Raw genomic sequence first — 143,805 nt, 5'->3', positions numbered from 1 at the left:
CACCACGAGCATCGAAACCATGTTTCTATCCCTGTAAGCCCCTCAGATACACCTCTGTACCACTGGCAGCCAGATGGTGCGCAATTATTTAGTTGTAGTTAAGCGCAAAAGTACACAAAGGCTATATATAATCTGCTCACCGAGGGTATCAAAATTATGTGATAAGTGTTATAAGCCATCATACTTACTCCTAAGCCCCTGTATGCTGAGAATAACAACTATCATAACTAAATACCTATTATTTCTCTGTCTCTATCTCTGTGTTGTTGTTAAATTCATACATTTTGAAAACAGTTATATATGAAACAAAGACAACAATAATTAGAAAAAAGTATAAAAGCCCATCAAAAATGATAGGAAACCATTGCTGAATGATTAACGAAAATTATAAAATTTAACTAAAACATTTTGTCTACACATCCAAAGGCACCTACTCTTCATTTATTCTATTAGTATCGAATTAATTACTTTAATCACCACATTTTTAGTAAAAACTACATGCATAAATGAAATACTATCATGAACAAAAGTACGTATGCACTCTGAATGAAACTTAAATAACGCACTTAAACCTTTTCATCAGTGTTCCTAGGTGCAAGGAAACTTCGACGAATCCTGGGAAGAGGGAAATTTTTTATGAATCTGATGTAAATCAAGGAAAAATGATTCAGTAGAGAAAATATTCCAATAAATCATAAATATAAATTTAAAAGGATATAATTAATTACTCATTTAGGTGAAAATTATAGCAGATACATTAATACTAAATTTTATTATTAGGAACATCTGACACCATTTAACCAGACGTAACTATGCAAAACATTTTTTTTATACAAGTTGTAAATCGCTACGTTGAGGTACGTGCCGTCGCTGACTTATGATAATTGTCTTTATTGTTAAGTGTAACCCTAAATTTAAATATTATGTTATACCTCTTGTATGCTTTATTAATTCTAATTATCTTTACTATATTCAGGTTCTTAAGCTGAATTGAGTATGGATTCCAACAGGCCAAGTGTCACTAGGCCTAACAATTGCAGAAACGAGTCTCTTCTTTCGAAACAAAAAGTGTACTCTGTCATCAAAAATATATTGATAGATAGGAAGGTGACCCTAACTTTAAACATTTAATTAGTATAAGTAATAAGGCCCCCCTGTATTTTCACTGCAAAGCTTGCAACTTAGATCGTTAGTTAGCGTTTAATGGCGCAAAGCAACTAGGCCTAGGCTATTTGCGCCAAACAACCGGTAAAAAAATTAAAAATTAAAGTAAAATTCTTAAAAAGGAATCATATTAACATAAAGTCCAATTTTTGAATTAAAGTCTTAAACAATGTTAAAAATGTCAATGACCCTTAAAAAAACTAAAAACATTTGTAAGGTGGACAGTGTCACAATCGTCAATGACAGTGTCCAGCGTCAGGGGTAAACCTGGGGACAAAACATGTCTTAAATAGTGCCGTCGTTGAGAGTTGTAACAACGAAATGACAGTAAAATGTGAAATATTCTGACCCGAGTGCCACAAAGACCATACATTTGTGCATCAGTCCCAGAGAAAAGAAAACAATCAGTTAAAAAACTGTGACCAATACTCTAGTTAGGACACATTCTTCTTTCCGATCCTTACAAAAACAAAATAACCAAAGTCAAATACAGGGTTTTATCTGTAAAATCTTATTTTCATGATGGTCACTCCAAATCGATTGCCAACTGGCGCAGAGCCGAGCCTTGAATATAGAATCATAGTTCATGTATGGAACAGATACAGTAGTGATAGTGCCAGAGCAGATTGACTTAGCTGTGGTATCAGCTATCTCGTTCCCGCGAATACCAACGTGGCCTGGTATCCAGAAGAACTGGATAGAAGTAGATGTGAAAAATCAGATTTGAATATTGCCGAAAACAGGGTGAACACTAATGTGAGGCAATTCCAGGGACAGTAGAGAGCTAAGCGAGTTTGTGGTATAAATAGTACAATTCGAGTACTGCTTAGCTTCTACGTAATCTAGGGCAAGAGCAATGTCATAGAGTTCGGCAGTGAACACAGAAACTGTAGAGGAGATTCTGTGCGTAACCACAGAACCACAGCAAACCATGGCAGAGCCCACAGTGTCACCTGATTTTGAACCATCCGTGTAAATGGGTATAGAATTAAAAGTCTCTAATGCAGGGTGAAGAGAAATGAATTTTCTGAGCACGATGGGTTATATCTGCTCCCAAGCTCCGGCTGGGAAAAGATAACTTTAAATCTAAACACCTGTCATACTTTTTCTTTCTTTACAAGATATTTAGCAAATAAAAGACGGTACTTCCAATCGAGAGTATCCGTTTTTACAGATGTCTCAAAGTAAGGTCACACTTTGAGATGGTAATAAGCCATGGTGGAATGGGCTGACCAGTGATTACAGCAGTGTCATCTAAAGACAGATCCAATTCATCCAACTGTGCCTGGATACAAAGGCCAAAAGGAGCAGTAGTAGATTGTTTATTCTGAAAAAGCATGGCCCACCGAGGAAAGAAAACACAACCCCAGGTGGGATTCTTTGGTATGTAACGAAGTTTCAAGCATACAGTAAAGAGAGTTGCAAACGGTAGAGGCGCAGAGGAGGTTCATGAGACTCTGTGTATAAACTCTGAACTGGGAAAGAACAGAAAGCCCTGGTGCAGAGCCAAAGTCTCTGATGATGATTGGGGTCCAGCATCTTCAAGGCAGAGGTCCCGGAAGAGCCATAGACCATAGACCCAAAGTCCAATTTTCATCGAATGAGAGCACTATATATCTTTAACATAGAACATCAATCCACTTCCCAAGAGGTGAAGAGAGGACATGGAGGATGTTCAGTGCACTTGTACACTTGATTCGTAGCTGCTTGATGTGCGGTATAAAGGTCAGCTTACGGTCAAAGATAAGCCCAAGAACGTTGCTTCAGGAACCACGGGAAGCACAACTTCACTGACACGGAGTTCAGAATCGGAATGAATACTTCTTTGGCGGCAAAAGTGCATGCAAACGGTTTTAGAGGAAGAAAAGTTAAAACCATTTGCTGTAGTCCAGTTCAGTAAACGATTGAGGACAGTCTGTAGCTGCTGCTCAATAAACCTCATGTTTGACGACTGACACGAGATGTGGAAGTCGTCGATACAGAGCCCGTTTGCAACAGTAAGAGGGAGTTTCTAATGATAGCATTAATATTTATATTAAAAGAGTGACACTTAAACACAGCCCTGAGGAACTGTAGAAAAATCGGCAAAATGTCGAACCCACATAAACTTGAAATCGCCTGCTCATTGAATTTTTGAAAAAATAAAATGGGCAAATGGTCATGCAATCCATATAATTGGAGACATCGCAAAATGGCATACGTCCACGTTGTATCATAAGCCTTTAGAAGGTCAAATAATACTGACACAAGATGTCACTTAAGAAAGGGTTCTCTGATCGACGTTTCATGTCGAATCAGGCGGTCCACGGTGGAGCATTGTTGTTGGAACCCACACTGGGTGTGTGAAAGGAGGTTGTTTGACTAGAGAAACCAAACAAGACGAGCATTCACTATCATCTGTCAGCTCTTAAAAGCAATTGGAGAGTAGTTTGAAGATATCTTAAGATCCCTCCTAGGCTTAGAGAAAGGTAGGACAATAGCCTGGTGCCGTGCATCAGGAAGAAGATTCTTCTACCGGATCCAGTTAAAAACATCCAGAGGAATAGCAAAAGAAGCAGGAGATAGATAGTGCAGCATTTCATAGTGTACATCATCAGGTCCAACAGATGTACTGCCAGACTGATGAAGAGCTAGCTTGATTTCCACCAGTGTAAAGGGGTGATTGTAGAAATAAAGACGATCAGCTCGAAAGGAAAATGGCATCGCTCTGCCTGAGTCTTGATGGCGAAGAAGGTGGAAGATAAAGTAAAAGTGCTTGATACTTGACAAAAGCTTTTGCCGACAGTATCAGCGATGGTCTGGGCATCAGCAACTTCCTGGCCATCAGAGAGCAAGATCGAAGTGAAGTTAGAATTATATTGCCCACTGAACTTCCAAATCTTGTCCCATATGACATTGGAACTAGTGAAGGATGAGATGTTGATTGTGAATTTAATCCACGATTCCTTCTGGCTTTGATGACTTGCCCACTGAGCATATGCACAGGCCCACTGAAAAGTGATATGGTTAAATATCATGGGATACCTTTCGTAAGTATCCCAGGCCCGTTTTCGAGCCTTCCGTGCCATGTGGTAGGCAGAATTCCACCATGGACGAGGATACCGTGGAAAACGTGTTGAGCTTTCAGGAATACATTGAGCAGGTGCCTGTATAATTCAGTCAGTCGCTGCTGCCACGCAGTCGTCTATCGATGGCTTACAGACGACGGTAGGGTCAAGTTCCGAGAGAAGAGTGAAAGAGAGCCAGTTGCCCTGGTCCAGCTTCCACCGGGACATGCGGGTCGAGTGGCATCAACCACGGCCAGTCTCTCTCAAAATTATAGGAAAATTATCACTGCCCCATGGATTACTGTCAACCCTCTATGGAAAGTGAGAGAATAGTAAAGGGGAGCAAACTGGGAGATCAATAGCAGTAAAGGACTGACAAGATGTATGAAAATAAGTATAAGAACAGTATTTAAAACAGAAAGGTTGTGATTTGAGAGTATACTCTCTATGAAGCGATCCCTCTCATCAATATTGTGCTTCCTCAGAGGGAAATATCTCCATTTAAGTCCCCAGGGTTAAAAAGGGAGGCACAAGTGTTCAATGAGCGTATCAAGGTAGATTGATCATGGAACTCTCCAGGAAACAGGTAGAGAACAAACAGTTATGGTACGACCCAAGGAAACATGGGTGGCTACAGTTTTCAAGGGTGTGTCGAGTGGCAAAGACAGAATGGGCACATGCTGATCGACCCTCCATGCACTCATTATCACACAACCTATAATTTCTGTACTAAGAAAACTGCTGAAAAGTGACTGTATCAGCAGGTTTCAGAAATGTTTCTTGTAAGGAAAGACACATAGAATGGTAAGAATCAATCAGTGCTTTGCTGTCATTCAGATTAAAACATAAACCTCGACAGTTCAACTGCATCAAGGTGGTCATTTTTACTTATGTATAGACAAATTGGGTGGGGAGCCCTTCTGTGTTTGACCACGTCTTTTTTCTTTATTTTTTTATTCGAAGAAGGTTTAGCGACCTCCATAGATCTTGCCCTGGATCGATTGGGCAGGTCTCTGTCATTGGAAGAAGATTACAGCGACTGAGAGCGAGAACCAGTGATAGATGGGAAAGTGCCGGTCAAACTTGATTTTTTAAAGGACATGTCCAGCTTTAGATAGAAAATTTCGAACCCTGATATGTGTCTACTTTATCACTTAGAACCTCACATGATAAACTTGTTTCAAGTTGATCATCTCCATAAATATCAAGCAGATCTATTAAACTACAAGTTAAATAAAAATAATGATAAAAAGTGTAAACTGAAATCAGTTACTGTTCACACCCACAAAGCTTTTTATAACATAGCTGATTTATGAGTCCAGAGAAGAAGATGGATCCAAGGAAACGCCCAACCTGGAACCAAAGGAAGTAGATCTGGGGATCTGTTGAAAGTAATGGTAAGGACAGAGATAGGTGTTGACGTTGATTCATCAACTTTCTTAATCATGGAGGGCAAAATACTTTTCATACGGTTTAAGAATGATTCTTTTGGACGCACGGAGAGATCCATCTGCACTCCCACTGTACCAATGGAACGAAGTGCAGCAGTATACAACTGAAATGGTGTGACGGACAGTAACTTTCGAGCCTCGGGGTAAGAAATGTTGTGAACCGTTTTCACGCGCTGTATCTCTTTTTCTTCCACTCACCTAAGGTATGAATGAAAGTAAGATAGGTGAGAGCCACTACACTTAACACAATGAGGGTTTATTTCACACTCATAGGCATCGTGGTCTTTACCACCACAATCAACTTGATGATGGCAGGTAAACGTGGTGAAGTAAACGTCAAGATTAGGACATTGGTTGGCATCATACTGCAGAAATTCCTTGGGTGGAAAAACCAGCGAGGATCTCTGATTCGGGAATGTTCTTCAAATTCCTCTCAACAACAATTCCTCGTGACTAATTCAAAGTAGCATGGGGAATAACTTCAACGGGTATATCCTCAATAGTCTTCGAAGGCAAGAGGAGTTCATTGTGTTTAGGAGTAGATGCTTTCATTAATATGTCACCAGAACAAATCTTTTTGACCGACTTAGGAGAGCTAGCAAGCCCCTTTAATCCCTTATGAATAAAAAAAGAGAGACTTTTGCCCTAAAGATTTATCTGAAAGAGAATGTAGTATCAGAAAATGAAGTACTGGTGCTGAAGAAACTAAAAATTGCCGTTCAAAATCTTCAAGACGCGATTGTTTACACATGGACTGTTTTTCTACTATTCTATTAAAATTTCTATTTGGTGTGCCAATAATAAAGGAAAAATATTTTGGTGCCCACTGACTTTATCCACCATGGATCCCTACGAGGGGACACATTACAGTGCCAAAAAAGGAAACTGCAGCAACGCCAGGGTTTCGTGTGCACTATATCCAAACACCAGCATTAGATACAATGCCCACAACACTCGTTGAGAACATCCAATACTGGTACTTGATTGACCCTAACCAAGTGGACTAGCCTATTTACACTGAGGGGCCACCCCAAGGCCATCGGTCTACAGGAATTCAAGGATTAAGTGTTGTGTTAGGGTTGAACCCTTCAATCACCAGGATCTTCTCCTTCCCTTCACTGGTCGTTACGAACGGTAAACACGTGAGTGAATGTTTAGATCCTAGAGGAGGTAAACCAAAAGAACAGAACCTTCTCTGGGAGGTCTCCTCATCACGTACAGGAATCCACACTGAGAGAAAATCAGTATTAGAAAAGCACGTTGCTGGAGTTAAACATAAAAAGTCTATCAATTCGATAAAGAATGTTGTAATGTTTTCATTATGCCAAAAACAAGCGAGTATAATAAACAGAAAAGAATAACAAAAGAAGGTAAAATAAAGCTTCCAGCATATGAGCACAATCTTCCATTCAGTGTTATCTATCACGTGGTTTCCTTAATTTAGTCTGTTTGTCCTGACTCTGAAAGTGTTAATAACATTAAATGTGGCAAAACGAAGTGTACCTACATTATAAAAAAACGTGTTAGGTAGTGAGATTCGTGAACATTTGTGTAGTAAGTTAAAAACTCGTCACTTTTTCTCATTGTTGATGAGTCAACAGATAGAGGCTGTATGAAACATATAGCCCTTGTTAGAGTTTTAACTAGTGTGGGTGTTCAATATTTATTCTTAACATTACTCTACATGAGAAAATAGCATCTGTAATAAGTGCTTCATTTATTCCATATGAGACAATGTCATTGTAGACATAATATAAAATTTTAAAATATGGAATCAAAATATCACTATTCTTGATTTCCACACATAGCTAAACATCAAACCCAATACAACAATGATCACTTGTACCTAGATGCTCCCCAATTTCCACCCTTTCTACTATTTCTATAATAAAAGTTAACAATACATCTAAAGTAGTGTTACTTCAGATTTTCTCCTTCATGATTTGACTCTTGCATTTCCTAATCCAAATGTCTGAAATTACCTATAATTATAACTTTATTAACAATTGAAATCTTAACCTCACTACAAAGTGTCTCACAAATTTCATCAATTTCTTCTGGAGATCTGTAACAAATTCCGAACAAAAGCTTTTCCACTTAATATTCACAAAGATATCCTGGCACAATTCATTTCTGGTCTTTATCTTTAAATGCTTTTATTAGCCCCTTGCAGTTATCAACTAGCTCATCTGACTTATTCTTTTTTTTGTCGCTAGTCCCTATATGCGCAATAAAGACTGTATTGTAACATTATAACGCCCCCACGGCGGGGAGGGCGAGCATGTTTGGCGCGACGCGGATGCGAACCGCGACCCTCAGATTACAAGTCGCATGCCTTAACGCGCTTGGCCATATCGGGCCTGTTCATAAAGAGAGTCAACGTGTTCTTTTATCCTTCCATGTAGAGTTCTTCCGGTTTCTGCTATGTATATATAATGGTAGATATTACATGTAAGCTAGTAAACAATATTGGAGACAAGACACACCTTTAAATCGTAAACACGGTTTTGTAAGACAATTGGCTTTATTACATTGTATGGCAGAGTACTATGAAAAAGTTGACTTTTTTTGCATTGAACATATTGTATGCATAAAGTAACTAACGCACTTTACCCCACGGAACGAAGGGACGTCAGGCGAGCTGGCAAATTTGCGACGCGGATTCAGATTAGTGACTAACGCGCTTTATTCATAAAGAGAGTCAGTCAAAGTTCTTCCGGTTTCAGGTGCGCTGATTATAGTTTTTATTAAATTAAACCTGTAAGAAATGGCTTTATTACTTCAATACTAGTCCCTAAAAGTGATTATAAAACTTTATTCGTAGTCAAATTTTGTAGACACACCTTTTTATTTTCATGGCTATTTGATTAAGAAAATTTTGTGTCATATTTGGAAAATTAGTTTTTTACTTTCTTGTCTGTGCCCGGCAAGACCAGCTGGTTAAGGTGCTTGACTTCTAATTTGAGAGTCGCGGGTTTGAATACTAGTCACAACAAAACACGCTCGCTCTTTCAGCCGTGGAGGCGTCATAATGTTACGGTCAATCCCACTATTCATTGGTAAAAGAGTAACCTAAGAGTTGGCGGTGGGTGGTAATGACTAGCTTCGTTCCCTCTAGTTCCACACTGCTAAATTACGGACGGCTAGCGCAGGTGACCCTCGTGTAGTTTTACGTGAAATTCAGAAAACAAACGTAAACTTCTTGTCCATCCGCGTTTTATCATGTTGGAAGTATTATGCTTATTTTTGCACGTTATAGTTCTTGAAAATGTGTTTGATGTAAAAAAAGTGGATATTCATTACTAAAAAGAAGTGATTTTAGTTCTGAGGATGTATTCGTTTTTCGCTAAAGTTGCAATTGAAGCCTATAACTGTGCCTATTTTGTAAGCTATTGAATTAAGTTAAATTTAGAGTATTTAATTAAATAAAAGGAACATTTTGCTGTGATAAGGTCATTTATTTCTAGTATTAATATATCGTATATATACCAATATATAAATATAATGAGTTTTCAAATGTCGATCACGTCAACCGTAATGCAATTTCGCTGACCCTAACTCACACTCTCAAACTGACAAGAACAACAGCACAAATTGGTTTCCTGATTAAGTGTCGCCGCCATAAGATTGGCCCTGAAGGTATTCAGAACAATTTCAAATTACCAGATCTTTTAAAGGAGAATCAGAAATCACAGGAAAGGTTAATTAGATTTTTCGCTTTCATTATAAATGACTTAATAATAATGCTACTTGAAAAGAAAAACAAACATCTAATATTAATACAACAAAATTAAATAGTTTTAAACATCTCAAGAAATGTTTCCCAGGTTCTACACTTGATTGATTAATATTAAATCAGACATCACTTGTGAGGAAAAGAAAGAATGATACTGAAGAATTTAGAAAAAATGAAGTATGTATGACGATGAAATCAGATAATTCCATTACAAGTGTTAATAACAATCAATAAAATACAACAACAGTTAAAAATGTAAGAGTATAAAATGATCTCTCAATCTCGGCTGCCTCTTTGGACCTGGTAAATAAGGGATCTAGTTTCGCAGTAACAACTAAACTTTCAAACCAATGATTATAAAATGTTTGAACAAACATTTTATTCTATTCAGTGGAACCATTTCTATGAAATTAGAGAAATGATTAAAATCCAGAAAGTGTCACACACGTATTATTTATTACGATTTCAAACAGACTAAAATTGAATTAAATTGTAATTTAGACTTAGAAATTAATTAAATGTCGAAATGCATCAAATTTATTATATTTACCTACAAGATTGACACACACAGTCCTTTCTTAACACAAATGTATTTTAATATTTAAACAACAATATAATTTATAAGAACAGTTATTACAAATAAAGATTTATATACAAAAGTTTTACAAACTTAGAAACAATACTAAGCTTTCTATCTGATCCAGAACTTCCTTGATATCTTATCGAGAGTTCAGGATGAGGGAATTAATTGCGGATTGATATAGATACAATTCACTTAAAGGGGAGCAAGCTATCTCTTCGTTGATCACACATGAGTTTTTCACAGCTGGAGTTATATAATGTCTTCGTAAAATAACTAGCATCCGATGTTGATCCACCAAAGCTAAACGGTTTGCAATGCTAGAAATCTGCAAAATCTCCTAGTCAATATCTAAAGTTCCTCGTTAATATCGTTAATCGCAGTTATGGCTTCCGAGTTTTATAGTATATTAGCTGTAACAAACCAGTAATATACTGTCTCCTGGCGCTTCGTGTTGGCTGCGTTTTATAGACGTGAAACAGCATTCTAGAAAGTTCAGCTTGCATAACAATACTGGCATTTACATTGTTGATTTTTTCACTTGAAAATCCTCTACAGCTTTAGTAAATAAGCAGGAATTTCGCCATACAGATTTCACAGCATAAATTACGCATATTTCTAAATATAAATCTAACTTACACTACCTTCAACATTAAAATAAATATATAATAGTAAATCCGTCACAAATTCAATCTCTACTACAACCAACATTGAAACTGATAACACTGATTCAGACATTAATTACATTTTTGAGATTTATTTAACTACACATGCAGCAAATCATACAGCTTCCAAATGTCTCATTAAACACTCTTTTGATACACCAAGTAACAACCTTCCCACTCTAACAAAAATATTAAAAACGAAAATCGCGGATGTGAGGAAAGCGATCGAAAACGTTTCTCAAAGACATAGGAATCTTTAAGCCAAGCCTAACTTAATTTTCTACAAAACAACTAGGATTTAAAAAGCTTAAAAAAGATAATAACATCATAATCAAAGAATTGAAGGTTTTTGTAGTCATGAGCAAACACATTTATTAATAAAAATATTTAAGCATTTTATAGATGATAATAAGTTTTAACTACTTAACAATTACCTCGCCAAAAATTGAAACGAAAATTAAAGTGAATATTTTTAAACTTACAAAACACATAAATTCTTTGGTTTACTAAAGGAATATAAACCGGATATGTCTCTAAGGCCCATGACAAAGCTACTGAAAGTCTGTTTTGGTTTGCATACAGTTTTGGTGCTAAATTACGTTCCAATCCGCTGGAATAATACACTAAACCTGCTATGTCGAATAAAAGATGCACCTCACTTATTGACCAAAAACAAACAAAAAATACCCTTTACACCAGTCGTCTTAGCCCTACACTCATCTATACAAACAAAATATGGTGTCATTGCAGTGTGAGAATCATGTCGAATCACAAACGATTTGTAGATGCACGGAGATATCTTACATTTCATTCTTCACAATGGATATTTTTGTTTTGAAAACAAAGTATACGTCCAACTCATTGGTGTCTCAATGGGTAATAGAGTCGCTGTTATTTATACCGTAATATTAATGCATTGTTTGAAACAACAGCACTTCAAAAGTGGCGTTAAGATATCAACATCGGCCTTGATTTCTGGCTTAGACGCGTTGGTGACGTGTTTGGACTACTGAATCTCAGTTTTTCTTCTTTAATTCAAATTTTAAAATTTTTAAATTCCGCTAACTTCACCATTCAATTAACTTTGAATCATCCGAATGACAAGAGGAACATAGATTTTCCTAACGTTATCTTACAACGATTGATAATGACAGTAATGTACAATCTACCTTGTTTCACAAAACAATAACAAACACCTTTTCCTTATCTCCAGCTCTCATCATCAAGAAGCTTTCAAGAAAGATGCAATTATTGGAGAATTAAACATAATCGGTCGAAACTGCAGTGAAAAAACAATACGCGCGCAGAACTAAAATCACTTCTTATAACCAATGAATGTTCACCTCTTTACATTAACTATGACATGTAAAAATCAGCAATCAGCATAACACTTTCGACGTGAGAAACAAAGATAAACTAAGAGGAAAAATACAGATTTTTCTAACATAACACAAAAATAGTTATTTTTATAACACCTCTAATTGACGTAGCTATACTCAAGGAAAATAAAAACTATAATCAGGAAATTTGAACTGCCGATTGAAGTTATAGAATAGCCAGGTTCAATATTAAAAGGCCGACTTGCCAGCTTTCAAAGTCTCAGTACACTACAATACAATGTAATAAAGTCAGCTCTTTTACAAAACCGTGTTTGAAATTTAAATACGAATTTTGTCTCCAATATTGTTCACCAGCTTACATATAATATATGCCATCATATGTACATAGCAGATACTGGAAGAACTCTACACACAAGGGCAGGAGAACACGTTGACTCTCTTTATGAAAAACAACATGAAAAAAGGGCAGTTTCAGATCACTAATTAACTTATCATGGACAAATAACACCTGAGTTAAGCCGCCTTCTCTGCACAAATTCTCACCGAATATGCTGAAAGAAAATTCAAAGAAACACTTCTCATTGAACAACTGTGACTACACATGAATATATACAAACGATGTCGCTTATAATGTTAATTATTTGATTTTTTAATATCTCATTATGTTATTACACTCTGTAACTTTGACAAGACTTTTATTTGCAACAGGTTTATTATTTCAACAATAAGCTGTGGAAGGCTTAGGTACTGTGCTGGAAGTTCGTGCATTAGTTAAAAACTAAAAAAAAACAAAAAACGTGGTTATAGTCCAAATTCATTAGTTAATACAAATCAACTTTACTACTTAATATGTCAAAAGCACTCTATACAAAAGTACGTAGATTCGAAAAGAAGTAGTTCTTAAAACAATTTGAAGATTTGTACTGTCAATTTCGGTTTGTGTTTTAGTGAATACTTCTAAAAAAGCCGTATAGCGAAATGTCAAGTGTAATTAAATAAAAACATTTTACTGTTATGAAGTTATTTATTTTTTATTATTTGTATTTTATACACCAATATACACTACATGAATTAAATAAGTTTACAACAGCTTGTTCTATAAAAATAAGCTTATATTATCCGTATGAATATTATTTATTGTTTTCAAAACGTAAAACAACTTAACTTTTTAGGTTTAATAACCCCTCGGTCGACTCAAGAGATAGCCCAATGTGGCTCTGACATAAGAAAACACACGCTATAATAAAATAATTCTGCTGCGTACCTACTCTATATAATTTACCTTTTGTCAGTGTAGCTTTAGATACATATCTTTACAAAAAAAACATACTCTTGAATAAAACACCAAACACAAAATATATAAATATAGAAGCAAATGAAAGTACACGTAATACACGTTTTATGTAAGATACTACTAAAATTACTTTTAGCGCGTAGGATTACTGTTGTTCAATTTTTGCCATACCATTATATATTAATAGCGTATGATTTTAAAACTTTCGTTTGACATCGTACTATCTATAAATAGGCCATTGTTTAGACAGTTCTCCAATGGATATTTGATGGCACATCGTTTAGCTTTACTTGCTTTAATTCAGAATTTTGATAAAAATTCACTGAGCTAGGTTGTTTAATACATTATCCTTCTCGATTTTATGTTCTACGCATTATTTAACATTTCCGAAAAGGCCAGTCAGCAGGAAAGCACTGTGGCGAATTACAAAAAAACGATATAAGAGTATAAAATTGAGATTTTATGAAAAAGGACGTAATTAGCCGGAACCCTTCCTTCATTTCAAAGTGTCATTATTCGTATTACCATGCAAGGTTTTTTTGTTTGTTTTAGACTTTCGTGCAAAGCTACGCGAGGGCTATCTATACTAGCCGTCTCTAATACAGCAGTGTAAAACTAGACGGAAGGCAACTAGTCATCACCACCCACCGCCAACTCTTTTACTAACGAATAGGGAGATTGACGGGAACATTAAAACATTCTCCCACAGTTGAAAGAGAATGTTTGATGTGATGGGGATTCGAACGCCTTAACTACCTGGCCATGCTGGGTCAGTCTTTCTTGTAGTTGTTTTGAAGATCTGATTATTACAAACAATTAACTACTGGAACTCAATTTCTTCATACCATTTAAAGTACCAGCATCATTTCCCCTACATACACTCCTTCCTAATAGATACTCAGGAAGTGAGTACTCAAATCATTATACTTTTACTATATTATTGCTTTGTTTGATTGCTTTACAAACGGGAATCAATGAACAAGTTTTTTTGTGCTAAGAGTTACAAACTGTATTGTTAAGTACATGTTATTTTAATGTTACAAATTCTACCGTTACACGCCTACTACTGTTCTTAATTTGACAAGTTCTTCACTTGAGACGACCCAGCGTGGTCAGATGCTTAGGATGCTCGACTTGTAATATGAGGGTCCCAGATTCGAATACTAATCACAAAAAAAAACATGCTCGCCCTTTAAGCTGTGGGGGAGTCATAATGTGACGGTCAGTCTCACTATTCTTCGGTAAAATAGTAGTCCAAGAGTTAGTGGTGGGTGGTGATGACTAGCTGCCTTCCCTCTAGTCTTACACTGCTAAATTAGGGATGGCTAGTGCAGATAGCCCTCGAGTAGCTTTGCGCGAAATTAAAACAAACAAACAGTAACAAACTTCTTCAGTCGAGTATCGGCTATTGTTTAAAGTATTTAAATAAATTTTCTGTTTTAGGATACTGTTATGTACCTGTTTTTGTTTTAAATGTGATAAGTTCTACTGCTATAAGTGTTAGAATTTCTTTGTTTACAAACGTTTACCACTGGTTTAAATGTGATAAGTTCTTCTTCAAAATAGCTACTGAACATAAGTGAGCTGGCCAGACATGGCCAGGTGGTTAAGGCACTCGACTCGTAATCCGAGGGTCACGGGTTTAAATCCCGTCACACTTAATATGCTTGTCCTTTCAGCTGTAGGGGCGTTATACTGTAACGATTAATCTCACTTTTCGTTGGTAAAAGAGTAGCCCAAGAATTGGCGGTAGGTGGTGATGACTAGCAGCCCTCTCTCTAGTCTTATACTGCTGAATTAGGGACGGCTAACGTAGATAGCTCTCATGTAGCTTTACACGAAATTTGAAACAAACCAAACCACAAACTAGCTAAATATTCTATATTTTATTAAATGTTTGTTCATAAGCATATGGGTTCACTTTCTTTGTATTTGTAACACAAAACTGTGCTGCTAATCTAATTATTAGTGACACGCTCTAAATTCATTTATGGTAGAACGTGTGTAGCAATTAGGTTCACACATTTCTGAGTATATGAAACTTTTATTTTTACTATTTCAAGGACTACGTTTCTAATTACACGTCATACCGTAACAGTGTTTTATAAGATAACTTAAGACTACTGATTCTGAATTTAAATAATCACCGGGTATAAAAGATCTGTCAATAAATTAATATTTCGCTGTGATATGACCATAATTATATTAAACAGAGGCAAAGATGAATAATGTAAATGCCTTAAAACCAAAATACTGTCCATAAAAGTATTACCTGCCATTTTTTCGTTTATGTAATGATATACTCTCGGCCACGGTGTTTATTTTCTATATTTAACATTATTAAAAGATGTGTTTTATTGTTGCTCTTGAGGCAAGTAATAAATATTGTTGTTTTTAGTTTCAAACTTACGGTTTTGTTAATTACTAGAATATTAAGATTTAAAGGATGGTTTAGTGTTTCTAGGCACTAAAACAAATGATACTAAAGTGGTTTAGTGTGTTCAAGATTTTAACATAGATGATACTAAAGTGGGTCAAAGTGGTCTTATCGTTAATATAGATGGTACTAAAATGGTTTAGTATGTTTCAGGTGTAAATACAGCTGGTACTAAAGTGTTTAGTATTTTTTAAACCTTAACACAGATGATACTAAAGTGATTCAGAGTGTTCTAATGTTAACCTAATGGATCAATGTGTTTTAAACGTTAACATAGATGAGTTTATAAAATTGTAAAGGGACAAAAAGGAGGTTTATAAACCCACGAAGGATGTCCCTTCCAGCTTCCAGCTATAAACACCCCTTATTATACATGTATTCATACTGTCTTTTCTTAAATCCAGGTACATTTTCTGCCTCTTTCCAAAAATAAACCAACCTATTTAAAAAGTAATACTGCCTAAACTGCAGACAACTCCTGTGCTACCAAAATTTGAACTTATGACTTTTTCTTTTGTTGTTTTTATTACTAAACACAAACGTGTTTGATAGATCTGTATTACCAATACCCTTAATATTCTTAAGCACCTCAACAAAATCCACTCTGACTTTCTCCTCTTTATAGAAAACAAGTTTAGTGATTTTGTTTCTCCTCATACAAGAATCCCACAATCCCAGGTACCATCCTTGTGGCTCTTTTCTGAGTTTTTTCCGAAAATTCAATGTCTTGTACTCAATATTGTTATAGATGCTACCCATATTAGGACCATTGTTAGCTCCATGCTAGTCCGCAGCATCTTTGATACAGTTGGCCACTTTAAAAGTCCTTATGTCGTCTGCAAGCTTCACAGTTTTGTTGGTCATTTCAGACCCACTATCATTAATATAAATCACAAATAACAGTGCACTCAGCACAGAGATCTGAGGTACACCACTTGTAACTATGATTCAGTCAGATCTAACTCCATTTATTACTACTTTCTGCTTACTACTCTCCAGCCAATTTTCTCTGTAAGTTAATAACATTTCCCCCACACCCACACATTTCATTTTTGTAACAAGTCTTTCGTGAGGCATCTTATCAAATGCTTTTTGGAAATCGAGGTAAACCAAATGCACAGTATTTCCTTCATCAACTCTTGTAGCAACATCCTCAAAGAATGTCAGAAGATTTGTTAAACAAGATTTTCTCTTAGTAAAACCATGGTGACTCTTTGACAATATAGGAAACTACTTAAAGTGACTCTGTAATACATCTTTAATCACGCTCTACAAAACTACTGATGTAAGACTAATTGGTCTATATTTTTCCAGCCAATGTTTATCATTCCCTTTGAATATTTGACTAACACTAGCCAACTTCCAGTCTTCTAATACTCTTCTATTACTCAATGTTGTTGTTTTAATTAAGTACAAAGCTACGAAATGGGCTATCTGTACTCTGACCATCACAGGTATTGAAACCGGTTTTTAGAGTTGTAACTCCCCAGACATACCGTTGTGCCACTGGGGAGTGACACTACTCAATGACCTATTACAAATATTAGTGCCAGCAGCTCACATATAAAATCTCTGAGCTCCTTCAAAACATTAGGACAAAAGTTGTCTGGTCCAGGGGATTATTACACTTGAGCTATCTCAGCTTTCCGCTTATAATTTCAAAATATAAAATTATATATTTTACCTCTATTTTCCTCGTACATTAAATGCTCTGGTTGAGGCGTAGTAAAACTGAAAAGAACATATAATTGAATAAGTTTACCATCTTCTAATCTCTTCAGATCACTTCCATACATTTTTAAGAGGCCCCGTTCTCACCCTCACATTCTTCATATACTTAAATAACTCATTATTGTTTGATTTAACTCTTTCAGCTAGCCTCTTTCGTATAGAGTTTTTGTCCTTTTAAATTCCTTTTCACCCAGCTCTCTTGATTTCCTATTGTCCTCCACGTTCATATTGTTTGCAGTAAGTTTAAATTTCTTTAATTTATTTTGATTATCCTTAATATGAACGAGCTTTTAAACCTTTACTAAACCACAGTGTTTTATCTGGTCCGTTGCCCTTATTTTTCTGTATGGAATATATACGTTCTGTACGGGCATAAATTTTTCCCTAAATGCTTCCCTTATCTGGTCAAGGTTCCCTTCCAACTCTTCAGTTCAATCTATAGAAAATAGATCATGTCTCATTCCATGAAAATCGATTTTCCTAAAATTTAGAAACAGGATACTGTTCTTCCTCAAATCTAAATGTAGTAAAAATTTGAACCTAATAATGAAATGTTCGTTTGCACTTAAATGCTCACCAAATACAACTTATATTCTCAGCAAATGCTAATGTTAAACTTCATATAGCCTTTTCTCTTGTAGGTTCCATACCAGATGATACTAAAGTGGTTAAAAGTGTTATAGACTTTAACATAAATGGTATTAAACTGTTCTAACGTGTTTTAAATGTGAACATGGATTATTCTAAAGTGATTCAAAGTGTTTTAAATATTAACAAAGATGGTATTAAAGTGGTTTAATAAGTTCTATACGTTAACAGAGATGATACCAAATTAGTTCATTGTATTTCAGGCATCAAGGCATATCACACTAAAATGGTTCAGTGTATTCTACACAATAATGCAGATTATACTGAAGTGTTTTGTTGTGTTATAGACATAAACATAGATGACATAAAAGTGGCTTAGTATGTTCTAAACGTTAATTCTACAAACAATACAATGGTTAAGGCTAGTTTGGTAATTAAGTATTTCCAGTTTGTTAGGTAAGCTAAGCGCAACGAATTGGTTTCACTTGGGAACTCTGGACTACTATGAACTTTTAAGGAAACTAGTAGTAAGAATGTTCAATTTATATCTAAAGTTTACAGATTGGAGAGTATTCTAACTAAAGTTGAGGAAAGAGATAAACATTCACTATAGGAAGTGACAGCAGGACTTCAAATGGAGTTTAAGCTTTACATGCAATGTAGGCACCAGCTAAGATTAATAATGACATTCAGGAAGTTAGAAAAGGTAGTATTCTGGTTAAGAGCAGTTAACTTAATTGTAAAGACCTATTCTATTGAGCAACAGATTTCAGCCCTTGGCTTATGTAGACGAGGAACTATTGGAAAGGGGAAAAGGAATATAGTTTGTTTTTTGAATTTCGCAAAAAACTACTCTAGGGCTATCTGCACTAGCCGTCCCTAATTTAGCAGTGTAAAACTAGAGGGAAGGCAGCTAATCATCACCACCCACCGTCAACTCTTGAGCTACTCTTTTACCAACGAATAGTGGGATTGACCGTAACATTATAACGCCCCCACGGCTAAAAGGGCAAGCATATTTGGCGCGACGGGGATGCGAACCCACGACCCTCAAATTACGAGTCACACGCCTTAACATGCTTGGCCATGCCGGGCCTAAGGAATAGAGAAGGATACGGATTATAAACCTTAAGAAGCTATAGTTATAGGTGATTATTTGGCATGGCATGTGGATAGAATACTTTGCGGGATAAATAGTGAGAAAAAGAGTTAGATTATGCTACCCTTGGACAAAGGTGGAAGACATAAGTGAAAGGGCAAGATATTTTCTGAAGAGGACTGGAACAATGCAGCCTTAATTGCGCATGTAGGGGCTAACGACATAAGGAAGAATAAGTAAGATGAGCTAGTTAATAAATACAAGAGGTTGATAAAAGCATTTAAAGATAAAGACCACAAATAAATTGTGTCAGAAATATTGCCAAGAATTAATTGTAGATATGAATTTTTGAGTAGATCACTAGAGCTACTATATAATAATATATGTAGTGTATATATATATATATATATAATATAAACCGGAATACTATATAATAATATATAGTATATATAATATAAACCGGAATACTATATAATAATATATAGTATATATAATATAAACTGAAATACTATATAATAATATATAGTATATATATATATATAATATAAACTGGAATAAATATGCAAGAATGAGAAGATTATCTCGTAAACTTTAAAGATTATCTGGTTAGACTTGTGGGATCAGTTCAGTGAAAGAAAGGAAAGGTTTGGAAAGGATGGTTTATTCTAAGTAAAAAAGGGTCTGGCATGTTTGCAAGTGATATTAACTCAGCTTTAAGAGAAATGTTACACTAGAGCTTGTGTTCAGTTTTGAGCTCCTTCCTTAGGAAAGACATTAGATTGTTAGAAGGAGGTCAGAGGAGGGTTACTGTAATAGTACCTGAGATGGAGGGGTTGTCATATGCGAATAGTCTAAGATCCTTAAAATTGTTTTCTCTTGAAAAAAAGAAGAGTTATAGGAGATCAGATTGAAGTGTTTAAGATTGTAAAAGGAACTGGTAATGTTGATGCTTCAACATTATTCATACTTATTACCGATAATTATAAAACTAGATGATGTAGATGAAAATTTAGAAAAGGTAAAAACCGTCTTCAGCTAAGACAGTTTTATTTTTCAAATAGGGTGGTTGGTCGATGGAATGGGTTGTCTTCGGATGTGGTGGAGATTGTAAATTTGAGTGAGATTAAAGGAAAGCTTGATAGTTATATAAATGATGAGGGTTGGATTTATTTTTTATTTATTTAATAGTTTTAGTTCAGATTGGAGTATGTGACAGCCGAGTATGGACCAACAGGTCCCTTATTAATCCTAAACATTATCTTACGTTAACATTAATTATTTAATTAGCCAGTGTTAGATTCTATAGAGAAAATACAAATACAATAACAATTACATTAAATCAACTGTTGTAGCTATACATTCGGAAGAAGTTACAGTTTAACGATTTAATGACCAAAATGAGCTTACGTACTACAAAACCCACGCATATAAGATGCAGTACTAAAGGGAATTCTGACACCTTATTCCAACACCTACGGAGGTTAACGTCAGTCATTTAGTAGGTAGAGGGAATGTTCATTTATATTAGTTCGTTTATGCAAAAATGCAAGTTATGAAAAGGCTTTCAAAGCAGTCGTTTAGGTCTCAAGTGTCTTCTTCGTTAACTGATTGAAGATTAATTTACAATAATTAATTCTTCGCTCTCCATGCTATTAGCAATAGCACCAAATGTGACCCAAGGCCTTTTATGTATTTTACTGACCTTTCAAATAAACGACGTTAAATGGATGAAAGCGAGTCAAAGGTATGTGTTAACTTGATTTTCTAGTTAAACATCCTTGTAATAGAATAGTATATAAAGTATACTGGGTGCATCAGATGTAGAGTTTCTAGTTTGACATGTGTTTTCTTTCTGGCAAATATGAGTAGGTTGAATGACTTACCGATACTACCGTCTCGACCATAATACATCTCTGGCTCCATTATCGTATTAAGTCACGATGTAACTGTCAAGAAACAATCTAGGTTCTGTTGAATTGAATCACTTGTAGACAAGCAGCAACTACGATAAGCTGATTAAACTGCAAGCTTTGCTACTATATATTTTAGAACATATAGCAGACAAACGTTTCAAGGTTTCTTTAGGAAGCCAAAACTGACAACCTTATGTATGCGTGCGGTAACACTTTCTCTCAACCTTGCAGTACGACTATAATTAAGCAGTCACCAAATATTTATAATAAGCTTGTATATAAAACAAAAATTTTCGTATCTTTCACGGTTGATAGTAACAGGTAATCAAACAGTTGCCGATAGAGTACCAGAGAGAGTTTTCGTTTTGCTTTTTGCACTGATTAACTAGATAGATCCTACCTCAGTGATGTGACACATTACTCGGGTTATGAGAGCCTGATTGTTTAATATGTGACGCGCAATATCTCTGATAATATTTTTTGTGTTTGTAAAAGTTCTTTCCAGATCTGAGGTTTTGGTTATTCTCAGTAAAGTAAGTGAATCAATACACTAAGATTTAGGTACCCATACAACATAAAACAGTATCCCCAGCTTGTTAATTAAAATGCAATTAATCATTTAACACAAAATAAGGGTCCCCGCCTATCCACTAAGAAGCAAATGACGTTGTAACATAAAACAGAAATGAGAATCTACTTATTAAGGTACGAGTAAACATACACAACGAAATATTAGTTTCAACATTCACTGAATATGGAAGATGGTACACACTTCTCAGTTTACTGACTAAATTAACCAATCACGTAACATGAAACACTACATCCATGTAATGTAACTGTTGATTAAGCATGAAACAATTAGTTTTCCTTATTTACTAATTCTCAACTATTCCCATAATATAAAATCTAGTTTCGGGCTGGTCACTAAGAAATTAGTATTTTTGTAATAAGAGCAGTTATTTCATTTTATTTACTAAGTAACATGAAACAATTTTTCTACTGTAGCTTAGTATCATGCAACAAGTATTCCACTCTATGTATACGTGAGAAACCAATTCATCTGTGTCTATATAAAACAGTAATTTAGAAAAGAGAGAAATAGGTATATATACAACAGTAATTTAGAAAACACAGAGATAAAGAAGTATTTGTGTATATGCAACAAAAATCTGGAAAAGAGAGAAATATGTAACTGTATATATACAACAGTAATCTTGGGGAGAGAGAAAGGGGTGTGGGTATATAAAATAATTATTTTAAAAGAAATAAAAAGGGTGTGAGTGGTGTACATAAAACAGTAATCTAGGATAGAGAGAGAAAGGTTTTTGTGTGTATATACAACATTAATGTAGACGAGAGAGAAAGAAGTATGTGTATACACAGTAATAATCTAGAAGAGTGAGAAATAAGTATGTGTATACACAGTAATAATCTAGAAGAGTGAGAAAGAGATGTGTGTATGTACACAACAATAATCTAAAAAACAGAGAAGTAAATAAATGTGTTTATATATAAGAGTAATCTAGCAGAAAGAGAAAAAGGCGCGTGTGGCGTGTATGTGTACGACATTAATTTAGACGAAAGAGAAAGGGATGCGTGTATATACATACAACAATAATCTAAAGAGAGAGAAAGGGGCGCGTGCTTATATAGAGCATTTATCTGGGAAAGAGAGAAAAGGTATATATATATATATAGCAATAATCTATAAGAAAGAGAGAAAGACGTATATGTTTATATATATACAAGAGTAATTTGTGTATAAAACAGTAATCTGGAGGATAAAGAAAGGTGTGTGTATGTGTATACACAACAATGAATTTAAAGGGTTAGAAATGGCGTGTATGGTGTGTGTATATACAATAGTAATCTAGAAGAAATAGAGAAGTGTGTGTGCGTACAACAGTAATTTTGAAGAGAGACAAAGGGGGAGTATATACAGCAGTTATCTATAAGAGAGAGAGAGGATCAGATTTTTATATACAACAGTAATTTAAAAGAGAGAAGAAAGATGGGTATATGTAAAACAGTCAAACAGAGCAGAAAAAATATGTTTGTGTATACAGTATAATCTGGAAAAGAGAAAAAGGTGGGTGCGGATATATAATAGTCATAAGAAACTAAATAATAACAAGAAGTGAGAAAGAGAGAAAATACATGAATACAGTGAAATAGCAACGTAATACGGGTTTAAGTCTGTAGTCGAATGTAGAAACACATGACAAACAGTGTGTGACGTTTTTAAAGGTGATGAAGATTTTTTTCTTTTTCTACCCTAAAATCATCAGAACGTAACGTTACTGAAGTGCAGATGAGCTTAAATTTATGTTGTTGTTTTTTTTATTCATGAGCCACCAAGAAGCCAACCTTGCTGTTTAATATATGAAGTTACTACGAAACATGTCACCAATGAACAAAGAATGGCAAGGTTTGAAGGCAAAAACATTATCGAGCAATTAGTAGAAGAGACATCGCTCGCAAGCTAACAGAGTAGCAAAACAATAGCTGGGTTGTACGATGTTTTAAAAACATTAAAATTAAAAATCCACAAATTCTATCCTTAACATATAAAGACTGAATATGCTTTTCTATATTTTATATTTCCTTCGAAGTTCGATTATAAAGCTGAACAAAGCTAAATTGTAGCCTTGTAGCCAAATTGTGAGTGCGTTTCCTTATAGCAGAGTCACATCGGGCTATCTACTGAGCCCACCGAGGGGAATCGAACACCTGATTTTAGCGTTTTAAATCCGGAGACATACCGCTGTACTAGCGAGGGGGCATAGCCAAAATAGAGGAGTAAACGAAGAAACTACTACAGACCTATTTTCTGTTGTCACGTTTATTTGTTTGTTTGTTTTGAATTTTCGCGCAAAGCTACTCAAGGGCTATCTGCGCTAGCCTTCCCTAATATGTCAGTGTAAGACTAGAGGGAAGGCAGCTAGTCATCACTACCCACCGCCAACTCTTGGGCTACTCTTTTACCAACGAATAGTGGGATTGACCATCACATTATAAGGCCCCGCCGGTGACAAGGCGAGCATGTTTAGTGAGATGGGGATTCGAACCCACGACCCTCAGATGACGAGTCGAACGCCATGCCGCGCCCTGTTGTCATGTAGTTCGCTCATTGTGAATAAAATATGCGTATTTATTACTCTTCTCCACAATAAAAATGCCATTTTTCTTATTTATCCTAAACATTATGTTCCTCTGTAAGAGTCTGCAAAACTCATTCACCAGCTTCGCCTACCTTTGATTTCCAAGTCATGTATAGTTTTCTGGAAATTTTTAATGCCTACAGTTTTTGTCCAACAATAAAAAAGTTGTTGTGTATTCCTTTTTATAAATGCGAATATAAAGAGAAAAATTCAGTGTCTACAGTTTCACAAAGTTTTGTTGTGAAAAATATAATATCTTTAAATTGTTTTGTTTTTGGTTTTGAATTTTGCGCAAAGCTACACGAGGGCTATCTGCGCTAATATCTTTAAAATTGCTATAAATTTCGCCCTTATTCGCCACTAAAACGTAGCTCTAACAATCGAGGAATACCAAGTAGAAAACTGAACACTGGACTAAGTGCTTGCAACGTGAGGACTTAGCGATCATGGCCAGTGCATAATTTTTTATCTATTGCAAATGTTAAGATATATTCAAATCGTAGCGTAAGTGCCATGAAGCAATGAATTCAATTAGCGTCCATTGAGACAATGATATTATTTCTATTTTAGTTCTATATGTAAATAAATAGTTATTCTTCAAAGTATGCCACGTCAGTGGTGAATGTAAAAGTATATCGATTAATATCAGTGAAACGTACCTATCAATTTACTTCTCAAAGTTCTTTTTGCATATCTCATCTCAGAATGAAAACATCATGTCGTACCATTATTTCTTAGATGTTTTCATCCTTAAATGTAGCGCACTTTTCATTCCTATCTAATATATTTGATCATGTGTGTAACATTAACATTATCCTGTTCTGAATATTACTTTCCTGTGTGAGTTACATGTCTTTAAATGTATAATTAATCAATATCGATCATAATGTAAAAGATTTAGGTTGTTGTGACTCAAAAAAATACGTGAAATATATTCATAAAACGTGAAGAAATGTCAAAATTCAGATTTCTCTCAAACATTGCTCATAAACAACGTAGCAAAATAAAATAACTTGGTGTTAACTATAGGCATCTTCCCCCAGCAATACCCTTAATATATATACTGCAGTTTAAATTAACCAGTGAGAAATAGTATAAAGGCTTGGTTTTTGTCACTGCTGAAGAAGCTTTTCGTTTAAGACCAGAGCTCATAAGTTGGACCAGACGACAAGAAATGAAAAAAGTTTTTTATTATTTCGTTTTAATCTCGGTAAAGAACTGGTGGAACAGTAGAAGAATGCATCATTTCTTCAGCTAGGAGAAATATCGAAATCATAGCAACTTTTGGAATTATGGCTGGGAAGTAAAAAAGCGTAAAGTCGATCAGTTGAGGAAAGACGAGATTGGTAGAAGTAACAGTGAACAGTAATGATAGCGTCATGGATTAAATATGCAAATAATGGTTAAAACCTCTAATTTTCAGCTATTTCACATCCTCTGCACTAAAATTGTGATCAAAAACATATTCCTCTCTTAAACAACAGCCTTTGTCACACTCCGATGTCTTCATTAATGTAGTAGATCCAACCACTTATAAAAATCAAATAATTCAAGACTACTTTAATACAAGATGTTAATATGATGAGTAGCATGTATTAACATAAGATGTTAATATGGTGAGCAGTATGTATTAATACAAGATGTTAATATGGTGAGCAGTATGTATTAATACAAGATGTTAATATGGTGAGCAGTATATATTAATACAAGATGTTAATATGGTGATCAGTAAGTATTAATACAAGATATTAATATGGTGATCAGTATGTATTAATAATGATGAATGACCAAATTTCAGAAAAGAATGATAAAATTGGCTATCTTCTTCAATGTGGTGTTTTTTATTTAAAACAAATATTCCAGAGTTGAAGCTACAAGGGTATCACCACCTTAACATTTCTTTTGTAAAAAAGTGTCTATGCTATAACGCTCATTCAACAGCAAAATGTTTTAATAAGCCAGTCATTTTGTATTTTCGGGGTCTTCATCGAATCAGACAGCGTACTAAATTAGACACATACAAACCAACATTTTAGATGTATGTAAGCTAGAACAACTTACATATTGTGTGGATCCTATAGGTATCACTAATCTGTTACATTTCCTTCAAATTATCTCTTTCATCTCCCAGTCATATAAGCGATTCTCTGATCTATACTTCTTACTCCACAAAATATTCACCGATTTACAAAGAACCCTTGTTCTGGACAGTATCAACTGTGCAGTTAAGTCTTTCTTTAATTCAATATGGAAGTCACATATTATGGAGTCAACGTACTCTAATTTTTGTTATTTATGAGATTCCAGACAAGCCGACTTCTTTTGAATACTTTACTAGATGAAGAATCCCGTGATTGCATTCTTCTCAAACAGACCTCCTTAAATCAACACTAAAGACAAAATTATACGGTTACAATCTCCATTGTGGTGGCCACTCTTCAGATATTCGCAAAGCAAAATTAGGGCAGCAATATATAATTGTGTTCATCTACCCATCCATTATACTCTCCAGAATACATTTCTTAAACACTATATATATTTTATATAGTATTTTTTTTCAGTATCATTTTAATTGCTACAATATATGTTTGTCTTGTGTTCCCCCTACCTCGTGAATTCTTCAACTGCTTGGATAAAAATTCTAGAAGTTATATTATTTTGCATCAATCAAATACCACAACATAATTTAATATATTTTACCTACTTTTATGAACTTGTTTTTCTTTCTTTCCCCAAGACAGCTCTGGGTGCACATGGTCTCATTGACTTACCCTGCAACCATAATAAAACTCTATATACCTAATAGCCAAATGACTGTTTGCCAAATTCTGTATCTTCTGAACAGTTAATCGTAGAAAAAACCCAACAAAAATCATTTATATATATCGAAATATTTCTTTCCAAAACCACATTCATTACAGGAAAATAATTCATTTTCTTGCAATTCCTAAAATTTTATATCGATTTCAACATATTTCAGTATTCACATGTGCTGAATGATCAATTTGAGAAAAAAAACATGTTAAGACCAAACTCATTTATTTTGTGATGGAATTTCACGAAAAAAGAAAAAAGGATTTCTTCCTGTGATTGATTAAAATATACATGGCACGGCATGGCCAAGCGTGTTTCGGCGTGCGACTCGTAATCTGAGGATCGCGAGTTCGCATCCCCGTCGCGCCAAACATGCTCGTCCTTTCAGCCGTAAAGAGCGTTATAATGTGACGGTCAATCCCACTATAAAAGAGTAGCCCAAGAGTTGGCGGTGGGTGGTGATGACTAGCTGCCTTCCATCTAGTCTTACACTACTAAATTCGGGACGACTAGCACAGATAGCCCTCGAGTAGCTTTGTGCGAAATTCAAAAATAAACAAACAAATAAAACATTTTGAAGATAGAAGCAAGGACGGATGAAATATATGAAGAGAAGAACAAGTTTGAGAATATGTTTATTATTGCTTGGTTTATTTATTTCATGTTTGTATTTTATATATGTGTTTGATTTTATTGTACTATGTTAAATAAGCTGATTTGAATTGAATTGAGTATTTCCCCCTTGAATGTTGTATAGAAATAACAATTGTCAAAAAAGCTCTCACAGTGGTAGGAGTCTTTTCTTGCGCTCAGTAAAATGACAAGAAATGGCGGCATCCAAAGGAAACAAAATCCTGTGGATACTTAGCAAACCTGGTTGCTCTGTTATTGTGAATGTACCTATCGCGCCGAAACCAAAACATTTCTGCCAACAACGCATTGCAATCAATCTCTTTTGCTTAAAACAAATGCATTGCATCTTTAGTTATTGGAATAATACATGGAATGACAAAATACGGTTGTAAAAGCCCACAAGACAATATTGTACATACGTTCTGATCTGTTTGTTTTGAATTTCGCGCAAAGCTACACGAGCTAGCCATCCCTAATTCAGCAGTGTAAGACTACAGAGAAGGCAGTTAGTCATCACTACCCATCGCCAACTCTTGGGCTACTCTTTTACCAACGAACAGTGGGATTGATCGTCACATTATAACGCCCCAACGGATGTAAGGACCAGCATGTTTGGTGTGACAGAAATTCAAACAAGCGACCCTCTGATTACGAGTCAAATGCCTTAACCATCTGGCCATGCCGGGCCTCGCTTTGATCTAAGGGATTGAGTTGACTACACGTTTTATATTTGTTCAACATTATTTTACACAATACCATTGTATTGTTTCACCTGTTGGTACAAAATAAATCTAATTTCTGAATTACACTGTTTTTTTCAGAATGAGTGTTAATTGTTATAGATAATGATATATAGTTGTTTGTCCTAAAACCTTCAGTCCTTTATCCTTTTCATAACCTCTTTTATTTAAGTTTATTGTTTTACTGCTCTTTGAACCATGCCTAACTACTAAACCTGCGTAAAAGAACTAAGTCTTCCAGCAAGCGCCTAATCCAAGTTACAAAAATGAATTACTTAATTCACAAACATCTGCAATGAAATCCTCGCTGAGAATTATTTTACCTATTTTATCTGTACTTATTTTTCATCTAATCTAACAAGTTTCTATATTTTACATTTTAGTTATTTTATAAAAATAAAACAACTACTTAAAATCAAGAAATTTAATACACCTTGCTTCTTATTTTTTGCCCTAGCCCTTGTACACATGGGCACGGTTTTTCCTTATATGGTGTGTTAAAGTCGTTGAAAGAGCAAGGCTGAGCATTTTGACCACTAAACAAAGCAGTCTTTTCATTTGTTTTACCCCTAACTACAGTCATTATATAAGTCATCAGGCAGTTACACATGGAGATTCACACAGAAATATAACTTACTAAATCTCACCCCTTTCAAAGTGCACTCGTGTCTTTTAAGAAGAAAATAAGTGGAATAATTTTAGACGAATGAACGATAACACAAGTGTTTCAAGTCTATATATTATATTTAACAACCAGCTTTTTACTTTACATGTAGCTGTATATGAAAAAAAACCTATTCTATATAGCTTTGAGCTGTCCCTTCACATTATATTCTGATGATTATGTTTCACAATGTATTTATAATACCTAGGACTTAAAACAGGATAAAATACAAACATAGGAAACAGTTGTTTTTTCATGTAGATGAGGGTAAATGTGTAGATTTGATGTACCTGGATTTTTAGAAAACATTTGACAAGATGTCACATAATAGACTTGTAAAAAAAATTATTTCTACAGTTGTGGTGGATAAGTCAGCAAGTTGGATAGAAGAGCAGTTCAATGGAATAAAGCAGAGGGTTACAGTTCAGTCAAACTGGATTAATGTCATGTGTGGAGTACATCAGGACTCAGTCTTAGGATCTTTTCTGAGATCAATGACATAGATGAAGGAATGGTCAACAAATTACTTAAAGTTGCAGATGATATTAAAGTCTTTGCTGCTAGCTGTGAAGAGGATGCTGCTGATTTACAAAAGGATTTAGATCATTTAGTGAGTTGGGTGAATAAATGGTAAATCAGTTTTAATTATAATAAATACAAGATAATGCATGTGGATTATCACAATTTGAATTAATAGTATAATTTGAATGGCAGTATCCTTAACAGTGTCATGAAAGAAAGGATCTTATGTTATGGTTGATCATTCTCTTAAGACAGTCAAGAAGTGTGTTGTTGATATTGGTGTAGCAAATATGATCTTATGTTGTATTTACAGTAAGGTAAAGTAAAGAGCCCAAGACTGAAAACAATACATTAAATGTGGCCTAACCAGTGACCTATACAAAGAAACTATAACACCTTTAGACTTGTATTCCAAATTTAATCATATATATTAATAATAAAATATTGTAGTTATATTTCGACTTTTATTCATTAAAAAGTTATGACATGCGCTCTATGAACCCTGTTCATCGACATGGGTTAATCCACAAACTACAAAACTTAACACAACCACTTACTTACATCTTAACTATCAATTCAATGAATGATGTTCAGTTGTTAATGTTGAGAAGACCCATTATCTCTATCCTGCGATCCTTCTGTTGAATGTCCTCAAGACTCGGTACTATCACCTCTTCTGTGTATTGTTTATGTTGTTGAACCGATATATCCTGTTTAATCACAGCAATAAGCCGATGATACTGGTCTTTTAGCTAACTATAAAATTGTGCTTCCTCACGATAAAGGTCTTCAGTATCCGGTAAATTTTCTTTTAGCTTCGATTTGTCGCTAGCTCCTAACTTTTATTGCCACAAAAACAAGAGCGATACTTTTTGGTCCTAAGATGTCTCAAACAATCGCTCACAATGCCTGACGGGAACATTCTGGAGTTTAGAATATATCTACTTTGTCCGATGTCCGATCATGTCTGGATTTCTACTTCACCTACTTTTTGCACTGATCTTCGGGTTTGGAAACATGACTTACGAATTTATTTCAACATTAAGCTTCCCAGACTCACAAGAGAGTTGTATAGAATTACTTTTCTTCCTACACTTTTATATATAATCTATATAGAGGATGAAGTTCTTACCATCAACTGATCATCCTTTATGTAACTTCCAGTTAACAGTCATAATCATCTGGATATCCAAATATTAAATGTTATATTTGTCCAAATATCTAACCACCCTTTGAAAAACAAATAAGCTTCATATGTAAATCATAACTTGATATGTATTCCAGTTGTCTGAGTTGATTGATACTCTCACATGCCCGTTATGCACTATCTAACGAAATTTTTATCACAGCTGATGGTCCGCCGACCTTTTGGGCTATGACAAAATGATAAAATAAATATTTTATCTTTTATTGTCCAGTTCAACTCACGACTTACAGCACTGAATGAAAAAAACTTCTTGGACAGTGATTTGTGGGAAATAACAGGCTAATATGAAATGTTTTTACGCGCCTCTGATCTTCAGCTTCGGTGGACAAATTGAGAGAAATGTGAAAAATAAAACACCTGCAAGTGACTTAATACTTATAACAATTTTTGGACCTATTGGTTTCTAATATCATGCTGGACTTTGATGTTTAAACTGTTATTTTAAAATTGTTATGGCGTTATTCGTAGTGCATCCTTTTACTAAATTGTTGAAAACCCGAATTTACATTCAGTTAAACTTTTAATTCACAGTATCGCATTTTGTTCAGTGTAAATCGCTCACGATTCTTAAGAAAATTGAGATCCAACTAGATATAGAGCACTTGAATAAAATAATATGATGTAAGCAATACCAAATTGATTCTGCTGTGATTACGAGATATCACATACTGTTCAAACTAAAGCTGAATTTTGGCTTTGTTACATAGGATTGTTTTATTTATTTATGTCCATCTTTTTTCTTATGTAATTGACCCGGCATGGCCAGGTGGTTAGGTGAGAATCGAGGGTTCGTATCCCCGTCACACCAAAATGTGCTCGCCTTTTCAGCCTTGGGAGCATTATAATGTACAAGCAATCCCCCTATCCGTTTGTAAAAGAGTAGGCCAAGAGATGGAGGTGGATGGTAATGACTAGCTGCCTTCCCTCTAGTCTTATACTGCTAAATTAGGAGCGGCTTGTGCAGATAGCCCTCGTGTAGCTTTGCGCGAAACTCAAAACAAGCAAACAATTTTATGTATTTATTTATTTATATTCACTTAGACAACTTTGTTACTCATTCCATAACAATCTTTTTATCATAAACTTATGCATTTAACTTTATACTTTGCTTTCACATGTCTTTTTTTAAAAATTATTCTATCTACTTTGTTAACTTAGCAGTTGTTTTTGGTATTTTACTGGTTGTCTGTATGAGATTAAATCCTTTTTTATTCAACAATTGTCCTTAAAGTGTAATAATAGTCTGAGTTTTGACATGTAAGTATGCATTTTTTATAATTTACCGCGGTTAAAAGTTTGTGAACATCCTCATTTTATCCCATCTTGACAACTTCTTACATTGAAACAACGAGAACATCAATGGCTCGAAGTAGTACAAGATGGCATAAAAAACCTTTTAACATTATTATTAGTCTCCATATCACTTTCATGACTTATAAACTACTTCATAATTTTATGTTCTTTTTTTGATATTAGCTTCAGTGCGTTATCTTCTTTCGCAGTGTTAATATTCTAAGTCTTGAATAACTTTTCGTTCGGTTAACTTATTCATAGTTATGTTTGTGTCACATCTTGTCGTTAATGTTGAACCATTTTTTCTTTCACTCAAATATGACTTCATATCAAAATCTATTAATGCCAAATTTGTCTTGTAAACATCTATAAATGCAACCAATCAAGAAAGAGGACATGAGAGTAGGACGACTCCCCCATTAATATTTTAGTGACAGTTCAAGTTAGACTGTTGTTCGGAACTCATAAAATCATAAGACAAGAGAATACATCGAAAATAGATTTTTGGACGTTATTACTGTGCCCCTTGAAAAATTGTCGTCAGGGGAGATTTGTTCATACAGAGAAAAAGTGAGTAGAACAGGCTGATATAGTTTTATTATTACGAAAATTGTTTTTTCTATGAAGTGAAAACTGAGTATATGCCTTTTTCAATAAAATAAAGTACTTAATAAATAATAACATATTGTCTCACAAGCAGAACAACCGAAGACAACAGAAATATTAAGCGTTAAAGCTTTCAAACTGTTCTTAAAAACTGATAACTCAAGAAATGAAGATATAGAGCTAAGTTTTTTATTTTATTTTAATTACTTGAACAAACAATTATCTAAATTACTAGCTCGATTTTCTTTTAAAACTACATCAATTTGATGAACTGCAGCTGCATACAGTTATGATTATTTAGGTACATCAAATTTACAAAGATATGGATTAACAACTGCAATGAAAGTTGAATTCGAAAACATTCATAGACTCACCACTTTTTAATCCATCTGAAACTAACCTTAAAAACCCTAGTTTTAATCTAAATGAAAGTATTTTTGAAAACAACAAATTTTACAGACGCACGATTTGTTACAACTGAATAAATAACTGAAAAAAACTTATTTTTACAAACTAACTGGTTAATGCAGTTAGAATTAGAGCTGAAGAAACAATGGCATTCGCTGTACAAACATGGATTTAACACGACTGAAGGTGTAATTGAAGGACAGTTAACTTAAACAAATACACACTGTTTAGCGCAACTGAATGAAAAACTGAAATACAATGAACATTATACAAACATTATAGAGGATTGAAAAATAGCGAATCTTATGGAGATCCCGTTGAAGATAACTAAATAAAGGACTTTACAACAGTAAGTTAAACCCACGATTTAAGACATATGAAGAAAATGCGATGTAGCAAGGAAGTTCACATAAATACACACACACACACACCAAGAAGAATTCAGGGACAGCAAAATTTATAAACATAGAAATAAAATGTTAAATCTGGTCTGTTTATAAACACACTGATTAACACAATTGAAGGAAAAGTTAAAAGTTTGTTGTTGTTAATATTTTTAGTATAACAAGTCCGTAAGCTTAAATACTGAGCCATAGAGATACAAAAATTAATACAACTACACCTTGCTCAAAAATAAAGAAGGGTGTGTGTACGATTTTAATAGCAAAGCCACATCAAGCTATCTGCTGTGCCCACAAATGGGAATCGAACTTCTATTTTTAGAGTTGTAAATCCATAGACTCATCACTGTCTCATCGGAGGACCGAAACAAAAGAGAAGAAATCAAATAATAAACTTTTCGTCAGGGGGAAAGGGATAAAGAAAAATTCCATTAGATTTGTTGTTTAAAAGTACGACACCTACATAAAGATTTAATAGAACAATCCTAGTTCTGGAAAATGTTTTACAATGGTTAACGTTGCAACTAATCGTCAGTTACAAATTGAACCTAAAAATTCAATAGCTTAAGAGCTACAAGTGATAACAAACTTTACTTTCGTTTATGTTGTTTAATATAGTGTTTAGAGTAAAGTAGAACAAAATAGGAATGGAAGACATCCCAGTACAATGTTTCCTTGTCTTGCAACAAATTGCAGTTTAGGTATAACGTGCCAGATAAAAGATATAACAATGTCTGCTCTCTCATGAAAAAGCACTAAAAATGTGGCATACAAAAGGTAAAGTACGGCAGCAAAGCTTTTCCAGAAATGCTAAGAATGCTTGAAAGTGAAATCTCAGAACCACTGATTTTATCAGGAGTTACATGTTACCAAAACAGAACTCATAAAGCAAAATGTGAAGATTCAAGAAAGAACTGTGAAGTATCTCTAACACGGATATTCAACTGTTGATGTTCACAAGCTCTAAATAAAACAAAGCAGAGAAAATACCGGGAATGTTTTCACGATACAATGAAAATGAAAGATTATACCTCATGAAAAGTGAAGTTAAGCACTACAATAGTTCTTACAGAAACTCATTATTTAGACAAAGAATATCACAAAACCTGTTGGACTGTTATTGTCACAACAGTTCTTGATATATATGAAGTAAAAAAAAAATTCTATGATATCTATAATTACAACAGAAATTTAGTTAATAAAACTTCTCTAGGAAAGGTTTCAGCAAAGGGCAATTATTCACTGTATCTCAATTGAAAGAAATATATAATCATACAAGAGACATACAGGTATGACATAGTAGGTTTGACTAGAAAAAGATTGAAATAATTCAGCAAAAACAAAATTGTAGATATTGAATTCCATAAATCTGTGCGGTCAACACATTTGATCCAATCTTTGTAAAAAAAAAAGAGAGACTCATTGCTGAAGCTGAAGACACTAACTACCACTGATAACAATCTTTTCATTCTCTTCAAAGCTGCAAACTCTTAAATGAAATTTTTATAATTTGTGGTTCATTGTATTTGGGGGTAAATTTGTATTTTACTATTGTTTGCCATAGAAACCATAGACAAATACGAATGTTAAGGTGGCAAAATGCACTTTCTTACACTACAGCCTAACATTAAATAAGTTCAAATAGATTGGCTAATTTCAACCTTTAAGTACGGCGGCATACCCTTTGCCCCTGAATATTTAAATACACAGGATTTACCTCAAAATATAGAAGAAATGTAATTGGATAAATGTTAGTCACACAACGCTCAACATAACTACAGAAGATACGACACAAACCAAGAATTACACATCGTTTAGTGTTATCTCAGGTGATACGATAAAATCTCGTATTTACACATAGTTTAACATGACAACGAGTGTTAGGATACAATTTGGAACTTACACATCATTCGTCGTGACTATAGACAATATGACATAAGCTGGGATTGTTAAACAGTCTAGAATGACTAGAGGAGACATTATATAATTGAAACGTACCATTTAACATGACTAAAGGTGGGACGACACAAACCAGATCTCACACATTATTTAGCACGATTAAAGGTGATACGATACTATCCAAGATTTGCACATTATATAAACCGGAAGTTCAATACTGTTTAAATGACTAAAGATTTGTTTGTTTGTTTCAAATTAAGCACAAAGCTACACAATGGGCTATCTGTTTGTTTGGGTCCGAAGACATACCACTGTGCCACTGGGAGAGAAAAGCACATGACTACAAGTAGAATCAACATTATTTGTCAGAATTCATAAACTGACTGTTAAGCGTTATTAAAGATAAAATTCACTTAACTGAAGGTTTAACTGAACTATTTAACCTGATTGAAAATGTAACTCTTAGTCATTGGGCTAAAGATATTAAAATTTCACTTTTCACTAACAAGATAAAAATCGTCAAACTAATTTGTTGTATTCCTTGTTTCACTACAGTTTCTTTTACAAAACACTTATATTACAAATTTTTAGCGCACATATATATATTTATTTACGACCGGTTTAACTCTCAGATTTCTTTATTTTTCTTTCCTTCTTCTTTTGCTGATCTTTGATTTAAAATACGCACCTCTCAGCAAACCGTGAGGATAAACAAACTGACTCGTTTAAAGTTATACTAAAGTGAAGTTTAACTCTCCTTGTCAGCAAAATCTCACGATTATCAAATATTGGTATAAGCTAGTGTTGGACAAAATTGTAGTATTTAAAGAATTAAAAAAACATTAGCTTGCAGAAGTCATCACAAATAAATACAAGCAACAAACTAACTTTTCTTATTGATAGAAGTTTTTCTCTTACATTTCTGAAGAAAAATAAAAAGGTTCTGCTTCCTTATACATAAAACGTATAATACAAGGAGAAAGCTGAAATATAAGTAGAGATACTGCTTCTTAATTAAATCTGCACGATTTCAGTGGCTCATTATTTTTTATGGGTCTCGTACGTTTTAAATAAAGTTAAAGATATCTTTGACTTCCTCAGATTTGAAATTAATATAAAAGTATGTATTTCACAACGGACGTCTACGAATTTATTGCAACACTAAAAAACATATATAACGTTATATATTTTAAAGGTTCGAGAATACTGTCATACGTTAAGAGATGGAGAAGTAAATTGCATTGGAAAACAAAAATTAAACCTATAGAGACGTCAAACGAGAGATGTAATTAGTAATAAAAATCGGACGAAAACATAAAAATCTAAATTAATATTATACACGTAAACAAAACAGAGTGAAAACAAGGAATAACGTAAAATAAGTAAAAGAAGTTTGAAACTAACAGTAAAAAACACATGTAACAATATTAAAAAACATAATATAAATAACGACAATACATAAACTTGTAATAACTTAAAACATCAAACAATAATTAGAAGGCAACTAATCTTGAAAGAAAACAATAAAATATTGTAATAACAGAAAAAGAAGTAATAATTTCTGAACAGAATCTTTAAAAATGTGGAAATGAGAAAAATAAGGTATAGTGAAAAGAAAAACATTAATACCTTATGTTCTTGTATATATGTTCTTGTAAAAACAGCAATGAAAAGGGGATTTAAACCAAAAATATTGTGGAAAGAATCTGGAGTTAGGATTACATTGAAGTGTGGATTAGAAGTGGGATATATTTTCAGAATTGGTTTGAAATAAAAGTAAATGATTTATTGAAAACTGCGAATTTTTTACCAAAGCATCAAATTTTTGTTTAGCTACTTTCACAAAGAGAATCCAAAATATTGGTGTAATTTTTGTACATTCCTTTGCACCTTTTATTTGGAAAGAAAGATCGAGGCTGACGAGATAAGAGTTGTAGTTTCAAGTTATATTAGCTCTCTTCAGACTAAGTAAGTCAATTATCTATGTAGTGAAGGTCTGTTTTAATTTAATTGTAAAAGATCATTTACTGTAGTTTTTATAAATAAACAAACATATATCCATGTTGGAAATCTTCAAGAAGGATTAAGTTCTAGATGGTAATTGGCAACTTCAGACTGACAACACAATATTAAAAAATCTCTAATCACACAAATTTCTCCATGTTTTCTTTAGTGTTTTTTATTTATAATTCATATCCAAACTCGAGAAGTACCAGCAATACCGATACATTTAACACTTTTCACGAACAAAACTCACAAAGAAAGTAGAACTCTTAAAAAAACTTAAGAAATCTTATGAATTAATATTATATAGTCAAAGTATGACTTTCACCAAACAATATAAAGTCTAAAGCTTAACATGATACTCACTATGTCAGTTTTAAACACAAAAACATATATGAATGTGTTATTTTTATTTGAGCACTTTTGAGAACAATAGGAAAATCATGCTACCTTTCAGGAACATCAAACGCAGCAGAAAGCCCGCCAGCATGGAGTTTTACGTGCAGAAACATAAAACCTTCCACAAACTAATACAATGTATTTAATGTGTTAATTTTCAAGTATTGAAGATCAGGCAAATTAACGCGCTCTATTCAGTATGTCACTTTACGGAAAAAAGAATAAAATCAACAAAAAGTATTTTTGTGTATTTACAGTGTAGCGTTTTAGTAACAATACAGAAAACACTCAGACGTTTGGATATTAGTTATTATGCCACTTTGAAGAAACAGGCTAGTATATAGTACTTAATGTACAGAAACACCCACTTAGTAATACGTTGCATTATTGTCTTTTCAGAAAATCCATTAACTAGTATTTTACATTCAATGTGTAACATTCACAAACATCATAACATGCATACAAATGATTATAGAAACAAGATAACACAAAATATATTTTTCCGCATTCCTCTCATTTATTCTGGCTCTAAATCAGAGACGAGTACAAGAGGAATGTGGACTACAACATCTGCAATCAAGTTTTATTGTTTTTTTAATATTTTACAGGAATTTTGATGTTTAAATGTTAAGTTATATTCATAAAAGGAGTGTATTTTGTCTATTATATCAGAACAACAGAAAAATCGTCAAATTTTCGTGATGTTTTCTAAGTGAAGAAACATTATAAAACCAGAGAAAGTAAAATATTATGCTATAGCCATTGTGCCACATTTCAGGAACAGCAGAGGGACCCACAAACAAGGATTCATTCTGTCATTTATCAAATACAACATAAAAAGAAACCAAAACCCGTATTTTTCACTCATTATATTACTTTCAGAAACAACATACATCTGTACGAAGCTTATAGTGATGTCTGCTTAGTTTATTCGTTGTGTTCTTCACAGTGGAACAGCGGCATGTCTGTGGGCTTACAACGCTAGAAATTAGGTTTCTATACTCGAGGTGGACAGAGCACAGATAGTCTAACTCTGTGTTTAATTGTAACCAATCAACTGTTTCTTGGGTTTACAATACTCAACAGTAAACTCATATATTATTGTTCTTTATTTATGTTGTTGCCTTCAAGAATTAACATTTAACCTCAGAATTAAGTGCGCCCTGTTTCCTTGTTACAATTTTTAAAAAATAAAATTAAAAATTGTCACTTTAAAAAACAACAGTAAAACTTAAATTACTATGATTTATACATGATATCACTTTAAACAAAGAGAAAAACATATATATTTGTATGATGTGCATATGGTGTTCCTGTTAAGAACCAGCAGGAAAATTCAAAATCGTGTATGATACTACTTTTTAACCTTTATGGTACGTAATTTATTATATGGATTTTAAGGGACAAAAGAACATCAATATATAAATATCCTGTACTAATTGTACCCTCTCTTTCTAATTAACCTGTGTATTCTCTGAAAATTCTAGAGGTGGGGGTTCGTGTCCAATGGTTATGCTACAGAATTCTGAATCCAAGGATCCATGAATCATCCTCGTTGCTCAATAACACTTCAAAACCATTAGTGTGTTGTAAGTGGGAAAAATCCCACTATTCAGTTAGAGTAGTCTAAAAAAGGTTGATGACTACTATTGACTAGCTGCCTTCCTGCTCATCTATAAATTAGAAATTATGGACAGCTATCGCAGATAGCCCTTGTTTAGCGTTGTTTGACTATTCAAAACAAACAACCAAACTGAAAATACGTTGTCATATTCAGAGTACACATATATATTATGCATAAAAATAATACATAATTACACTATTGAAAAGAGAATTCTTGAATTTCAGAAGATTCAATCAAATCTGCATAAGAACTACCTACACTAGGCTGGAGGGAAGATAATCTGTCAACAGCACCTACAGATAATCCTTGGGATATTTTTATCTAAATACATAGTGAAATTACTCTTACAGTTGTGACAGATTTACCATTATATATTTATTTCAATATCGATGTTTGTTTTAGTTAAATATATGTTCAGAAATGTATATCACTTATACTGTTAAATGTGTTTGTAAAATTTCCACCTATTCGCTAAATTTATAGAAGATTCTTGAGTGTAAGAATTAATAATATATGTTTTACGAAAGCATTAGCGTATAGTGAAGTATTGTTGGACCAACTGAAATTTCTAGAAATCGACGCACCAACTGCAACAAACCAACAATATAGAGGTTTATAGAAACTATAAGTGTGATTAACGCTTATTAATTTGGAAACTTATTTGACCAGAAACGTTTATAGATTTCGAAAGTTACAAAACATTCAACTCCGAAAACATTATATAAGTTCAGTCGTGAAAAATCAGCTTGTAAACGGTGTGAGGTCAGTGAAGAATACAGACCTAGCAAGCTCCCTGTTAAGTGAATTATATTTAATGTTAACTCAAAATTAATTCGCTCATCGTGAACCATCGATGAGATATCAAAGAAGTTCCAGACCGAAGGGAATACTTCATTTTATTTGTTAGTTGTAAATAAATTAGAGGGTAGTCCGAGATAAGTTATAACACGTAACATAGCGCATCTATGGTATCAAAGTTAGGAGCTCGTTTTAGTGGTAACAGGATGGTAAAAAATGAATACTCTTATTAATAGTTGGTACTCGTTAGCAACTAGGTCACTTCCGGCATCAGCATGGTCTTTATATGTGACTTGTGAGTGGTGAATATTATTAAATTTAAAATTCCATTATCAACAAAAAATAAATAAAAAGTAGTTCCAGATACGAGCTCGTTCCAGTCTGCCTGGAAACTCGTAGGTTTTAAAATATTTTGGAAACATTGTCAGAGAAAATCTATGGTAGAATCATTCTTCGTTGGAAAAAACTTCGGTTTACTGGTGATGTTATGACCTTGTGCCAATATCAGGTGCTTCGGAATGTTGAATTCGTGTAACACGGTACAATATTGAAATAATTATAACACTCATTTTATTAAGCTTATTAGTGAAAATTAAATCAGTATAAAAATACGATTCTATATTTACCGTAAACTACATGTATACTATATTATGCAAGGAAAACTTACCATCAGTTACGTATTTCGACAATAATGTTATACTCACATAAACCACCAAAATATGACATTTTGTTCACCTGAAAAGAGATTGATATTAACGCCATCTCTATCTGTAATAAGACCTAATATGTATGCTAGCGCCATCTGTTGAAACGATGTAAAATTATTTCCATTATTTATGTTACAAGTATTAAAACAATGAATTAATTTAATGTTGATAATGGCTCGTAAATGTGATTTGTTTCCAACAAGAATCTTTCGGTTATTATTATTGTCATGTCGTATAATATAGAATGAAATCAACAGTTTTCCAGCTTCGTAAAAAGAAGTGTGAGAAAGAAAAACTGTTCTAGGATACTGTAATAACTTGTTCCATTACCCAAGAGCTGGGTAAAATTATGTAACTAAATAAATCTGTAACTGAAAACGTATTTAAGAATTATAGGTAGTCTTTATGAAAAGTAGACTATGATTTATCATACATTTAATAGATCACATTTCTCACAAGCTAGCATTGCTCCTATTTCTATTCTGTTTCTTTCATTAAACAATATAATTTTAATGGTTTAAGTAACATGAATGTCAATGTACAGATTTAACGATTGCTAATCGACCATACTCTCAAAACAGTGGTAGTTTTACTATATTTATAGAGGCATTTCCGGTGAAGTCGACAGATTTGCATTAACAGTTTTCACTCACTGTTTGGATTATTCAGATAGAGCGTACACTAAAATATTTCTCTTAGTCTGGAGGATCTGAGAGTGGTGATTAGAAACAAAGTTATAGGGATCAACACACACTGTCTAAAGCAGATGATACTTATAGTTGCTTACGGACAGACATGATATGATATGGCAGTTTTTTAAACACTCTGTATCATGTATAAGCTTCCCTAAACACAATGTATGGTTCTCAGTGCGCCTCTAGCGAAACTTATTTCCCCTGAGACAAGTATTTTCTTTAAGACGGAACTATTCGAAATATGGGATTTTCTTTATAATAATACTGCATATGTAGGTAAGTACGAGTGCGTATATAAACATTTATAGACAAAGCGAAACGTAGATAATAATATAAAAACACAGTTTCCGAAGTAACTCATTCTGACACCATTAATGTACGGGTTTATTTCTTAAAAGATCAGCAGACATACAGACGTAATCCATATGTTCCGATTTTAATCTCTTCTCCAACTGGAAAGACCATTCCTGTTCTCAAAACACGTTTTATAAATTAAGAGGGTTTTAGTTGTTCATCAAACAAATAATGAGATAAAACTTTAGCTAAATAAATTCGAATATGTTTTTCTGTTAACTTTGTTTAAAGTTAAGCGTAAAGCAACACAATGGGCTATCGAATGGGTATCGAAACTCAGATTCTAGCTTTGGAAGTCCGCAGAATACCGCTTGCCATTGAGGGCCTTAACATAGTTACTATAAATATTTATATAATATACAAAAATAATAGCAAGCATGTTTAACAGCCTTAAGTAAAAACTGCATAATAAGGTCTCTTAAATTAATATTAATAACTCTTAAAACGTTTAAATTAAGGAAGAACAAATTGAATTAATTACACTCAGAGCTTATTAGTTATTTTGAATCCTTACTACACTTTAGCTAGTATATTTTATGTACTAAGTGAAATGAAGTTGAATAACTAAATTATATATTTGAATTCAACAAAACTGAACACCAACAATCTTTCAAGTTATTTACTTTTGATGAACCACTGTGCTTGAATTATTTTTTTACAGATCGTATTCAATTATTGAAAATGTTTTAGAATGGCGTTTCTCAAACTGGTATCAGCAAGTTGCATTCAATTTTCATAAAGAAACATTTATATAATACAATGTGATAACTGCCACGACTTCTATATTGGAGAAACAAGTAGAAAAATGGAAACCAGATTCAAAGAACACAAAAAGTCACTTTCACATGATTTCGAACACTGCAAATCAAATAAATACAACATAGCCATAGAAAACCCTTTTACCAATAGAATTGCCTTGACAGATCTGGTACAGCACTCTCTCCAGGTCCTCTATTCCATAGATTTCTTTCCCCTTTGTCTTGTTTTTCAATTTAGTATTTGCAAATCAAATAAACACAACATAACCACAGAAAACACCCAAATACTAAATAAAGAAACAAACATAAACAAACGCAAAATTAAAAAAGCCTTACTTATTCAACAACTCAAGCCCAAAATAAACACATACAAAGGAACATCTTTACACCTATATTGGGCCCGGCATGGCCTAGCGCGTAAGGCGTGCGACTCGTAATCCGAGGGTCGCGGGTTCACGCCCGCGTCGCGCTAAACATGCTCGCCCTCCCAGCCGTGGGGGTGTATAATATGACGGTCAATCCCACTATTCGTTGGTAAAAGAGTAGCCCAAGAGTTGGCGGTGGGTGGTGATGACTAGCTGCCTTCCCTCTAGTCTTACACTGCTAAATTAGGGACGGCTAGCACAGATAGCCCTCGAGTAGCTTTGTGCGAAATTCCAAAACAAACAAACAAATAAACAAATACACCTATATTAATAAATATATCCAACATCTAAGCACGCCTTCTACATTCCTACACTCAATTACACAACCGCCTTCAAACATGTGGTCAGCTACCAGTCAGTAACCCTTTCTTTCTTTGTGAACCTGACGACGACCAAAGAGGTCGAAACGTTGTTCGCTCCTCTACATAGTGCTTTCTCTATCCATACCCGCCATTTTTAAATATATAATTTTCTCTACAAGTGGGTTTTCTCGTCATTACGAATTAATATTTATAACTCTGACAAACAGCTCTACGTGCGACTTTGTATACGTTGTAAAGACGTACAACATTACACTTCATTTAAACACAGCACTACGTTTTATTTTTTCCTTTTTTTTGTGAACAAAACATTGCATATATTTCGTTTAAACAAAGCACTATGTGTTACTTTATATTTCGTCTAAACACGGCACTACGTGGTACTTTATATTTCTCGTAAATTTATATTTAGTGAAAGTATAGAATTGCACGTTACTCTACATTTCATCTAAACACAGTGTCATGTGTTAGAATTCACTTTTTACGAACACAAACAGCACACTCTTTACTTCAACTTTTGTGATAAATCCACCACTGCATATAATAGTTACACTACATTTTACATTGACTGGACAATGTAGGCCTGGCATGGCCAAGCGCGTAAGGCGTGCGACTCGTAATCCGAAGGCTTGACTGGTGTAAAAAGAGCAGACATTGGGCTAATAAGGATTGGTGAAAAGTGTACCCTTTTTCTGCACAGGTGGGGAAGATAGACTTATAATAAAAATCCACAAGAATTATTTGCCCTTCTTGTGTGATCCTAACTGTCTGAGTACGTGATGGTAGAGCCATGGTTTAGAGAATACTTCAGTCTCTTTAGAGGGTCGAGTGAATGTTACATATTACCTCAGAATCATTTGCGATCAAGTACATCCAAGATGTTTCAGGTCTACCCTGCTTGGGATAACTGCAACAAGGTGGCAATGTTTCCATCTACCTTTCAGACTTCTTATGAAAGAGTCGTGGTTTAAGGCATGTTTTTCTGGCTTACCTTTGGTCATTCTAGAAGGAAGAGTATCCTAATGGGATCAACTACTCCAACATGTCAACGCTTCTATCCACTGTGACCACACTGTATTTGCATAATTTGAGAAACATAAAAAAGACTAATGGCGTCTCTTAAATTTACCTGCAATTCCTGGATCTCTATCCAACTGAAAAATATCACTATCGTTTTTCTACCTTCATTAGTGAATTACGTACAATATTAATCAACAAATGAAGTAAAACCATCCTAGGGTCGCGGGTTCGCGCCCGCGTCGCGCTAAACATGCTCGCCCTCCCAGCCGTGGGGGTGTATAATGTTACGGTCAATCCCACTATTCGTTGGTAAAGAGTAGCCCAAGAGTTGGCGGTGGGTGGTGATGACTAGCTGCCTTCCCTCTAGTCTTACACTGCTAAATTAGGGACGGCTAGCACAGATAGCCCTCGAGTAGCTTTGTGCGAAATTCCCAAAACATTGTAAAACCATCCAGACCACATTAGCACCTTGCGGTTTCTAAGTCACGTCTCATCATGGATATTATTTTGGCAAAATTTATTACGCATACTTCCTAATAAAGTGGCAAGACTTATAAAATCATTGGAAATCACAAAGAACTATGTTTTATAATAATAGTAAGCAATATATATAATACAACATATAGTTAACAAAGCAGGAGTACATATTACGATAGAATATATAACAACCATCACTACAACAATTATATAGTTAACAAAGCAGGATTAAACCTTACGATATATTTAACAGGAATAACAGAACTGGAGTTATCATGCAACAAAAAAACAAACAAACAAACAAACAGAACTACCTTTCACGATATATTTACCATAAAAACTTGGTATGAGAGACTTATTAAACATATTAAATTCTTCATTTTACTTTATACATGTTACTAAGTACAACACCGTTTATTAACTGTTTTGTTTTTCTATATATTATGTAATATGTACTTTATTTTGTAATATTTGTCTTCTGAAACTTGTATATATTAACTTTTATTATATACATAGAACCTTGGAGCTTCAACACGTCGTAATAATTGACATAGTTGTACCTCGTAACGCTCTATCAGGCGACCATGCATTTTGAAAATAGACCTAGAGTGTCGTTTATGTGGAAAAAGGTCCTGTCGTAATCATGTTATGTCTGAAGCACTCTTTGCTGCTTATTCGCTATATTTCACCTAGTGTACGAGGACGACAGCTTCGTAGCCTCCATTTCATTAGATGGATCACACAAACATCCACAGACAATTTGACTAGTACACCTTCGTATTCAATAGTTTAAATATCCAGCTGCTTGGGAAATGTGAAGGTGTGTCAGATGTGTTGCGGAAGCAACTTGTGTACACACGTGACTTTTGTTGTTTTTCTTGATTGTTGCCAATTGTTGTCTAGGAAATATGGACGGATTTTACAACTAACATTAGTGTTTGTAGATTCTCACTCATTATAACACGTCGCACTTGCATAACCTCAATGAGGTCAGGTCTCTCTCTGAATGGCTTTTGTTTCCCTAAATTGATACATATACCTGGATTTTCCACTACAATTAGGTACAAGGCTTTGCAAATTCTAGGTCCTAGGTTTCAACATATTTTTATGAGTTTACTGTATGATTAATTTGAGTCGGAGGCTCAGTTGTATACTCTTTATTTTTTCTTTTCAAAAGCGATAAATTTTCTGTGTCTTCACACTATGGACAGAACAATATGAAAATTACATTTTGATACATTCCATTCCATTGACAATTTATTTTGATTGTGGTTGACAAGTAACTTCCGGGTTGGCATAATCAAAACCATTTTGATATAATGTACTCAACACTGTATAAGTTTTTACACTCATGTTTCTTAGGATTCGTTTTAATATTTGTACTAATATAGACACTGTGATTCTCGTATATTTTGGCGTGCAGAACGTTTGCAAATAATTTGCTAATGCCAACACTATAAAGCATGTAAGGCCTCAAAATAGATAGTACAAACGAATATATACTATATATCACTGTGCACACATGATAAAAATGCTTAATGTGGTACATTATCCTCTTTTAAACTTATTATGTATTTAAAGAACGTGAATTTTAAATGAATTATATTCTAATCCTTGGTGTTGCTTACAGAAGAGGTACACTAAGTTAACTGAAAGCCCTCAGTTGTAGAAGAGCGTATTTTGACACTAATGGAAAAATACTGAGTATTAATAGAAAACCTTAAGTTATGCGTAATTTACATTGTGTTATTTTACTTAAAAAATCTGCCGTTCATTGTTCAATTTGAAAAACTCATTACAGTGAATCTTTGGAACCGAGGCAGCTTCCCGTTTGAATCGATTTTTTGGAATCACCCAATCAACAAATTACGTGACAGAAGAAGTAACAATCCTAATAATATGAACTCATAAAATGATTCAAAACTATTGAACCCTATAAGATAGTTAATTCTGGAATTGTGATAGTTGCTTCCATTCTGGTGACTGAAATTTAGTTTCAATACCTTTAATTAGGCTATTTCAAAACTGTATAATCGATGACATGGTTGTTCTTCATTACAATTTAACTTTTTATTGTAGTGGATCAATCAGTCAAACTAGGAAATCTTTTAATGTACTGAAAAAGTGTGATAGCGATCTCTCCAACTAAACTCATTAATTAAAAACTAGAGGCCAAAAAACAACAAAAACTAAAATTATGAAAATATACCAAAGATATCAATAAAAGTATTAGAGTAAACTCTCTCCCTTCCCGTGAGTCTCGTTTTTAGATATTATTGTGTAACAGACACAACTGGGAAAAAAAAAACATTAATAATATTGTAGTGGAGTAAATAATACGGATTACTGTAGCAAATATAATCAGAAACCCGTAAGAGTAATGACTATTACTGAGAGTGGGTTGAGTTGTGATGGTTAACTTTTATATTAACTTAATTACAGCTCATAAGTTTTTTATGTAATTATGATGTTTCTTCAAGAATATGTCGCTAACACATAATCTTTAGTCACCCCATTTTTGGCTTTAATGTTTAAGAAGCTCAGTTACTGAGACAAACAACTTCAGATTGTATATTTAATCATTTTACATTCAAATAACTCTTCACAACCAGGTGCTTCAGTCTAGATGAGTTGGGTTTCTAGATGATCTATTGAATCGATTAATAACCTGAACTGAATCAAATGAACCGAAATTCCCATCACGACTACATAGAGCTTATGTCGTAAAAAAATATTCCGTACTCCTAATAGTAATTATTCGAAATGTGAATGATCTGAATTGATAACAAATATCTAATTAAACGGAAAGTGTGTGTAAAGAGGAATTTAGCATAATTCTTATGTTATAAAGCAGGAGATTTACTGTTGTAGTGAACAAAAAACATAATAAAGTAGATAGTGGTCACAGTTGACAAGAAAGGTATAAAAATAAGATACGCACCCTTCATATTGTTGTAACCTGTTTAGCTGCATTTAAGTGACGTATGCCATTGCTTTATTCCATGATAAAATGACGCCATGCATTTACTAAAATTAATCCATTACGTTCAATTATTCAATACATTGTACAGCAAGAAAGTAAATAACAACATTAACAAGAGAGACTGGAATATTGTGCCTATATGTGAACTAATGAGAAAAGACAGAAAGACTCAGTATTGTTTGAAGTTTGTAAAACTCGTATATAAACCAATTATGTAATAACCATTATTTTAAATTGTATTGTTGTTTTTATATTATCATATATTTGTATTAAAAAATAAAACTGTGTGTATCAATCTTGTTGGCAAGTATTATAAATTTAATATATATTGCCATTTAAGTAACTTCTAAATTCAAATATCCAGTTATTTAAAATCTTAATACGTAATGTACATAATATAATAAATCGAAGACTCGTCCGAGACAAATTATAATACGTAATATAATAAACTGAGGGTTCATATCCGGGGATCTGAATCAAGACAAAAATCGTTCTAACTAAAATTTTACTTCAGTTTATGTTTATCAGTGCCAACAAGATTTGATCATATGTGATTATCAAGGTTATCTTGAATCATCCTCTCTTAAACAACTAGGAGAGTACAATAAAAGTGAATTGCTCGAAGTTGCTAAATTTCATCGTAGAAGTAGGAGTTAAAAATCAACAAGAAAACATGTATTTAAAAGCGTATTGTTAAAATACTAGTCTATGATTATTTGCTGTCTGTAAAAGCATTATGGGAATACTCTAGTGACTTTACTAGCCAATCAGAGTTGAGTGATAGTGATAAATTAGAAATCCAGTTAAAACTCAAATAAATCGGATTGAACAAGCCCATTGAAGTTGAGAAAGAGCAAGCCGTATCGAAGTCAAGAAGTAAATGAGGCTGAAAGAAATGGAAATTAGACTCCATTAGACCCGATCGACCATGACAAAATGACACCTGTGAACTCAATCGATATATTAAAGTACCACCATTAAATGGAAATGAAGTTGATAAGCATATCCAACATTTTAAGAAAGTTGCCCAAACCATGGAATGGCTCACTGAAAAATGGAAATTATTATTACAGTGTTTTGATTGGTAAAGCACAATTTACGCCACTCTCTCTCTAAAAGATTAGTAATATATAAAGAATATATTAGTAATATATATAGAAAAGATAAGTAATATATTACATTCATCGAGTATAGAGATTATCATGTAATTCAAACAACTCATATTAAAGTTAATAATTTTATAAATTAGTCCAAGCGCTTGAGACAGATACGCGTTTTGAACTTCTTAAGCCTAACACTAGTGAAATAAATTACACTTGACTGTAACGTATTTTCTTAACATCCCTCTTTTTTCAACTTCTGATGTGAGGTACCTGAATAAAGCATTTCCTGTTTATATTTTACCTGCCACATACCATTGAACAGGAGGCATTTTGTCCAATATCAAAATTTATCAAGTTAGGTAATCAAAGTATACATTAAATGTCATTTTTATTCATTTAAGATATGTTTGATTTTAAGGATCATAATAAGTTGTTAGTTAGCATTATCTTATTTTTGATATAAGTTTATTCCTTTATATATTCCATTTCAGGAGAGTTGAACTTCAATAAAAAATAGATAAGATTTTAAAATTTATTTTTGTAAAATGCAAGACGACATACATCTTTAGCATTCAGCATTAATAAGTTTTTGAGAGCTGAAATATATAGCATGAAAAGTGCTATATTAATGCGAAAAGAGATGAGATTTCAAAAACTGATTTAACATGGGTATTTTGTGTTATAATATACAAATAACGTTATCATTCAAAATAATTATTGTACCAGATTTTATAAGGTGTTCAAGTGTAATATATTATAACTATTTCCTTAAAAAAATTATCATAAAGAATGATTACAAATATAGTGGATTAATAATGATTACTTTAAGATGTGATATACCAATAATTATCGCCAAAAATATTTAATTACAATAAATATCCTGTCACACCAAACATGCTCGCCTTTTCAGCCGTGGGGGCGTTATAATGTTACAGTCAATCCCAATATTCGTTGGTAAAAGAGTAGCCCAAGAGTTGGCGGTTGGTGGTGAACGACTAGCTGCCTTCACTCTAGTCTTACACTGCTAAATTCGGGACGGCTAGCGCAGATATCTCTCGTGTACTTTGCGCGAAATTAAAAAACAAAGAAACAAAATAAATACATTATAATAGGATAATGATGAATATGCAAATCATGTAGTTAAGTGATGACCACAGCCGAAGTAAAGCCGTGGTAGAATATAATTTATCAAAACACCATTTATTTGCCTTTGTATATAGTAATGTAATGCCAGCGAAAATTAATCAATTTTGAGAATAAAACGTAATAGCCCTTTACGACGTAAAATATTTATCTATACACTTTGAACATAATGACATATTCAGATCTAAGGTGTAGAATGTGCAAGATGGGGTATCCATTCTACATAACTGTATTGAAAGGCAAAGGAATATGGATGAACTTGGAGCAACAAGTCGAACCCCAGCAACATTAAGTTATGTGTGGGGTCTTGTAATGGGAAATAATCCACAAACACAAAGGCAGAGACAAAAGTCACTTACATGTTTCAAAGCAACAGTGCGCAGTATAATGTGTTCCAAGCAAGTAAGTAACATAATCAAGAAGGGTTACAGTTTGGAGAAGGTGACACAAGTCACGTGTATAAAAGTTTCTTCCATGACATATTGATCCGTTGCACACTTTAAACAGCTGCAGAAAAAGGGGTGATCCATACGACAACATGCTGGCCATGTTGCCAGATGCAGCACCTGTGTATTTCAGTGGAATTGGACTGTTGTAACAGGCACTGGAAAAAAATCATCATTTTCTTAAACTAGATTGATTATGAAAATACACAGAGATGAATTGTATACATTTAATATCACAGTTTTATGACAGAGCCTTTTGCTAAAATGGAGCTACATAATGAATTATCTTTACTCTAACCACCACAGTTATCAAAAATTAATTTTTAGCATTATAAGCCCTCAGATTTACTGCTGAACCATCTGGCTCACGAATTTTTAGCATTTATGTGATCTTAATTCAAATGTATAATATTACATACTATAGTTTATCTCGGATGAGTCTCCTATTTATCATGTTACGTATTACGATTTCAAATAGCTGGAAATTTTAATTTTAATCTTGAAGTCAATTGAATGTCATTATCAAATTTATGATATTTGCCAACAAGATCGATGCATACAATTCTTTTTTTATAACAAATATATTTTAATATACAAACAATAATACATTTTACAATAACGGTCATTACAAATATTTATTACAAATAATGATTCATATACAAGAGTTTTACAAACTTACAAACAGTACTGAGTCTTATGTCTAGTATGGAGCTTAATATCTTATCAACGGTTTACAGAGAGCAAATTAATTCTACGTTGATACACAAGTACACTTCACTTGGCGGGAATGCTAGCTAGCTCTTTTCTTGTCTGGTCACACGTAAGTTTCTCACAGCCGAAGTTATGCAAAGTTTTTGTAGAAATACTAAATTTCGAAGTTAATTTTTTGAAGTTAAATGGTCAAATATTTGTACTTTTAAAATTAATAAGCGTTTATCACAATTATAACTTCCGAGGTTTATACTATACTGACGATAGCGGCTCAACAATATTAAATTGTCTTCCTGCGTGTTGCAATTTATGAACTTTAAGACGAGATTTTATAAAGTTCAGTTGGCCCAACAATACTTATATATACCTAGATACATACATTATTGATTCTTACGCTCGAGAACCTTCTACAAATTTAGAGAACAGATGGAACTTTCGCAATACATATTTAACAATATATGTTACTTACATTTTTAAATATATATTAAACTAAAACAAGCATAGATATTGAAATAAATGTATAACAGTAATTCCGTTACAATATCAGACTTGCCTTCACATAGCGATTAAAACCGAAAACATTGAAAGTAAGGTGTGATTGATAAATTAGGTTTGATGTAAGTAAATTTGAACATCACTACTGACGACAAAGCAGCTTTTGCAATACTGAGAGAAATTATTATAACGTGGATAATTTTTGGGCTGAAACAGGTGATTCATTTGTAGGTTGTATTCATAGTAGCTTCTCTAGAAAAGTTAATGTAGATTTTTATCATTAATGAATAAGTTATGCGTGAACCTGAGCAAAATCCTTTGAAAATCAAGTTCTTTGGAACCAATAAATACGATCAAGAACTGATGCATTTGTTTCTATTGGTTCTAGAAAAAGAGTGTAAAATCTGGAGTTGTTGCAGACTTATGACGTAGTCCACCTGATGAAACATTACTAAAATACTATGATATACGTCATGAGCTCTCGACTTGAAGACAGTGTTCTACTAGTGGTTAATCGCACGGTATAAAGATACTATGGCAGGTCCAGTGCTGCTTTTGAAATTGCTTTTTCCATCGGTGAACTTACTCTGTAGATGACGGCTGTGATTACGTGTTCTTATCAACTTTATAAATGTCTTAACAACAAATTTCTGGAAAGGACATTTAGGTCAATTTTAAATCACAAATCTCATCAAATATTTATGAAAACCCTTTAGCGTTTATGAACGTCGACCTGTATGAACACATTCCACAGATCAAACATAAAAATCCATTGGAATTGTATTGTAGAATTGGACATGTGTACAGTTAAATATAGTTATTATTACATGACATTCCACCAGCTTCCTTATGAAAACTGATTTCGAAATGTGACTGAAAGCTTGTGAGCCTTAGTTACCTTTGGATATTGTATTGTTAACAATACCAGAAGATATACTCAGCTTCTTTGTGATGGCGTTTTGGATCAAATTATTCTTTATAGTTACTGTACCCTTCGCAGAAATGATTGTTGATCGAGATAAAACGAGAGGGTTAGAACCTGTTACTATTCTAAATACTTTACGATTTTTTCCACTTGAGTAGAGAACGTTATAAACTTCTTTTGTCGAAATGTTGCTTCCTTTAGATTTACACCGTTTAACAATCTCTCTCTATGAACATTTCTCTTTTGGATATTTTTCATTTTACATTCCTCCAGCTCTGATTTTAAACTTCTTTATGGTAGATGTATGATTCATTGGTTAGTATACATTACAATAACATTAAAATATCATGTGCTATTCTGCTTCAACACTAGTCTCCCAGCAATGAATTGATTCTAGATAACTCAGTTCCCTAGTGTTAATAATATCGGTCTGAAGTAAAAACTAACGTGTGGGAAAGCAACATGTTACAGAGGTAGAAGCAAACAATGAATAATATATCCTTTTTTTTAAAAAAAATCGCATTAATAGACAATGTGTTTTATTTTTATAAAATTCTATAATTTTTAACTTTCGACACTTGGATTGGAAGGTAAAATTTCAAATAGAATAGCTTTATTTTGCGTAGATTGTCGCAAGGTACCTTTTTACAAAGTAAAATTTAAATTGTTAGGATTATAGAGGAATAGTAGTACCATGACTGTAATTTTGCAAAATATTTTTATCTCTAAGCATAATAAATCTGCAAGAAAGGCGTGAATCCTAAATCTGTCTGGTTGAATATGTCAGGGCTGTCGTATGATATCATTATGTAACGTTTCATTTATATTTGTCAAAAGATAAAGGAATGGTAATTCAAAACCTTTAATTTGTTGAAATATTTGACCTTTGACACTTTTGAAATCGTAAGAATTTTAGATTTGTTTATTTTAGTTTATGGAAGCTGTCTCAAGGTTGAAAATATCGCCTAATTCGATTGAAATATAAAGAAGTGGCAGGTGATAAACTCTAATTTGTATTATTAATTTTTAGTTTTACATTTTTAATATCGCATTAGTTTATTTCATAACCTGGGGATTGTCTTAAGATATCTTTGTGCAAAAGTCTCGTCTAGCATGATGGAAATATGAAGAAATAGCAAAATCCCCTAATTTTGTTTCATGTTTTTTCTTTGACTACGTAAAATCAAAATAAAGGATTAACTAAATATCTAATCTAATTCATCCAATTTAGCTTGTGGGAGTTGTTGCAGCGTATTTTTCTGTCAATTCTGTCAAAATTGCAAAAGGGCCTTCATAAAAATAAAAGGAAACATATCTAAACGTTTTACGACGATCAGTCCAGAAATATAAGAATGGTGCTCAATTTACACAGTCGGTCATTCACCGAGAGAAAGTCAAGAAAAGTTAAAATCAGTATGAACACCACGGGCCTGGCAGTCAAGACAATCGACTTATAACCTGTGGTCCGTAGGATCGAACTTTGTTATCCAACGTAATATCTCTTTAAGCTGTGGTGCATTCAAATGTTGTGTTGTGCATGTGTTTTTAACAGTAAAGCCGCATTGAGCTATCTTCTGAGTCATCCGAGGGGATTCGAACCATATATTTTCCATCGTAAGCTTCTTCTATGTTAGACTTTTCACGAAGTTAAATATTTGTCTGATTAAAGACAGAAAATTGTCACATTGTTTCTTTATACACAAGTGCTACATTAAACACAAAATGTTGCAACCTTTGCAGTGATAGTAGATACTAAGTTAATGAAAGTTGGTCCAAATTCTATACAACCAATAAAGAATATGAGAATAAAATAAAAAATAGGAATGTCACGGAAATCCTGAACAGCATCACTGATAGTTCACTACCATCAACAGTATAAGCCAAAATTATTTTTGTTATACTTATTCTAGCTTCATAAAGCAGTAGTAGTTGTTTTAGTGCATTCTTCCATAGAGAATCAAACCTCGGATATTAGCATCTAAAAGCCTACAATTACTATTTTAGAAATCTTCCTAAAATAATAGGTAAATAATCATCTCGGATATTTTGAGTTAATATTAATTAAATAATTTTAGCGGGTTCTTTTAAGTTATTGATTGACAATTATTGGAACTCCACTCCAGTTTTAGATGATAAAAGTTAGTGTATTTCATCCTTTAACGTTTATAAAAACTTGAACACTTGTACACCATCGTGAATTATTGCAAGTCTACGTAACAAATGGCGATCAAATTTCTCTAACAATCTAGCACTAACATAAAATCAAATCGACTTACTTATACCAAGTAACCTCGATAGATTTTTGTTTGTTTTTTGAATTTCGCGAAAAGCTACACAAGGACTGTTTGTTTTGTTTGTTTTTGAATTTCGCGCAAAGCTACTCGAGGTCTATCTGCGCTAGCCATCCTTAATTTAGCAGTGTAAGACTAGAGGGAAGGCAGCTAGTCATCACCACCCACCACCAACTCTTGAGCTACTCTTTTACCAACGAATAGTGGGATTGACCGTCACATTTTAACGCGCCCACGGCTGAAAAGGCGAGCATGTTTGGTCTGACGGAGATTCAAACCCGCTACCTTCAGATTACGACTTGAGTTCATTATCCACCTGGTCATGCCAGGCCACCTCGATAGGTAACATACTGACTTATGCATATATTCATTTTACTACCGTCTTAAAAATTAGTACAAACTGACTCCAACTTAAAATTTTCTAGGCCTGTTTTAATACTATCGTCAGAACTCATAGATCTCTTTCGCTAACAAATTAGAAAATTAAAAATATAACTTACAATAATATATTTTCAAAACATGTATCAATATTAGCGAAACAAACGAACCTACATGCTTTATGAAAACAAAGTATACACATTTCAAGTGCAGTTAATCGACTATTTTTCATCTGACAACTATTTAGTGTTTTTCCACAAAGTCTGAGAAGTTTATAATGACAAAAATCGGGTTTCGATATCCGCGATGGCCATAGCACCGATATCCATTATGTTGCTATGTGCTTAACATCAAACGAATATTTAAAGTAATCTATCAAATGAAAATTAAATTGATTCATGAAATCTAATTTTAAATTAAACTTTCGATTATAAATATTTTATTCAATTTAATCCAATACTCTGTATTGTGATTATAAAGTTTATTTTTAATGTTGTATTTGAAGATTTCATACATATGTTAATGATTCTTAAGCCAATAGATGGTACGGTGGTAGATCCGATATTGTTTATTAGTTTACTTACAACTTTTCTTATGGACACGTCAGTGGGGTTTTAAGCTAACTCTTTTACAAAATTTTATTTCATACATGTGAGTAACAATAACATCCAGAAGTTGATTTTATTCCTATTGCTATAGTTTTCTGTGAGGTAGATCATTTTATGTGTTATATGTGAACGTATGTGTATATATATATTCATATATATTAACAGTTGCTGTATTTTAATTAGTCAATCTGGGTTGTTACACTAATGAAATCTTATAAAAAATTACAGCTAACAAAATTGCAGTGTTTGGATTACCTAACTTCTAAAATCTAAGCCTAAACTAGTCTTTCTGTTCTAAAATACATTATAAATTATTTTTCGTGTTAATGTGAAACATGCTTATACCATTGTTGTAATAATATAGCATAAATTAGATGGCGACAATGAGACCGAGAATTCTTACCACTGTTCGTAATTATTCATAATTAACACACTATAACAAAGCGTATCTTAACATCTGCTTGAAAACATAATTGCTTATAATTTACTATTGTCAATGGACAGAGAAATGCAACAGATGCAGTAAGCCTATATAAAGCATAATTTTTAATATGCTATTGAACTGGACGAAGTTTTAGAAATTTCAGTTTCAGTGAGTACTCCATGTATTTCAGCTGCCCAGTTCACAATGGTTAATTCTTGTTGCAACCATTCAAAATGCACTTTCTTAAATTTTAATGAAAACACTGTTATTTCTTTTCTTGTGTAGTAAAACAACAAATTCAATTGAGTAACAATTACTTGCACCCAGATATTCCCCAGTACTTAAATATTTTCTAATAGTTATTTCTTGTACAAATAAAATTACTCACTTATATGTTGGACAACCTGCGTGGGCTTACACGTTGGAAAATTTTGTGTCGTAAACGTTTTTACTTTCTTCAAAGATGTCAGTATTTATTTTGTTGAGGGCAACATAACATAATGTTTTGGAACAACATGGGACCTATTGGTCCATTTCAGCTGTTTCACTATCTAAAACAAATTAACTTAAAAAAAACTTAAAGCCATCCCTAATCTTTATCTACTTATCAAGATATCTCTTAAACTCATTGAAATTTACTGCCTTTCCAACATCTGAAAGCAACCCACTTCAAAAGTCAACCTCTGTTAGAAAAATAAAATTGTGTTAGCTGAAGATTACTCTTACACTGCTAAAATTGTCCTACTACTGTTCTCACTGTTAAAGATGATGCATCAACACTATCAATTCTCTTTCCAGTCTGAACAAGTCAGTCAGATCCCTGCTAATTCTTCTTTTCCCAAGAGAAAACAATCTGAGAGATTTCAGCCTCTCCTAATATGACAATCCCTTCACATTAGGCACTATTCTGGTAACCCTTTTTGATAATTTGATGTGTTTTCTAATGTACTGAGCCTAAGACTGAACACAATATTCTAAATGTGGCCTAACCAGTGACCTGTACAATTAAATTATAACATCTTTAGATTTATATTTAATATTTCTCTAGATATAACTTAAATTCCTGTTTGCCCTATCAATATCAATAGCACATTACTTGGGTGGCTTTACAGAGTGATTGATTGTTATACCAAGATCCATTTCTCTCATGACACTGTTAAGGTTATTCCCATCCATACATTTATTATAATTAAAATCCATTTGCCATTTATTTACCCAATTCAATACATTATCTAAATCCTTTTGTAAAACAGGAGCATCCTCTTCACAGCTAGTAACACCCAAGACCATAAGATCATTTGCAAATTTAAGTGATTTATTGACTATATCTTTAAGTCAATGATGTAAATTAACAACCTCCTGCTTTCTTCTGCTGAGCCACTCTTCTATCCAATTGTTTTGTTTGTTTTTTGAATTTTGCGCAAAGCTACATGAGGGCTATGTGTGCTAGCCATCCGTGATTTAGCAATGTAAGACTAGAAGGAAGGCAGCTAGTCATCACCACCCACTGCCAACTCTTGGGCTACTCTTTTACCAATGAATGGTAGGATTGACCATCACATTATAATGCCTCATGGCTGAAAGTGCCTCTTCTATCCAATTTACTAACTTATCCCTCACACCCATAGAGATATTTTTCTTACAAGCCTTTTACATGGCACCTTGTCAAATGCTTTATAAAATTCCAGATACACCCTTACCCTCATCTACATAAACAGTAATGCTTTCTAAGAATGTCAAAAGATTTGTAAGTCAAGATTTTTCATTAGTGATACAATGTTGGTTTTTGAATAAAATTATAGTCTTATGTTAAATGACTTTGCAAGGCATCTTTTAACAGACATTCCAAAATGTTTCTCACAACTAATGTAAGACTAACGAGTCTATAGTTACCAGGTCAGTTTTAATCACCTTCCTTGAAAAGAGGAGTAACATTAGCTAACTTTGAATTCTGTGGTACCTGCCCAGTATTCAAAGTCTGGCTAAAAATAGTAGTCCCTCATATATCCAGCCTTTGACCTCTATCAACACCCTTGGGGCAAATATTATTTTGCCCAAGAGCCTTATTGTTTTTTTAACTTCCCAAGTTTTTCTTAAACAGCTCAGAATTAATGCAGTCATCTTGTTTGATCTTTTTATCCTTTTATCAACTGCTCAAGATATGGAGTACTGTTTAAATCTTTGTCAATAAAAAAAACAAAGAAAAAGTCAAAGTTAATAACCCAGTCTTTTCATAACCATCAGACACCTTCCTTCTTATATAATCCCTCAAGTTTTCTATCACAACCTAACATTCTGTTTACCCTGAATGTATTTTAAAAAATCCTGTTTATTTTTACATTTTCAGCCCTTTTTTCATACATCCTTTTTCATGTCTTAATTTCCTGTTTCACTGACTTTTATAATGTCCTGTTATCTTCTAAACCTCCTGCCATACCAGTTAATTTAAATTTTTTAAATTTATGATGCTTTTCTTTAAGTTTATCTCTTAAACTCTTTGTGAGACAACCTGGGTTTTTTACTTGCAACTACCCTTTTCTTTGTATAAGGAATATGTTTACCTTGAATATTTAAAATTTACCTTTAAAATGTTTCCTTATCATCATTTTATTCTTTATTTCTTATCTCCACATGTAGCAGAATATCCAACCTAATGGAGCATTGATCACCTGCAACCAGATGTTCCCCAATTTATACCTTCTCAGTCACTTCTACATTTGAAGTTAACAATAAATTTTAAATAGTATTATCTCTAGTAGGTTCCTTGACTAATTGGTAACAGGTAAACAAATATCATGAGGACTGTTTTGTTCCATCAAATGATGATACAATTATAGCTACTGATAGAACCAGGTCAGTGAAGAAAGATGTTGATGAATGAAAATAAAAAAATAAGCTTGAGTTATTCACATGTTTTTGACTCTGGGATGCTCTGGATAGCTGAAAAGCATCATATACCAGGTAGCTCTTCACATTTACCTTCTGGTGACCTGTAGAAAAGCAAATCCAGATGACTTGTGTATTGCTTTAATATGGACATCCATGCCACCCCTACATAAATAGTGCCAATGCACTCTCTGATACAACCGATTTCTACACAAAATTATTTGGTGTTGCAGTAAATTAAAATGTTTTATGATGCTATTTTTATAAACAACAAGGCAATGTTCAACAAACTTTATTTCTAAACAGAGAATAATGAAAATTTTAACATCTAAGGATAACATTTTAATATAAAAAATTTGCAAACTTCTGATTAGCATATAAGGTACACTATGTCACGGATGGATTTCACTGTGCGTGTAGATATCCAATGATCGATAGAATAAATTTGAAGAAACAATTAATAATGGTACTGGAAACTTGCAGAAGTTCAAACTTATGAATGGAAAAGTAGATCTAGCATAGTGCCACTGTCGTTGGGGGAAGAGGAGTAGGGGGACAATTTCTGTATCCCGAGCTATAATTGACAGCAACTACTAGGCATGACCATTTGGGCCCAGCTGGACCATCAAGTTAATGACCTCTCTGGGCAGTTCAAAAGGTTCTTCTCATTTCACGATCCTCAATATGTCAAATTATGTCAGTCACTGTTGGGGATGGAGAGTAAACATCAGGGCTGATGGCAAAGTAGAAAGAATAAACCCAGTATGAGAACTTTTAAGTTGTAGTACTTTAACAGTTTTGAAGATAACTGATTTTACATTTCGACATGCCTATTTAAAATATAAAACAGCAACTGTCGAATGTCAAGAAAAACACACACACTTAAAACCCTGTTATGCATTAATAGACACCTTCCAACTTACAATGCCACTTAGTTTCTGTATAATGTTCACAAATACTTTGTCACTTTATTGTGAATAGTTTCCAAAAATCTCTCTCCCCTCACAGCATTTCCCAGTCTGTGTGCCTGAAATTAAAATCATCCATAATTATGACTTTAACAGCTGAAATCTTAATATCACTGTGAAGTTTGTCGCCAATTTTATCATCATCATCTGGTGGTCTGTAACGAATTCCTGCTGAAAGCCTTTTCCATTTATGTCTACTAATAGAAACCCAAATGGATTCACTCTCCTTGCTATTAATATTCTCAACTTCAACAGAATGTAATTCACATTTTACATATAAAGCCACTTCTTCCATCTTTAATACTCTATTCCTGTTAAATAGCCTGTAACCCCATATTTCAAAGAAATTTGTCCCCCGCTGGTACAGTGGTAAGTTTACGGATTTACAATGCTAAAATCATGGGTTCAATTCCTCTTGGTGGACTCAGCAGATAGCCCAACGTAGCTTTGCTATAAGAAAACACACACACACACACACACAAAGAAATTTCTGTCATCAAAATCATCAGTCTTTAGCCAATTTTGAGTTATTTCAATTATATCAAAATCCTTCATTTCTACTGATGTTATAGTCATCTATTTTATTTCTTATGCTTCTAGCATTGCACTAGTAGCAACCAAGCTTATTCTTATAACTATATCTATACTTATTTCCTATGCTATACTTTTCTTTGCCTGTTAATCTTTCTGCATTTAGTTTTCTCAGACCCTCACCACAGTCTATTCTTTGTTTAAAACTTCTCTTACAGCTGAGTTGATAGCCTTAAGAAACAAACCAGCCCCTACCCTATTTAAATGTAAAGATGTAGATTTGTTATATCTATATTCATAAAGGGCTTTTGAGAAAGTGCTACATAAAAGACAACTGAAGAAAATTATTTTTATGCATGTTTGAGATAGATTAGTTCATTGGATTAAGGGTAGATTAGAGAAAAGGAGGCAAATGGTTGTAATTGATGGTGCTCATTCAAATTGGATTTGACTTGCTAGTGGAGTGCCTCAGGGCATTGTGCTGCGATGCTAACTGTTTTTGTTATACATCAGCAGTGTTGGTAAGGGAATGGTCAACAAAGTGCTTGCTAATGATATTAAAGGTTTTATTATAATTGACTGTGAAAATGATGGTATTGTTTTAGAAAGAGGTTTAAATCATCTTGCAATTTGGGGTACTGAGTTATGGATGTCATTTTAGGATCCAGGACTGTTTCACTTACATGATTACTGATTCTCTCTTTAAACAAACTAACTTTTGATGTTGCATTCCCATTCATAAATACAGAGTTTTGCAAAAATGTGGTGCTACTTTGATAAAGCATAAGATGTATATCTTGTGAAAACTTATAACTATAAGACTTTAATGCAGTAATCAAATGAAGTAAATTTTTCAAATATTCAAAAAGTTTTTTGAATGATGTTTCAATTGTGGGAAATTGCCCTACGTTTTTCTTTACATCAATTGAATCATCATAGTTTTTGCATTGCATTTAGACAAAATTGTTTTTTTCATATAGATATGTTTACTGTATTTGCCAGTCATTTTTTGAGAATTTTTAGTTTCTTGTATTTGACTGAAATATGTGTTTGAGTTTTATAGAAATAGTACCAGTTCTTTCTAATGAGGCATCAATTTTTTGCAACATGGTGCTGTATTTTTTGCAAGAATATGTAATTTCTCATCTTGAAATTACTATAATTACCTACTTAGTTAAATTCTCACTTGGAAACAAACACTCTTTTAAAGTAATTTTCCTGACATAATTAAGTTCTCATTTTGAAACAAACAAACCTAAACTTGCAAACAAACAAATTTTCAAGATGTCTTGAAAAAAGTAGTAAAAAATAAATAAAAAGGTAGATTATATAAAAATATTTGGGTGAGACATTGTCCTTTTTTTCTTTTTTTTTTTACAAAACCTGGTGAGATTGTCCTATGAGACGTTGTCTATATCCCATCATTTAATTATGCTAAGTGCAGAGTAACATATGTGAGCTACCTTAATTTAAATAACAATTATCATCTTGGTGGAAATCAACTCTGTGGTATTATGGAAGAAAACAGTTGTGATATTTTAAATAATTAGTCTCTAACTTTTCAGTGGAAAACCAAATGGAATTGTGAGCTGTATTTAATGAAGTACCTAATCCAAGTCAAAGAAGGTTATTGCTTCTTAGAACAGTTTCCTGGTTATGACCTCACATAGATTACTTTTTTAGTTCTTGAATACTTTAGTAAATACATTGAGATTTTGGGAAGTGTTCAATTGAAAGATGGGCTAAGGTGATTCCTGTGGTAGAGGATGTTGTCATATGATAAAAGGTTAAAGTCACTACGATTATCTTTTTTTTTGTGAGAAAATAAGGATTACAGATGATCCAATTGAACTGTTCATAGTTATATAATAATTTATTTGGAAAGTAAAAGCTGTCTGCAAATTTGACAGTTTTAGCTTTCAAAGAGAGTGATCAGTTAATTATATATTTAAAAATGGCTGGTATAGATAGAGAAAGCACTAATAGAGGAGCAAACAACATTTTGATCTTCTTTGGTCATTGTCAGGTTCGACCAATGAAGGTTGAAATGTTGTTCGTTCCTCTACTAGTGCTTTCTCTACCCATACCAGCTGTTCTTCAATATATAATTTTCTCTACAAGTGGGTTTTCTCATCATCATGGAGAGTGGTCAGTCATTTGAAATAGATTGCATTGCAAAATAGGAAATACAACAAGACTTGGATACGAGGTCCGTTAAAAAAATACGCGGACTAACGTCATAAAACAAAATGTACTTTATTTAGAAGTTACAGGTCTGGGACCCCTTTAAAGTACTCCCCTCCCCAATGCACACACTTATCCCAACGGTGTTTCCACTTGTTGAAACAGTCCTGGTACGCTTCTTTTGTAATGTCCTCCAGCTCCTTCGTCGCATTTGCTTTAATCTGGGAATCGTCTCAAATCTTCTTCCTTTCAAGGGTCTTTTGAGTTTGGGGAACAAGAAAAAATCGCAAGGAGCAAGGTCAGGTGAGTAGGGGGGTGGGGAAGAACAGTGATCGAGTGTTTGGCCAAACACTCAGGAGTTCTGAGGGCTGAATGGACTGGAGTGTTGTCGTGATGGAAAAACCAGTTGCCACTCCTCCACATTTCTGGCCTTTTGCGACGGATGGCGTCCCTCTGACATTTCAGAACTTCAGTGTAGTAAGTCTGGTTCACTGTGGAGCCTTCGGGGAGGTACTCGTGGTGAACAACACCCTCAGCATCAAAGAAAACTGTCAGCATCACCTTGACCTTGGATTGAACTTTGCGAGCTTTTTTGGGTCTGGGGGATGTTTCACCCATCCACTGGGACGATTGGACCTTCATTTCAATGTCATAACCATAAACCCATGATTCATCACCTGTTATGATGCTTGACAAGAAGTTTACATCTTCTTCTGAATGATCAAGCAGTTCCTGACAAACCTGGACGCGATGGGCTTTTTGTTCGTTTGTCATCAGGCCTGGCACAAATTTCGCAGCAACGCGGTGCATCTACAATTTTTCGGTCAAAATCTCGTAACAAGATCCAACTGATATCCCACACTCTTCAGCAAGCTCCCCTGACAGTCAGACATCGATTTGCTCGCACCAGGGTGTTGATTTTGTCGACGTGTGGGTCGTCAGTTGACGTGGAAGGACATCCAGAACGCTCATCATCTTCAATGGACTGTCGACTATCCTTAAAACATTCATGCCACTTGAAACATGCCGTACGCTTCATAGCAACATCACCGTAAGCCGTGTTAAGCATAGCAAAAGTTTCAGTCGCAGATTTTCCAAGTTTAACACAAAATTTCACAGCAAGTCGTTACTCCTTCAGGTCATTCATTCTGAAATCCGCCAAACGAAAAAATCGCACTTCACTTAAAACCGCGTAGCTAATACACAAATGAAGATATCTGCAATCGGGAAATGGCGTCGTAATCAGCTGATCTATGCGAACCTAGCGACACCAAGCAGATTCCCCTGGAACCAACTGGAGCCGTGCAATTCAAACAGTCCGCGTATTTTTTGAACAGACCTTGTATGCTATATCATTTTACAATATTTTATTTTCAAGGAAAAATCATTATATTTAAGTAATAAGTTTTATTGATGTATTGCTGGTGTATAACTATGGTTTCATGACAAATGGCTGAGTATAGAATTGAGAAGGTTATTGTATATTTTTCTTGTACTGAGTTGCTACATTTAACTCATGCTTTCCTATCAAAGTAATTTTTCCTTTTTGTAAGTCTAATCTTTCACTTTACTATCTAAGTAGCAATCTTATGTTTAATAGATAGAATATAGCATTTTTGTGAAATATTTTTGAACAGTTAAATTAATGACATAGAAAACCATTAGTACAACCATCTGTATTTCTCTGGCATAAATCTTACATTTTAGTAAGACAAACATCTTTATCAGTTTAGCAAAAAACCTCTCATTTGAATGATATATAGTATTACTGATTTCTCCATTGTGATTTTTGAAGTGTAATTCTATAAGTTATACACCATTTTAAACTCCCATTAAATTTGTTGATTACAAAATATTCTTAGAAAAAAAATGTTTTAACTAACCTTATACATCAATTTGTAAGCTTAAAAATTTTGAATTTAATATTCCTTTCACATCAGGATATGTGAAAAATCGTAAAAGATTGTATGAAAAGAACTTTTGGTTAAATGTATGAGGAAAATACAATGTTACCTTAATAAACTTAAACTTGCATGAAATAAATATTAGGCTTTCTTTCAGAATACTTTCATGCATTTTAATGATACATCATTTTGGAAGTTCTTTAATCAGGTTAATATTACAGACTAGCATTGTCTCTGAACAAGTAAACAAATAATAAATTAGATTTATATTGTTTTCTTTTATTTGATTAAAACAGTACCAAGTTTTGCCATAATTAATTTATATATTTCATGCAACTCTTGGTGTTTTAGTAATGTCAACAAAAAGTCATGATAACAATTGTCAAAATTTGTTTGTGTATTTATTATTTTGATACTATGATAGTTAATTTGTTTTATCTTTTATACATGCACATCTAGTAGAATTATACTGCAAAAGAAAAAGAAATCATTCAGTTACACCATGCAGGGACAGTATAACATGAGAAGTCCAGGTGAGTTGTTGTACTTATTTCCCTTGTATATGTTAGTGTCAACAGTATTTGTCAAGGTGAGCTGTACTTGATTCCCATGTGTTTGTTAATGAAGAAAGTATAATGTGAAAATTCTGGGTGAATTGTACCTGGTTCTCATTTGGTTCTTAATGAGAACAGTAAAAAGTGAAAAGTCCAGATGAGTTATTATACATGCACATCTAGTAGAATTATACTGCAAAAGAAAAAGAAATCATTCAGTTACACCATGCAGGGACAGTATAACATGAGAAGTCCAGGTGAGTTGTTGTACTTATTTCCCTTGTATATGTTAGTGTCAACAGTATTTGTCAAGGTGAGCTGTACTTGATTCCCATGTGTTTGTTAATGAAGAAAGTATAATGTGAAAATTCTGGGTGAATTGTACCTGGTTCTCATTTGGTTCTTAATGAGAACAGTAAAAAGTGAAAAGTCCAGATGAGTTATTATACATGCACATCTAGTAGAATTATACTGCAAAAGAAAAAGAAATCATTCAGTTACACCATGCAGGGACAGTATAACATGAGAAGTCCAGGTGAGTTGTTGTACTTATTTCCCTTGTATATGTTAGTGTCAACAGTATTTGTCAAGGTGAGCTGTACTTGATTCCCATGTGTTTGTTAATGAAGAAAGTATAATGTGAAAATTCTGGGTGAATTGTACCTGGTTCTCATTTGGTTCTTAATGAGAACAGTAAAAAGTGAAAAGTCCAGATGAGTTATTATACTTGCTTCCAATTATATGTGTTAGTAAGAACATTATAATATAAGAAGTGCAGGTGAGTTTTCTACTTGGTTCCTATCTACTTCTTATTAAGAACAGTGTAACATGAAAAGTTTAGGTGAATTGTATTTGTTTCCTATGTAAGTGTTAGTGTAAAAAGTATAATGTAAGAAGTTTGGGTGGCTTGTACTTGATTTCCATGTATTAGGAACAATGATTGTGGTTCATAATAGGGATCATATAAGAATTTGCCAAAATATCTTTCAGAACATACTGGCAAAACCATCTTACAAGCAGACTTATTCCTGAAACAAACCACAAAACCTTCCTTTTCAGTAGTTATGACCACCAAAACTTTGGTTATAAACAAAATAAGTGGTTTCATGATTCTGTCACAATATCAAAATTTGCCTGTTTGTTCATGTTATTATTCCCATTATTGTTTCACAAGCCTATAGCAAAATTGGCTGGTTATTTTGCACCAAAACCTAGACAGTTATGACACACCACATAGAGTGTTGTGAATGTACCTAACCTACTTAAAAGCTGGTTATTTTTCATTGAAGTTGATTCATATGGTTATAAATACATAATATATGTAATGTTGTTCAGAACAACTGCATTTGTATTCAGTGCTTGTTGAGTGTGTGTTTAAATAAAATCTCAGGCACAAAGCCACCTGGCTCAATAAATAATTACTTTAAAGACATAGTTTTATTTAAAGCAATATTTTAGGTGAATGTTGTTTTATTTGAAAAGACTTCTTTTCTACTTGTAAAAGTTTATATGAAGTTAATGTGGTTAAATCTTACTGTAGGCATGTATTTGTCCATTTCTGTCCATTAAAAATCCAACATTCAAGATAATTAAAAATAGGGATCATAAAAGATAAGCAAACCAAGGTGTAGATCTACTGCTGACAGTTGCTTAAGAAACAACATCCTGTTATGACTCCACTATAAAATTACTGCAGGTGATATCCGCTTTGTGTGAGATTGCACAACAATTTTGCCAAAAAACCAAGAGTGTAGTCTTAAATTTAATTTGACTTCCTTAACATTGTCATATGGTGTGTATTTTCTGAAGTTCTTCACTTTACCCAATAAAAAAGATCTGGTCTTTTCCTAATGTGTGTATTAGTTGCAAACTACAACTCATATTTTCTAGTGCATTATTTGGAAACTGCCACATGAAAGGCATATCATGACTCAAGTTTGCTGTGGTTATAATTCATCAAGTTTTTAACACTGGATGATTACCTTTGTAGATTTCCCTACCAAGATGGTTGTAGTAATTCTTTCTACTGTGTTTCAAATGGAGTAAATCATGAGTGTATATTTAGTGTGTTACCACTGCATTTAGATACAATTTCATATAGTTACTGCTATTTTTAAATAGTTGATGCTAAGTTAGTTGTTTTAAATATTGTTTATAATTGACAGCTTACACTGTATGACTGTAGTCTATTGTGTCTGCAACACTTGTGTTACCTTATTCTGGCAAATGCTTGTGTACAGCAGACTGTTGATGAATGTACATATGTGTTGTGTAACCCTAACAAGATGAGCATGTTACTGAGTCTATCAAAATTATAATTTTAAGAATACAACTAGGAACTCAAAAAACAAAGTAAACAAACAAGGCTGGAAATAGAATCTACATTATTTTCTCAAGCTATTTAAATAGATTTGTAGCTTGAAAAAAATAAGTTAGATTCTATTTCTAGCTTTTTTCTTTACTTTGTTTTCAGAATCCCTAGTTGTAGGCTTGAAAATATAATCTTTACATTTTGTTAATTCAACTTTTTCCAAAACGCACTTGCCATCCACTGACAGTATAACTGTTCTTCAACATTGTCTTTGCCTCTGTAAACATGATCCATTCCTTTATACCCCACTTAAATTATCCTTGCAATATCTAATTTGTAAATTTTTTCCACCCTCATCAATGCTCCCTCTATTTTAGAACTGTATACAAACACATCACTTAGATAATGGAATCACTTTTTCTTGACATTTGATGATGAATGGGATGAGATTTTTGCTTTATTAATAATAATAATAACTTATTAATAATAAGTGTATTTATTATTCTTATTATATGGATCTTTCATTTATACCTGGCTAACAATGCAGAAGCTATAATGACATGGTGCATATGCCTTCATGGTACCATATCTAATAATATAAAATTGACCCTTAGTTTTCATGTCTTGTTATTGTCCAGTCTTTGGCAAGCAGATCTGACTTCACATGTAGAGTTACCTCCCTGTTAGTTCTTTCCATTAGTCCATCTTCCATGGAAGTATACCAGTGCTTGGAAGTATATCTAATAATATAAAACTGACCCTTAGTTTTTACAAATTTACCTAACTTTCTTGTATTTAGTGGACTAGTACTTGGTAAAATACAGTCACATTTCAATTATTATAAATTGTATATGTATATATATTATTACTACTTACAAGCAAGTTCTCATTTTTATTAAAATGTAGAAGAATAATTAAAGAAATATAGCAAACAATTATCTCTTCTTTTTATGACTTTTGTATTCAATTGTTACTTGTAGCTTGCTAAGCCTTAAGAAATTTTGCATGTGGAGGATGTGACATGAAATAATGATTTAATGTTTTTTGTATATACATTTGAGTAACCAGAAATTCATTTATTACTTCATTGATACCATAGAATTCCATTATAATTTATCGAGTTTTGTAACCAAGCTATATATAGTTCACTGATACCATAGAATTCCATTAAAATTATCAAGTTTTGTAACTAAGCTGTATTTGTATCTAAAAAAATATGAAATCTTGAACAGACTAAAGACTCAACATAACAGCACAAAGGTTTCTTTTGAAAGAAAGAAAAGGTGCTATTATTGTTGAAAATGGATGAAAAATGACTAAGGAGACATTCTGACTTCTGATTGGTTAATCACATGTCATATACAGAAATATGTATAAAAGGAACCATTTTAAAAAAATGGAAAGAGGTTAGCATGGGGTCACTGTGTTTGATTCACCTAACTAAGTGATAGCTCAGCAAATAGAAAAGATAAAGGGTTTTATTTTATATTCTATCTTTTTCAAAATTTGTAATTTGAATTTCTTATTTATACAAAATTATAGACTTTGTATTCTGACATCATAAACATCTAATTTCAACCAGTGCTGCATTCAACATACAACATGACACACAAAAATTGATGTTTAGGTGTTTGTTTAACATGTATTTAAAATTAAGAAATTAACTGATGTATAATATGAAAATTTATCTGTAGTTTGATACCAAACTTAAGGTGATAAATTTTTAAAATAGTAGTTCAATAAAAGTTTGAATGCAAATCAACAAATGTGATAACATGGCCTCTGACCCATCCTTCCATTCCTGTTTATACAGATGGTTTGAAATCAGGTGACTGTGTGGACTCTGCCATGGTCTGTTGTGGTTCAGTGGTTGTGTGCAGAATCCACTATACAGCTTCTGTGTTCACTACTGAACTGTACACCATTTCTCTTGCCCTGGGCCACATAGAAGCTAAGCAGCACTCAAATTGCACTATTTATACTGACTTGCTTTGTTCTCCACTATCCCTGCAATCACTTCACATTAGTTTTCACCCTGTTTTTGCCAATATTTAAAACCAACTGGCCCATTTCTCTTTAATATTTACTTTTATTCAGTTTTTCTGGATACCAGGCCATGTTGGTATTTGCGGGAATGGGCTAATCTACACCACAGCTAAATCTGTCTGCTCTTGCACTGGACTATGGTCCTGTATTCAAGGCTCAGCTCCATGCCAGTTGTCAGTCGACTTGGGAGTGAGCAAGTTGAAAACAAGCTTTTCCAAATAAAACTTTATATTGGACTTTGACCGTCTTGCTTCCATAAGAATCAGAATGAGGAAGTTGTTCCAACCAGACAATGCATTGGTCATAGTTTTTTAACTCATCGTTTTCCTTTATCTGGGACTGAAGCAGTAGTGTGTGGCGAGTTATGATAATTATAATTATGCTACAGAAAGTCCTTTACAATTTGTATTACTGTAGTTTTTTCTTACTACTGTAGACTATATAAAAATTGGATTTTTGCTATTTATGTTTTTAATACAAAAATTGAACTTTGTTTTGTTTTACCTTAATTTCCTTTTATGAATTTTAATAATTTTACTTTAATTTTAACTTTTTACTGAATGTTTGGCACAGATAGCCTTGTTACTTTGTACCATAAAATGCCAAATCAACCAATGAACCAACCTTTACCTACCCTATCTGTGGGTTTCTCCATTGATTGTGTATGCTTGATGCTGATTGGAGTGCTACTTCAATCAGTCCTGCCTCAATCACTTCTTGATTCTTCCTCATTTTTGACATGTAGGCTTTGATCACAGCTTGATGGACAATTTCTGCAGGACTGTGGATGCTCTCTTAGGTTTATTTCACCATGTTATTCACCAAACTAACCAGCCAATCCATCTTCTCACAGTTCCCCTGCTTCTCATCTTCATCTTCCATTGGAGAAGATTCTCCACACTGGCATGAAGTACACTCATTTTCCACTGTATTAATCACTTTGCACTTTAGTCTGCGCCTGGTTTTGTTTCGTCTTCCACTTGTGGCTCTGATTCAGACTTGATGCGACTTTAGCTGGTAAGTTTTATTCATTTTCCCATTTTCAGGGGTTTTTATTTCTTCCATTTTTTCATACGTATCCCACTTTGTGGTGATGGTGCTGACAAGGGATTCTTTAACATCGAAATCTGCACTGTACATATGTTCTCTCCTCCATGGCTCCATACAGTCACCTAAAGATGGGGTGTTTTACAAGATTGCTAGAGGTTTATTTACCTCATAATAGTTGCTTCTTAAGTACCACCTATGAACTGCCTTGAGTGAATAACTCAGTATGGTCTGCTTTTCAAAATATGGTATCATGATCACCCATAGCACTGTTTCTGGTAATCACAATTCTCTGGACTCTCCAACTCATTTTCACTTCCTCCCCTCCTTTGAGTGGAGAATGTCAGGCTGTGTTACTTTCCAGTTCTAAGCTGCTGGGATGGTAGATCATGAAAGCATACTCCTGAATGGGTTCACTAAGAACTGGGCTATAATTATTCAGTCAGGAGTGAGGCACAAGAGTTGATCTGTCCCCTTGCTGGTGAAGTGGGCTCCTGATATTATTTCCACTATCACAGGAGTTGATCCATCACCTCACAGTTGATATGGTCTGCTGGTACATATTTCATACCACCAAGAATTTATCTGTTGTGCATGCAGTTCACCCCCTTTTGATTGGGAGCCCTCATCCTACCTTTGTGTAGATATTTGTTCCCAGTGTTGAGATGTTGGTTTTGAGTAAACCAGTCCAGTCCTTGCACAACTTGAATCCATCCTCTCGATGCTGAATGGTCAATCATAGATTGCTGTCAGATGTTGATTTTTGTGTAGTACCAAGGAACTGATGTGGATCATAAACCCCAGTTTTTGGGTTGGAGGTAAAGATGTTATGATCCTCATCCTAAACCTTATGTGGATGTTGATTCCCTGTAGTGAAGGTTTTGGATATAGTTGACTTGCTGAGTGTAGTCTGATATGATCTAGCCTCTCTACACCTTGTGTGTTCCACCCTTGTATTTCATAAATTATATACATGAATGAAGTGTATATCTGGCTCAGAAGTGGTGCAGCTCTCCCCTCCTCTGATCTTCAGATCTCATTCTCTCATGGTCAATGGTTATCATTTGGATGCATTTGTGGGTGCTCTATTATTCCCTCACACTGGCCTTTCTAGCTGATCTTCTGAGAGAAGGCAAATATTTTATTGGAAATTATACTTTTCCCATACTGAAAATGTATTTCTGATTGGTACATATCTCTTTTCACACTTCCCAATTCTTCATCTCCATTTCTCCGTTTTTTACATCTTCTGCCAAACTTCAAAGTGACAGTTTGATAAACTGTCATTATGTGAGCATGCTATGCTACTATTGGTTGATAGATAATGTATAATGATTTGTATGAGAAACATGTTGGAATATACTAATTAGAATGAGGAGGGATTGTGAGGCTTATGGCATGACAAAATTTGCATATAGTAGGCAGCACTGAATGAGAATAGCTAATCTTATGAGTTAAGGTAATACATTCTCAGTAGGAGAAAATTGTAACTTTTATGGCCACTTTTTGTACTGTCTCTAGTAGAAGACCTTTACAGCTGAAGGTCCAGTGGGAATCTGGTCACTTCTCTTTATGGTTTCCTGAAGTAAGTCTTCTCCCCCTTTATCAAGTGGAGCATGAGAAACCCTTGCCACCCACCAGTTTCTAATTACTGGGGTGGTAGACTAAAAGAATCTTTACCAGTTGGTCTTAACAGCTAGGACTATACAAATTAGTATCAATATGATAAGAAGTGAGGTGCTGGTGACACTGTTAGTGTAGTGCAGGTCACCTCTCTTATACATAATGCATTCCACTTATACACTCTTTCTGCAGCTGACGTATGCTCCAATGAGTTGTATTGAGTACATGATATATGAAATCATGATGTAATGACCACTGTGCTCTCCTCCCACAGCTGACAATAAAGTTGAAGTTAACATGCAAGGTAATATCTGAATTTCCTCACCATACTTTACATGCTAGCTATCCAATTTTTTTAATGAAAGTACTAAAATGTTTCTGTTTTCTTTTGCCCATCCCTTCAACACGTAGGGCTTATTTGCTTCTTCCTCCCTTACATTTGGTTGAAGAGCATACCCTGAAGAGATGCACTCCCATGGAGCTTCTGCCATCAGATGTTATATTTCATTGGCTTTTTTGGGGCACTTTCTGAAAGGGGCTTATCTAAGAAAACTTTGCATAGCCCATTATACCCTCCCCCCCCTCAGTGTGGATTCCTGTATGTGGTGAGGGGACCTCCCAGGAAAGGTTCTGTTCTTTCAGTTTACCTCCTCTGGATCTAAACATCCACCCACACGTTTGCCATGCATGGCAACCCATGAAGGGGAGGAAAGGATCCTGATGGTTGAGGAGTCCAACCCTAATACACTACTTTGGATTTGAATTCCTGTAAACGGGCGGCCTTGGGGTGGCCCCTCTTGGTCAGTCAGCTGGTTCACTCGGACTAGGATCAACCAAGTACCAGTGTAGACATTGTATCTGATGCTGGTGTTTGGGTATAGTGCTCACTAAACCCTGGTGTTGCTGTAGTGTCCTTGTTTGACATTGTAATGCATCCTTTCATAGGGGTCCATGGTGAGTGGGGTCAGTGGGCACTGAAATTTCCCTCTCTTTATTATGAATACTCCAATTAAAAACTTTAATGAAATAGTAGTAAAACAGTCTGTAGGTAAACGACCACAGCAAAGACCTGCCCAATTGACCCAGGGCAGGATCCATGGAGGTCGATAGACCTCTCTTGAATAAGGACAGTAAGGAAAAAGAAATGGTCATAAACAGAAGGGTTTTCCACCAAATTCACCTACATGTAAATAAAAATGTCAACCTTAATACAATGGAACTGTCGAGGTTTACATTCTAATCTGCATGACATCAAAATACTGATTGCTTCCTACCATCCTGTTTGTCTTTCCTTACAGCAAACATTTCTGAAACCTGCTGATACAGTCACCTTTTGGCAGTTTTCTTAAAACAAAAATGACAGGCTGTGTAATGGATGAGTGCATGGAGGGGTGGCACTGTTGGTTGATCAGCATGTGCCCACCCTGTCTCTGCCATTCAACACATCCTTGGAGGCTGTAGACATCCAAGTTTCCTTGGGTCATACCATCACTGTTTGTTCTCTCTACCTGTCCCCTGGAGAGACATATGATCAATCAGACCTTGATGCTCTTATTGAACATTTGCCATCTTCCCTTTTCATCCTGGGGGACTTTAATGGACATCATCTCCATGGGGAAGTGCTGATATTGATAGGAAGGGGCACAATGTAGAGTGTATGCTCTCTGATCACAACCTTTCTCTTTTCAATACTGGTTCTTCTACTTATTTCCATGCACCTAGTCAGTCCTTTACTGCTATTGATCTCTCAATTTGCTCCCCTTCATTATTTTACCATTTTTCATGGAGAGTTGACAATAATCCATGAGGCAGTGATCATTTTTGTGTAATCTTGAGTGAGACTGGCCATGGTCAATGCCACTCAACCCACATGTCCCGGTGGAAGCTGGCTCAGGCAAACTGGCCCTCTTTCACTGCTTTCAGAGAACTTGATCCTGCCATCGTCTGTAAGCCATCAATGTGGCAGCAGTAACTGACTGTATTATACAAGCAGCTGCTCAATGTATTCCTAAAACCTCAACATGTTTTCCACTATATTCTCGTCCATGGTAGAATCCTGCCTGCCACATGGCACAGAATGCTTAAAAATGAGCCTAGGATACTTTCCATAGATATCCCACACTCTCGAATCACATCTCTTTCTAGTGAGCCCTTGAAGATGGGTAAGACATCAAAGCCAAAAGGAATCTTGGATAAAGTTCACAACCGGCATATCTTCTACCACCAGTTCCAAAGTCATATGGGACAAGATTCAAAAGGGTCATTGGGCAATATAATTCTGTCCCACCCTTTTGATCTTGCTTTCTGATGACCAGGAAGTAGCTGATACCCAGAGCATTGCCCATACTCTAGGTGAAAGCTTTTGTTGGGTATCTAGCACTTCTGCTTCTTCTTCCACCTTCTTAGCCATCAAGTCTAGGGTAGAGCAATCACCAGTTTTGAGTTGATTGTATCTATGACTAAAATCTTCCCTTGATGCTAGTGGAACACAAACTGGCCCTTCATCAGTCTGGCAGTACATTGGTTGGACCTGATGATATACACTATAACATACTGCACCATCTATCTCCTGCTTCTCTTGCTATTCTTCTGATTGTTTTTAACTGGATCTGACAGGAGAATGTTTTTCCTGATGCCTGGTGCCACGCTATTTTCCTACCTTTCTCTAAGCCTGGGAAGGATCCCAAGATTCCTTCAAACTACCGTCAAATTGCTTTGACGAGTTCTCTCTGTAAGACCTTAGAGAGGATGGTTAATGCTTGTCTTGTTTGGTTCCTTGAATCATACAACCTCCTCTCACCTACCCAGTGTGGGTGCTGATGACAGCGCTACACCATAGACCACCTGATTCGACTTGAAACATCAATCAGAAAAGCCTTTCTCAAATGACAACATCTTGTATCAATATCCTTTGACATTGAGAAGGCTTATGATACAACATGGAGGTATGGAATTTTGGGAGACCTCCATATATATGGGTTATGTGGCCATTTGCTCATTTTTATTAAAAAGTTTTTAATGGACAGGAGATTCCAATTTTGTGTGGGTTTGACACTTTCCCTTTCTTTTCTACAGGATTTTGGAGTCCCACAGGGCTGTGTTCTGAGTGTCACACTTTTCAGTATAAAAATTAATGCCATCACTAAACAATCCCTCTCACTGTTGCAAACAGGCTCTATGTTAATGACTTTCATATCTCATGTCAGCCGTCAAATGTATTGAGGTATATTGAGCGACAGCTACAGACTGCCCTGAGTCATTTACTGAAGTGGACCACAGCAAACGGCTTTAACTTCTCTCTCTCTAAAACTGTTTGCATGCACTTTTGCTGCCATCAGGGTGTTCACTCTGATCCTGAACTCTGTATCAGTGAAGTTGTGCTGCCTGTGGTCCCTGAGACAAAGTTCTTGAGGCTTATCTTTGACCGTAAGCTGACCTTTAAACCACACGTCAAGCAGCTATGGGTCAAATGTACAAGAGCACTGAACATCTTCCATGTCCTCTTTTCCACCACGTGAGGAGTGGATCGACGTTCTCTGCTAAAGATATATCGTGCTTTTATTCAATCAAAACTCGACTATGAATCACTGGTCTATGGCTCTGCCAGACCATCAGCCTTAAAGATGATAGACCTTATTCATCATCAAGGACTTTGGCTCTGCACTGGGGCTTTCTGCACTTTCCCAGATATATTAAGTATTTTTGTAGTTGTAGTATGTATACCCTTATTGTTTCATGGTGGTTACATGGTTGTGTAAGATACATGAGTCTGTGTACATAGGGTTAGTCAATGAACAATGATAATTGATGCATTGTTCAAGGGATAAATGATTAAGACTGTGATTTACAGTTTACAGATTTTTCTTTTAAATAAATTTAGTGAACAAGTTCTTTGATAAGCATATATCTCTGTACTGTCAATTGAATTAGTTGTTACCCCTATATTAACCAATGAAAAATGGTAATTTCTGTTCCAATAACTATCAACATTTACACCATATGTATCTCTTAAATAAACCAAGGCATTCTGCTTATTTCTTTGATATATAATGATTGTACTCAGTCAATTTCTTGAACACAAAACCTTCATGTCAGATCAGAGTATTGCAATTCAATGTGGAGATTATAAAGGAATAAATATTTGTGTTTTTTTTTGTTTTCTCAATTAAGAAAAGAGTGAAAACGTAATACATGCAAAATTTAAGTGAATCATGATTAGTTTGTTTTTAAATTGTCTGTACATCACCTTACAGATCCTTGTGCACCACCAGTTGAAAATTACTGCTCTTATATAGAGATGTTAATAAAACATATAAGAAAATTAGGAATCATTATTGGTGCACATAGCATGTCACTTAATCTCCTTTATATAAGAAGAAAATGTACTGAATATGATTCAAAACTATGGATTTTGTTTTATAGCTGTGAAAAGATTAATGAAAGAAGCCCAAGAATTGAGACAACCAACAGAAGAATTCTTTGCTCAACCTTTAGAAGTAAGTAAATTAAAAGTTTCCAAATCATTGTAGAGGACATAGCTGATGAGATGGGATTTTCATACTTTGTAAATTTGTTTAACTCCCAACCTACTTTTATGTTTTGTATCCTATCTACAATCTGTTAAATTTGTTATTGGGTGACTTGAAACAGTTAACACTCTTGAATTTGTAGTTATTTAAGAACACTGTACTATAACCAAGCATGAACCCCTTCATAACACCAAATAAGATATCAGCCAGTCAAAAATCGTGTTGTAACAGCTAATTGGTTTAGATGTTGGGACAGACATGTCAGTGTCATCAGAAGAATGTCAAAATGTCTAGAATGCATATTTTGAAAAGCACAGGGAAAATTTTCATATCTGAAATCTACCTTCACAACAAAGGAAATTGGAAAGAAATAGAAAAAAAGTCATTGGTATTTTATTACTTAAATTGTATGTATAAAATAAACATGAAAATAAGGAAGAAAAAAAGTCAACCACAGCAGTTACTGTATAGATGGAAATTGTGCCTCAATTAGAACTCTGGTGTTGCAGGTTACAACTACAATTCAAAAATACCTTAAATATTGGTAAAAAAAAAAAGAAGAAAAGTACAGAAAAGCAAATGGCAAGTGAAAATAAAAAAATCAAAACTATTAACTAAGCAATTACAAATATGATTCTCATATAGAACTTTTTTTCTAGCATGATTGTTGAAGACATGTAAGCCTGAATATGACAGTGATTGACCATGCATTAAAACTGTCCAAAATAAATGTAAACTATTTGTATTATGGTAGGATTGAAACTGACTGCAGATATTCCAACCCTATCTGATGTAAAATAGGAATATCTGTGTCCATGTTCAGTGTATTTTCTGCTGTACATTTCCTTAGTGTGCTACTTATTAGGGAAACATTTCTGTTAGATATCACTGTACATGGTGTATAATTAAGAAAACAATTGAACATTGTGTCTTTTAATGTGCAATAGTATACATGTATCACATATATTTGTCTTTGGGATTTTTTCTCACTTTTAAACCTACTTAAATAAAATATATATTTAGTAATTTTAAGCTCTCTTAAGCCATTAATCAGTAACATTGATACACTATTTTTCCATGCTTTCTTTGTTAGTTTGCAGTAGCCTGAATACTTTTTGTTACTAACATGGGTAAATTGCAGTTAGCCCCTTACATTTCTTGAGAAGATAGACCATGAGTTTTCCTATACATTATAGATATGTTACTGTAACTGTGAAGTGAGGTTTGCTTAAGTGATATTGTCCAAATAAATCTGTTTGATATATTACTGGTGAAATTGTTAAAGTTATGACAAGTAAAATGATAAAGCAAACTTATCTGGTGCCTTTGTGACTGATTTCATAAAATGTACATGTAGTTGTGATGATGTTCCTAACTTCCTTTATTTATTGTTAATTTTATAAAGGTAACAATGTTTTGGGTGAATAGCTTCAGTTTTCTTCTTTCTTTGTTTTTGCTTTACAACATGATTAATATCAACAGTGCAGAAAATTCATCCTAAAAGTAGAAAACTCATCATTACACATTATTTAGTAAGTGAAGAAGTTGTAAGTGGTATCAGAAAAAACTTATTTTATTACAGTATCAAAGAAGCTTTAAAACAAACTATTTTATCAGTGTCAAGCATAGAAGTTGAGTACTAACAATAAAGCCAAGAAGTTATGCATGCCAATTAAGCTTTATTAATCACTTAGAAGCAAGTGAGCTATTTATGGCTGAATACATTTTAGCTTATGTAAATAATTTCCCTAATAATGTACTTACACAATCAGTTATAGCTTATCTTATGTTTGAAAAATACAAATTGAGAACTGAGCATTGCGTACTGTGCACCAGGGAAGATTTATGTAAATCAGAAAGCCTCATAGACTTGCAGAAGTTATGAACAACCATTTGCATTCAACATTTTCAGAAGCTGTTATCTTCTAAAGATTCTAATAATGATGCAGAAATTTGTTTTTTTGATATTGAAGAGAAAACATTTTTGTAGAATACCATGATAAATGACAGGTTGTCCACTAGCAATGGTATCAGTTGGAAATAAAATGATTACAGAAATGAATGACTTCAACAAACAAAAACACAATGAATGACTTTTCTACATCAATGAATTGTAACATGGGTTTCATTTTCAAGCAATATCATTGGAATCTATTGACATCAACACATACATTTTGCAGATGTACATGCTACTTCTGCATGAAGTAAGCTAAACTTTATTCACTATTTTCTTCAAGTGATATGCAGAACCTCCAATCCTCTAATATATTTTACCATGAGCCACCAGTGCCCAGTGTCACCAAGTTTTCAACCATAGATATCATCCTTCTGGGGTTTTCCTCTTTCTTACCATCCATTGTATGCCATTTTATGGTGGATAAGGTAGTAGTTGGATTGGAAATTCAGTCATGTGTAGACAGATTTTGGTACAGAAGGTCATCTTCCCTTCCAGTTTTCTTTTCAAGGTAAGAGGTGGGTGATCCTCTGTCTACCATGCAACTGTTGTGTGATTCCATATTCTGCCAGGTGTTAGGTGAACTTGAACTACTCCCAAAGTTTGTTATGCCCTAACCTTTCAATACCCAAGAATCCTATATATCAATAATGTATATTATGTGACTCCCTTCTGTTTTTCTGCCACAGTCATAAAAGAGTGAAGATTATACCTGAATTATATATGATGCAGTCTCCCACTGAGATGTAATATTTGTCTCTCCCTGGATGCTTCACTGGCCCTCCTTCAGTTCAGTGTGGGACTCTTAACTGTTTTGTGAAAGGGGGTACAATATGATATTGGAAGTTAGCATTTTCCTAAACTGAAAATACAATTCTGATAGATTCTCATCTTTGCTAACATTTCTCACCCAGCCTCCACTTTCAGTAATATGTGGAGTAAACCTTCTGACTTATTCTTAAACCCACACTGTATAGCCACTCAGGTCAGTAATGCCCACTATTTGGGATAGAATATTCCACAATATCATTTTTAAGTTTTGCTTTGCAGTGTTTTGCATCATTATAACAGAAGGGGGAATGCTGCTAATCCTTGGTTTGGCTGTATCAGAAATGATCTGCTTTTCAAATATAAGGTTTCATGGTAATTAGTTGCATATGCTATTTCCAATGTTGTGTTTCTCAGGACTCTCCAGTGCATTCCCTCTCCCTATACTTCCATTGGAGTGCAGAAGTCCTTACCACTTACCATCTCCTAGTTGTTGGGGTGGTGTATCATGGAGGCTGCCTCCTTAGTATGCTAAATTCCACTTAGTTGAGAGTAAGGCAGTATATATATTCTGGTGTTATAGTTAGTGTATAGTCACTCCTCGTACCTCTGACCTGATGTTCTTTCTAAATGCTGACTGGTTATGGACTGGATGATTTCTGCCACAATGCAGTTCAACCCTCTGGTTAGGCATCTTCTTTTCAACTGTTTCCTGGATGCAAGTTTGTGGGGTCTACTGGCATTGGTTGGAGCTGAACGTGTGAGTGGTTTGGATAACATATACAGATATGCATACTTTTATTTAAGATATAACAAAGTTATAGCTTCCAGTTTGATGAATACTATAATTGTGTTTAAGAATGTGAAAAAAATTATTGTTTACACTAAATATCTACCACATATGTGCTATACAATGTGAACTGGAGAAAATTCAAGCTCTTTTGATAACACAAGTGAGAAGTTATTAGCAGTGTAAACTAATGATCAAATTCTAGTTAATTTTAATTTCTTACACGCACATAATTTTTATGTATATGGTTAAGTGTCAAGCAGCATATGGAAATAATATGAAATACTTACATACCCATTCTAAACTTAGTATCAATTTTAATATTTTTGATATAAATACAATGATTCTAATGTTTATTCTGGGTCTATGACACAGCTATGCTGGTTGAATTTTACTTTCTTATCAAAGTGTTGTTTGGTTGTTGGCCACTTTTCACAAAAGGAATTTGTAAGTGGAACCATTGGTGTCTGATAAAAGCACAGTTCACCATACTGCCTCTTTTTTTTTTTCCCTAGCTTATAAAAAGACATTTTTTTGGGTAATACTTGAAATGCATGTAGATTAAATATGTTTGTAATAAACACAAAATGTATGTGTGTATGTATAAAAATAAAGAACATTTTTATTATTGAATATTGATTTTTCAGGATAATCTGTTTGAGTGGCATTTCACAGTTCGTGGTCCTCCAGACTCTGAATTTGATGGGGGAATTTACCATGGAAGGATTATCTTGCCCCCAGACTATCCAATGAAACCACCCAGCATTATTCTTCTCACTGTAAGTTAGTTTGTACTATAACTTTAGTAAGTGATTCAAATTATAAGTAAAGGTACAATAATCAATATAATTGACATAAAAAATTATTTGTTAAATTTTTATTGATATAAAATGCAGGATCACAATTATTGTTGATCTCAATTTGTTAGGTGGAGAGTACTAGTTTCGGTCTATCTATTGAAGAAGGTCTAAATTCAAAATTAGTTATGATCATCTTGCATATTCTTTTTCTAGATATTGAGGGGGAATTTATTAAATATTTAAAGTAGAATAATAGATGAAAGAAGCTTATTGGATTGCTGCTTTAAATACTTTCAATTCCCAATTGTGATGTCAGTGGTTTTTAATTGCTTGTATAAAATTTCAAACTAAGGGATTTTTGTTTCCAGCTGTGTAGTTTTAATCTTGTTTAAATTTGATAATGTATATAACAAACACTCTTAACATTTATTATCCCTTGTGATGTTTTCTGAGTATTCTTAATTTATTTCTGTTTTTCAGGCCTTTCTTCCATTCTGTAATTAAGCTTTACCTGCCCTTTTGTACTATTTTAATACTGTTTTACTGTACTGACCATTATGTTTATATCTTTTTTCTGTTCTCAAAGTTAATTCCTGCTCATGATGAGAGGACCTTGCAAGGAAGGTTCTGTATTTCCAGCTTATCTCCTCTAGGATCTAAACATCCATCCACAAGTTTGCTGTGTGTAGTGATCCACAAAAGGAAGGAGAGGATCCTGGTGATTGAGGGGTGTCAGTGGCACTTCAGCATTCCACTTAGGCCTTAGGGTGCCTCTATTAGGGTTAATTGGCTAGTTCTCTTGCTGGGATTAACCAGTGTCTGGCATTATTGACAGGAGTTGTGGACATTGAACCTGGTGTTGGTGTTTTGGTATGGTGCTCACAAAGCTCTGGCATTGCTACATTGTCCTTGTTTGGTATTGCAGTGCATCCCCTCATAGAACTTCATGGTGAGTGGGGTCATTGGGCAATGAATTATTCTCCTTTTCTTGTGGATTCCCTAATGCTTGAAAAAATAAAATGATAAAAAGAAAGTTAATAGGTAAACAGCCACATTTAGAAGACTCTAAACAGCAACCTTTGCCCGATTCTGCATCTGTGCTTAATTTTATCTTGCATTCTTTGTCAGACAAATATTTAGGGCAAAAGTTTCCTTTTTTATATTCAGAAAAGATTAGAGAGCCTTGCTGGCTCTCACAAGTTGGTGAAGAAGCTACATTCTGGTAACATATTGGTAGAAACATCAACATCAAAGTACAGTGAACTCACTTGTACATTTCAATCTGGACTATGGGTCTCTGGTTTATGGATTTTCCAAGCCTTCTGCCTTGAAGATGCTGGATCCTGTCTGCCATTTCAGGCTTCAGCCTCACAAACCTCTTCTCTACCTTCTCCAAAAGGAGTAATGGAAGACTGTATATTATGAAACAGCAACAATCAATCCATCCTATCATGGCTTATTACCATCTCCACCTGTGACCTTTCTTCAAGTCATCAAGTCTGGTACTCCCAGTTGGAATGTATTGTTTTCTCTTTGTCAAATCCTTTTTCTGTTCCAGTTTTTACTGTTGTTTGAAATCAGATAACTCTGGGGGCTCTTCTCTGGTTTTTTGTTGCTCATTGGTTGTTCACACGATCCCCTTTACAATTTCTGTGTTTATTGGCAACTTGTATGCCATTTCTCTTGACCCGAATCATGTAGAAGCCATTCAGTACACTGCTTATACTATTTACACTGACTCTCTTATCTCTTCAGTGGCCCCAGAATTACTTAACATTAGTTATCTCTCTGTTCACTTTGTTATTCAGAAATGACTGGTCCACTTTTCACTGTCTTTTGTATCAATCCAGTTTTTGTCTGGATACATGGCCATGTCAGTATTCATGAGATCAAATTTGTTGACACATATATATGGACAATGATCCTGTGTTCAAGTCTTAGCTTTACACCATTTGGCAGTCAATTTGGAGTGAGCAATGTTGTAATAAGCTTTTTCAGATGAAACCTTCCATTGCTCTTTGATCATTTTATCTCCATAAGGAACAAAAGGAGGAAATTGTTTTGGCTAGGCTATGCAATGATCACAGTTTTTTAGCACATTCTTTTCTTTTATGTGGGACTGATCCACCAGTGTGTTGTCTTTGTGACATGCAAGTCACAACTGCTCATGTTTTACTGCTGTGCTGTAGTTACAATTGTCAGAGACAGCACTGTTTCAAATGTGATTTCTATGGATTTACCCCTGACATTGGGCAGTGTCATTAGCACTGTCTCAGCTTGACTGTGTTTTTAGAATTTTGCAGGCAATAGGCCGTTTTAATTCTATTTAAGTTTCTTTTTTACCTAGGTTTTAGGCTTTGTTAAGCTTTTAACTTGATTTTTCTTTTTAAATTTTATAATCTATTTACTTTCAACATTCTTTCCAAGTTGTTTGTGCTCATAAACACCAAATGGTCAATCAGTCTTTTTTCATATTTTTTTCACTTGTTACATTAAGAATGTTGCTAAAAGATGTTACATTACAACCCCATAATGTGTGCTTAGATTATTAAATATCCTTAACCTTGATATATAGACCTGGGCAGTTATTGGTTTTTGCTAATAGATTAATTGATGGTCCCAGTAATTGATTACATTTAATTAATAAAATGTTCCTCAAACTGTGGCACATACAATTTGAAATAAAAATAAAAAGTGGATACTACCACCAGCAAATAACCTTCTCTCTGTTTAGCAAATCAATAAAAATAAAGATATTAGTGATCAGTTGACTATTTTATTTTACAGTAACTGAAGAAATCACTGCTCATAAATAATAATATTGATTAATAAATTGAGTTGCCTAGCTTCAGTGATATATTTTGTATTGTTATTCTTCCTGCTTTTCACTAATACTAAATAGGAGAATGGTTTGAGATCCATTGACTACTAAACTTCTAATGCTAAGCAAATTAATTCTTTAACAATATGTCTATTATTATAGAGAGTAAAGAAGTAAAAAGGTGGGATTTTTTGTTGTTGTTGTTCTTTCTTAAGAAGAGGAAGTAGAACAGACTTCTAATTTTTTTATTTCTGAGGAGTCATGAAAAGCTTTAGTGCAATTTAAATGAAAACACAATAAAAAGTAAACTTATTTATTTTCAGCCCAATGGGAGGTTTGAGTTAAACAAGAAGATATGTTTAAGTATATCAGGACACCATCCTGAATCCTGGCAGCCATCATGGTCAAGTAAGCACATACAGAGTATATATCAGTCATAAAGTTTATCTTAAAATGTGTTCCACATAAATATATAGATGTTTTTTTTTGTATTTTCAGTTGCAAGCTCTTGAGCATTATTGCATTGTAAAGTGTGTGTTTGTGTGTATATTTAAAAATGAAAAATACATTGCTGTTTTCAGATGCTTTTCTTTTGGTTTTAATGATGAGTGTAAGCCAAAGACTAATGAATAATGCTGCATAATTTTTATCTAATTTATACAAGTGTGCAATTTTGGAGGAAAAAGAAAAAGAGACAAAATGTTATAAAATTTACTTGTCCTTAACTACTTACTTGCTTCCTTTCCATTCCACAAAATACATACACAAACTTTTAGGATTTTGGTTTGTTCAGCAATTAACATTAATTGAAATTAAATACTAGAAAGGCTTGTATGTTTAAAATTCACACATTTTTTATCTTGTTCATGACAAAATGTGTGCCTATTTTACTCATGTTTCATCAGGTGAGATACAAGAATTGAGGCTGGCAAAATTGCACTTCCAAAGAAATTGCTGTGCTTATTCAGTCTGTATTATTGAAGTATGAAATTAAAAAATAATAACATTGTAAAGAGTGAAGATAATCTTACACTCATATCAGTCTAAAAATATTTATTTGTAGAACACTAAAATTAATATTTGGATCAGAAGGTTTTAATCAGGAATCAAACACAATCAGTTAGCAATTATTAATAATTTTTGCTTCATGAATGTAGATAAAGAAAACAATTTGTTTCAAAGATACTTACCATAATTGAGCATATAGTTTTTGTGCATAATATATGATAAAAAGATTAATTTTTCTTTGTTTTTGTTCATGTGGTTTATATTCACATACACTGTCATTGCACTTTTCTGTTTCCATACATATTTGTTTCTTCATATTAGCTCTATAATTTACTTGTCAGTCTAGTTATTTAGGTAATTTATTTAAAATATAAATTTGTCAGAGTGCAGTATATTTCATTTTGATTTCCATCAGCTATTGATTTTATTTCTGTTCTTGCTTCTGTTTTGCTTGTGCAGTTTTATGTGCTGGAACATATTTAGATCTTGTATTATCAATACTTGCCTGTTTGCTTACATTTAATGTAAATGCAGTGTGTATAAGATATATCTTACCAATCAAACTATATAAGTAAAGGATTTATTTCAAAAAGTAATGCAACAAGATGCCTTTATGATTCACACTTACACCTTATTCATTTTGCACTAATATAGAATTCCAAGTTGTGAAAAACAGAAATTTTTAGTGTAGGCTTATAATGGTAAAAACTGAGTTTCAATACCCGAGGTAGGATGAGCACAGATAACCAATTATGTAGCTTTGGTTTTAACAACAAACAAAAGCATATGTAACAAGATCAATTTGTTCCAATTATCCAGCATTTTTTATGTAATGCAGTGTGAAAAACTTTCCACTGCTTCAAGCAGCTGCTTAAAAAAAGGAAAGAATAAAAGATCTGGATGTAAATATCCAAAAACTGTAGTGGTTCTGTAAAAGGAAAAAATTATCCTTTTATCAGGCAATGCTCTTAATTAAGAATTTAAGTAGTGTTTTCACCACAATAAAACTAATGTTTTCTTATTATTTATTTCTGTTTGGTTTCAAGCTTTATTGTGTAAAGCTATAGTGATTAAAACTTTTATATTGCAGGAGATATTAATATCTTTGCAACTTTGTTTGACTTAATTAGGTTATTTTATGACAGTATACATACATACATACATACAAACATGGATCACACTCTGTTAAGAGCAGTGCCTGACTAGGTATTCTTTAACACTAAACCTACACTGTACACCATGTTGACTAGTACTTTCCTTTTCATGCTTACCTGGAATAGATGGGGTGTTTCACAAGATCATTTGTAGGTGAATAACCTTGCAATGTTTGCTTTACAAATTGGCCCATCCCTGATTGTACCACCCATGGATTTTTTTGGTAAAGCAAAAGGGGATAACTGTCATTCCTGCCATGCCTCGATTGAAAAAATCAGTATGGCCCATTTTTCAAAGTAGGGTTTTGTGATTACCCATTGCATTGTCTCGGGTGTTAATGTTCCTCTGGGATATACAGTGCTTTCTCGCCCCCTCCTCTTTCCGTAGAGTACAGGAGTCCTTACCAGTTAACAGTTCCAAGTCACTGGATGAGTACCAGATAAGATGGCTTAACTATTCAGTTCTGAGTAGGGCAGTGATGTTCTGCTAGTGTAGGTGATGTAATATTCTCTGATCTGCAGTTTACCATACAACAGAGTGAGATGTCAAAATACAGCTCATCCTTTAGAATGGGAGTCCTCATCCTACCCTCATGTGGGCATCAGTATCCCACTAGCTGGTTTTGGATTTGGAGTGAACCAATGAACATATGTCCTCACACTCAGCTTTTGGGATATTTATCTCCTCCCTTTATTTATCCTTCATTGTTGTGGGTCACAGCAGGGATACATGAGATTGTTCTGGTTTTATTCTTATTTCTCCCTCATTCTCTTTTCACATGAATGTTACTGCCCTATTTATGTTTCTTGGTCACAGAATTAGATTGCATGCAAAAGACTTCCTTTGGATACTGGATGTCACATGCCTGGATAAATATCTCATAGCTAATCCTGTATCATACCCAGGAATTAGAGTGGTTCTGTTTCCTGGTTCTTGGGTTTGAGGTGAAGACAATATGGCTCATCCTACCTTCGTGCAGATGCTAATATCCTGTGAGGAAATAGTTGATGTATTTGGCTTACTGAGTATGCTCCACCACATCCAAGTTATTCTACACCATTGGATGCATCCTTATACCCATTTTTCATATTGTGGGATTGAGTTACTATATCTCTCAGATTAGGATTGCTTTCATACTGCATTCTCTCCCACTCCTATGTGCTCTTCTCATATTCTGCCCTGATTTCTTACACATTACACAAATGGGCAAAGAGTATACCTGGATCAGAAGTGGTGTGGTTCTTCTTTGAGTCTTCAGATCTGACTCTCTTATCTATGGATGTATCCTCCATTTTTAGAGGGTATATCTATTCTTCTGTCACACCTGTCCCTCCTTCTAATCAATATGGAATTCTAGCTAATAATGTGAAATGAGAGAAATACCATATTGGAAACTATAATTTTCCTATACTGAAAATGTATTTCTTGTAAGTACTTCCCTCTTCTCACATTTCTCATCCTTCTTGCCCACTTAGTTCCAGTGCTTCTGTCATCTACCAAACTTTAAACTGATAGTTTGTTATAGGTGCTTTGAGGGAGTCATGTGCATCATATAAGTGTACTATGCTCCTATTGGTGATGAAGTGACACATGGTAATTTGCATGAGAGACATGCTGGAATAATTTGATTCCAATGGGGGGATGTGGTGTCTATAGGAATCATAATAAAGAAAGGTTGCATATAGAGGGTAGCAATAAATGGGAGTGGATAATCTTGTAAAAGGAGGGAAGTACCTATTAAAAATACATTTGCAGTATAGGAAAATTATAACTTTTATTAATTTTGTGTATATGTGCTTGTGAAATATACATTTTAATTAGAACACTGAAGTTCTAGTCTTATAAAAGTGATGAAACTGTGGCAACAATACAGTCATTTCAGAGTTGTATAAAAATATAATTAAGTGAAAAAGTACTTATCTGATAGACAAACTTGTTGTCATGGCTATCGAGCAGTAAGAATTGGCTATCCCAAGTTTTGTCACTTACTTATATGAGCACTAAAAAGTGAACTGTCATATAGTGGTAAAGTATATAACATTTCATTTTCAATAATAATGTTTATACTGATTAAAATATTTTAAATTGTGTACTTTTAAAGTCCACATTACATATATTTAACAATATTTTAAAGCAATACATAGTATTGGTAAAGGTTTCTTTAATGAAGGCCAAACATATTTATTTAGGTGTTACAAGTTACCGATTGCCCTAAATACATGGACTCCACTTTGGCAGTTAGGTTTCAATTTCATTTAGATTATTTACTAATAAGTTTTTACATTTGTAATCGAGTCATGTCGGTGTATCATATTCTTCTGTAATTGATTAGTGATATTCCAGATAGTCCATTCCGTAGCATTGCTCTTATAAAACTACAACAACATTTAACCAGTGCTAACTGATTAGAAACTTTTAAACATTTTATTTAAATGCAGGTTTATATGAAAATTATTGTAATAATGCAAATATATATGTGACTGTTATAAGTTACTACTAATCTTCCTTTCTGGTTTTATATATTATTTCCCAAGATGTTGTGTAATATTCATTTTGTGCTTTATATGTTTATACATATTTATTATAAAAAATCTCCTGTAGCAAAATTACATCCCACAACCATATCTTGTTATATTAGTATAACTAATGAAAACATGTATTTCTTGTATTTCATTAAATAATGAATTATCTAAAACTGTTTAAATAGGGGAAAATAATGTAGGTGTCATGTATTGTAATAAAATAAAAATGTTGAACTGTAGAAAGTTATATAATGTAAGCACACTAGAACTACAAGCTGTGAGATGTTTCTTTCAAAATGTCCAAAAACTGCAGTTTTGAAAATATTCTATGTTTGTTATCCTGATAATTTGTTCTTTATATATTTTCTTCTTCTATAAAATATAAGAAATATTTGTTGTTTTTTCCTGTATTAGTCAGTTATATTTATATAAAAAGATATAGCTGCATGGGACAGTTGTCATACAACCCCTATTTTCATACCTGCTGGAAAACTTTACAGTATAATGATATTCTGTGATATACTTATTGAGGTAGCTTGTCTTTTTCTTCTTTTTTTTTTATCCACAGTCCGAACAGCATTACTAGCTATCATTGGGTTTATGCCAACTCATGGAAATGGTGCTATTGGCTCTTTAGATTACACACCTGAAGAGAGAAAATCCTTAGCCAATAAGTAAGTTTAATTTATGTTGAAACTGTTACTTAGTATAATCATTTTTAATGACAGTTTGAAGGAAAATTACTTTCTTGTTAACTCTTTCACCTCAATATTTTTTAGAGAAACTACTATCCAATGTCATGTTCACTTGCAGATACACACACATAAAAAGCAGTGGCATGTTTTACTATTTCATTACTTTCTAACACTTGAAACTAGTAAACATTGGGAAATTTAAAATATATATATCTTTTTTTTTCAGGGTAAAAAATTCAAAAATTCAATACCTCATTATGTGCTCAGGACACACATCTCATGACAATGAACATTAAAAAACTGATGCATCTTCATAGTGCTTGGGTTTTATCTTCTTCTAATGTTATTTGATATTTATGAGGTCTATTCTCACTTTTCTGTATTAGTAATTTAATGATCTTTTGATAAATTTTGGGATACAAGATACACAGAAGGTTAATCACACTTTATAAAAATAATTTTTTTATGCTAAGTTAATGATGTGGCACCACATAAATTAGCCATGGTACCAGGCCAACAAATTTAACTCTTGTACTCTATATTTGGTTCACTGTGGAAGTCCAGTAATAAAAGTCTCTAAAACCACTCCCCATGCTAATCTGGCAAAACAACTCGTATACAAAGTGATGGCTGTAGTTGTAAAGGAGAACCTTCTTATTTTTGTCATTGTGATGATGTACATGTTTATTAGCACAACAGATACTAAACACAAGTTGATTGAGGTCACACACATTTCCCCACTCCTTAAAATCAATGGATGTTTGTTAGAAAATGCTGGGTAAAAGATTGGATCATAGTTTCAACTGATGCATTGAAGTTGTATATTTTTGTTATTTTAAATGTGGTTGTTGTGGAAGCCAACACCCACATATGGAAAGGTCTGTGAAAAGTTTACAAGGTGTGAGTTTTATGATTAATATGGTTTTTCTTTTTTAGAATTTTATTACAATGAAAAATTTGGTGTTGGGCACTAGTGTGTAATTGTGGACATCAGTATGAGCATCACTGAATATGAAGAAATTAGTTCTAAGTGCAACATGGGACTTGTAACATCATTCTTAAAAAATATGATTAATTTGAGTAGGATTCAAAAGGAATTTTATTGTTCACTGTGAAGTTAAGTTTAAGCAAAGAATGAAATTATAGAGCTAGCTATTTATCTCTTAGGTTTAAACTAGAAAATTGCTGAAAGCCTTTGTTACATTAGTTATTTTTTTTACCAGTATTACATAAGGTCCCTCTAAGTGCAAAATTACATATCTATATTTAAAATTTGATTAAAAATTGTATAATCCTAAACTGTTTCACTAATTTTGTACCAAAGAAGTAGAATACAGATATTATTTAAATAATATATAAAGAGTATGTACTTCATTTTGTAAAATAGTAAAAATTATCAACATTTTAATTTTTGTGGTGTCTATAGGAATCATAAGTACATAATGTATGCTTTTTGTATTATTGCTGCTATGGTTCTTTATATTGGTGTTTTTCAAGGAATTATTCAGTATTACAATGAAAATAAAATGTATATCATGCTTCTAAAAGCAGTATAAGCTGAGCTATGATTTTATTGGTTGAACATGTGCATATACTTCCCATAGGGATTCTTTACAAATGGATGCCAGGTTAAAATTAACTATGTCCTTCAGCTAAAAGTCATTAAAATAGTAAGATGCAAAACTTAAGGTGATATAATAAATTTATTAGTTATTCTTTATTGCATATTGTCTCTTGTTCAATGTTTGAAGAATTAATTTTGTAATGCCACACTAAAATATTGCATGTGGTGTTTATAAATATTTCCTAATTTAAAAGCTTGAGATTGTGAACAACTTTTAACTTTTTAGTGACAGTTTTCTTCTTTACTGATAATTAGTACATGTTTTATTATTCCCCTCTGAAAGCTACAGAAATATTTTGTACTTGGGTTAGCAAGTACATAGGCTGAAAGAGTTATGCATGGCACTCAGTTTTGATGCTATTATTTATCATATGAATACATATTTTTAATAGGTTATGTAATTGCTACAGTGAGCAAAAAATGTTTCAAACTAAGATAGTTTAAGTTCATTAGACATAGAAAAAAATAATTTTTATCACCTATAAGAAACTAGTATGGTTAACTTTTTTTTGTAGCCTTTGTAGTAGTTTTCAAAGTATTTGAGTGATCATCTATACATTGCAATAAACTTCATATGGTATTTTAGAATAGTAACACACAAAGTAGAAAGTTTAAGACAAATGGAATTACCTCTAATTTACTTTTTATAAAATCTGTTTTGTACTGAATTTCTATAAACTTCAGAAACCAAGAGTTGAAAATTTTTTCCCAGAAGTTTTTATTTTCCAGCTACCAGGTATGGAAATAATGCAAATGGATCATATAGAGTTAATGTGTTTCAGAATGAGACAAAATAATCTTATATTACTTTATCTTACACTTTTGAAAAGTTGGTTTGTATGTTTAACATCTTCATGTAAAATACATCCATGCTTGCTGAAGCAATTTCAAAGTATAGATAAAATACATATTATATGGCTTTTACTGTCGGATATAGTTTGGAAGCAACTGTTAATTAACTATAATTTTGCTTTTGTTATATGCCTAATGTTTTAGGATTTTCTAATCTTCCCTAACAATATAACCAGTATATATAAACTTCTATGTTCCATAATGTATGTAAATGTTTTTTAAAGACAATAACTGAGAAGAAGACCATTCCTTCTTGTGGATTTGGTTTCACATGATTAATTGTGCAACTTTAAGTGAATTTTTGTTAGTTTTTTTGAAAACTTTTTATATGAATATAACAGGTATTATGGTTTTAATTTCGTGCCTCACAAGAAATAATGGTAAATCAAAAACTTTTTAATCCATACTTAAAGGTCTCAATCATGGAAGTGTCCAGTATGTGGTCCAATGAATAATATTTTACTGGATAGGTCAGAAGGTCCTCAGTCAGCAGCAACAAACCAAGAAGCAAAAGAATTAGCCTTACAGATTTCTTTTAAGGTATGGAGAAGTTTTTGAATAGGTCTGTGTTTAAATAAGTTTCATACTTTCATGCTACATGATATTAAATATTAGAATAGTGAAATTAATGTTACCCAAGATGTGTCTGATTTGCTATAATTAAAAATATATTTTAGATTTCATAACTTGGTTTATTTGCACTACTTGTTTTTTGGTGGTATCAGTTACAAAATTTTGCACACACAGAAACTGTAAAAAATTAAGTATAACATTTCTTGAGAGAATGTATTTGTATGGTTACGAGATATCAAAAAAAAAAAGTTTTTAAGCCTTATTTTTGTCCCATTCAAAAAACCATAACAATTTTACATTGTTTCAGTTTTTCTGTGAGTTTGATATGTACAGATTATCATTCTACATAGCTCCTGATATATACAAATTGTTATTATGCATAGCTTCTTTAAATATTACATGAAGAATCACTTACCTGACAAACATATCATGCAGAACAGTCTACTGTCTTTTTCTGCTTCATTTTACTGACATAACCTGTAATTGGGAAGCAACAGGAATTGAGATTTGTAGTTTCCCTGGTGGCAAAAAAGAAAATGAAGAAGTAGCATATTTCTTTTGAATTGATTCAGGGTTTGAATTACGTTTTTATTTATTATTTTTTCTGTCTGAACAAGGGGCAAGATTATATTTGTCTCTGAAAAAAACATAATGAAATAACACGATAATATGCAGTAAATGTTAAAAAGTGTGTTATTGCAATTTAAACTGTTTCAGAGCTGTTACACAACATTGCTATATGTGGAAATAAATTTCTCAGTTTTTCGTTTTCAAAATCTGATAACCCTATGCATTTGTAACTTAATTAAACAGTGATATGTGTGGAAAACCATACATAATATTGAAGCTTATTTGTATTTGATTTCCTACCTTCTATGCTAATTTTAACTTTGAAACAGTATATTTATGTTTTTGTTTTTAAAAGTTAAGTCACAGCTACACATGCTATGTTTGCAATATGGAATTTAAATATTAACAACACAGTGTTTTCATTAAGTCATATCTATACGAAACATAGTAAAAAAAGTCCAAAAGATAAAGGTCATGTAATAGTAGAGGATCCATGTTGCAAACATTTCATTGGGAAATATCATTAGTGTATTGATTTGGATAAATTATTTATTCTATTTGTATAATTCATGTATAAATTCTGCCATTTGATACTGTCATCAGATACAGATGTTTGATATTATCTATGGTTGGTGGCATTTCATGATATTGCAGATAGTTGATACTGACATCAGATACATACATGTTTACTTGCTACTGTTGGGTTACTGACATTAGTCATTTGTATTATACTGTATCATTTATAGTTACTTGTATTTGATAATGGCATTTGTTGCTGACATTTGGTTGTATTTTTATGTTCCAATGTATATTTTAATAATTTTACATCCTGTGACATACAATTATAATGCTAAATTGGAAATGTTTTAAGATAATATTTGGAAAAATCCAGGATATTTCTTGATACCTTGTGATGTTTGTTTGTTTTTGAATTTCGCACAAAGCTACTCGAGGGCTATCTGTGCTAGCCGTCCCTAGTTTTGCAGTGTAAGACTAGAGGGAAGGCAACTGGTCCTCACCACCCACCGCCAAATCTTGGGCTACTCTTTTACCAACGAATAGTGGGATTGACCATCACATTATAATGCCCACATGGCTGAAAGGGCGAGCATGTTTGGCGCGACGGGGATGCGAACCCGTGACCCTCGGATTATGAGTCGCACGCCTTAACGCACTTGGCCATGCCGGACCGCTTGTGATGTAACAAAACAGTCATTTGAAAATTTCCTCCTAATAAGCTTTTCAGTATGTTTCTATGTATATTTATCACAACAGGAGATTTTGTATTTAATATTTGTATTGACAGATATTTTTTCTCTTTACTTTGACACCTGTTTCCATATATCTAAAGGGAGAAGCTGAGAAAACAGTGGAACCTTCCTCCTCATCTTCAACCATGGATACAATGAACTCTTCCATAAATCAAAATTCTGAACCTGAAAGCAATTTGCACAGAAGGATCGTAGATACTGGATTGGATGAAGCCTCACAACTCCATGTTTCACCAGATTTGCTTACACAGCCCAATACTGTACAGAGTCAAAGTATTTTAAACAAAATGTTTACAGCTTTAATTTATGTTGTAATGGTGATGATACTAGCATTGCTTACGAGAAGACTCTTCTTTATCTGAGAAACTGTTTTAGGCTTTGATTAACAAAATTCAGACTAGTCGTCCCTTTGTTTATCTTTGGAAGAGAAAAGGGGAACTTGTGATCGACAAGAAAGTTTTATTAAGATGGTGAAGGTCAAATGTCATGTACAAGTATATGACAGTTACCACTGTTTGGTAATTTTTCCACATTTCAAAATAAAATCACTTCAAAAAAAGTAAGTTTGAACAGATTAGTTCCTGGACTCTGATTTATTGTTATCTTTTCTGAGCTGTTTAACCTGACCATGCCATAATGTATGACAATGACTCATAAATAGCAAGTTCTAGCAAAATCTTATGGAGTAGCTATGCTCTCAGATCTTACACTGCTATGAGAAGAAATATTAATTTGAATATATATATATATAACATTTTTTGTATAGCTTTATTTCTAGGGTGATAAGAATTAAAGACTTTAATAATCAGTCATTTTCCTTGTATTAAATAATAGCTTTTTATAAACTCACATAGAACATTGACATATTACCCAAAATTCAGAACATAACTTTAGAATAATCCATGTTACTTTGATTTTGGCAGTATGTGGCATAGCGATCCCTATACTTCTTAGATTTCAGACATGCAGTTATACATGTACTATCCAAGTTTCACAACACTGATATACATTGATCCACATTCTACACATGATCTTGGATCACTAATAAGAGAAATCTTCAAGGTATGTACTTCAAAATGCCAACATACCTTTATCTACATACGACTCAAAAAATCTCAGAAGATCAAATTCACTAACCTACGTACTATCAACGCTTGAAATGTCAACACACAATGATCTATATGGTAACATGATTTCATAAAACTGATATTTGAATCTCAAGACAGCTGGTATGGGTATTAAAATAAAGTGGAGAACAACGCTTAGACCTTCTTAGATGACCTAAGAAGGTTGAAATGTTGTTCTCTACTTTATGTTAATAAAAGTTTTAATACCCATACCAGCTGTCTTGAGATACATTTTTGCTTCAAGTGGGTTTCTCATCATCACAGAAAACTAACATTTAGTGATCCACATACTACTATGATCTGAGAATACTGGTGTATTGTGGTCTTAGAACACTGATATATGGTGATTTTATTTGGTGACTAGGTTCTCCTGGAATGCCAATATGTAGAGTGATTTGCATAATGCTCAAATGTTTCAACTCTGTCATGCATTTATCCCACATGCACAAGGATGTTACATTAAACCAAAATTATATTGGGGAATTAATATTGACTATCAATAAGCACAGTAGTGCTTGGTATGTAGGGATAAGCTGGGAAAATAATGGCCATTGCATTTTATTTATTGCTTATTAAAGTCTCAAATCTATCTCGTAACAATGTAAGAGACTTTTATAAGCACGTAACTTAGATTTTTAAAAGCTATTAAGACCTTCAGTTTAGCAAACATTGGTAAAGTAGAGAAATGATGAGCAGTATAACAGTTAAACACTCTGCTAATTATTCTGATTCTGGTGTCAGAAGGGTTAGCTCACAAATACTTAAAGTTGTTGTGATGATTTACACAAAACGTGATGTCCATCAAAACAGCTCATCACACCAGGCTATAAAGGCCTTTAAAGTGACTGCCATTCATTAAAAAAAGAAGGGAAACAAGTAATAAAAAAAATCTTGACAAAAATGGGGACATAGTAGAGATGGCAATGCCAAAAAAGTACAAAAGCAAGATAAGAATGAATACACAAAACCATACAGAAATCTATACATAAGTAATCATTAAGTCAGCATTTCAAGCTTATGGGAATTGGTCATTGTAAGAATTTATAGTATTATTCAATGTAAATGCTTTTGTTCAACCTGAATTCATACAAGTGAAAGGAATTCAACATTTAGTTGTAGATAAAAAATTTTCTTTGAAATACTTGGCTACTTACATAGGGATTTTTGTATGGTTTTGTGTATTCATCCCTAGCTTGTAAATTACACAATTTCAAATTTACTTAATGTATCTGAATGAAATATGATAAGCTTTTAGTAAATATAAAAGGTATTTTGTACATACAATATCAGAAATTTTTATATAATATTTATACTAAATATTTTTCTTTTAATTTGCTTTATTCAATCTGGGTGCAAAGTGATTTTTATGCTAAGAATTAATTTGTGTGTGTGTGTGTTAGTTTCAATGTTTTACTTACACAACTTCTAAAACTTCCTAAATCAGTATCAAAAGTTTTTTCAGTAAGATTTTGCCTCACAATGGCACATTGGTATGTCTGCATACTTATAACACTATAAACCACATTTTGATACATTGGGTAGCTTTGTATTTAACTTGAAATAAGTTCCCTGGTGGGACAACAGTAAGTTTTAGGATTTACAATGCTAAAATCAGGGGTCCGATTCCTCTTGGTGGACACAGCAGATAGCTAGATGTGGCTTTGCTGTAAGAAATCTTTAAACAAATAAACATGAAACTTTATATTTAATTATTATTTTCTCTACCTTAAAACTATGTGGGCTCAGTCTGTTTGACTGATCTTGTAACCAACACAAACATTTATGAAATAACTCAAAATTACCCTTCCTTTCTTTCTAGAATGATGCAGACTGGCATGGAATATTACAGTTATTTATTCCAAAATACCTCAGACTTATAATAGATTACATCTATTTTTATTTAATTTTATGTTCTTTGAATTGTATTTAACTACTAAACCTACATAACAATAGGAGAAATCATCTGGTAAGCAGAAAGCTCAATTTACAGTTCTCAGAATGTTGAAGTATATTACGTATATAAACTTGTGCATATCACTGAGAAATTTTATTTACTTTCTTATTTAACCTAACAAGTTTCTAATTTTTACACTTTAGTTACTTTTACACCATTAAAAAAATATGCACTTGAAGTTTCAATGAAAGTTAACTCTAAGTTTTGATTTGGTTATTACTAGTACATCACTGAATACTTATTTATTTCTAATACTCAGTTCATAACATAAAATAACAACACACAAGGAATAAAATATGCTATAACTATTATAACTTAACTGGCTTTCTAATAATGCTGTAAATGTTAAAATAACTTTTACCATTTGAATATAAACTCAGCAATAACAACTGCCAACCCATAGGCCAAATAACTGAGAAACTATCATCACATAATGTAATATTATACATAATTCAATGAATTAAAATATTCAGTTTTCTACTGGTTATAAATAGTGTTCTAGCAAATCAGGAATTACTGTTTATAATATTGGAAGATGTGACATGCATATTTGGCTTTCTAGAGTATATCTTTGTAAATCATGTTAATTGGGTGCTATAAAATTAGGTTTTCTCATCACTTTCTATCTCTTCATATAACTTATTAAAATTTAGAAGCTGGATAGAGATAAGATGGAAAGAATATTTAAATGGGCAACTGGGAATGAACAGGTGTCACATGAGATACACAGATGTGAAGACTGAGAAATTAGTTAAACATTTTCTTTTGACATTAAGAAAGTAAAACATGTAATTTGATTTGTTATGTCAATCTCACTGATATAAATTTAGTTAAATTTTGTATGTAACTCTGTATAATGTCATGACATGCTCACTATGACCTCAACCTGTACATATATAGGGTTAATCCAATACTACAGTGATTTCAGGTCATCAAGAGTAAGTATATTTGTACTACTTTGTCTCTAAACACCTTCAACATGTATTAACAAACAGTAATCTTAAAACCACCATATGTGAATACCGACAAGTGATCCTTCACATACTACTTGGTTTTGAAAACATAGCCATGCAGTGATTCATTTTATTCAAGTATAAGGTAAACAACTAATGGCAATTCAAACACAACCCGAGTCTCAGAACATGTAATGATGAATGTACTACCCACATCTCAAAACAACTGATGGTGATTTGTTTTACTCAGGATGCAGGACAACATGCTATAGTTTCAATACATTATCAATGGTGTATTGCATATACTATTCAAGTCTCAGAAAACCAACATTAAGTAATCCAGTTACTACCTAGGTTTTAATACATTAGAGTACAATTTTACCTATACTACTGAGGTCTTATACAATTAACAAATATTGATCTAGATAATACCTAAACCTAGAAAAATGTATCCATATGCTACCATAATTCATAAATGTCAACTTCAATGATCCATATATTATCTAGGTTTGGAAAACTAAGTTATAATAACTTAAGTATTATCCAAGTTGAAGAATACTGACATGCAGTCATCCACGTATTTCCATTGCCTCAGAACATCAATATTTTCATCTTTATGCTATCTAAGTTTCAGAAAACCAATGAACAGTGACCCAAGTACTGTCAAGGCTAAGTTATCCATACCTCAATCCCATCTGATAAAACCAACACAGCATGATCCATGTACCACCCACACCTTGAAACACTGACACAATGTAATCCACGTACTACCCACAGCTTGAAACACTGATGCTGGGTAATCCACAAACTACTCATGCCTAGAACACTGACACAATGTAATACACATACTATTCATACTTGAAACACTGACACAATGTAATCCACGTACTACCCACAGCTTGAAACACTGATGCTGGGTAATCCACAAACTACTCGTGCCTAGAACACTGACACAATGTAATTCACATACTATTCATACTTGAAACACTGATACTATGCAATTCACATAATAACCATGCCTTGGATATAGACACATGGTGATCCACATGCCTTTAAATACTGACACTGGGAAATCCACGTACTACCAATGTCTTGGAATACAGACACAGTAGTAGTAATTCGCACACTGCTCATACATTCAGACATTGATACTAGGTAATCCACATATTACACATGTCTGGAAACACTGACACCAGGTGATTCACATATTACTTATGTCTTGGAATACTGACTATGATCTACACACTATGTAGGCATTTGAACCATTCCCTCTCATATCTCAGTTCTGATAAGAAGTTAGCACTTGTTAACAAAATGTTTGTTTAAGTAATTATGTTTTGTGAAAATACATGACAACAGAAGCATCGTTATGCACTGACAAACGAGGCTTCTTGTTGTTGTTTTGAATTAAGCACAAAGCTACACAATGGGCTTTCTGTGCTCTGCCCACCACGGGTATCAAAACCCAGTTTTTAGCATTGTAAGTTCACAGACATACTGCTGAACCACTGGGGGACAATGAGGCTTGTTCTCCAATTCTGTTTTACAGTGCAAGTCTTCAGTTGGTGTCTTGAAGAATCAGAATAGAAAAATTTGAATAATATTATACTAAACTGCCAAAAATTCATACACCTATGGGCCTTAGTCCTGATACTTTTAATCCATGTATCCTAGCTCCAATTACTTTCTCAGAAGTTCTATAATGATTATTTTAATGTACTACTTTTCCAAATTTATCAAAGTGAAAGTATGTAAAATTTTTAAAGATTTGAAGAAGTACTGTGTTTGTTTAAATCAGAAATAAGATTTGTGAAAACACTTCAAGTTGTATATTGACTTTTATATTAATTTTTGAGCTATGGAGCATAAAACATCCAACCACATACAGATTACATAATATTAAAGTTTGTATTTGTGATGGTGCTTTCCAGTGCCATAGTGTGGTCTAAGTGCTTTCCTGTGTCATATTAATATTTATTAATTCTTTCTGTGTACAACAAAGATTACACTTAATAGTTTCAAAAGTCTTCCATGCACAGTTTGAAAGAATTATTTGCTTCATTAAATTAAAGAATTGTTAGTTACCAATTTAGATTTTAACAAAGCACAAATGAAGTAAAAATACAGAAACATTCAGCAATATGATCAAATTTTAATCAAACAGGGCATCACTGGTTGATTCTTGAATAGATGAAAGCCTTTTAAAAGTAATTATGGACCAATCATCACAAAAGTTTTTTTTTCACCAAAAAAACAAAGATGGCAATGCAGTGTTTAATATTAAGGATGCTTTGTTTTAAACTACTTGTTGTTCGCTCTTTTACGCGTTGTAGGGCTGTTCTTATTGGTAATGAGAAAGCACAGCTGAAACCCTCAGAGGTAAGTGGTGATACAACTTCTGTGAGAAGTAAAACAAAAACATTATACACTTACAGATCAGTATTCTAGAAACATTTCAAACTGTTAAGTTTAACATTATGGTTAATTATAAGTATTTGGGCCTGGCATGGCCAGGTGGTAAGTAGGTCGACTCACAAACATGCCTTTTCAGCCATGGGTGTGCTATAATGTTACAGTTAATCCCACTATTTGCTGGTAAAAAAGTAGACCAAAGATGGTGGTAGGTGATAATTAGCTACCTTCCCTTTAATCTTTCACTGCTAAATTAGGGACGGTTAGTACATATAGTTCTACTGTAACTTTGCGCGAAATTCAAAAAACAAGTACTTGTACCCTGCAAAAAAGTTGATGTGAAACCAAAAGGCCTAACGTTTGTGATAAAACTCATCTCTAGAATTTTAGTTCAGAAGCATGTTCGTACGAATTTCCAACAACAAGTCCATGAACTTGGAACTTTCAACCTGAACACACCTTATACTTACGTTCATATGTTAAGGTATAATCGTCTCTAATTTTAAACTATCGACGGAAGAGAAAGCAGCTATCTAGTAGTCCCAACCGCAGTAATAGCTTCACCCGAATTTTTGAACCAAAGAACAAGATTGACTGTCGTTCTTATAATGTGTCAACATGTGAAAGTGCTCCAATGCACCACGTTTGGAATCTGCACCTTTGGTCTGTAGTCCGATATGCTAACTTTTCTTTTTGTTTGTGATAGAATAATATGAACTGTATATAACATTATCTGATAATACGGATACGCTATACACATTTCTAAAAGCGCTGCATTACTGGCCTGAGAATTACTACACTTGCTACTTTATCGTAACATCAATAAAAGTAGGAAAACATTTTATAAAAATAAATTACTGATCCTGTATATATGGCCTTCCAATGGCTCAGCGTTAAATCTGAAAGCTTATAAAACTAAAAAGTCGATTTCAATAATTTAGGTGGGAACAGCATAGACAACCCATTGTGTAATTTTGTGTTTAACAACAAACAAACAAAATTGTACTTATTTTTCAATTTACTCAACACATACAATAGAATGTCAGAGCCACCTATAAAGTAGGAGGATTTAAGATTTAAAAGACCTTAAGTTCATTACCTGAAATAGCATAAACAGACACGAATGTTTAAGAAATTTTATTTTTTTAAGCATGTGTTGAAATCTAGAAAGCTAATAAACATTCTGCTGGGACGAGTAGCCATCCTGTCACTGTATCGTATGACGTTGGCGTTGCGAGTTTACTCACGGCCTGCGGTATGTCTACTTTAGGTATCATAATTGAAACAAAACCACTATACTACGGCCTGCTTTCAAAGACGTTACGTTCGACAAAGGTATATCACACTAGACTAATAAGAAGTAACATAAATCAATAAGAAGTATGAAAAGTTACAAATAACAGATATCATAATATGGGGAATTCGTAATGTTTTAATTTTTTAAGTTAACAGGTTTACAAAAAATACAAAAATAATTATAACACTATATTATCAATGATAAACGAAGCAATGTTCTAACAAAAGCACGCTTTTGTTATAAACGTTTATAACACTTTAAAATAAACATTAGTAAAATAAGCTACTTTGCCAAAAAAAAACGATGCTGATCGAACGCTTACAGATTAATGAAAATTAGTGTGATTTTTAAATCCTTAAATATTTTATTGAAATATTTCTTAAAATTTGTATAACAAAACCTTTCGTAAGTACATTAAAACAATGATGTCGATAATTTTATAGTTCTGAATTTCATAATGAAAGCTTTATACTTCTGTCTTTAATACCAGGCCCGGCATGGCCAAGTGTGTTAAGGCGTTCGACTCCCGGCCGTACTAAACATGCCGTGGGGGCGTTATAATATTAAGGTTAATCCCACTATTCGTTGGTAAAATAGTAGCCCAAGAGTTGGCGGTGGGTGGTGATGACTAGGTGCCTTCCCTCTAGTCTTACACTGCTAAATTAGGGACGGCTAGCACAGATAGCCCTCGAATATTCAAAATAACAAACAAATACCTTTTAACACCATCGTCCGTGGATCATTTCTTTAGACACTGTTCGATTGTTGCAATTATAGAAGGAGAAATATTAAATCTGAGGTCAATAACAACACCTGATGAGACGTTCTTTACATATTATGAGCATTTCAAATATTAGTGAAATAAATGCAAAATATTAAAATAAATTAGGTCAGTCGTTCTCATCTTGGCATCTTATATATATATACATATATGTGCACGTTCTTATTTACTTTCATAGCATACATAAATAAACTTGGCAATTGGGAGAGTCAGACATCAACAGCCCCAAGGTAACGAGTCTTCTAGTTGGAAATCGGTAATTTCTTGAGGTAAAAAACAAAACAGGATATTTGGGAATATTATATGAACTACTGTCGAATCAAGAAAATGTTTCTGTTATTCAGCAAAATGAGGGATTTTAAGATGTGTTTTTATTTTTCATAGAAACTAATAGTCATTACTTAACTATTTTAACAGAATGATATCTCCTTTCCAATGTTTTTATTGTAAATTTTAGGTGGCGTGGTGGGTTGATTTTTTTTTTTTCCAGTTATCAACAAATAAAACATCTTAGCACTGAAGCCTCTTAAAGCCAAGAAACTTTATAGGTGGTCGTGTCTCTAAAAAGAAAAAAAAATTGACACAGTTTCGTAACCCTTTAAATATTTGGCTCCGTCTGAAAAGTTTCTCGAATACCCACAGAGCTACCTCACTTCACTAAATATATTTCATATGAGTCAGTATAGAGAAGTGGCATAATCGTGCTATAAGTGACGATAAGGCCTGGCATGGCCTAGCGCGTTAAGGCGTGCGCTTCGTAATCTGAGGGTCGCGGGTTCGCGCCCGAGTCGTGCCAAAACATGCTCGCCCTCCCAGCCGTGGGGGCGTTATAATGTGACGGTCAATCCCACTATTCGTTGGTAAAAGAGTAGCCCTAAGAGTTGGCGTGGGTGGTGATGACTACTAATGAAGGCAAGTGCCTTCCCTCTACTCTTACACTGCTAAATTAGGGACGGCTAGCACAGATAGCCCTCGAGTTGCTTTGTGCGAAATTCAAAACAAAAAACAAACAAAAGTGACGATAATATTTATAGATGAGTAGAAATGTAAAAATATTTTAATTTTCTCTTCCCTGCTTTTCAAACATCGTCAATATATTTCATTTTACACCTTACTGTTCTTCCTAGCTGAAAACTGGCCTATAGTTCCTATTATTAGAAAGCTTTTATTTAGCAACGAATAAATAATTTGTTCAGGAACTAACTGTATTTGCCGTAAACTTTCGCCAAAGTAAACTGGTTTTACAATTTGAATTGAAAGAGTATATTTTTATAAAGCAACAATTCATTTTTTTCAATGTTATAATTTTCATTGTTTTGAAAGATTTAAGTAACAAACCAATTACTTATAAGCTGAACTCGCAGTTCATATAATCAATTGTTGTCAAATTGTCGGTCGTCTCCAAGTAAACACGGGTCTTGTCATAAGCATATTTTTCTTTTATACAAAGGACATGATATTTAAACAAAGGAAACTGCCAGCCTTGCATACTCATTTTTACCTTCGCTATTGCGTTTTTATTCATATATTAGGCAACATAATTACTTTTACAAAATATGTCCAATACAGTGATTGTACAGTATGTAGTGTTATGAACCACTGAAAACTTGGCATAACTTGTTTTATTTTAAAGGATTTGATCAGCTAGACATGATATTGTAAGAATTCCTAGATATGTTCCAGCAAGATACGAGTTTCGGTGTAACTCTGAATATGAGTTCACTACACCAGCAATAACTGGTCTGTTTTTACCTACGCCCTATTTATTTCCATTAAGCCACGTCACATGAAGCTAGGGATGAGGGTTGTGTAAACTGAACCGACTTAACAAACTTTTCTCCCTTTTGTGGAAGAAGCTGATGACGTAACGCACCGAATATGTCCTCTTTATCCTTCATAAAGCAGATTCGTCCAGTAGAGAGCTACATGTATTTTAAGAACGAGAATACAGCGCTGAGCGGAACAGCATTACCTCATTTTGTGGTTATCAGTCTAGCAGACTTTACTTCTTTTGTGTAGTCACACAGACGTGATGGCAAATCGTGGACCGTCTTACGGACTTTCGGCACAGGTTGCTAACAAGGTATGGGAGTATTAGTTATAAAAAAATCCATTATATATCATACACTATCAAATTGTTGAACTGTGAGTTAATTCAATGCCTTAACTGTATTAGCACTTAAATATTTCCACTGTTTTAACACTAACATCTAAATATCTCCAAAGTTAGTTTTAACTGTATTATAACACCTAAACATTTCTACTGCTTTAGTATTAACATTTAAATATCTCCAAAACTTTAAATGTATAAACACTTAGACATTTCTACTGCTTTCGTCATAGTAACACGAATTGTTTTTACTAAATTAGCTTATACGTCTTCATTTTTTGTTACCCCTCATCCGCATTTAACACGCTTTCCCATTTCATGTAAAGATTAAACTATTTGTTATTATCAATCATATAAATTGTATCACAGAATGAACCTCTATTTGTAACCTGAACGTAACGTTATCAGGTGGTTCTCAAAACCATAAGGCCTGGCATGGTCATGTGGATAAGGCACTCGACTCGCAGCCCGAGGGTCGTGGGTTCGAATCCCTGTCACACCAAACATGCTCGCCCTTTCAGCCGTTGGGGCGTTATAATGTTACGGTCAATCTCACTATTCGTTGGTAAAAGAGTAGCCCAAGAGTTGGCGGTGGGTGGTGATGACTAGCTGCCTTTCTTCTAGTCTTACACTCCTAAATTAGGGACGGCTAGCGCAGATATCCCTCGTGTAGCTTTGCACGAAATTCAAAAACAAAATCAATCAAAACCATAAATTAACAATATGTCGTTCAAAGTTGTCGACATTACTGAAGAAGTACAAAATAAAGAGATAATGATTATCAGTGTTTATTATGTAGCATCTTTATTTTACAGTATACAGAATAAGTGGATGTCGTGGCGAACTGTAAAAATTACGTAATTTGTAAAAACGTTAAAAAATGTGAATGAAAGAGAAATTATTAACAAAAACGTCGAAAATTATAAGTAAGTTAGAACTTATTTGGAATTTAAGATATTTATATCTGAATGTGGAAGAGCTAAAAATAGTCAAAGTGTATAAGAAAATATATCAAAAATATTCTAGGATGAATCATCAGATAAAAATATCTTGAACTCCAAAAATTAAAGATGAATCATCAATACCCCTGTATAAGTGGCTTTATGGCATTTCAAAGTTGCTATGTGATAAAACATACCTTTTGCAACTAAATACTTCAAAACTTTAAGTTATCGTCCTTATCTACGTATTAAATAAAATGGAACAGTCTTGTTAAGGATTATTTAAACACGTAGGTTAGAAATCAACAAATGTGCACATGTTACATAGAGAAGTAAAACTGAAGTACAAACTTTAACTATAAGGTAGGAGAGTTATCTGTGAAGACATGATCAACAGAAGAGGGGGATACACTATTTATTATACCCAACGTTCATTCGCAAGATTTATATGCGAGATGAAATTACTATTTTTCATTATTAAAAGTTGTGGGCGCTTAAGTCTGGGTATCTCACACTTTAAACGATTACTCACCGTCTGCATCCAGTTGTGGGAAAGTAGTTGTTTATAAGTGAAACAAGAAAAGCAGTAAAAATAGACCAATGGGTGAGAGCTCTGGTTAAAACATATATTTTGAATTTGGCTATTGAAATATGACTACTGAAATTATCTAAATTAAGAGCTAGTTCTTTATTATCATTTTATGTCAAGAAAAGTTACATTTGGATAGTTACCCTAAATTTTAGTTGGCATAAGATTACATTTAATTAACTGAGTAGTTCAAACATGCTTTAGTAATTGTTTAAAAATAATATAAGCTCTTCAGCTTATTTAATTAAAATATGTCCCTCTTTAACATTAAACACTCACACTTGAGTTCTTAATATCTTTATTTTATATAAGACTTTCAACTTTTCGTGATCTATAGATTGAGTAATTAGTTTTTAAAAAAACACGTTACAATTCTGTCTCCTTGGGTTGACCTAGAATCTGCAGTATAAGTTATAAATACACAGAATGACGTCACTTTATCTTGTCGCGTTCTTAACCACTTCTGGTTACAGAACCTAAAAGAGAGAATTTGTTGCTGACAAGATCTGTTCCCTGTTGCTTTACGTACAGTTGTCAGACAGAGTTCAGCGTGGTAAAGCCCATAAGGGTCTGATGTAGCTAGGACTGATGAAAGTTTGGAAGGTGATCAACTTTTGAAGAATTTTTATGTTTACAGAAACAGTATACAAAAATATACCAGAAGACTGAGAATTAGTAGTGAAGTAAATGGTTTTAATAATACACTCTTTAGTCTGTAATTCAGAAAAAAAGCAATCACAAAAAAAAAAAACGAATGAAAATTTTCCAACTTGATTATCACTGATTTGGAACAAAGCTACAAAGAGAGAAATTATAAATTCGCATGATAAGCAATGCACAATATTCATTGCTGTGTTAAAGATATAATTTTAATTATAACATCCATCCTCCATAAACTGTATGATATAAAGTCATTACTAGCTGTACATCCACCCACCATCAGGTGTAAGTAAACTATAGAGTGCACGTGTGCAATGATCGCTCCATAACTTGATCCACATAAATATGAATTGTCATCATTTAGGTATACTAGAATAAAAGTCACTTGTCTGATGCTACAGCAAAGCAAGCCAATGATATCATAATGATGCATAATATCATAAACGTTAACAAAGAAAAAAATGAAATTTTGTGAAAAACGATAACGAGGGTTTGTGAAAGAAACTTCTAACTCCGTTTATTCATATGTCACAAAATAAAATTTCAATACTTGATTTTATACCATTTTAGCTTGCCGGAAAAAGAGATGCTGCCTTCGAAGCAGAAGTTCTACAGTGGGTACAGGCGTGTCTAGGGGAGAGATTACCTGCTGGACGCTTTGAAGATATTCTTCGAAATGGAATCATCCTTTGCAAGTAAATACACGAGGAAATTACAGGACACATAAATGTTGCATAATTTACATTGTAAAACCCATAATTTAAACGAGAAAATGACTTTGATAACTAAAATCAAGATAAACTGGCTTAGCACTGACATAACTAAATTAGTTAACAACGAAAACTCATATGAAATAGTTAAGAAAACAATGTAACAGTAAATTACGTTAGAAAAAATGTATGAAACCAGTTAGACACGCACACACACATATATACATAAATAATTTATTGTTTGGAAAACACAGTTACATATGGGGAAATGTATTAAAATATTTGGGATAAGATGGTGTTTACATACTGGTACATTTTCAAGTTTTTAAATGTGATCTAGTTATTGCTTCTCTCTTTCTTTACACGTAATTTGTTCATTTAATCAATTTTTACGTATAGCGAAATTATTTATGATTTGTAACTATAGCAGTTACTTAATAATTTCTATTAATATGACGCTGTTAACTTGGACATGCGTTAAATGATTGCTTTTAATTCGGACAAGTATCCCATGTTGTTTTTGATGTGAACAACTGTCAGCTAGTTGATGTTATGGGGAACAGTATTCAAAGAGTGCTTTTAATGTGGATAAGTATCAACAGGTGGATGTTAATGGGGATACGTATTGAAAGGTTACTGTTAATATAAACAAGTATCTGAAGGTTATTTTTAATGCGAACAAGTACCAACTGGTTAATATTAACGGGGACAAGGTTGATGTTAAGGGAAAAAGTATCACCTAGTTGATATTTAGAAGACAGCCAAATTAGAAGGGAGCTGTACAAAACTTAAAGCTCACCTTTAATTACCTTTCTAAATGTTATCTATGTTGGCAGGATTCTGAACACATTCGATAATTAGTGCTAATTATCAATAACCAATTAATGCATCAACCTCGTTTCGTAAGAAAATAATACATTTCTTATGAAAAATATTGTTTCCTTAGATTGATGAACAAAATAAAGCCCGGAAGCATCCCTAAGTACAACACTTCTGGTGGGCAGTTTAAGTTTATGGAAAACTTAAACAAATTCCAAGAAGCTGTCAAAAAATTCGGTGTTTCCGAGATCGATGTGTTCCAGACGGTTGATTTATGGGAAAACAGGAATATACCCCAAGTCGTTCAGTGCTTGTGCGCTCTCGGTCGAGAGGTGAGTTGATAAAAGTGCTCTCTTTAGGTAAACTATACATAAGAGGAAAAAAAAAACTTCAAATATAAGATTATTACACAAAATTAGTAATTTATCTTATTGAATTACGTAAGTTCTGATCAGGTTTGAGCTTGTCGAATAAATCAAACTGGATGAAAGTGCAGTAACAAACAGACATTTTATCACACAATGAATGTTCAGTCTGTTTAAAGTGAAATTACTATTCAAAAATAAAACACTATATGAGAATGTAACTGTTCCGTAGAAAGAAGATTAAAATAAATATAAAACTGTTGTATCAAGTAACATTATATAATTTTTATTTTATAGTGCCACCGACATCCGGAATGGCGCGGGCCGTGTCTTGGTCCCAGACCTGCAGAACAAAACAAGCGTGATTTTACAGAGGAACAACTACGTGCCAGCGAAGGTATCATCCATTTACAGTATGGTTCAAACAAGGGAGCTAATGCAAGCGGCTTAAACTTCGGTAACACGAGGCACATGTGAGTTCCGTCTACATGTCTATTCGTCATCAATTTCTCTTCATGGGTCTGGAACAAAGCATTTGTCATTTAAACAGATGCGACACCAATATCGCCTGGCCAAGTTTTAAAGCGCGCATCGCACTGTGTGCAGCACTTTGTCTTATAGGAACACATTGTACACATTATTTGTTCATTTCAATTTTCTTTCACGTTGACAATGAGACGTTTTAACTCAGCAAGTTTATTAAAAAATGAAAAAAATTACTAAAAAAACATTTAAAATAAAGTTATGCAGGAAGAATAAGGAAATGTTTTATTTACGACTAGAGTAACTGTGTTCGGAAGAATTACAAAATACCATGCTGATAAATTATTCAACAAAGTTTGTACAAATGATACATCCTGTGTAATAAAGCTGTTTTCACAATGTCGACTAGATTATTTCCCATCATCTGTTCAGTGTAGGTTGCTAACATTTCTTTGTGACGGTAATTTTACTCTTTTTCTTTTTAGGGAATAACTCCCTAATTAATAGATCTACAAACTTTCAGTTTTTCTACAAGTTGTTGTAATTGAAAGCTTACTCTCAGCAACTGTCTCTCATAAGAATATATCATAATTTTCATGTCTAAATGTTTAAACTATTATACAGTATTCTACTGATCTAAAAAATTCCAAACCTCTACAGCTAACTTTCGAAAATACATACATGAAGATATGATTTGTGATCTTGTTGTTTTAACGTTTTCCACAAAACTCATAAACAAAACGGATATTATTTGTATGAAGCATCTGACGATTAAAAAAGTAGCTTATGCAACAATTAGAAGACGATAAATGTTCCAAATAAAATATTTTCAGCTGTGTGACAAAGTTTTAAAGCGGTACGTCTGACGACTAATAACTGGCTCAAAACTCTCTAATTTACCCAACATTTGAGAGAAAACTTGCATAAACTGAAGATTTTTTTACCGCATTTCTCTTAACTTGCTTATTTTTGATTCAGAATAAGACGTGTGCCAAAAATAATGTTTCACATTTTTTTCTCCACAAGTCTTTGCCCAAAACATTTTCCTTCAATAATAAAACACGTAAGCTCAACCTGTGTGTTTGTTAAATAGGAAGCTACACAATGGGCCATCTTTGCTGTGCCTGTTTCGGGTATTGAAACCTGTCTTTTACCGTTATAAGCCTTTAAGCTTACTGCTGAGCCTTTGTTAGCATATGCTAATTAAATACAAGACAACTGCTTCATCTATATATAAATTATATTGGATGGGTACGGCTTAAACACCGAAAGTAGGTTCAGCATTAAAAACTAATATGACTAGCAATGGTATTAAAAACCACATAAACTGCGACATTTTTTCATTTATTTCAGATTCAAGATTACAAGTGTGATTAGTAGACAATGTCTCTTACCTGTGGACTGTCTCCAGAAATCGGGAAAGCATGTTCACCGAACACTCTAAGTTACAGCCTAAAAGTCAAAAGCTCGCGAAATATTGTAAACCAATACGTTTTCTTTAACTCGTTCATTTCGTGCGTAAAGACATAACTGCAGTTTACGTGATTTATATTACATAACTCTTAGATGTATTGGATTCTAATGCTCCATCAGCTTTCCGCATATAAAGCCGTAGCGTTTAGTGTTAAACTTCATGTATAAATAGTATTAAGTACACTTAATATGGATTCTCACGATCCAGTTAAAATTACGTGTTCCGTTACTGAGCGATAAACCTATTGAACAATACCTTATGGAAGACAATAAAAGAAAACTAAAACGCTGTTCTTACGAACTTCTGATTCTGAAATGGTTAAACTAACAACGTGGCATAAAAAAATCTGTAGTTTATGCAAGTTTTTAAACAAATGTCAGGTAAATTAGAAAGTGTAACGATTTTCAGTAAATAAATCAGTAAACTCAAAAGCTGTTTAATTTTTCAATATAACAATCCATTATCATGTGACTATACCAATAAACATATAAAAAACATGCCTCTTTAAAATAGAGTTCTTGGCAAGATTTATCATCTTATTTTAGATTAGGCCTAAAGGAATCAGTGTGTTTAACTGTGCTGCAAAAAAAATTATCATCTGTGACATTCTGCTCCGATGTAACACAAGCACCAAGGTAAGCTAGCTTTCAAGGCAACGTATAATTGTTTGTTTTTTTTGCGCAAAGCTACACGTGGGCTATCTGCGTTAACCGTCCCTAATTTAGCAGTGTAATACTAGACGGAAGGCAACTAGTCATCATCACCCACAGCCAACTCTTTTATCAACGAAGTGGGATGGATCTTAACATAATAACGCCCCTTTGGCTAAAAAGGCGAGCATGTTTGGTGCGACGGGGATTCGAACCCACGACCTTCACATTACGAGCAACATATAAAAACGTTTCATGTACATGATGCGCTTGAGGCCAAATGTGGTAAAAATTCCTGCAAAGTAGAAGTTTCACTATGAAATATATAATGAAGAAATTGTAATCATAACTTATAAATATGTATGAACAAAAGCACATACACTGTAAAATTCAGTCCACCATGGTTCTTTTAAATAAAAATCACCAATTTAAAATTTGTGTTATCTACAATAGTGTATTAACATATTATTGTAAACCATATTTTCAGCGTTAAAAATTAGTTGTTTAACTGTTAGAGAAAACTGCTACCCACAACGATGTATCAAATGATTGAACAACATATATGTATCTTGAAAAGTTGTTAATTATAGTGGTAGATATACAGGCTATGCTGAAAGTCTGGATCCATAGGGAAAATAGACATTATATTGTTAAAAGTTCAATAGACAACTTTTTAAAATTAGTCGTAGATATTTCAGGAAAGGACCTTGATGGCACAATGTACCAAGAATTGATGTGTATGGCCGTTAATGACATGCAATATGAATAGGAAATAAATTAAGAATAAATTGTGTATTTTTTCTCTCTGGGTCCAGAAATCTGAGGCACGCTGTTAATTTTAGATTCAGTAATTATTGCTGTACAGATTGAAAGTTGAAAGGAGGATAAATAATTGATAACTTGCAGTGACTGAATTTCCTATATTCTTGAACACTTCTTTCAAAAGTTCATTTTTTACCTCCTATGTTTATAAAATATTTTTAATATGCAGTACGTGACAGCATGTTGGTAATTAGTGCTTTAAACTGATATATTTTAAATATGTAAAATTCTGTTTAAAGATTTCTATACACTACCTAAGGAAATTTTATATCACACACTTTAACTTAAATAAATTTGACTCTGAATATTTGGTAATCCTAAATGCAGCAATATCAAACCCATCTTTTTTTATTTAAAAGGTTCTACTTTTCACTTATTCTGTATGTGGCATTTTTTCGTTCATGCAATACATGTTATAATATTATTGGTAATTAATGCTTTAAATTGTTACATTTTAAATATAAAATCCCACTGAAAAACATTTAGGTATAGAAATGTTATATTCCTCATATCAATAAATTCAATATGTTTAAAAATGTTGATAATGTTGCATTTTTATTGCTTATTCTGATGATAAAATTTGTTAAACATTTTTATCCTAATGTAGAAGATAAAAAACAAGTTCAATTCTTCAAATCATTTATGGTGAACAAAACCAAAATGAAGTAGAAATGCAATTGTTTTTGTAACTGAAATACTAAAGGAGATTCATCAGACCTACATGACTGAATGAAATATCTTGCAGTGGTTTCTTTATAACTTAATGTGAAAATAACAGTACTCAAATTGAGGTTATCATATTTCTTTATTCACAAGCAATTAAAAAGCTATCCAAAAGTGTTACAAAACAACCTAAGTCTACAATAACTAAAAGTTCTAGATTTAAAAATTCACAAAACATGAGCTGCACAAGTGAAGAGACATGAGAAACACAACTATAACCTCAGTTTGCCATTTTCAAATTCTGAAAAAAACACCTACATGATGACGAAGTTTGAGAAAATAGAAAATGTTATTGTTTATTAGAATTCAAAAAGCTTTACCAATTTTGAAGGCATTTTTGACATATTACTATTCAAAGATCCTTATCATTCAGCATAGCAAAAACATTTATTTTTATTCAAAGCTTTTGCTTTCAAGAAGGATACAAGTTTATAATTTCAAATAATGTCTGAATTATAAGTAAAACTCAATCAATAGGAGTAATATCAAAAACAGCTATAACATTATCAGTTTTGTACAATATCCATGTTTACATACACCAGTAAGCATTATAGAATAAACCTCAAAATAAATGCACACACATACACATGCATCTAGTTTTGAAGATAGAAGAGTTTACTGATTTATTTTTTGATATTATTCTACCACAAATATTGTATGTAAAAAATAAAAATCATAATTTCAAATAATACTTAAAAAAATTACCCAATAGTATATATTGTATACGTAAAATTAATTAATTATCAACTCTAATATGAGCAATCTTACTGAGGTTTTCTACACATAATATTTCTTAATTAGTTGAAATGTCTCCAGTTAAAATCTTGTGTCATGATAGTTTAATTAATTAATGCTTTGTAATAGCTTGGACCTCTTTTCCATAAGTTTGATCCTCAACTGAAGTCTACTTAGCCTTGAATCCAGTCTTCGCCTTTCTGTTTCAGAAGTGGCAGTTGTTTCTGGGTTAAATGTTAACTACAAACCATAAACAAAAAATACAGGCCATGTAGTAAAAATTAAGAAGCCAATTAACTACACTTAAAATATAATAATAGTATTTGTCTTGTTTGATATAAAGTTTGAGCATTGAAAAAGCATAGTAGAAAAGCAAAATTTTGCCACTGAGAAAATGTAATTACTTAGAGATGATGGCTTTTAACAAGAAACTAATTTACTTCATGTGAGATTTGTTATAAATTAAAATACTTCCTATGTAGTCTAACTCTATAGGCACAGTGGAAATGAAAATTATACAAATTAGTAAAAAAAACATTCTATTTTTGAATTTGTAATGACTTTTATTAAAATAGCATTCCATAAATTAAGTGAGAAGAGTAAATTTTTGACTAAGAGTTTCCCTTGAGACTTGGTTGTCAGTGGTATCTAATTTGAATAACACTATTATTTAATTTCTTTCTTTAAAGTTTTACACAAACTACAGAACAAAGTTTCACAAGTAACTTGTCTTTCTACTTACCTGTAGTTCATTAAATTCCTTCACTAGATCATCTACTTCTGTGTTGTCTGAAGATGATAGTTTGTTCAATGATTTTTCTAGGTCTGCAAATTTTGTCTGTAAGAACAAATGTAGTTTAAAAGAAATAATGTACAATACACAAACTCACTGAATAAAGTTTCTCTAATAAAACTGCATCAGTGTAAAGACATCACTCTACAGTCAAATCATCTGCTTTTTTCAACATCAGTATATCTAAAAGATGGTTATGGTGCATTTGTGGGAATTTTTAAAATCAAAACAAGCAAACAATGAACGAATGACTTAAAGTGCTGTATAAAATATCAAACTGTTTTTAACTTAACACTTTGTATTTTTGTCTCACTAATATACAACTCTTCTAATTTAAAATTTTCAAACTGTACCTAATTATGAAACAGATATTTTTTGTTGAATATAGTTTTAAAACCACAGATTTTCCATTGCAAAGTTTCACTCAGTATCCAGTTATCAAGTATAAATGTGTTATATTGTTGAAGTACCATATAAAAAACAACACATTTTTGTTTCAAATGTTCAATAGCGCCCAGTTACAAAACAATTGTTTATGGTTAAGTACCATTTTAAAAATAACATATTTTTAGTTCAAATGTTCATTTATTTCCTAGTTGTAAAATGTTTTTTTAATTGGTACTTCAACCATAAAATTAACACATTTTCTACTTCAAATGTTCAATATTACCCAGAAAAGAAACAATGTTTTATGATTGAAGTACTAATAAGCAACATAATTGTAGGTAGTAAAGTTTTACTTGTTAAAAGTTTTTCTGTATGTTATTTTTAACATTTTTTGCATTGCCTCACTTTGCAGATCCTTGTACAAAACAGTGTTACAAAGCTCAGCTACAGCTAAGTCATACACATTTGTTTCTAAAATGGGCTTTTACACAATATTTCACATTACTTAATTTACATTTAAACAATTGCACAACTAAAGAAAAATCAACTTTAAAAGCTCCATATTACTAATTTTCTTGCAGTGGTTTTGTTTGAGAAAGTCACCAAAAGATACGAGAAAAATATTGTGTACAAGGTTACAGTTTAGAGAATACGTGCATGTAAAGATTTCTTGTGCATCTGATGAAATGTTGGTTTTGATAAGAGATAAAAAGGAATGAGCTGAAACTTACCTGAGAAATGTGGTTCATCTTCAACAAAGGTTGTTTCACGTTCCTTTCCAAGCATTTTGCATCTTTTGATGGAACAAGTTTTAGGTCAGATTCAGAATTTTCATTTGTCTTTGAACTCCTTCCTCTTCTTCTCTGAGCTATATTTTCCTTACTAGCTAGGTTGCCAGCTTTTAGAACACTAGTTTGCTTTTTGTTTAAAGGTCCTACTTTGTTTTCCTGCTTTAAATTATTCCTATTAGTCAAACTGTCTAATTCTCCAGTCGTTTGAAGTACATCTGTAGCGTTCAGTTGAGTTATATTCTCCTGTTTACATGCAATATCTAGGTTAACTTCACTGTTTTCTAGTGTTTTACTGACTATTCCTGATTTCTTTGTGAAGGTTGATCTCTTCTGATCTTTTGTACTGTCTAGTTCTGTTATGTTCACTGGCTGTGTTCTTCTAGAAGTTCTTTTACCAACTGACAGTTCTTTATGATCATCTTTAGTGTCCAATTCAGGTTTAATATTTTGTTGTGTTTTAGAAGATATTTCTATTGTTTCATTTGGGTTTGAACTTGTCAATTCTACCTTGTTGCTGTGGGTTGATTTTTTGACATTTTCCACAAGTGTTTGATTTCCATTAGTTGCTTTCTCCTGGTCATTGCTAGCATCTTGAAGAGTACTGATAATTTCTGAACTTCCAATTCTTTGTTCTGTGCTCTTCTCTTTTTTTAAAATATTCAACTCCAGTGTTGTGTTTTGTTTTGTTTTTCTACATTTTCTTTCTTGTTTTGTCTTATTCTTGTCACTTGTATTGAAGAGATCTTCATTGGTACTTCGTTTTTTCTCAGCAGTTTCTAAGTTTTCTTGGTCATATTCAACATCCAGTTTCGAGTCAGTATTTTGTTGTGTTTTTTGAATTGTTTGTCTTTTGCAATGATCAGGTGAAATTACTGATTTTGACCAAGTATTTTTTATGATCTTTGAAGCAGTTTTTGACCTTGTTTCTACCATTTTCATACCATGCTCAGGTGTATTGAGTTGTGAACAAATATTTTTTGTTTTCTTAATACAAGTTTTTTTTGGTATTAACTCACTTTCATTTCTTGAAAGATCAAATTCAGAGCTTTCTATTTTCTTCATGATATTTAAATTATTTGTTTTCTCAAGTTCAGGTAAAATATCGAACTTTGACTTGCTAAGTTTTCCTTTGATGGTGTTGATGTTATTTTCTTGAGACATTGTTACCTGTTCTTGTTCAGCTTTTGTCTTTTCTGAGATATCAGCAGTTTCAAGCAGTGACTTTCTGACAAAAGAAGGCTCATATTTTTTCCTTCCTCTGTTGTTTGGTTTACTCTCAAGAGAATAAATGTGTTTAGTGCTTCCTTTAAGAAGGCTGCAAGTCTCTGTTTCCTCTTTAGTTTTATCCTTCTTTCTCATGGAAATTACATCAACAGAACTTCCTTTGTAGATAATACCATGATGAGAACCAGTAGGTGATTCACACTGGATTTGTTTTTTTTCAGAAACATGGCTTTTATTTTTAGTGTCTTTACAGAGATTTCGTCCCTTTGGAGAAAATGTAGAAACAATCTTGTGCTTCTGTGACTGACAGCAATTTCTTAACTCAAACTTTTCACTGTCATCTGTTTCTATTTTTTTAACATTATTTACCACCATACTACTCGATGATGCCACATCTTCAGATATTCTTCCAATATTTTCATTTTTCAGAAAGCTAGTGTCATCATCTTCTATTGTGAATGTTCGGTTCAAAGTGACAGTATAAGATGGACATGAAGACAGCTGAGAATCCTCCTCTGTTTCAGTTGAGTTGTATGCTTCAAAATACAAAATTGAATTGGGATGTTGATCAACAAGATTGTCAGAATGAGTTATACTTTTAACATTTGATGTTTTATCTTCTTCAACAAATGTCTTCTGAAATGATGATGAATCAAGTTTTACACTTTCCCTCCTCCTTGTCTCCAGTTGTTCTTGTTTTTTGGTACCAGGAGTTAATGTGGATTGTGGTACAGATTCCTCTTTGATCTTTGATAATTGGTTTTTAATTTCAGTGTTTTCTGAAGCACATGTGGAATTATTTTCCCATCCTTTAAGCTGACTAACTCTTCTAAAGAGCTTATAGCTTTCTACAGATGGTTCATCAACTACCTTTATATTACCTATATGAGAAATCTCCCCATTACTGGAAGAAACATTACTTTTACTTAATAACGATTTTAAAACTGGGAAGTTTGACTGGCATCTGGAAGGTTGTTCACATGTTCTGTCATTTGGCTGTAACTTTCTAGTCTCAGCACTGACATATTCAGACATCTGAGAGGAAAAATCTTCATTATTTTGATAAACAGGCTGAATATCCTGTAATCTTAAATCTTGCTGTGAAAGCTGATGAATTTCTTGAGATACATGTGCACATGTCTTTAAGTCATGTCTAGATTTAGGTGTGCCCTTTGGTGCTATAACAAAGCTATTACTCAACTTCCTTTCTGATAGCGTTTGAATTGAAACACCTTTAATAGGAGTTCGAGGGATTTCTTTTCCTTTAGGAATTTTTCTGTCTTTCATGTAAACTGTTAAACAGCCTTTTTGATTAAGTCTTGTTAGATCTGATTTATCAAATTGTATGGGTGTATCAGTTTGTGTTTCATTGGAAGACATTTTGTTTTCACCACCTTTTAGATGTTCTACCTCACAGGGTTTAACTCTTATTTCAGCTTCAACTCTCTGGCTTTCTGGAGTTACAACAATACTTCCTTCTAAAGTAATTTGATCTTGTTTATCTGACAACAGAGCCTGACCCACAGCAACAGGGGTTGAAAGAACTTTGAGAACATTACTTTGAGGTTCTTCATCAACTTTCTTTATTTTAACCAAATCTTCTGAGCTATCATTCCTGGAAAGTGGGAGGACAGGTGTTCTAGGAAGCTCCTTTCCAGATGGGATTTTTCTATCAACAAACATGTCTTGTAAATTGGCAGAAGAAATTTGCTCTTCTTTTTGAAGTTCTAAAAGACTATTGTTGTCAAGAGATAGCTTTGTAAACATTGAATAGGCTTCATTTTGTTCTTCAGTTCTTTTTGACTGTTAATAAAATTAACAATAAACACATAGTGTTGAGCTATAAAGGCAGAATTGTATGAAACACTCTTACAGACCAAAATGCTAAGTCCTATAATAACCTTCCATCAAGATTATGTCTCCAGAATATTAAACTTTCTTGTTAAAAATAGTTGGTTAAGTACATTTTCAGAATCTTCATGAAGTGTCAGATTATCCATGAAATATAATTTGCATAACATGCAGTGAGGTTTTAAATTTCAATGAAATTGTCAATCTTAAAAAATCTAATATAAGACTGAATATTTTTACTAATAAGAAACTCATTTCAAAGTGTTTTATATCTACAAATACTATTTAATTTTATTTTTAAGATACAGTGAGTGATCTTTTCAAAAGTAAAAATAAAATCTTACAATAAAAACCACATATGCAAGGCTGGAAACAAAATACTTTGTCAGTACTTAAAGGTTCTAAGTATTCATAAACAAACTTTTCCTTCTGACTTTGCCACATGTGATACAAAAAGTTTTTTTTTTTTGCAAGAGTTTAATGTGTTGTTTATTTTTTGAAAAAAACTTAAAATTCCAGATTTTTGTACCCCAAACAGAACTCTCCCACCCATACCTATGGGTATTACATTAATGAATACTACACATTTATCACCATTGTCTCAAAGACTTACTATAATCAGTGGTTGCATGAATTAACCTGATTAAAAGATTATTATATATGGCAAAATTAACCCACTTCTTCATTAATGAAACAATGAATTCCATTAAAGTAACATAACGTTGTCTACTGAAATTTTTTGGAAATATCAGTGCAAAATAACACATTTTTACAACACAAATATTTGTTGTGAAAAATACCTTAAGATTTAGGAAAAAATAATTTAGCAAATAATGTGATTCAGTAACTTACTGAGTAATTTGCTTAAAGTTTGAAATACAACAACAAAAGCAATTATATTAAAATAAGCAAAATATATTCTGGTTCAGAAAAACAAAACAAGCATGTTTTACACATAGTGCAGTACATTGGAGCATCAAAGCTAATTTTTCATCAAGAATTGTGTTTAAAAATTTTTAATTTTAGATACAAAGTGAAAAACCTTTTCACTCTCTTACCGTTAGTCTGGTACAAAAAACTTACTTTTAATGTGTGATTTTGTCTATAAAGTATGAGCAAGTAGATAATTAAAGCTAAATTATATGAAAAAGTTGTCTCAATTTACAAGTTGTGGCACACTGCACTAGTTGTAAGCTGTATGTTTGACTATTATGAAGTTTTTATAATTCAATAAACCAAGCATCTTTAACCTCCATTTCCAATGATGATTGAATAAATGATCTTGCTGTTGCTCATATATTCTAGATTGCCACATATGTAATGCTTATTTGTGCTTTCTAGACATACAGAGGTTTTATTTTTAAACATCTTGTGTTTATATTTGAAATTTTAAGCCAGTAAGTTATGCAGTTCATATCACAGAAGCTCTATTTTGTGGCCATGTGATGATGGCACTGTTTCACTTTTACCAATTATTTTAAAAGTGAGACACTGATAAAGTTTCAACATTTGCTGCATATTTGTGTTTCTAAACCAAGTAATTCAGAACTATTTTAATATAAATTTACAGTATAACTAAATTAAACAAATCTGTAACTCACAACAGACTTCTCTTGCTTTTGTTGATATTGTTTTTGCCTCTTCATCTGAACCTACAAGAATCAGAGTTTTTCATATCATTAAATCTAATGTTTAGTTATTAAAGAAACTTAAACTTTCAAAGACAAACATAGAAATATAAAGTTAAGCTATATTTCTAAACAAGTTATAAATTAAAGGCTTAATTTTTCTTTTAAAATATATTATAAATTGCAAATATTTCACAACAATTCAAGCAGATAAACAGATGAACTTTGATTAACTTACTTATGTACATGTGGTATTCCAGTGCATCAATTTCCAATAGGAAAGTAACATATATCATGATAAACATCAGTCAGGAAATGTCAAGCAGGGGATAGAATGAACATGGAAAGCCAAGACAAACAAGCAAATACAAGTAAATCAGTAAAAATACAAAGTTAATACTTTTCAACAGATACCTCTTCTCATATTATAGCCTTTGTTGTTCAGTGATAAACTGAATGAAAAAAAGGAGCACATCCTTAATTGTCGATATGTCAGCTGGTCTAGATCCTTTCAACACCAAGATTTTACAGGAACTAACCTGCACGAAATGGTAGGTGTGCTCTCCAGTTGATTAGTTTGTTTTATACATGGATGTATGTGGCTGATGTTGCAGAATGGTTAAGGCACAGCAGATGGTATTTGTTAGTTCAACTGCAGTCAAAAACCAGGTGGCAATGGCTATTTGTCATTCAGTTTGTAGTAGGTGGTCCCTACCAGTTTCATCTCAAGATGTTGAAAAAGAATGGAAAAAATGTTCCATTTATTCTTCCTAGTTAAGGAACAGGTGTGCAGAGTCACAACTAAAACCAGCTACAAAGGAACCTGACATCATAGTGATAGTAGAAAGGAAAGTGCAATGCTGTGATTTACTCAAATCCAAAACCAGGAGGTATTTGGTTCAGTTTCTTTCCAAAACCAGACCTCCCATGAGGTGTTTGGTAGAGGAAGCTTCAGCTAACAAGAATACCTCTTGGCTGATACAGTTCCTTTTCAAAACCAGATCTCCTGGGTAACAAACCTGTAGGAGGTATTAGGATGTGGATTCCCAAGCCAACAAGTCTTAGCTACTGACTGGTTCAGTTTCATTCTAACACCAAATTTCCCACTCTGTAGGAAATGTAGGACAGGGTTCCCAACCACCATGTATAAGAACTTATGTTGACTGGTCTAGCTCCTTTCTAACACCAGATCTCCTGGGAACCAGCCTTCCATGAGATGGTGGAATGACATTTTCTCAGCTGAAGAGGCTAAATTCTATTTAGGTGGATTATCTGCAGTTCATGACCAGGAAAGTTCAGGTATTTTTTATTCTCATTCTCAGTTGGAGAAGAGTTCTACATCTACACTGACAGAACACGTCTGTCCTACTCTCGACTGAATGTGACTGAGCACTTTTAGAAGAAAACTTCCATAGTCCTCCACCCCAGCATCAAGGAAATGGTATACTGATAAACCATAAGGGAAGAAGGATGCACAGAAAGACAGAAGATCCCAAGGAGGAAGAAAGGATATTGGGTTTATGGACTAATAAAAATGGTTGAGAAATTGAAGTGATAAACCTCCTGATAGCACTCCAATCATCCATAAATCAAATGTGAAAACATGTCAGAGATACACAAATCTGACCAAACATTATCCTACCTTTCCAGAACCCACTGGTATCATTTGCAGTGTGGGTTTCAGCAGTGAATAATCCAATGACTCACTGCTGAAACACAGGAAAGAAAAATGAGTAAAGGAGCTGAAGGAGGAGGATAGGAAACAGTAATAAAAGAAGGAGCTGGTGAAGGCTTCAGCAGTTGAGAAACCAAGGAAAAAATGAAGGAGTGTTGCCAAGCAGCTTCCACCCATGACTCCAAAGATTCAGATACATCTTCCAAAGTCGACCTGTGTGTGTGTGTGTGTGTGTATATATATAAAAGAGCTGCCCAGAGTATATATTATACTTTTTTCTTTATTATGGTCCAGCATGGCCATCTGGTTAGGGCAGATAGCCCTTGTGAAGTTTTGCACAATTTCAAACCAAACCAATTCTCTTATTATTTTTAAATTTAATACTCAGAGTTCCAATTTTGTTTTATGTACACAACAGTGCAATAGACTTCTCGTTTTTGATGACGTAGATGTATATCAAAATATTAGATGTTTGAAGATAGATGTACGTCCGTTAATAGTGTCCCCACCCAGGATATTCCAAAAACAGAGAAGCCATGTTTGGAGAGAAAGGGTAAAGGAAGATAACTTCACTAACATGGACAAAAAAGATACAAGTATTTTATGAAAATCCCTATAAGAGATTGGCAAATAGTTTCTGTGAGGAGGTAAATAGGAGGAAAGGTAACTAATGAGGGTGGTTAGGATAATACAAAGGCAGGATAAGTAGATGTATCAGGGTTTTATCCCTGAAGCCTGAATCAACAAAATCAAGAACTCCAGCTGTTAGAGACCACAAATAAGAAATCCATTTGATGGCATGCAGTTAATTCAAAGCTTGAGGGGACAGCAAAGTATTCTGGCCCCCACACACAATTGTGCCTGAAATTAGTCTGAATGGACTCAGATATCTGGAAATGGGGGAAAATGAGATATTTTGAGGAAGATACCAAGTGTAAGAAGGAAGGATTCATATGAAACCAGGGATATAGAAAAAAAGATAAAATAACTGTGATATTATATCCCAGAATGCTGAGGGCAGCCTAGGAGCATACCTGTTGTTTAATGGATAATACACAAACTGTAAGAAAGAAATGTACTGACGAGAAAGAAAAAAATGTTTTATCAACATAAAAAAGGAATGTGTGCAAAAAATCTAATTAATACAAACAAATATATGCAGATATCTGATTTCCATTGTGTCAAACTGAAAAGTAAAGACTGTGTTCTACAGTAAAGAGGAAACCAGATACTACAGGAGTGTATCACTCACCTATTTATGGAGGGTCGCTGTATGCTATGATGCAGCTGAACCCCATTAAAGAGCAGAGTAGGTGGGAGTTTCAAGGATAATGGCAAACAAAAACATTTGCACATGCAGAGGGCAGCACTGAATAAGAAAAGTTATTATGTAAAAGGAGGTAAAATATTGCATCAAAAATTTCTATTCTTATAAATCACATGGTAATTCACTGGGATATCTTACAAGAATGGCTAGATTCAACATTTACTAGTTGGAAACCTTCTGCCTACTAGAACTGAAAAAAAATGTCCACATAGTATACAGAAATACCATGTGCATCCTATATTCTAAGTAAATGTATGAAATTTTCCAACTTTTTGTGCATATTGCAAGTTTTCTAAATATTGAAAGTCAGTTAAGGAAGCCACAAAGGTTTTCATACTCTAGTTATTTACAAAACAGTGCCACTCAATAAGGGTATCACAAGCATTATCTTGTGGAAATAATTGCCAAAATATAAGGCACACTGTAAAAATTTCAACAGCTTAATTTAACACACACACTGATAATAATGCCAAAATACCTTTGCTGTTAAACACTTTTATTACATTTTGTGAGCATTTGAATAAAAACTGTACCCAGTCTATTGTTTTGCTTTAAAAACATTCAAGGTTATGAGAACTCAGACACCACACTACAAAACATTTTTTGTGAAAACTACAGTTATTCTGAGACACCTACCTAATTAGTTGCAAGGAAATTAGTTAACCCGAGATTACCAATTGCAAATAGGTCAATGCCAAAAATGTAATAATGGTATTCTGCAATACTGAGTTAGAAAGAAAGCACAATATTCCACAATTATAAATCACTTACAAAAATTATCTCGTTATATGTTTAGGGAGATAAGCATCCTAGTTCATAATAACTTGTATCATCCCTTGAAATAAACATGATTTCACCTTAAGAGAGCATGATACAGAAATATGGATGAGCAAACATAAGCTGTTAGAGAATATACATTGCAGAATATAACCTTGAAATTTAATGAATTTCATTTTCTTTCTACAGTATGTTTATGAGGACGCTGTCTACATACACAACAAACATTTGCATGATAATTTAAAAAATTATTTGAATAGGGATTTTTACAAGTTATGGGAGGGTGAAATTAACATTTGTTTTAGAGGAATGAGAACATTAAATGAATTTTGGTTGGTTCTATTAAGGTGATCAATAACTATTAGGCTTTTGTCACTTTACCCCTTGTTCCAATGATCAGAGTTAAAGAGCAGTTAGCATACAATTTGGCCATTTCTTGAAATATTAAGGCTGTATTTGTATAAATTAGTTTCAAGTAGGGTAACTTGCTGACCAATCAATTACACAGTCTTTTAAAAAACAAATATGGAACATTATGCATACTCGCACATGAACATCTGCTTGTCCTACTACTGTAATTTTGTAAGTATGAAATATATTTATTTTTACTAAAAGTTTATTTTTAAATTTACAGTGCATATAATATATGATATAACAGATATACTGTTTTTCTACAGCTTGTCCAGATCATCATACATTGTTATTAATAATGTTGTAATATGATTGTATGTCTTATTAATTCTCTCTATTTATAAACCACAATTGAGAATTATCTCTCACTTTCATTCCTTATTTTATAAACAAAATTATCAAAAAACTAAGTTTCGTGATTTTTTATGATTTACTTATATGCATACTCAGATATATCTGGAAATACAGAACTAGTTATTGCTACATTACATTTGATATTTAAAACTACAAATAATTTTCAATTAAACCTTTAAATTCTGAGTCCAAATCACTGTCCTCAAGTAGTTGGTGCAACTTTACTATGTTTTGTTGTCACCAGTGCTGTATGTTCAGGGACAAATATTTTAGTTATCATACTAAATTAAAAATTCTGATTCTTTGTCCACAAAACATATGTGTATTGTTTACTAAAAGCTAGAAAAATTTCATAAAGCCACAAAACATATTAAAAGTTATAGTATGGAAATTCTGAAGATCAATTCAGGGTCATGTGATCATCTGTGTATTGTTTACTAAAAGCTAGAAAAATTTCATAAAGCCACAAAACATATTAAAAGTTATAGTATGGAAATTCTGAAGATCAATTCAGAGTCATGTGATCATTTGACTTGCCTGAGTCTGAAGAGAATTAAAAGGAATTTTCTGTCATGAGTTATTGTATTTTTAAATTGGCCTTACAAAGTCAAAAGGCTCTGTCCCTTTTAAGCACTGAACTAAGTGTCATTACATAACTGTAAACAACCAATGCAGTTTTGATTTCATGGCTTATTTTTAAATTGGTATTAAAATCAAAACCACCAACTTTGAGTTTGTACAGAGAGAGATGTTTGAGAACAAACTAAAGATACTTTATTTAACAAAGCTGTTAAAAAGAGCCATGACTAACAAGCACAAGCTGTAAATGGACTTTTGAGAATGTTTATTTGCTATTCATGATTTCAAAGATAGCAAGTACTATGTTGAATGCAAAATTATAGATTATACAGCATTCTAACAATCTTGTCACCAAGGATTACTTTGACCATAACATTGCAAAAGTCTAAGTGCATATTATTAATAGTGATAAGGCAAATTTGTCTCTTAATTCTTGAAGATTAGAGTGCAAATTATATTTGCAAAATTACTGTAGACTTCTTCAACTGGTGAAATTTTTTCTTGTATTTAAGTATAGAGATTTCTTATATAAAAAAAAACTATATAAATTATGAAATAAAACACTATTTTAATACATAAATTATTTGTATTTAAACATTCTGTGTAATTCTAAACAAGAGGGAAAGAAAAACTGTAGACCTTTGAAGTGATAAAAGATTTAAAACACATTTCTATGCTACTCCTTTTCTATCATCCTCTGCAATGTTTGGATACATTTGTCTTCAAAACATTTTGTGATTGACTGGTAGATTGTCATTCAGCAATTAAAAGAGACTCAGATATCAATTTCAGTTCAGCATGAATATCAAAACAGACAAAGAATCTCAGACTGTGCCTATCAGTACTAGTATTTTTTTTTTTTTTGTCTGGTCTAGCACTCCACACCCCAACATACTTTTCATGAAATGTTAAAGAAATGAGTATGTGGTCAATTTTACAATAGAAATGGTTGCTAATGGGTTCATTCAATTTTACCTGAATGTACCACAATAATATATTGGTGTAGACATTTATTCCAATTTTTTTTTCTTATTGTACACATGTGAATGTAAAAAGAAAAGTAACAAATAACTGTCTCTTTCAGGTTTATTGTTCATTATTTTTTTTCCTTAACTTAACAAAACATTACATTTCAAAATGATCTTCCTTAGAGATGAGATTAGCTATCATTTTACCTGCAAACAACGTTGCTTCAGACCACCACTTCCATACTTTTCCTGTAGCTTTTCCCAGAGAGCACCAACTAGACGAGTGACTTTACTGTTCGAACCCTCTAATTCTGTTGAGCCTTTAATTAGATAACCTAAATTCAATCTGCGCAGACAACTGTGAAAAACAAACAAAATAACTTAATTTTTCTTCCCATTACATTCATAAGATTTTCTTTATTACTGTTCTTAAAACTATGATATTAAAAAGTGATTTGAACAAGAAACAAAAGTTAACAGCTCTTTAAAAACGTGAGAATCTATATATATACAAAATAAAAATACTATTAGGATAACACATCGAAAGCTGTAACTTATCTTAGTAAATTATCAGTAAAGATGAAACCCATGAAATTTATTATTTTCTTTTGTTAAAATGTTGCTTTTATATGTTAACTATATATGTACAGTAAACCCTCCCTACTGGAACCATCTTTGGGTCTGAAGAGAAATGGTCTTACTAGAAATTAACCAGTTCATCAATCACTGTAAAATATTTGAATACTGAATTGTAATGTTATGTGTAATATTTATTTGGATATTGTGTGTCAAACTATTAATAATTATTCATTTCTTAAATATTTTCTATTTTATTGTCTTTATTTATCATTCAAAGTATTTTACGAATTTTAGTCAGAGACATGCAAGCATATTTTATTGCACCTATAATAACCCATTTGAATCTGGAATGATCTAGAAGATTTTCATCAAAGTTTTGTAAAGTGACCACACAGTATTCCATTTGATGCCTAACTAGTGATTTGTACAAACAGATAATTACCTATTTTTACTTGCAAACAACATGCCTATAAAAACATCCTATAATTCTACTGGATTTACTATTTGTATTAAAGCACTGCTTTGATGACTTAAATTACTTATCTATCACTGTGCAAAAATCCTTTTCAACTTACTGAAAGAGTTCCCATCCATATTGAGCATGTTCCCTTTATTTACAGTAATCTTAATTTTGTTTTTACCTGTAATAAATATGTAAAGACTTACCTAGATAAGTTATATTAAGAAAGCACTCCAAGGAAGAACATGAAGTGTCACACAAGATGGCAGGGGCTAGGGGCACACCCATGGGAGATTGCATCTCATCTCTTTAGGGTATATTATTTGCCTACAAATGAGGTGTGAATAGGCAAACACTCACCATGTGTCACAGCATCACAGGAATAGATGAAACAAAAGAATGTGACTGTCTGAGTACATGCACACAAGAGGTCAGAGAGCAATATGTGCAACAGGGTTGGGGTGCATTCAGAACAGACCTTATGCTTACCTTAACTCTATAATCAATCAGACTATGCTGCATCAACACCAGCTGTAAGAGGAGGATACAATGGTTAAGCCATAAAGAGTAGTGTGGTGAATGCATACATCAAATAAATGAAACAGACATCAGAGGCAGGAGGAGGATAGTGTGTGTTAGTGCATGCTTGCCTCAACTGAACTGAACAGGTGAAATCTTCATGTGGAAGGTGCATGGACCTTAATTCTACTTGAAACAGGACTGCAGAAGGGCATGGTATAATGGTGCATGGTCATCTTAACTCCACAGAACAAGCTGGCTGTAGGAGGTGGACATAAGTGGCAAGTTATAAGTATAACTATATGTGCTATGCTGACAGTATCATCACTGCCTCATTTTCCACTAACTTACACCCCTTGTTCTAGCTCCAGCAATTAGGTCCCATTTAGGATTTTCCATGATTCACCACCCCAGCAGCTAGCAACTTGTAAGTATCAAGGGTATACTGTGATCTATTTGAAAAAAAAAAAAAAAAATGGGAGAAAAATTTGTGCTGGGCAGACCTGGAAAAAACGTCCCTGATCTCCATTGGCCCTTTTACCAGAAAGGTCTTATATTAGAAACAAAGCAATGGGTGACTGCAAAGGAGAAGATCCTCCCTCTGGTTCTGTCTTTCTCTATGATAGTCCATAGAATAGGTATGGCCTGGATCATACAGTACACAGATATACTTTAAGTGGTCTTGCAAAACCTCTCATCTCACAGTTGACATACATGGAATCAAGATTTATGGTATGAACCCTTTCTATTATTCAGATTCAATCTGAATGATGGGAAAAAAGTGTACCCTGGAAGGCACCATCAGTTTCCTGGAAAGATCCTATAAGCAAATGCTGTAAAAAGAAAGAAAAAACACACTCACCAATTTATTGACAATGGATAGACCCTTTACAATGGCAGAAACAATAGGTAATCTTCAAGAGTTGAGACAATCAAATGGTGAAAGTCCACCTGAAGTAAGTCTTTCAATGGTGTGTATGTGTTTTCTTATAGCAAAGCCACGTCAGGCTATCTGCTGAGCCCACTGAGGGAAATCGAACCCCTGATTTTAGCATCATAAATCTGTAGACTTACTGCTGTACCAGAGAGGGCACCTTTTTCAATGTTTGTTGAAAATGAGTGGTATCAGAATGAAAGAGGTGATAATTCTGAGAGGAAGAACATGGAACAATTTGTGAGTATCAACATCCAAAGATAACAATTAGTTGGACCAAACCAGTAAGGGTTTAAGAAGAAAAGTGATGGGAACCTTGATAGTGAGAGGTGCAAAAAAAGCAGGAAAGAATGGCATGAACAGGACACAATTGTCTTTCTGAGTCTGATTGAAAATAGAGATGAGAGACAGAAGGAAAGTTTTAGATATAGAAAATTATTTTAGGAAAAGTGTGAGTAATAAATTTAGTTATTTTTAAAAGCAATGGTTTTTTGCAGGTTTATCTAATTGTATGAATACATTGTGTAGTTTAATTTTCATAAACTGCCCATTGCTGTATTATTGCATTATGTTACTAGAACTTTCTAAATATTTCTCAAGTACTATTCCATCACAATATCTCATAGCATGAAAAGTTCTAAACCTCAGGTGGAATATTTAAAAGTACAAGACAAAAAAAGCAGTTCATATTAAACAAAATTAGTGAGAGATATAACCAAACAGATGAAGGCTAAGTGTTTGAAATTTTAGCCATAAAGAGCATATAGTAACACTTGATTATTTTAAGTAAATTATCGTGGGTTACATGGTAACAGAGCAGAGAAAAAGAATTTGTCTTGCCAATTTTTTCTAAAGTAACTGAATAAACCAATGTGGACTTGTGAATTTTAACAATTATTGAAAGCTCAAGATGCAATGATGGTAATCAACATTGTAACATAAGTAAAATTATCACCAATTGTATTGTAACAACATAAAAAGAAGAATTTGTCTTGTTAAATTGTTTACTAAAGTGGTTCAGTTTGTGTGGAACTTGGTGAAAAATAGCTATTATTTAAAGCTCTGGAAACAACTGTGATAACCAACAGTGTAATGAGCATTAATATGTGCATTTGACTTATTTTAATATATTATTTTAAACAAGTAGATTGTGTGCTGTTTTTTTTCTTGTTGAAATTCATTGACAAGTCAGAGATAGCTACAGTAAAGAATTCTGCCCATCTATATAGATACAAAAACATGGCACTGGTAAACCAGCCATGATTATACAGTGGTAAAAGAAGACATGAATGACCAAGGAAGTTTGCCAATATATATGCAGCTGTAGTGATGACACAAATACTGTATAGATCATTAACATGAAGTCAGGGCCAGCTTATATAAGATTTTAGAATTTGAGGAACAGAAAAATGGCATGGATGCTTTCCTGGAGAATTATGAAAGATTCACCCAAAGTTGATGGCAGTCTGTCTTGGTCCCTGTTCTAACAGAAAAAGGCCTACAAATGTATGCATGTATGACACCAGAAGATACTGTAGCCAATGACAAGTTAAAAGTGGCCTTGTAGAAATACTATGAACATACAGAGAACATGGCTAACTGTAAAGACAGTTATTAAGGAATGGCAGATCTACTACAACACAAATACTTCTTGATCATGTATTCTCCTGATATGTCACTGTTCCTAAAGGAGAAAGCACCAATACATATAGATGAGATATGGAAGCTCATAGAGTTAGTATAACTGACAAGTAAAAAAAAAAGAGTTATAGTCAAGACCAGAACTGGCTGACCAGAAGCAGAATACTACTGAAAGTGACAAGAGGGTAACAGAAAAAAAGGGAGAAGAGATGCTATGCTTATTATAAAAAGAGGGCACATTACCAGCAAACAGCTGCAGAAATTTCAACATAAAGCAGATGGAGCTACTCACAAAAATGATGCTGACAAGAAACGAGGAAATAACTTTCACAATGTATGCTACTACCAGAAGAAACAGAATCATGACATAACAATTTGTAGAATTCATAACAGGAAGGAAATGCTATCACTGTGATTAAACAGTGCATGACTGATGGTCAACTCAAGTTAGCAAATGGTTCAACAGTGCAAGTAGTGATCAAGGCATATGACAAACATTGAGGGCCAACAAATCATCATATGCCAGTGGTTGAAGGCTATGATGGAGACAAGAAATTTCTTGATGCAGCAGTGAGAACCAGTCTAGTATCTAATGACCAGATGACTGGCAATGTACATTTGTGTGTGCTGATTGATAGGACAGTGAGAAGGTTTTCCATAGCAAGAATAAAGGTGGATACTCCATACTATGTGGGAGACCTTGAAGTCATATGTATGAAAGCTCCATCTATGACTTGGTGACTAGCAATATACTAGGCAGTAGAAGCTTGGAGAAACTAGAAAGAAAGAAGACTGAGGAATCTGCAGTCACAATAACTTAAGAAAAGCAAGCAATACATCAAGACCCTGGAGGTTTTAAAATATAACCTCTCAAATGTAGGTATAATGGAATTGAAGGAAACACAGAAAGATGACATTTCATTGTCAAAACTTTGGAGCAGTTTACAGAAAAAAATAGGGCAATTTCGCAAAGAGAAAAGTATTTAGATAATAGAAGACTCAAAGCACCAGATCTATCAATGCAGTTCTACAGAGGCAGTTAAGCAGATCATAGTACCAACAGAATATCAGACTCAAGTGATAGTTTGGCTCAAGGACCAACTGTGGGATGACACTTAGGAACAAAGAAGATGGCAGATAGAATCAACAGCAACTTCCATTGGCCATAAGTAATCAGAGATATGACCAGACTCTGCAGGCCATTTGAAATTTGCCAAAGTAAAATACCTAGAGGGAAGGTAGCCAAGGTGTCAGTGGGTGAGATATGTCTCACAGAAGCATTATTCAACAGAGTAGCTGTGGACTTGACTAGATCATTAGTATCAGTATCTAACCAGGGAAACCAGTTTGTGTTTACAGTAGTCATATCTGTAACATGTTACTCAGAAGCCAAAGCATTTCCAAAGATAAGGAAAGATATAGTAGTGAAAGCCCTCCTGGAAGAGTTTTGCAGAGTAGAGTTTCCAAAAGAAGACTTGGGCAATAAAGAGACCTAATTTACTTCAGAACTGATGCAAGAGGTGTGCAGACCCATCTACAATAGGCAACTACTTAAAGAGCATGCTGAAGAAGACGTGATAACAAAGACCATGATTGGGACAGATACCTACAGACAATATTTTCTGCTTATCAATAAGTTTCACAAGCAAATACAGGATTTTCACCCTTCAATGACTATATGGAAGAACAGAGTGAGGTCTGATGTAGATACTGGCAGAATTGTGGACAGAAGAAGTTTCAGAAGTGAGAAATATATACCAGTATGTGATAGACTTCAGAACCTTATTGAATGAGACCTGACAATTGGCTTGAGAAATTATATTTGCAGCTCAAGGCAGTCACAAGAAATTCTGTCACAGTACAACCAAGGATCAATGTTTCAAGAAGGTCTTGGTTTAGCTTCCTGCAAACAACAATAAACTCACCATGCAGTAGAAGAGATCTTTTAAGGTGCAGGCGGTGGTCAAGAGAATGAATTATAAGGTGAAAGTGGATGAAAAGACCAAGAAATTGCTAAGACTTCATATTCAGCCTAAACTTCACAAGTGGTAATAACAAATAAGAGGAACAACTTAAACCACTTCTGTTCAACTCAAGACCTGTAGACAATTCAGAGTTTGTCAAGGGACTGATAACAGAAAGCTCCATTGAATGCATTAGACAGGGGAAATAGATAATCCACAAGGTGAGTATTGAAAAAGACACTTCCCAAATAGCCAAGAGTGTGAGGTAGGTAATAGTTAAAACTTATTCAACTGAAAAATCTATCAACCTGAGCTGTTTATTTTAAGAAACATAGGAGTTTGTTTTGACCACCAAATTCAGAAGAAGCTAACCAAAACCAGTAATGGCATTAGTAAAATCCACCAAAATGTAAAATGCAGACCACCCATCAAAAGACACATGAAACAGAAACTAGTCTAAAGGACAAGGTACAAGATTGATACAAAATAACATGGTGAAATAAACCTAAGACAGCATCCACAGTCCTGCAGAAATTGTCCATCAAGCTGTGATCAAACCCTACATGTCAAAACTGGGGAAGAACCAAGAAGTGATTGAGGCAGGACTGATTGAAGTAGCACTCCAATCAGCATCAAGCATATACAATGAATGGAGAAACCCACAGATAGGGTAGGTAAAGGTTGGTTCATTGATTGGTTTGGTATTTTATGGTAAAAAGCAACAAGGCTATCTGTATCAAACATTCAGTAAAAAGATAAAAATAAAGTAAAATTATTAAAATTCATAAAAGGAAATTAAGGTAAAACAAAATAAAGTTTAATTTTGAATTAAAAACATAAATAGCATTAAAACCAATTTTTGTATCTAGACTACAGCAGTAAGAGAAAAACTACAACAGCACCACTTGTAAAGGAATTTCTACAGCATAATTGTAATTATCATAACTTGCCAGGAAGACTAACAAGTGAGTTCAAAAACCACTATTAGTCACCTGAAGTTGGCCTTTCCAGTTCTGGTTTTGAGTTACAAGACCTATGGCCATTTTCAGAAAGTAAAGTAATAAAAGTTTTAAAAGACTTGTAGCAAAATTTTAATTTTCACTCGCAGAGCCACAGAACAGTGATCCATAGTCGAGTTTCAATCAAATAAGAGCATGATATATCTTTAGCATGGAACATATTATGCTCCCCAAGTGGTGGAAGAGAGGACATGAAGGATGTTCAGTGCTCTTGTACATTTGACTCATAGCTGCTTGATGTGTAGTATAAAGGTCAGATTACATTCAAAGATAATCCCCAAGAACTTTGTCTCAGGGACCACAGGTAAAACAACCTCACCGATACGGAGTTCAGGATCAGGGTGAATATGCAGTTGGCAGCAAAAGTGCATGCAAACACTTTTAGAGAGAGAGAAGTTAAAGTCACTTGCTGTTGTCCACTCCAGTAAACAACTGAGGACAGTCTGTAGCTGCTGCTCAATATACCTCATGTTTGACAAATGACCTCACATGTCATAGTCATTGACATAGAGCCCGTTTGCAACAGTATGAGGGAGTTGTTTAGTGATGGCATTAATTTTTATATTGAAAAGTGTGACACTCAAAACACAGCTGTGAGGAACTCCAAGTTCCTGTAGAAAAGAACATGAAAGTGTCGAACCCACATGAATTTGAAATCACTTGCTTATTAAAAACATTTTAATAAAAATGGGCAAATGGCCATGTAACCCATATAAGTGGAGGTCTCACAAAATGCTATACTTCCATGTTGTATCATAAACCTTCTCAATGTCAAAAAATATTGATATAAGATGTAGTTTGAGAAAGGCTTTTCTGATTGATGTTTTAGGTTGAATCAGGTGGTCCATGATAAAGTGCTGTCATCAGAATACACACTGGGTGAGTGAGAGGAGGTTGTTTGATTCAAAGAACCAAACAAGATGAGCATTAACCATCCTTTCTAGGGTCTTACAGAAGCAGCTTGTCAAAAAGTTGGACGGTAGTATGAAGGAATCTTGGGATCCTTCCCAGACTTAGAGAAAGGCAGGACAATAGCCTGGTACCAAGCATCAGGAAAAACATTTTCCTGCCAGATTCAGATAAAAACAATCAGAAAAATAGCAAGAGAAGGAGGAGATAAATGTCACAGTTTTCACAGTGTACCTCATCAGATCCAACAGATGTACTGCCAGAAAATGAAGGGCCAGTTTAAATTCCACCAGTGTAAAGGGACAATTATAGCCATAGAGACAATCAGCTTGAAAGGAAAGAGGTGATCACTCTGCCCGAGTCTTGATAGATAAGGTGAAGGAAGAAGCAGAAGTGCTAGATACCCAGCTAAAGCTTTCACCTAGAGTATCAGCAATGCTACAGGTATCAGCTACTTCCTGGCCATTAGAGAGCAAGATCGATAGGGGGACAGAATTATATTGCTCACAGACCTTTCAAATCTTGTCCCATATGACATTGCAACTGGTAGTAGAAGATATGCTGGTTGTAAACCTAATCCAAGAGTCCTTCTGGCTTTGACATCTTACCCACCTAGCATGTAAATGGATCTGCTGGAAAGTGATGCGATTTGAATGTGGGATATCTGGGAAAAGTATCCCAGGCCCGTTTTTTAGTCTTCTGTGCCATGTGGCAAGCAGGATTCCACCATGGATGAGGATATAGTGGAAAACGTGTCAAGGTTTTAGGAATACGTTGAGCAGCTGCTAGTATAATACAGTCAGTTATAGCTGCCACACAGTCATCTATTCATGGCTTACAGATGATGGCAGAATCAAGTTCTGTGAGAGCAGTGAAAGAGGGCCATTTTACTTGATTCAGCTTCTACCAGGGCATGCAGGTCGTGTGGCATTGACCACAGCCAGTCTCTCTCAAAATTATAGGAAAATTATTACTACCTGGTGGATTATTTTCAAACCTCCATGAAGAGTGGGAAAAAAGTGAAGGGGAAGCAAATTGAGAAATCAGTAACAGTAAAGGACTGACTAGGTGCATGAAACTAAGTATAAGAACCACTATTGAAAAGAGAAAGGTTATGATCAGAGAGCATATGCTCCATGGAAGAACCCCTCCCATCAATATCAGCACCTCACCAGAGGAGATTGTTGTCCATTAGTCCCCCAGGATTAAAACGGGAGATGGCAAGTGTTGAACGAGACCATCCAGGTCTGATTGATCATACGTCTCTCCAGGCGACAAGTAGAGAGAACAAACAGTGATGGTACAACCCAAGGAAGCATGGATGGCTATGACCTCCAAGGGTGTGTTGAGTGGCAAAGACAGGGTGGGCACATATTGATCAACCAACAGTGCCAACCCTCCATACACTTGTCCATCACACAGCCTGCCACTTCTGTAAAAGGAAAACTGCCAAAAGGTCACTGTATAAGCAGGTTTCAAAAATGTTTCCTGTAAGGAAAGACATTCAGGATGGTAGGAAGCAATCAGTGCTTTGATGTTATCCAGATTAAAACATAAACCTCAACAATTCCACTGTTATAAGGTAGCCGTTTCTATTTATGCAGAATCAAATTGGGTGGAGAGCCCTTCTGTTTATAACCACATATTTCTTCTTTGCTGTCTTTATTTAAGGGAGGTCTGTCAACCTCTATGGATCCTGTCCTGGGTTGAGTTGGCAGGTCTTTGCAGTTGGAAGAGAATTCCAGTGACTGAAGACATGAACGAATGATTGTTTTGCATCTTGGGGTGGAACAAGAAGATGTACCTGAGGAAATGCCTGTACCTGGAACCAAAGGAAGTGGATCTTGGGATTTGCTGGAATGTATGTTAGGGACAGAGATGGGTGTTAAAACTGATTCTTTTTTAACCATGGAGGTCAAAAGACTTTTCATTTGGTTTGAGAATGATTCTTTTAGAGGCACAGAGAGATCTGACTGCACTCCCACTGCAGTAGCTGAACAACGTGTAGCAGCATATGTCTGAGATGAAGTGGTGGACAGCAAATTTTGAGCCTCAGGGTAAGTAATGTTTTGAATTATTTTAAAATGCTGCACCTCTTCTTCTTCCAACCATTTATGGCAAGAACAAAAGTAGGATGGGTGAGAGCCATTGCAATTGATGCAATGAGGGTCCATTTCACACTCATAGGCATCATGGTCTTTGCCACTTCAATGAGTGCACATTAAGGAACCATAACATGATGTCTTTGAGTGACCGAACCACTGACACTGGAAACATCCGAGAGCATTTGAAATGTATGGCCATATCCTTCAATTAAGATAACCTACTTTGATTGTAGCAGGTGGATGTGGCAATGTAAAAGTCAGAATGAGGGCATTAGTCAGCATCATAATTCCATTTTTGAGAGTGGAGATACTGCAGAGCCTCCTTGTGTGGAGAAATCAGCGAGAATCTCTAAATGGAGATAATATATATGTAAAAATGGCTGGTTTGGGTTGAGAGAATTGTTTATGTAGAGGAGCGAACAACGTTTTGACCTTCTACAGTCATCATCAGGTTCACAAAGAAAAACAATGGAACACCTTTATACCTATATTAATAAATATAATCAAACATCTGAGCATGCCCTCTACATTCCTATACTCAGTTACACAACCTTCTTCAAACATGTGGTCAGCTAGTCAATTACCTCTTTCTTTCTTTGTGAACTTGACGATGATCAAAGAAGGTCGAAACGTTGTTCACTCCTCTACATAAAAAATTTTTTGAACCCAAACCAGCCATTTTTACACACAAATTTTTCTCTACAAGTGGGTTTTCTCGTCATCACTGATTACTCTAAATGGGAATGTTCTTCAAATCCCTCTCAACAATAACTCCTCATAATGAATTCAAAATAGCATGAAGTATAACCTCAATAGATATATCCCCAATTGCCTTTGAATGCAAGAGGAGTTCACTGTGTTGAAATGTGGATGTTTCCACCAATATGTCACCAGGGCAAAACTTCTTTATTGACTCTGGAGAGCCAGCAGGTCCCTTCTGAATGAAAAAGGGAGACAGCTGCCCTCAAGGTTTGTCTGAAAGAGAATGCAGTATAAGAAAATAAGGTACAACAGGTATTACAGATGTTGAAGATTGCTGCTCAGAATCTTCAAGACGTGGTCGTTTACATATGGACTGTGTTTTCACTATTTTATTTAAGTTTTTATTTGGAGGATACATTATATAAAAAGAGGAATAATATCTCTCCCAAAAGACACAAAATTGTTCATCATGAAAGTGTTTGAAGAAGATGAAAAGTATACTGTGAAATATATATTTAAAAAAACAACAAAAGGCTGAAGTAGGCTTAGCACATTCCACAGTAGAGGTAACTTTTCACTATTCTGGGAAAAAAAAACTACTAGAAATAAGTCTGTCTTCAGTTTGGCAAATTTTATGAACTTCTTTATCCTAAAGAAACAAACAGAGGAAATATCCCTTAAATGCTTTAACTCCAGAGTATTGAGATGAAATATAAAAATAATCCATTCAACAACATAAAACTATTTTACTTTCAAAGACTGAGGAACAGTTATTTATGGTATGTTGGTTATATAAATTATCTTTCTGACATGATTCTTTATTGCAATAAAATATAATTCATAACACATTTAAACATTTTAAAATTATTTATGTTTTCAAAGTAAATATTTTAACTCATAATTATTTTTGGCTCGTGTATTAATAAAGAGGCATCAAAACACTTAAGGATCACTTTAACAAAAAATATAATTAACAGTAGCAAGGTCCAAGAAACAATTCAACTGATTAAATGTACAAAATATTATCAAAAGTATTGCTTCTGCCTAATCAATTAAAAGAAATGTGTTCCATATACCTAAGCTTAACTTCATTGAACTGGAGGGTTGGAAACTATAAATAATGATGAACCACAAAACACTTACTTTTTGATGATGGTACAATATACAGTTGTTCAAACAGCAAATGTTCAAGGACAAAATAAGCAAAACATTTAGAATAAACTAGTTCTATAATCTATTTCAAAATGCAGTTTATGATCTAAATCAAGAAAACGAAAAGCCAAAGACAGACAAAACCTTTTGTTCATTGTAGCTTGACACAAAATTTAACTTAAAAGTAAATGTTTAAATTGTATTTCTTCACCTTACAAAGCCAATTCTTAAATGTTTTATAAACATTTATTTTAAAAATGAAATTTATGATACTCAGTTTTCCTCTGTTCATCTCTTCTCATTTTATATCTCAGCAATTTCTTTCAATGAGATAAATAAACCCATCTTTCATCACTATTTCCAATTAAATAGATTTACAAATAAATTTATATTATATACCATATAGGGTGAAGATGAATTTTCTTTTACAATGAGCACAAATGTAAAACACTCATTTGAATCTCAAGTAAAGCTTAGAACAAATATCCGAAGATACCCAACCAATCAAATTGTTATTTCTATGATGAATGAATTAGACAGAACTTCCTTCAGTGGTTTAACTCACAATGTTACACAGGTGTAATACCACTTGCATGTCCATCATCTAGTCCACTGGTGCTTTCTACAACTTGGGAGTCCCAGTTCTCATAATACATAGCCATCATGTAGTTTAAATAAACAGCACACTCCCCAGTTGATAAAAAATTGCAATGTGGCTAGTCTTAGTTTAGCTCATGGTATTAGGGAAACATGCAAGTTCAATAAATCAATTTAATACAAAAGTACAATACCCTATAACCTGAGCTCTTTTCAAAGGTGGACCTTTCAAAAGCACTCAGGTTGTAAGGTACTGTATTTCACTCTTAGTTTATGTTTAGCTTGCTAATGTTATCCATTCTGGTATAAATATTAGTACTAACACCATTCTTATAAGATATAATTCAATGATTTAATTTATATAATTTGGTTAGAGGACACACAATATTGAAAATCTAGTAACTGACTAATATTTGTTTATACACAAATCCAACGAATGAGAAGTTATACAGTGAAGTATTTCTAAAGAAGTTAGTGAAGCATTTATTGAGATGTTATTGAGGATTTGGAAAAGTATTCAGTGTGTAAAAGATCAAGCTTATGATAAAATAATCAATAGTACGTAATTTGTCAAGTTTGTTGTCAGTCAAATGCAGTTCTGATGAAGTTAAATGTTATTAATGTATCAGGCTTACAGTAGTTTCAGATTTTAATTTTTATGTTGAACTGGAAAGTCTGTTCTTGAATTTAGGCCTACAACTTGAGTCAAACTCAAAAAGTTTAAGTAAGTGTGTTAATGTTACCTGGACTGGATTTAGCATTATTTTTCTGATATAATCCATAATAACCCGCCTAACTATGCTAAACGGTTGCTACAACACTATGCAGTTAGCAACAGCACTTACATCACTTGTCAATAATAGTAATACTGATAATATTCACACTGACAGTGCATCAACACTAAATTTGTACTGACACTAGCAAGTATTCATTATTTTCTGATCAAAGTAAGCTACCTACACAGAGCAGAACTAAAAATCAGCCCAGTAAGAAATACAATTTATTTAGCATACTTTTCTTATGTTATAATTATTAACTTTTAAGTTATAGTTATATTTATAATGCATAGTTCTGTACCTCTGAATATGTTTTCTAATTCCAACGTTATTTTCTACGTTCCAACTCCAACAGCTTTCATAAACCTCAAGCATAATACAAAGTAATATCGACATTTCTTGTTTATCCATATCTGTAATGGGTTTAATGTGGTCATTTTTACCGTAGGCATTCCACAAACCACTCAATTTCTGAATGTCACTGTTGATATCAGTAGCCATTTTCAAATTTAGCGCTGTAATATTCCATCAGCCGAGATTCCACTCAACGCTCCTGTCCAAGTTTTAAAATAGCGAAGAGGCCGCTTTTATAAAACTATAAATAATTAATTCTTACTAATTCAGATATTCTGCTCCTACACACATTTAATTAGCTTTGTGTAATAAGTAGATTTTATTCCACAATCACTAGTTTTTAAAATCAGTAAGAGAGATCGAAGTTATCAAAAGAAAGTTCAGTAATGTCGAAATAATGGCTATAGAAAGCTTAATATTTTTTAGTGAAAAGAAATAAATTCCATTAAACTAAGACACTTGGGACAAAGTGCCTTTGAAACAACTCCCCAGTGGCTTGGTGATAAGTTTCTTTGGTATGTTTGAATTTCGCACAAAGCTACAGGAAGGCTACCTGAGCTAGTAGTCCGTAATCTAACAGTGATAAACTAGAAAGAATGCGACTCATCAACACCATCCACTGCTAATTTTCGGGATAGTCTTTTACCAACGAATAGTGGGATTGATCGTTACTTTATGACACTTCAACGTCTGAAAGGACGAGCATGTTCTATGTGATGGGGATTCAAATTCGGGATCTACAGATTGCAACTCAATTGTTCTAGGCACCAGGCCAAGACAAGCCGAACTATAAGTCTGAAGGCTTATAATACTAAAAATCGGTTTCGATATCCGTGGTAGGCACAGCAGAGCTAGTCCATTAAAGAAATTTTTGCTCAACGAACAAACACTCACTTAAAAATTCATTGTTATTATTTATTTAATAATGTATTAATTATATTAATTATTGTAAACAGAATAACTTTCTATATATCCAGTATCCATAACCTATAACTAACTCGACAAGGTTTTAACGAGAAATAATGTTTTATTTTCAAAAACATTCATCTTTTTTGGCTGTTACTGAGCAATATGTGAATATTAGCAAGTGATGAATTAATTAATTATAATATTTATTTTGTTTTGTCACTTAATGATCCTAGTTACATAAGAATATTTAGTTCCTATTATAGAACTTTTCTCTGGTATTTTATTACTTGTCTTACATTACATTATATTTTGCTAGATTGACTGGTGATACTCATTTAAATATAGGTGAAGTCCTAACCTCAAGATACCACCTTTAATGGCGTTCTTAGTTAAGTGTTAGGTGAAACTTTTACATTTGCAGAATGAATTATACAATATTTCAAGAACATAGAAACGTGTGATTCTTTTATGCACCAAACAGAGATAAAAATACGTGTGTAAAAGTTTCAATAAAAGTTGAATGAATTGAATGTATCATTACGGTTTTTCTTCTTAGTAGTTGACTCAGTATTAGCTGCAATAGATTAAGGAACGACAAGAAACGTATCATTTGGCTAATTTTGAATTATCTGAATCTGATGAATTTGAAGAAAATGTAACACAATATAAACAGAGTGAAAATTCATATTCATTAAGTGCACACAAATAACTTTATGATATCACATGTATTAGAGATCTGGATCTATACTCTCTCTCGGTCTAACAAGTATTCTAAAGTGTGAGAGCACAGAACTATAGATGAAATTTTACATTGCTATCTCTTTCACTGTGCAGGTGCTAACCATATTATTATTGGTAATTCCAATAAGAAAACTAAGTAGGATATATATTCAAAGCAATACTTGACTTGCCAATGGAAAATATTTCTGTCAACCTTTATATAGCATATTCCATTATAAAGCAATCTTTTCCATGAGAAAGTGCACGTGACATAAAGGGGGAATGATCAGAAAAACAGGTAATTGTAATTACAATTGCAATAGGTAATAGTAAAGTAATTCAGTCACTTTCTATGCCCATTGTTGTAGAGTTAGATATACACAACAATTCGAAATGTGTAGCCGTGAAAATTGTTTTAAAAGTCTATGTGAATGTGAACTACTTGCCTTAATGAACTAAAGGAGAGATGAAACACTAAATTTGCTTTTCATACTATAAAAGCTAACTTATTGTATGAAATTGTGACTGATGCGAAGCATAACTCATTATTGTTATTCATAACTTTGTTTAACATGAATTAGAGTTTATTATTAAACATTTTCATTCATGTAAATAAAATAACAATTAATATCTCTGGAATTTATCTTTATAGATCAATATTTCACTAATAAGCTTTATCAGCAATTTTCAATTTTCCTAATCAAGTTAAAACATATTAGTTGCGTTTCTAATTAATTGATCACTGATATCTCTTTTTTTCTTTTAATTTAAATAAATGATTAGTTCACGTTTAATTCAAAATTGTGCACATAGGTACAAGAGTAACGTATAGAGTTTAACATTAGAGAACTAATTTGTTATTCAGGTTCTCTGGCGTTCAAGAGAAAAGTTCAAAATTTCAGAAAAAATGCAGACATAGGATTGTTAAGTAAAGAATAAAATGAGAATGGACAGCAAATAAAAAGTGCGAAATCAACAAATTTTAGTGATACCTTTATAGGCATACTTTACTAAGACTTCGGACAGAGTATAAAAATAGAATACTTACACATTTTTACTCATGATTTTGACTTTGTTTTCTGTTTCGTTCTTTTTATTTGATTTGTTTGTTTTCAGCCCTGACACTCAGAAAACAAAGCCAAAATCATGAGAAAAAATGTGTAAGTATTCTATTTTTATACTCTGTCTGAAGTCTTAGTAAAGTATCTCACAATCATATTCATTTTATACTTTAACTAATCGTTTACATGGGCCAACTGTACAGATTTCTGTATTATATATATTGTGAGAAACCTAAACAGTGTAACAAATTTACTATTATACGTTTGTTGTAGTATCTAAGCTTGTTTCTGTATAGTTTTTTTTGCTTGTGACCTGAGACGTGTACTCTTGACTGTGTATTGCGAAATTTCCACTTGTTCTAGAAAATTGTAGGAAGTTCTCGAGTAACGATCAACAATGCACTGTGCGTGTACATGTATATAATGTTAGTGATAGACAATATTACTCACGAGAATACCAGAGATGCCAATTATTTCAAATGACTGAGCACAATGATTGTAGACAGAGCACTTTCACAGTTTTAGTCCTTTTAGATTAGCTAGAAACAAGACAATCTGATGAACGAG

At 33.4% G+C, this 143,805-nt stretch overlaps 3 protein-coding genes across 10 annotated transcripts; 2 read left to right on the top strand and 1 right to left on the bottom strand.

Annotated features, from left to right (window-relative positions):
• The first annotated feature begins 55,966 nt into the window (after positions 1 to 55,966).
• On the top strand, positions 55,967 to 95,044 carry LOC143238076 (ubiquitin-conjugating enzyme E2 J1-like). Of its 8 annotated transcripts, none has more exons than XM_076478011.1 (8): positions 55,967 to 56,100; positions 65,417 to 65,487; positions 76,958 to 77,031; positions 81,224 to 81,355; positions 84,521 to 84,605; positions 89,451 to 89,556; positions 92,467 to 92,593; positions 94,548 to 95,044. In XM_076478011.1, exons 2-8 carry the CDS (start codon positions 65,457 to 65,459, stop codon positions 94,827 to 94,829), a joined length of 837 nt encoding a protein of 278 aa, XP_076334126.1. In that variant the 5' UTR covers positions 55,967 to 56,100; positions 65,417 to 65,456; the 3' UTR covers positions 94,830 to 95,044. The 8 variants fall into 8 exon arrangements, with proteins under 8 accessions (XP_076334126.1, XP_076334122.1, XP_076334125.1 ...); XM_076478007.1 differs by having other exon boundaries at positions 84,521 to 84,620; XM_076478010.1 differs by having other exon boundaries at positions 65,414 to 65,487.
• Positions 95,045 to 103,673: 8,629 nt separating this feature from the next.
• LOC143238075 (myophilin-like) lies at positions 103,674 to 113,154 on the top strand. Its single transcript, XM_076478003.1, has 4 exons — positions 103,674 to 105,074; positions 107,862 to 107,986; positions 108,948 to 109,152; positions 109,483 to 113,154. Exons 1-4 carry the CDS (start codon positions 105,024 to 105,026, stop codon positions 109,660 to 109,662), a joined length of 561 nt encoding a protein of 186 aa, XP_076334118.1. The 5' UTR covers positions 103,674 to 105,023; the 3' UTR covers positions 109,663 to 113,154.
• A 246-nt stretch (positions 113,155 to 113,400) lies between these two features.
• LOC143238074 (uncharacterized) lies at positions 113,401 to 140,746 on the bottom strand. Its single transcript, XM_076478002.1, has 6 exons — positions 140,496 to 140,746; positions 127,045 to 127,195; positions 120,720 to 120,770; positions 115,984 to 119,070; positions 114,815 to 114,910; positions 113,401 to 114,312 (listed from the first exon to the last, which is right to left on the bottom strand). The coding sequence occupies exons 1-6, from the start codon at positions 140,693 to 140,695 to the stop codon at positions 114,181 to 114,183; spliced, it is 3,717 nt and encodes a 1,238-aa protein (XP_076334117.1). The 5' UTR covers positions 140,696 to 140,746; the 3' UTR covers positions 113,401 to 114,180.
• Positions 140,747 to 143,805: the final 3,059 nt, after the last annotated feature.

The sequence above is a fragment of the Tachypleus tridentatus genome, chromosome 13, assembly GCF_004210375.1.
Source record: "Tachypleus tridentatus isolate NWPU-2018 chromosome 13, ASM421037v1, whole genome shotgun sequence".
Lineage (NCBI taxonomy): Eukaryota > Metazoa > Arthropoda > Merostomata > Xiphosura > Limulidae > Tachypleus > Tachypleus tridentatus.
This window is presented reverse-complemented; position numbering and strand designations above follow the sequence as displayed.

Excerpts from the sequence above, each read along its gene's own strand:
- LOC143238076 (XM_076478004.1), top strand. The coding sequence starts at position 65,944 with ATGAGTTATTATACATGCACATCTAGTAGAATTATACTGCAAAAGAAA. Across the intron at positions 77,032-81,223 it reads TCTTTGCTCAACCTTTAGAA|GATAATCTGTTTGAGTGGCA; the intron begins GTAAGTAAATTA and ends TTGATTTTTCAG. Across the intron at positions 92,594-94,547 it reads CCTTACAGATTTCTTTTAAG|GGAGAAGCTGAGAAAACAGT; the intron begins GTATGGAGAAGT and ends ATATATCTAAAG.
- LOC143238075 (XM_076478003.1), top strand. The coding sequence starts at position 105,024 with ATGGCAAATCGTGGACCGTCTTACGGACTTTCGGCACAGGTTGCTAAC. Across the intron at positions 107,987-108,947 it reads AATGGAATCATCCTTTGCAA|ATTGATGAACAAAATAAAGC; the intron begins GTAAATACACGA and ends TTGTTTCCTTAG. Across the intron at positions 109,153-109,482 it reads TGTGCGCTCTCGGTCGAGAG|TGCCACCGACATCCGGAATG; the intron begins GTGAGTTGATAA and ends TTTATTTTATAG.
- LOC143238074 (XM_076478002.1), bottom strand. The coding sequence starts at position 140,695 with ATGGCTACTGATATCAACAGTGACATTCAGAAATTGAGTGGTTTGTGG. Across the intron at positions 127,196-140,495 it reads ATTAGAAAACATATTCAGAG|TTGTCTGCGCAGATTGAATT; the intron begins GTACAGAACTAT and ends TGTTTTTCACAG. Across the intron at positions 119,071-120,719 it reads AAAAGCAAGAGAAGTCTGTT|TCAAAAAGAACTGAAGAACA; the intron begins GTGAGTTACAGA and ends TTTTATTAACAG.